At 43.8% G+C, this 144179-nt stretch overlaps 1 protein-coding gene and 1 non-coding gene across 2 annotated transcripts; one reads left to right on the top strand and one right to left on the bottom strand.

The window, feature by feature from the left end:
• The first annotated feature begins 38128 nt into the window (after positions 1 to 38128).
• LOC116647763 lies at positions 38129 to 38235 on the top strand. The gene has a single exon (XR_004302371.1). It is a non-coding gene; the product is annotated as a U6 spliceosomal RNA (small nuclear RNA).
• Positions 38236 to 79074: 40839 nt separating this feature from the next.
• YPEL2 (yippee like 2) lies at positions 79075 to 120263 on the bottom strand. Its single transcript, XM_032428480.1, has 4 exons — positions 119960 to 120263; positions 88665 to 88708; positions 87551 to 87659; positions 79075 to 83823 (listed from the first exon to the last, which is right to left on the bottom strand). Exons 1-4 carry the CDS (start codon positions 120074 to 120076, stop codon positions 83734 to 83736), a joined length of 360 nt encoding a protein of 119 aa, XP_032284371.1. The 5' UTR covers positions 120077 to 120263; the 3' UTR covers positions 79075 to 83733.
• Between the last annotated feature and the right edge of the window lie 23916 nt (positions 120264 to 144179).

The raw sequence follows: 144179 nt of genomic DNA, 5'->3' as shown, positions 1-144179 counted from the left end.
CCTTCGGCTCAGGTCATGATCCTGGAGTCCCGGGATCGAGTCCCGCATCGGGCTTCCTGCTCAGCAGGGAGTCTGCTTCTCCCTCTGACCCTCCTCCCTCTCATATGCTCTCTCTCTCTCTCATTCTCGCTCTCTCAAATAAATAAAGATAATTCAGGTCAATAGAAAAAAATAATTTAATGTATGTTTCTCACTTAGCTAATTCACGAATCTGACACTTATCTACTTTAGCTATACCGAAAAAGTCCAGAGTGAATTCAACCTTCTTCCCAGAGAAAAAAACTCCTGTAAATTTTACCCAAAACTCATATTTTTAAACTTCATTAATTACATAAAATAAAATGAAGTGGCTTTATCTATACAGATTTCAAGATTATCTTTTCAGCATGAATGAAGACTTATTACAATGTTTCATTAGAGATAGTCACCTACTTACATGAAAAATTAATGTATTTGCAGCATTGTCTCTCAGAAAGTGGTTAAGATAAGAAGAGATATCTCACTAGATAGAATATGTATTAAAAGTAAAGGCTGTTGCAGAACCCAAAGTGCATCTTTTCATAAATATAGATTCATTCGGAAATTTTCTCTCTGGAGATTTTTAAACTTAATTTTAAAACATCTTACTTAAATATGTGGAGAATAAAATTTTAATGGTAGATTAAAATTACTACGTATATTGCATATATAATTGGAATAATTTTATTAGAGTAGAAATCAGGATGATGATGATAATAAAACAAGGTAACGTTCACTGGGTGCTTACTCTATGGCGGATACCCTTCGAAGCACTTTTTATTTCTCTCGTTTAATCTTCACAAGAACCCTTTGAGGTAGGTACTATTATTATCCCCATTTTTTAGAAAGGAAACTAGTAATTGGTGGAGCTGGGATCAAATTCAGGCAGCTGAGCTCCAGAGCCAGCTACCTCCGTTGTGGAAAGCACTAGTATAGCAGAGAGAATGTAAAGAAAGGGTAGACATCTTCCCTAACTTCCAGTGGTATCTATTAGCATTCTTTGGTTCAAGAAACAAACTAATTCTGGCAACTCAAGCAGAAGAGAGTTTATTGGAAGTTAACGTGCCAAGTTTATAGAACCCATAGGAAGGCTGGAAAAGCAGGCTTGGATTCAACTGGAAACAAGGCAGATCTCGAGGGTCAGAGGCAAGAACTGCAGGAAAAGCTTTTGGCACAGGTGATATGGTCATCTGGGATACACAGACTCCAAATATTTGCAGCCCTTTCCCATGGCTTAGGACAGGAATTATAGGGGGTGCCTGAGTGGCTCAGTTGGTTAAGCGTCTGACTCTTGATTTCGGCTCCGGTCGTGATCTCAGGGTTGTGGGATCGAGCCCGGAGTGGGGCTCTGTGCTGGGTGTGGAGCCTGCTTAAGATTCTCTCTCTCTCCTTCTCCCTCTGTCCCTTCCCTACCTTGTACACTAGCGCGCGAGTGCACACACCCTCTATTTCTAAAAAAAAGACGGGAATTATAGGAAGGAGTATTCAATTGGCCTAGGTTGGCCCAGCTTGGATCAGGGCTACTTGCTATCTGAGGAGATTGTATCCAGTGGAGAAGAGGTTATTGCTATGAGAGCCAGATTTCTAGAGTTTCATATTAGCTTTACCACATATCTAGCTGGGCAACATTGGTAATTTATTAATCTGTCTGTGGTTCAGTTTGCACATTTTTAAAATAGGGATAAGAATAGTATTAATCTCTTAGGGTTGTCTACTGAATTGCAAATTAATACACATGAAACTCTGAAAATAGGGCATCGCACATAGAAAGCTTATGAGAAATGTTTACTTTGGTTATATACAAAGTTAAGTATAAATGGATATATTAATTATCAATGAAATAAAAAGAAAAGGCAAAACTGGTTTATTTGCTTGTTTCTTTCTCTGTACCTCTCAAAAACTTTTAGGCTTTTTGATCAGAATAAAAATATGCCTCAGGAATGCAACAATACAGAGGGAACATTAATCTTATTAATACTTTTCCATTTGTATCAGTGGTTTTTATTTATAATAATTTTGCTTTCTCTGACCTTGCAAAGATTTTCATCTGGGCCCCAACACTGGAGAAGTGGTGAGCTTTTCAGTGATAAAAAAAAAAAAAAATCTAATGCCAGTAGGAACAGGAAGATATGAAAAATGGAACTGTCTCTAGTGATCATATTGTAAGGGGCTCTGTGCTAAAAACTAAAATGGTTCCTATGCATTCCTTTAAGCTAGTCTGGGAAATGTATTTTCCAGGACTGAAGCTTTGACAAGTTACAAAAGCTTCAACTTCGATTTATTTAGGGAAACATAAAAAAGGATATGCATGACTCTGATACATTAAATGTAGTTGTAGGTCCTAGCTCTAAAAATCTCATTGGTTGAAATTAATTGGGGGGTACTCAATAAGTAAAATTTACTCATTAAAAATTTAGGAATTAGAAGATTTAATAAAGGAAAACAGTTTATTATTATTATATAAGTCTCATTATAGTAGATAAGATAGATCTATTCATAATTAGCAGCATTTCTTACATGCTCCTAATTATAATGAGTTATTTAGAGAACCAGAAAAATGAACACATTTGTCCTTCTAATCTAAGTAGTTTATTTTTTTTAAGATTTATTTATTTATTTGAGGGGGGGAGGGACAGAGGGAGGGGGACAGAGAGTGTCCAACATGGGCTGAGATCATGACCTGAGCTAAAACCAAGAGTCTGACGCTTAACCAACTGTGCCACCCAGGCATCCCTAATCTAAGTAGTAGAAATATCATCTTTCCAATATCATTTTCTTTAAGGACTGTTGAAGAGTATTACCCCAGCCTAGGTGAAGTGATCATAAATTATGAAAAGCGGCGGGGGGGGGGGGTTTAGTTTTCAAGATTGTTCCCTATGTCAGGAGATGACAAACCATTTTCATCTAGAAGGTCAGCCCCTGGATGTCAGTTGTAGGTACCTGGAGTGCCACGTAAAGCAGCATTTTGAAGTCCCGTGCATAGTCAAAGGGGAAAAAGCCATAATCTAGTAGTGATTTTCCAAGTGAGGCAGGAGGAAGCGGCGCCATTTCTGAGAAGCTGCTATCCATTTGAGAGCACAGACCCTCACATTACAACTTACAGAGGGAAGAATGGAATAAAAGAAGTGAAAATACATGCGTGAACCAAGAAAAACACGTAAAGAGTACAAAGTGAAGAGAAATGAAGAGAGAGAAAACTGACACAAAGAGAAAGGGTACAGTACTTCATTTTGATGTGTAAGCCAAGGAGAAAATTATAGGGGTTTTCAAAGTTTCCCTACCAATGGAGTAGTGGGCAAATGAGTTCTATTATTTTAAAGGTATAATTCTTTCCTTTATTATAAAATTATTCGATGTTCGTTTCAAAGTTTTCAGAAAATACAAAAAAAATTTTTTTTCACCTAAAACCCAGTCATTCTGCAGGCATCAATTTGCATGAGAATGTTTTTAAGAGGAGGGGGGATGAAGGCAATGCGAAGCAGAGTGGTCACCCGGCCTGCCAGCCAAAAGCCACAGGCAATACAACTGTTGTCAAATCAACTCGGGTTTACAAGCTTGCTGTAGCAAGGGACAATGCAACCTTAAACACCTGGGGTGTCTACGTTAAGAACCAGTGGGGAGGGTCTTATTAGGATTTGGGTTTGTGCTGGTTGATTTGGGGGGAAGCAAGGGTTTGTTCCAGATTGCGTTCTGTCAAGAAGCAGGGACAATTCCACGATTGGATATCTAAATTTAACCTGCAAGGCTGGAGTCACTCATTGCTAGAACAGGGGAGTATTTCCTTCTTTTCACGGTTGCTTAATGTCCTCCCTCCGTCCATGTTCAGATAGGATTATGGTGTGGTCATGTTATTGTCTTGTTCCACCATAGTCACAGAGTGACCTTGTCTAATTACTGTTACTCTGTGAAAACTGTTTATCTTCAGCGGGGGAACACTCTGGCCAGCTGTTAGCTGCCGGCTACAGGCTGTCACGGACTTTTGGTTTTACTTTCTCAGTCAGTTATTAATCTTGGATTCAGACTTGTGCTCATGTTCCCACACAGGACTCCGTGAAACCCAGGTGACAAAGTTTGACCAAAAGCATGGAAGAGGAATACCACCTGTCTTTGTATAGTTGCAGCGCTGGAGAGTTTTCTGTTCTCCAAATGCTGTGGACCCGATGGCCGCATCCTCTCCAGGGCTCGGGTCAAGGGTGAGAGGGAGCTGCTGCCCTCCAGTGGCATTCTGAGTAATTACACCAGTGACTGTACCCAAGCTCAGAGGGTGACTTCCTGAGGACTTCCAGGAATACCGCAGGCAGGGCAGAAGAGGAGGGCAGATTTGCCTGGGAGCAAGAGGCAGGGAAATTTCAAATATTACTGCTAGTGTGACCCTATCAGTATTCTCAGCTTGGTGAAACCTGGAGAAATATGGACTACATGAATTGCAGGTTTTCAATGAGAACATATTTTATAATTAGAGAAGGCATATGTTTAAGATAGAAGAATAAGAATTTATTTTATTTTATTTTTTAAATATTTATTTGTTTATTTTTATTATGTTCAGTTAGCCACTATATACATTATATTGGACTGAGAAGGGACCATGCAACCTAGAAATGCAGAATAATTAAAGATGAGGAGGTTAAAAACATTTTGATATCAAGAATTATATAATAAAGTGTATATAAATAAGATTGAAATTTTACTAAAAGCGGTAAGGATATTGAGAATCTGGAACCCTAGTGTACTACTGGCAGGAATATAAGATGGTGCAGCTTCTATGGAAAACAGTAATGCAGTGCCTCAAAAAATTAAACAATTACCATATGATCTAGCAATTGCACACGGGTATATACACAAAAGAATCAAAAGCAGGGACTGGAACAGACATTTGTACATCCACATTCATAGCAGCATTATTTGTAATAGCCCAAAAGAGGAAACAACCCAAATATCCATCCGAAAATGAGTGGCTATGGTATATACATATCACGGAATATTAGGAAGGAAGGAAATCCTGACACATGCCACAACATGGATGAACCTTGAGGGCATTATGCTAAATGCAATAAGCCAGACACAAAGACAAATACTGTATGATTCCATTTATAGGAGGGACCTAGAACAGACAATTTCATAGATAGAAAGTATAAAGTGGGTTACCAGGAATTAAGGGGGAGTGGAGAATGGAGAGTTATAATTTACTGGGTACAGAATTTGGTTTGGGATGATGAAAAAGTTCTGAAAATAGATAGTGGTGCTGGTTACAGTACGCTGTGATGTACGTATTGCTCCTGAATTATACACTTAAAAATGGTTAAAATGGTAAATTTTATGTCATGTATATTTTATCACGACATAAAATTTATATAAGTAAAATGAATTCATGATTTTATCTTTAAAGAAATATGAAATGTTCCTTTTGTGTGCTTTTTAAAATTGTTTTTTGGATGTTATTGACTGATTTTTATTACACAAAGAATACATTTTAAGGGTATTGCTATTATATGCTTTAAAATAAGGTTATAGTTTCATGGCCTTAAGCATGAATTCTTTGGATGTGTCCCATGGCCAGATGAAATTAAATTGAAAGCTAGAGGTTTCCCACCCATCTTTTAGAGAAATAGCATTTTAAGGATTTTCTGCTATGTTTTTATTTACCAGGTAGTTCTTGGCGTAGAGGGTAAACTTAAAGATACTGTAAGTGAGCTGTTCCCAACTAAATTAATAGTTTGGCTTGACTCATGATTACTATATTTAACTTTGATTATAATTAGAGAAAATAAAGTGATCCTAAATAGAAGCCTACAGAAAAGCATATTAAAAATCGGTTCCCAAAATAGCCCCCGAGTGGAAAATAATATATCTTACTGCTATTGAAATTTGCAGTTGTTTAAACATAAGGGAAAGGGTGTCTTATAGCAGGAGAACCTGTGAAGCTGTCCAAAGTGTTCAAATCAGGAGACCTGAGTTCAAGTTTACCCAGCCTTGTGTGAACCTGACGGCATCCAGCACAGTGTCTGGAACATGGTAGCTGGGCAGTAAATATGTAATGAAGAAGTGGATGGTAAGTGAATATCACTTCCTCTCTCTGAACCTCAATTTTCTCATCTGAATAAGGAGGGAGTTGGACAAGATGAGTAGGTCTCAGCTCTGGACATTAAAATCACCTGTGGAGCTTTTAAAACTTCTGATGCCGGGGCACCTGGGTGGCTCCGTCGTTAAGCGTCTGCCTTCGGCTCAGGTCATGATCCCAGGGTCCTGTGATCGAGCCCCGCATCCTGCTTGGCGGGAAGCCTGCTTCTCCCTCTCCCACTCTCCCTGCTTGTGTTCCCTCTCTCGCTGTGTCTCTCTCTGTCAAATATATAAAATCTTTAAAAATAAATAAATAAATAAATAAACTTCTGATGCTGGCAGCCTTAAAGAAGAATGAATTCTGACACAAGCTATAACATGGATGAACCTTGAAGACGTTATGCTAAGTGAAGTAAGCCAGTCACACAAAAACCCCCACAAATACTGTATGATTCCGCTTACATGAGGTACCTAGCATAGTCCAATCAATAAAGACAGAAAGTAAGATGGTGATTACCAAGAGCTGGGAGAAGAAGGGAATGGGGAGTTATTTTTTAATAGGTACAATTTCTGTTTGGGAAGATGAAAAATTTCTGGATGGTGGTGATGGTTGCATGACATTATGAATGTACTTAATGCTACTGAACTGTACACTTAAAAATGGTTAAGATGGTGAATTTTGTGTTTTGTATTTTAACACACATGCACGCAAGTACTGACGCTGGGCCCTCACCAGACCCAACTGAGTCAGAGTGGGAGGGTGTAGGGGCAAAGGGATGGACCTGAGGAAGGGCATTTTTTGAAAGCTTCTCAGGTAATTCCAATGCAGAATGAGAGTCGAGAACTCTTCACCCAGATGATGTTTGAGATTCTTCTGTTTTACTTCAACCACCCATCATTCTAAGTAAGATGACCCAACAGGAGAAAATGAAGCCTGCTCACATTCTGCCCCAATTTCACACATACAACTAACTGCTTCCTTGGATAAATTGCCTGAATCCAAATTGCTAATGGAGTCACACTATTCTTTTTCTAAATTATTCTTTTTTCTGTTTAATTATTTTACTTCTTTTCCTAAAATGAATTAAAAGTTTCACAAAACTTCACTGGACAGACATACAGTTCTCCACTCAATTAAAATTTGTATAAATAACAATAGATTCTAATATAAATTGTTCTTATAAAGAACACATATGTCCACATTCAGCAAGACACTGCTTTTCCAAAGCCATTTTTTTCTAATGCCTCACATTTTCTGTTTTAGTTGCCACAAATATCCAAATAAGTTTTTAATCCAAGGCTTTATCTTAGAGTAATAATTGTAGAATATTTTTTAGATAAAATTATTTTAAAATAGTACATTTTTAAACATTAAAAGCAGTTAGAAAGTTTTCAACAATGAAAACTTGAAGTGACAGGACAAAAGGAAAACATGGGTTATTTTTCTAGAAACTTAATTGTTTCATAAAAGGATTGTTTTGCAACATTTCATTGTCTTGATGCAATAATCACAGGATATTGGGCCAGACTACAAAATTAGAGCTAGACTAAATTAAAGATAAAGTAGAAAATATTTTTAAATGCTTCCTATTTAAAATGAGAGAATTGGGGTGCCTGGGTGGCTCAGTTGTTGAGTGTCGGACTCTTGATTTCAGCTCAGGTCATGATCTCTGGGTCTTGAGATTGAGCCGTGGTGGGTTCCGCGCTCAGCAGGGAGTCTACTTGAGATTCTCTCTCCCTTTCCCTCCCCCTCCATCTCGTCCTCCTCTAAATAAATAAATAAAATCTTTAAATATATATATATATATATAGAAAGTTCCTTATACTTTGTGATTAAATACACATTTTTTCTTCCCTAGAGATTTATTTTTTTTTTAGAAGGAGAGAGAGAAGAGAGAAAGGGTATGCGCACATGAACAGGGAGAGTGGTAGAAGGAGAGGGAGAGAAGCAGACTCCCCCTGGAGCCCAGTGTGAGGCTCAATCTCACGACCTGAGCCGAAATCAAGAGTCAGACACCTAATCAACTGAGCCACCCAAGTACCCCCAAATACACATTTTTAAAAGCATTTAAAATCTCCTAAAATCTAAATTTCTTCACATGGCATTCCAGAATCTTCATAATCTGACCACCAACTTTCTCTCTAGCCTTAGCCTTTGCTACATCCTTTTGCATCTTTTGTGTCCCAGTAGGGTCTAATTGTTACCCTAAATAGGTCAGCATTGGCTCACACTTTCACACTTTGGAATACGAGGGTCCCCCTGCTGGAGAATGGAATGGCTCCTGTCCTTACACCTCTTATTTAGCTATCCCATCCTCTGTGAAGCCATCCTTAACTCTCCAGCCTGGGTAGACACTCCACCTTTGATCACTAAAAGCATTCGCGCATACACCCAAACTTTTCTGAATATAAGACTCAGCTACGGTGTTCGTTAAAAAGCATATTCCAGGACCTCAGAATTTCCATGGAAGAAGCCTGGTAATCTGTATATTTAACAAGTCACCCAGGGAATTCTTGTTTTCAGAAAAGTTTTGGGAAGATTGCCCTCTATTATAGCACTTCTCATATTACCATTGTTTGAATGATCTTTTAATAGCCTGTGAACTCCATTTGTTCATTATTATATTCACAGTCCCAACATAGTGCCCAACTCATGGAAGGGATAAAATACAAATAAATGAAAATTCTAATTTTAAAAGTCTAATCTAATCTATTTCTTTCAAGAGTCCTAAAAACATTAGGAAAGCACTTTTCTGAGTTCTGCATCCTCTTATTCCATGATAACGATGCTTTAGCCTTTCTTAAGTTACTCTTAACAGTGTTTGTTCTTCTGAGTCCCTCGCTAGGCACTTGTTTCCCACTATCCAGATGCTACACACAACCAAGGTCTAACTGGTGCTGGCATTATGCCTCAATTTTCTCTGAATGAAGTGAGAATGTTAATAGTGCCTATATCATAGGTATTTCCATGAGAAGTAAATGGAATAATATATGTAACACTTAGCATGATATCTAATATGAGGGAAGTGCTAAATAAAAGAGGTAATAAGAACAAAGACCAGTTAGATTTAGTAACTTAGGAGATGTTACTGTCCCTGTGAAATCCAAGTACAAAAGGGGAATCTGCAATGTGATGCTTTGAGCCGTTTCCTTGAAGGGTATGCTTCAAAATCCTTTCTGATTCAGCCTCTCTTCCCCTATCGCTATAATAACCCACATTTCATGGCAAAAGATAATATCATCAAGAGAGCTCGAAGAGTGGCATACTAATACAAGATTTGTCCCTATTTGGAAGTCTGTCCTTGGAGGTTTTCTCTAAATATATGGCTTTCAAGTTCTTAGCATCTTGTACTGTTTGGTACCTGGACATGAGCACTGATTTCCAAAGGATCAGAGCTTCATTCACCATCATGGAATCCCCCCACCCCAAGATGTCCAGTATTAATATATCAATACCAAAATGTCATTGATTTTTGGTATCACTAAGGGTAAGAGGATGGCCAAATATTCTGGGTCCAAAAAGACAGCAGGTTATCATCTGTTGCCTGTTTAATGGACAAAGAAAGCAAAATGACAGAAGGCTATGCTGTTGCATAATCCTGGAAAGAAAAGGAGAAGAAATATTAACCCAAGAGATTTGGCTTCATGCCCAGGATGCTTAAGTGATAATCCAGAATAATTCTCCACTCCAACTAGTTATCCCATCCCCTTTTAAACCTTCTCGCTCAGCACATTTTTTCCCCACTAAAGATCAATCTCCTTTAAAATATAATCTTTACCTACTTTAAGCCTTACAAGATCCTTGAGGAACTTCCTAGTTAACCTTCTGAGGTTAACACTTTGATCCCAACAAATCTGCAGTTTTTCCAAGCCTTGGTATCTGCTCCACTGAACTCTGGTGCCTTCGTTAAGATTCAGATCAGGGTGATCTAGGGGAAGGTGTAGGTCTAGGGAAAGTGGTCTCACCAAAGTCTACCCATCTTAGACCTAGAGGATATTATGCTAAGTGAAATAAGTCAGACTGAAAAAGACAAATATAATATGATTTCATTTATATGTGGAATCTAAAAAATAAAATTAATAAACAACCAAACAAAAAGCAGAATCAGACCAATAAATACAGAGAACAAACTGATGGTTGCCAGAGGGGAGGGAGGTGGGGGAATGGTCAAAATGAAGGGGAGTAGAAAATATGTGCTTGAGTTACAGGATGAATAAGTCACAGGAATAGAAGGTACCACATAGCGAATTCAGTCACTGGTATTTTAATAGTGTTGCATGATGACAAGCTAGACTTGTGATGAGCACAGCATAATGTATAGAGGTTTGTTGTTGTTTTTTTTAATTCCGGTATAGTTAACATACAGTGTCATATTAGTTTTGGGTGTACAATATGAAGATTCAACAATTCCATACATCACCCAGTGCTCATCATGACAAGTGTACTCCTTAATCCCCATTACCTCGTTCATCCATCCCCTACCCACCTTCCCTCTCATAACCATCAGTTTGTTCTCTAGAGTTAACGGTCTGTTTCTTGGTTTGTCTCTCTTTGTCTCTTTTTTCTTTTGCTCATTTGTTTTGTTTCTTAAATTCCACATATAAGTGAAATCATATGGTATTTGTCTTTCTCTGACTGACTTAGAATTATACTCACTAGCTCCATCCATATCATTACAAATGGCAAGATTTCATTTTTTTATGGCTGAATAATATTCCATTACATATATATGTGATATATATATCACATCTTTATCCGTTCATCTATCCATGGACACTTGGGCTGCTTCCATAAGTTGGCCATTGTAAACAATGTATAAAGTTGTTGAATCACTATGTTGCACACCTGAAATTAATATAGCATTGTGTGTCAACTATACTCAAATGAAAAAAAAAAACCCAACTACTTTTTTTTTTTACTAGAGAGGGAGGAGGGAAGAGCAGAGGGAGAGGGAGAGAGAATCTTAAGCAGGCTGCAGGCCCAGCACAAAGCCTGACACGGGGCTCAATCTCACGACCCTGAGATCATGATGTGAGTCCCACATCAGGCTCCTTGCTCCTGCTTCTACCTCTCCCTCTGCCTGCAGCTCTCTCTGTGAGAGAAGTAGACATGTTGGAATAGATATTTTATGTGAGGCCAGGCGACCGACCAAAGAATTATATTACATATATGTATATAACCTACATCCAGACTATGCTTCATTTGTCAGAGCTATCAGGAATACGCTAGTGAGAGAAGCACGAGCATCAGTAAGAATTTCGTGGTGGCTAGGGCTGCCAGTAGGAGAGACTGTGACAGGGCTTAGCTCACTGACAGAAATGGGCCTGCTGGGGCCCTGAAGCAATAGAGACCAGGGGGCAGCACTTAACTACCATAAGCTGAGGCTGGGGGTGGGTGGGAATCCCACAATTATTGTAATGACCAGCAAAGTAAAATGGCAGCCAAGGGGGCTTGACTCAAAGAGAGTTGTGGAGATGGTTAATAGAATATGGCATACCAAGGGGCAAAATAGATAAGCAGCCAATGTGGGTATTGCTTAACATACATCATCTAAAGAAAGCAAGGGTGGAGAGCAAGGAGGCTGAGAGCAGTCGCCCTAATAAAAATTCAGGATTGGGGAACCAGCAAGAGCTCCACTTGAACTACAAGCTATGGCTACTGCCTGGGCACTTTCAATCCCTATATCCATGGATGAGCAAGCAAGAAGACTCACCATCTTGGCAGAAGTAATTGATTGTTGTTACAAAATGGGAGCAAGGAGGAGTATTTATGGAAACCGGGCATTCCACTTGGGTGCTTTATGGTATCCCCTTGCCCAACTAAACATGTAGATGGACAAGTGCAGCAACCAAAGCCAAGAAAGGTATGGTTACCAGTGGCTCAGACCCCTCAGAAATGAAGGTTGTGTTCCACCACCAGGTAAGTCACTGAAACCAGTAGAGATGATAGCTAAGGGCAAGTAAATTTAGAATGGACAGTAGAGAAGGGAGAGGATGAGTACCACTTGTGGCCCTAAGACCAACTGCAGTGACGAGGACTATAGTTCATCTTACTAAGCTCCTTCTTCTAAGTTTCTCTGCAAGAAGAAAGATCCAGCTGCACAGGCCCATTACCGTGATACATTTCAGTTTTCAATAATATGTGGTGTCCTTTTTAAATCAAAACTTTTCATTTAATCTCATTCTCATGTATAAACATGTACACATCTATTTTGGCTAAAGTTTTCACAAAGGTAGGAAGAGGAATACCAATAGGAACTTTATCCAAAAGGTTAGAAGAGTCTAACTCAGCAAAAAAAAAATTATCAGTCCAGTGGCTAAAAGTGCCTATGATGAGGTTTGAGCTGACTTTAAGTCACATCTGAACTAAATTTATGGTGGAAGGCATTTATTAAAGTACCTATTACTTCCTCTGGTGAGTCCTTCAGCTAGTGGAATTTTAAAACACAACCTGAAGGATTTACTTAATTATATTCTGCATTTTATTTTAATGGGGAAACCAATCATTACAGTGCACTAAGCCATGAGGTAGAAATAGTCATCCTTTAGAAGAGAAGCTGACACTCTTTTATGTTTAATTTGGTAATTTTTGTCCACCATGCCATTTTTAGCATCTGTTGCTGTTTAAATTAATTTTGAAGCAATTTCCTTACTGTAGATGGACAGTGTGAGGATGAAAAATTCTCACCCCATGGAAGCAGACTGAGTACTTATTTAACCTTTTCACCAAAAACCCACCTCGCGACTTAGATTAATAAATTCACAAATTTGAATGTACATGCTCTTTCTGAAAAAATATTTTTTTAAAACTCTGCAGGTCCAGTCAATTAGAACAAGAATGATTGCCTTTTCTGCTTCTCATACTATCATCCTAAATTTCTGTTTCAGCCAATGTCCTAACAATCTCCTTGAAGATCAGTTGAATATAAAATCATAAAGATACACCTGGTCCAAAATAACAATTAAACACATCGACCCCCTTCTAGTTTAAAAAGATATTAAAGTGTAACAGTGTATAGTCTGCATATCCCATACCTAGTCATTGGTTGCTGTTTTGCAAAAATAAAACCACTGGCATATCAGGTAATGTTTCTTCCTGTTTCACTGCTCCTTCCTGCAACCGTTTAGAAGCTCTCTCTATCCCTATATTTGCTTCCAGCATTGCACACATTTCCTTCTCATGCTTAAAAAGAAATGTCAAGTTCCTGATCTTTTGTTAAAGATTCATTGCCAAAGATGGTTTCACAGCAGGAGCCTTCCTAGGGAGAGAGTTGGCTCACATTCCTGCTAAGAACTTAACCTGGGAATGACGGAAAAATAATTATAATCAATGTCAGAGAGCATATGGGTTTCTACCCAGAAGCCTGCCAAATAAGATCCACCCTAATCCTTTCCATCTACTATCAGTCGGTTAACTCTAGCAGACAAAATCCTCATATTTGGATAAACGAAAGCCCAAATCTCACACATATTTCTCCCACACCTGAGAGGTTTCTGAAAGAAACCAGTAAATGCCTTGCATTTCTTAAGCTTAGTTTCCATGAATCTCCAGTTATTGTATTTTCGTGTCAGTAAATGTGGAAATGCCTTATTTCTACTTCATCCTTTATCCTGGGTGACCCATTAAGGTCAGTCCACAGATAGCAAAAGAAATGAGGCCATTTTAATATACACACTGAAAAAAAGACCCATATTTGAATAGCATTGCCCATTACATTGATGTGTGTTTCAGCTGGATACACCCCAACAGTATATGTCATTTCCGAAAGGGGAATGATGCTGAGCATCAAAATGGAGGCAGAAACACCTGGTGCATAGCATTATGGAATAAGGTCCTTGGTGATTTAATTAAGATATTTATTGTTAAAGAGTGGCTCTCCAAGTATTTTTCCCCTGAGTTTATGTTTCTCTTTGCCATCCATCCTGCTTTGCTTCCCTCGGGATCTGTGCCATGTAGTATATAGTTTTTTTTAGGAGAGGATTTTCTGTCTGTGGAATCTCAGAAAAGAGGGAAATCACAGGCAGATTTGAATTTTCCTTACAAGCCTCTGTGTTTCAAACATTTAAAAGCCTAGAATAATTTGCCTCTTTTCTACACCGTGGAAAGATACAATCAAGCCTCTCTTAAACTGGCATTCTATTATTTTGTAAATGTAAATAAATCAATAAACACAATAAATATGTTGCATGCTCTCTTGCTACACAGTGCAGAGAGTAGACAAAGTAGGGGACATTCTTATTAAATATTGGTAGTTCTTGTTTCCAATATTTAGGACATTTTAAGCAAAGAGAGAAATGAATTGGAAATGAGGTTGCTGTTTGCTGCTATGGAGCTCCATTCACAGATCTGGCATTTAATTAACAAAGATACAATATATTGGGCAGCTGCTTCTTTGTGCTAAGGCCCCTCTGCTCCTATTGAGATACTCAATATAGCTGTCTGAGCATTCAAGTCATATTCTAAAATAAAGATTCTTAAAGAGGAATTGTATATTGACATTATGATTCCCCCAGCTATGCAACCCAGCCCAACTTCCAGGGCTGAAGTTACAAAGATGGAATGACATTTTCCCCAAAGCTGCATTGTCAGCTTTTAGGAAGACTTGCATTTCACTTCTTATTTTTCCCCCAGTGTAGTCTGTAAGACCTTGTGAAAACTCCAAGATAACCAATATCCCTGAAATCAACACGGTGCAATTCCTATTTGTAGGCCAAAATGAGCCAGAAATGGACATTCTAACACAGCAACTGTTCAGAGCAGGATGAAAACTGGAACTCAAAGACCTTAAGAATTTCTGACTCAGAAAAAAAAAAAAATCTAGCTATATTTTCTCAGTAACTGGTTTGACAGGACCTAGAAATCTAATTTGCCAAATAATGGTCCCATGTCGTTTATGAGGATACTATGTATATCATCAAAATGCTCCATAATTTGATTTATGAGGTGGCCAAGTAAGATTAAAAGAGTTTTCTTTTCCTTTTTTTTTTTTTTTTAGTGGGCTGTGCTATGCTTATTAATAATAAAAACACCTCGCCCACTCATTCACTATAAAGGCAGGCTCCAACGCCCTAGTGAATTATGTTCCCAAGTTTATTAGTAAGTTGGTTGTTTAGAAATCCAAATGGTTTTTCCTTAGGCATAATGTTATAAATGGTAGTTAAATTCCAAGCATAAACTCCAAATTCGATTGACCTCTAAGTCATAGGAGCAAGACCAGCCTGAGTTCCGGTTGCTAGGAGTCAACATCTCTGCTGATTATTCTCCATTTATCACCTGCTCTGTGCTTTGAAAGGCTGGGCTACAAATGGATTCATTCACCTGCGTTCCCTTGCCGGCTATTTTTCAGTTGACTTCAGCCAAGGAAGGGCATGGATCACTGAGAAGAGAGTAAGAGGAGAAGGAGGATGGGTATTTCTTCTATTACTGTTCTGCTTAGCTGCTGCCACTCTGGCAGTCTCTCCAGACTACATCTCTAGCTGGGTGACCCCTCCTCCATAGCTCCAGGTCTTACTGGGCCCTGGGAACACCATTCATTTGCTCCCCCTTCCTCCCCGCTCCCCCCCCCCCCCCCCCCCCCCCCCCCCCCTCCCCCCCCCCCCCCCCCCCCCCCCCCCCCCCCCCCCCCCCCCCCCCGCCATTTGGGGTATAATCGCTCAATGCTCTTGCTAGTCTTCAGTATCTCCACATCCTGTGTTGGCTCTCATAACCCTGCCCTTGTCTCAGTTAATAATTCCTTAATTTCTTCATCTAGGGCCACCTAGGTGGCTCAGGCAGTTAAGCATCTGCCTTCAGCTCAGGTCATGATCTCAGAGTCCTGGGATTAAGCCCCACATCAGGTTCCCTGCTCAGCAGGGAGCCTGCTTCTCCCTCTCCCTCTCCCTCTGCCTGCCACTCCCCCTGCTTGTGCTCGCTCTTTCTCTCTGTCAAATAAATAAATAAAATCTTTAAACAAAATTCTTCATTTGTATGATCCATCAAGACCCTGACTGATAGAGTGAAGGAAGAACGGGAAAAAGGTTTCTTATTCCTTTCCTGGCTGCCGAAGTTGCTACTAGAATTTAGGCAGGATCATTCATGTATCTAACTAATTATGCTCTACATATGTGCCATTCATTGTGAATAAAACAGATCTAGTCCCTGCCTTCAAGGAGCTGACTTTCCTAGTTGGGAAGACAAACTTAGTAAATACACAAACAAGTAAACAAAATGGTTATATGTTCTGGGAAGTATTATGTAGGAAATAAAGAGGATGCACTAATAGAGGATCATTAGTGGGGGAGGGCAATCTTGGATAGGGTGGCCAAGGAAGGGCTTGTGGAGAACGTGAAATTGAACTGAGACCTCAAGGTTGAGAAGGAAGCAGCCACTGAGAAAAGAGCTAGCAAAGGGTGGGGAAATGTGTTCTAGGCAAAAGGAGCTGAAAGCATAAAGGCTTAGAGTGGGAGAAAGGAGCATGGTGGGAAAACCAGGACCTTGGCAGCTATTTTACTTCAAAGGAAATCAAAGACAGATATTTGCAAGACATATGAGGAGTTGAAGGAAGAAAGGTTTGACTGGAGTAGAGGCCAGGTGGAAAGTGGTACAAGATGAGGCTTGACAGGTTGCTGAGAGAGCTCAGGGCAGGGCCCTGTAGGTCAAGGTGAAGAATATGGATTTTATTCCAAGTAGCATGGGAAGCCATGAAGAGTTTCAAAGCGCAAAGTGGTACAATCCGATTTATCTTTTTTGAAGCTCACTCCAGCTGCTCTCTGGAAGGAAAGAGCTTCAGAAAAAAACAAGTAGAATCAGGGAGAAGAGTCAGAATGCTATTACAATCCAGGCAGAAGACGACTACGTTTTGTTCTAAAGAGGTGAGAGTGGAGATGTAGAGAAGTAGACCTCTTCGAGTTTTGTGTTGGAGATAGAGCTGACAGGACTTGATAGGGATCAGGATGGGGCAAGGCCAGGAAAAGGGAAGACTCAAGGATGATGCCCAGGTTTCTGGCTTGGGCCACTGGCTGAATGGTGGAGCTGTTTATTGAGAGGAGGAAGACTAGGGGAAGAATAGGGATGGAAAGATTGATAAGGTGAAGATGTCTATGAGTCATCCAAAGGGAAAGGTCAAGCAGGCAGATGGCTATCAGAGCCTGGGGCTCAGAGGACAGATCTGAGTTGTTTCTTCGTCAAGCAGGTTGCTCAGACCAACCAGGCTTAGGCCAAAAGCCATCTCCACCAAGCCTGGATGCACTCACTAGAAAGTCAGCTGGGGTTTAGACATAAAGCCACAGTTAGTAAGAAGCATGCTATACCTTGCTTTGTCATTAGTGCACATATTTTCTTTGAAGACCTCAAAGAAAGAGATGGCTAGTTGAAAACAAGACGTGAGAGTTCCTAGGTCCCTGATTAAATACCATCATAATCTTGCCTCTAGAGTTCCAATTTCAATATGACTTAATGGTATATTTAAAGAAGAGCCCCCAGAGTCCAGTTTGGCTGATGTACAATAATGTCCTTGTGGGGAGGCATGTACCCATAGTAAAAGATAAAGTTCCAAGGCTTTTCATTCTGGTTGTCATGGCAACAGCAGCAAGAGCTCTGGAGGGAGGAAGGAGGAAGAGAGAGGAGAGAGGAGAAAGCAGGAGTTGTGGTGGCTGTTAGTCTTGGGAAGTTAATTAAAGACATATTTGTAAGGTACATGGAGAACACACCATGTAAATCCAGGAAGTTATAAGTATACAGTTTGTAAGTGGACAGTTTGTTCATTTTGAGGACCAGAGATACACATAAAAGCTTTATCAGCCCCGGGGGCTAGGAGTACATCATGCATCTGTTCTATCCCTTGCACCCACTGCACTGCCTGGGGCTCCGTGTACTGAATGAATGAGCAGATGAGTTCCCAAAAGAAGAATCACTACTCTGCTCATTTTATATGGGTTTTAAGGTGGACAGATCCTTTGGGTAAAGATTCTATTTTACATCAAAACATATTCACATTGGGGCACCTGGGTGGCTCAGTCGTTAAGTGTCTGCCTTCAGCTCAGGTCATGATCCCGGGGTCCTGGGATTGAGCCCCGCGTTGGGCTCCCTGCTCAGCAGGAGGCCTGCTTCTCCCTCTCCCGCTCCCCCTGCTTGTGTTCCCTGTCTCGCTGTGTCTCTCTCTGTCAAATAAATAAATAAAATCTTTAAAAAAACACATATTCATATTAACTACAAGTGTTGGCAAGGATGTGTAGAAAAAGGAACCCTCGTGCACTGTTGGTGGGAATGCAAAGTGGTGCAGCCAATGGTGGAAAACAGTACGGAGGTTCCTCAAAAAAGTTAAAAATAGAACTACCATATGATCTAGTAGTTCCACTACTGGGTATTTACCCAAAGGAAATAAAAACACTAATTTGAAAAGACATATGCACCCCTCTATTTATTGCAGCATTATTTACAATAGCCAAGATATGGAAGCAATCCAATTGTCCATGGATAGATGAATGGATAAACCATATGGGTATACAAGAAGAAGAAGGAGGAGGAGGAGGAGGAGGAAGAGAAGGAGGAAGAGGAGGAAGAAAGAGAAGAAGTGTTATACATATACAATGGAATATTACTCAGCCATAAAAAAGAATGAGAGCTTACCATTGGGAACAACATAATGGGACCTAGAGGTTATCATGCTAAGTGAAATAAGTCAGTCAGAGAAAGACAAATAACATGATTTCATTTATATGTGGAATTTAAAAAATAAAATAAACAAAGCAAAAAGAGACAAACCAAAAAAACCTGACTCTTAACTCTAGAGAACAAACTGATGGCTACCAGAGGGGTGGTGGACCAGAGGTTGGGTAAAGTAGGTGAAGGGGATTAAGAGCACTCTTATCATGATGAACACTGAGTAATGCATAGAATTGTTGAATCACTATATTGTACACCTGAAACTAACATAGCACTGTATATTATCTATACTGGAACTAAATCTTTTTAAAAAATTTTAAAAAGCCTATTCATATTATGGTCAGTAATTATAGGGTAACAAGCCTGAAAGGAAGACTCACCCCTAAACCAAAAGACCAAGTCAGGAAGTCTCACTCTCTAGGATTGATTCTAACAATCATTCACTAACCATGGGTGGGATATTATATAACTATATATTTCCTATGAGGATCCATTATATAGTAGGCTTTGGATTAGATTCTAGAGGTGACTAAATGTTATTTATAAACCAAGGATCCTCAAGATATTGAAAGTTGTGAAAAGAAAGGTGACAGTGTGATAAATACACACACACACACACACACACACACACAAATGGACAGGGATTCCTATCAACCCTAAGAAACAAAGAAACCTGGGGAATAAAAACCTGCTCAAGGGAATGTAGTATCTGGGGCTCACAAATGTCCAGACATTCAAAAGAGGAAATCCCCAATGGTATGGACCCATAGCTAGCCTATGTAAAATGTCTCTCAAGACCTTTCGTTTACCTTTGCTTTAATTCTGTGCTCACCAAACAGTCAATAATGTAATTACTAATTCTGTTTCCTTTAGATCCTGAAGAGAGTGCCCTGGATGAGACACACATTACCTGATAACTGGAAAAGTATAACCCCTTCTTCAAATTGCACTGAAGATAAAATTCAAATACCCCACCAAGATCTCCCAGACCTCACAATCTGGCCACTACTGATTTCTCTGACCTCAACCCCCATCACTGGCCCCATCACTCTAGGCTCTAGTCACACTGGCCTCCTTCCATTTCTGAGACACTCCAAACTTTTTCTTGCCTACCATCTTTGCCCTTCCAGTTTTACCTGAGAGCAAGACTTGTCCTCAGATCTCCCTATGTGCTGATTACTTCTTACCAATCATGTCTCAGCTAAATGTTACCTCCCCACATGGGCCTTCTGTGATCTCTTTGCCTATAGTTGCAAACTTTCCCCTTTTATGTGCCCCCTCCCTAGTCCCTATCTATCCCTTAGCCTGTTTTATCACTATATAATATCTTGTTTATTTTTTTTATTATCTTATTCCCAAACTGGAATAAAAGTCCAACACAGCTGCAGCCCCAGCAATGAGCACAGAGTCAATACTCAATATTTGTTAAATGAGTTGAATGTGGGAGAAAAACAACGTATGAGCTGCTCTAGACTAGAGAGAGGAGATTCAAATAGGGAGCGTGATCTGAGGTAAATGGAACCTTCCCTTGTGCCCACAATGTAACTTTTACAAAGCACCATTAAAGTACCAGTCATTGCATATATCTTATTTTTGTTTTTGTGTGTCTCTTTACCCCCACTCCAGTTTAGACCATGGACAACTTGAGAAGAACCATCTTATTCATGTTGGCATCCCCAACGTCCAAATAAATGTTCATAGGACCCCTCAATGCCCTGCTGAAGGAAATTGGCAGTACAGAGGAAAAAAATAGAGATTTTCTGTTAGATGAACTTTACTTAATTGGCTGGATAAGTGCCTGCCAGAATGAGAAGTTTCCACAAAAAAAACAAAAAAACAAAACAAAACACACACACACACACAAAGATGTGTATGGGTCGTGGCAGCACAAAAAGATAGCTTTGGGTGAGTCCTTCAGCTCTCCATCTGTGGTCTCCATCAGCACCCTCCAAGTAACCTCCAAAAAGATTCCAGGCAACTCCCCAACCACATGGCTGCCCTGAGCTCTTCCCGCCTAGAAATGCGAGCACCATTTCTATCCACGGCAGTCAGACAGAAACAGCGACTACTTGATAGAAGTCCAGAAACAGACGTAACAACAGCCTAGCTGAAAGTAAGGGTGCACAAATGGTGCACAAAGGAAAGTAAGGGTGCACAAAGGTGCACCAGTAAGGACCAGCATTCAACAAGGAGTGACTGGAAAGAACTGTTTCATGTTTTAAACATTGCCAAGCTGAGTAATATGAGACCGAACTTGTTATTTAGCTCAACTATATATAGTTTGCATCCTGGAATTCACTCATACTATATATAGTAGAGTTTTATTCATGCACTCGAACTGATTATGTGTGCTGGACTGGAGTGTTACAGTGGTGCCAGAAATGAAGAGAAAATGGAAATCTTCCACAGATCTATGGGCATGTTCTTTACACCCATTGCCGTTTTCACTAATGCGTGGCGGCAGCAGAAAGCTAATTGAGACCAGCCACGGAATAACAGGGTAGAACCTCCCCTGGAAAGAAAGCCTCCTTTCAGTCTTTTCCTTGCGGAGTATTTATTTATTTAAAGCCTGGCTCTGGTCGTCATTCAGAAATACAAAGAGGGTTTAAAGGCCCAAGTAATTATCCAGCTTTTATAACAAAAGAATAACACAAAAATAGTTTATTGTCTTGTCTCTCTCAAGAAAGACAGTTCTACTAAACTGCTCATCATTAACTGTTTCATGAAGTTCAGTCTTCGGGATTTAGGTGATTTTTATTTAACTTCTGCTCCTTCTTGATTAAAATGGCCATTTTTCTGACCTGCTTTCAAAAGTAGAACGTTCTCTGGATAGCCTGGTTTAGGGGGAGAAACTCATTTTAGTTCAGGGAGTCTCAAATCTCTTTGAAAAAGCTACTTTTGGTCGTCTCCCCAAAACTTGAGGTGTCTGGTAGGAGTGAGCACAATGAGTAAAGTCCCTAAAGGATAAGGGAGTCTTTCTGAGAGGGTGGGGTGGTAAACATTTAGTGTTTCTACCATCCAGCATCTAACATCCCTTCCTGAAATATACCGCAGTTTCACGTTGGGGGATAATATTTCTCCTCTCCACCAGCACAATTCACAGGAAGCTGACTTCCCTCCTGCTCTCACAGCGCAGTAATGTGACCTCGGCTAAGCTAATGGTAGCATGCTAACTCTCTGGTTATGGTGACCCATTGGGAGATGAGCACATGATTCAAAATAGCCCAATCAAAACCCGTAAGACTCGACTCTGAGAAACAAACTGAGGGTTCTAGAGGGGAGGGGGGTGGGAGGATGGGTTACCCTGGTGATGGGTGTTGAGGAGGGCACGTTCTGCATGGAGCACTGGGTGTTGTGCACAAACAATGAATCATGGAACACTACATCTAAAACTAATGATGTAATGTATGGGGATTAACATAACAGTAAAAAAAAATTAAAAAAAAAAAAACCCGTAAGACTCAAGTCTGGGACTTTTTCTGGAGCTCTTGGAGGAAAAGATGGTCTTTCTTCTGTAATTCGTCATCGTGGAATTGATCGCCCGTGGCTGCCAGAGATGACTGGCAGCTGCAGAACAGAACTAAGTCAGGAAGTAGAGCTGAGGACTGGATCCCAGTGTTTTGTAGTTTAATGCCTGAAGTAAGCTGTGCCTGGACTTTCTGGCTTAGCTCACTCAGTAATTTTTTTTTTTTAATTTTTGCCTAGATTAGCTTGAATTGGGTTTTCTCACATCTGCATCAAATACAAACAAATAGAGGCTGCAGAAAATTGAGTGCTTTAGCAAGATTGGGGGTTTGGCTGGAGATTCCTGGGACTGGTGGAAGCACTTGGCCTGAGGATCCCCCTGGAAAAGCCTAAAGATAACTTTATAGATCCTGATCTAGACTGAGGATCCCCATCTTCCAAGTGTTTTTTTTACTTCAACTTAATTTTGTATTTCATGATTTAAAAGTCAAAACTAAATAAAACGGTATACACAAATAGATTCCATTCCTTCCCTTGCCCCACTCCAGCTCTTCTACTTAATGGATAACAATTTTTATTGTTTTGGGTTTATTCTTCCATGTGTTTCTTCATGCAAATATAATCAAATATGAATATATTTTTTTATTCCCCCTTCTTTTGTTTCACAAAAGATAATATGCCTGACTCTGTTCTACATGCATTTTATTTCTTCAATATATGTTCATTCAAGGAGTACCCTCCTTTGAAATTCTGTCGTGCCTTTGATTATTCCTGGTTGCTTGCTTTCCACATAATATTTGAAATGGCTCATAGCCTTATTTAGCATATCCTACCACTTGTCTGCTGTTACCCTGGAGACATCTTGATTTAATACTGGAGAATCCTATTTCACCAGAATTAGAGAATTCAAATCAAGGAGCTAAAATGAGGGTCCAACTCTAAACTAAAAAAAAAAAAAAAAAAAAAAATCTGAAAAGTCTTATCTGAATACTAACAGAGACTGTTGCAGGCAGTGGGGGAAGGATTGAGGGGGATGCCAAGATGTCTAATTTTTTTAGGCCAAAAAAAAAAGATTAGCAGTGACAGGTATATAAGCAGATAACCCAGAAAGAAGAGTATATATTGCCACCAACTGATCCATTATTTTGAATAGATGTCAAATTCAGTCCTCTTGGTTGGGCAAAAATCTCTGATCAAAGCAGTAACACTGACCCACATGATCTTACCATTCACAGCTATTTCACTAACCCTTTCAACAGACAGCGGCTTAAACAAGGCTTTGATAGAGGACTGACAGACTCAGAACACAGACCTTAAAACATGGGATAACTCACTTGGGACAATGTGAAAGACAACATATTCAGACTGAGTCTATAAAGTGGAAGATCTAAAATTAACCTTTCTCTAAAAAATTATATTTAGCCTCCAATATGAGAGAAAATGTCTAAAAGAATATGAATTTCAATGAAACGATGAGTTGAAAATGAAAGGCAATCTACAGATACACTTATCATTTCACCGCAGAGAGTCTCGAAAATTTACCCTGTCCCATTAGGCATTTGGCACTTGAATAAACTGAGCACAGTGCTTGGCACGCACTAGCTGCTGAATGATTTTGTGGGTGGATGAACAAATGAATGTCTTTGCGCAATGTGTTCACCATTGTTTTCCCCTAATACCAAGAGGCAAACCATCATCTGTGGATATTAACTTAATTCATTTGGGTATGTAAGCAAAGGTTTCTGAGCTGTATGTGGTAGAGAAAAACTATTTAAGAAAAGGAAATTACCATTGGATCTTACTATTTTGGTCCCTTTTTCTTTTCTTATATTGCAAAACTCTGTATTGATATATCCAGTGAGGGCCAATATTTTCTCTGGATTAGTTAGATTTCAAATGGGTTACATAAACACATTTCCATTTTTATGGTTTCATGCAGGTCTTATTTAGAAGTAAATGAGCCAGGCATTCTGTTCTTTTATCCTTTAAAAAAAAATTAGCATTTATCATTCACTTTCCTTTTGATCTTCTAAAATTCCAATTGGGGAGTTAGAACTTGAGTCATGAATTTTTTTTTTTTTTTTTTTTACTTTTTAGATAAATATATTTGCCATTTGTGTTTTACCAAGCTACAAACCCCAAGGAATGAATAAAAATTCGAAGCAGATGCTCACAAAGAAAATAGGCCTTATAACAATATACTGCAATAGTCTCCTCTCCAACCCCCTAACCCGTGGGACTATGTTCCAAGACCCCCCAGTGGATGCCTGAAATCGCAGATAGTACTGAACCCTATATATATATTTACCATGTTTTTCCCTGTACCTCGGAGATATTGTGGGTTCGGTTCCAGACCACCACAATAAAGGGAATATCGCAATAAAGCAAGTCAAATGAATTTTTTGGTTTCCCAGTGCATATAAAAGTTATATTTACACTATACTGTAGTCTATTAACTGTGCAATAGCATTATGTCTTAAAAAACCCAACGTATATACTTTATTATTTTTTAAATATTTTATTTATTTGAGAGAGAGAGCACAAGCCAGGGAGAGAGGCAGAGGGAGAGGGATAAGCAGACTCCCCGCTAGGTAGGGAGCCTGATGCGGGGCTCAATCCCAGGACCCTGGGATCATGACTCAAGCCGAAAGGCAGATGCTTAACCGACTGAACCACCCAGGTGCCCCCCAACATATATATTTTAATTTTAAAATATTGCTTAAAAAATGCTAGCCATCATCTGAGCTTTCAGTGAGGTAATCACAGATCACTGTAACAAATACAATAATTAAAAAGCTTGAAATATTGTGAGAACTAATAAAATGTGACACAGAGACAAAAAGTGAGCAAATGCTACTGGAAAAATGGAGCCAACAGACTTGCTCCCCACAGGGTTGCTACAAACCTTCAATTTGTAAAAAACACTGTATTTCTGAAGTGCAATAAAGTGAAGTGGAATAAAATGAGGTATGCCTATACACACATACCTATGATACAGTTTAATTTACAAATGAGGCACAGTAAGATTAACAACAGACTAATTATAAAATAGAATAATTATAACACTATGCTGTAATAAAAGTTATGTGAATGTGGTTTCTCTCTCTCTCTCTCAAAATATTGTACTATATGATGTAGGAAAGACGTTCGGATTTGAAGCCAACTGCCAGGAAAGAATTCTTGAGATGTCTTTGGTGCAAAAAGGTGATTTTATTAAAGCACGGGGACAGGACCCATGGGCAGAAAGAGGTGCACTGAGGTCCTGAGGAGTGGCCCACTATATACTTTCAAGTTGGGAGGGGGTTAGGGATAGCCTAAGTCTCAGGAATTTGGAAGCAAGGTTTCCAGGACCTTGAGGGGGCTAGTTACTGTTGGGAAAAGGTCATTTATTACCGTCTAATAAAACCTTAGTCATGAGACCCTTCAGATGTATAGCGGTGGGTCATATACTTGGGGGATGATTGCCAACACGTATCTTGGGGGGGTAGAGATGAAGGAAGTTTCCAAAGGAATTTTTATATGTTAAAGTAGACTTACAGGATTCGGGGCGGGGGTGGGGGGTCGTCAAGCTAAGATTGCCTTTTGCCCTTAGCAAAGCGTCAACCTCGAGGCAGTTTATTCCCTAGAGAAATGTCACTCTGCTTGTTTCAAGGACTTGTCAGTGGGCTGTGGGTAGCAAGGAAATTTAATAATTTTTCTTCTGCCTTTGTTTCCCACATCACTATACTTACCCTTCTTCTCCTGGTAACGTGAGATAAGATGCCTACGTGATGAGACAAAGCGTGATGAGGTGAGCGACGGAGGCGTTGTGACATAGTATTAGGCTGCTGTGGACTTTCTGAGAATCCATCAGAAGGACCATTTGCTTCCTGACCGCAGCTGACTGCGGGGAAACTGAAATGGCAGAAAGCAAAACTGCAGATAAAGGGGGACTACTGAATAGTTTCAGTAAAACATAGCCTTCATAACTAAGGGACAAAGTTTCATCTTCTCTGTCCTAAAAATGAAATAGTTGGGGGTGCCTGGGTGGCTCAGTTGTTAAGCATCTGCCTTCAGCTCAGGTTGTGATCTCAGGGTCCTGGGATTGAGTGCTCCCTGCTCAGCGGGAAGCCTGCTTCTCCCTCTCCCTCTGCTGCTCCCCCTGCTTGTGCTCTCTCTGTGTCTGTCTCTCTCTGTCAAATAAATAAATAAAATCTTTAAAAAAATAATGAAATAGTTGTTTGCTGGTCAGGTGATGTGAATCCAGATGCCGGGATCTTAGAAAACAATTATTAAACATACTTTACCCTCAAATATGTGCTATTATTAATTAAGGTATATGTTTTATGCTATTGTCAAATTTCAGTAATTTTGTTTTGGGTGCAAGAAAGTGACCAAAGAACATATATTTTGGAGCTAATGCTATTTTTCTAAGAAAGCACATTTTATAAAAGCTAATTCAGCATAAACTTACTCCAGTAATAAATCCATAGACTCAAAATGTGATTTAGCTCCCAGATTTGCACTTGTAAAATAAGCCAGGTTTCAATTAAAAATCACTAGGTTATGCCTAAACATCAATTAATTTTTGCCCCAGGGCACCCACCATTTCTATATTAAGTAGCCTAATAGAAAACACTTTACTTTCAAGGTTTTATTTCTTCACTAACACACCATGTGTGAAAAATATATTCTTGGCACAATATATTATACAATGGAGTTTGGTTACTTACTTACGTATGTTTCTGACATTTACAATACCTGCATTGTCCTCAGAAGGTAATGCAGGGTATATGAGGCTATAGACTGCAAACAACAGAGAAACAAGTTGGTTCACAATTTGAATAGATTGGAATGTGTAACCAAAGAACAATGGAGACACTCTTTGTGTGTGGCTTTTTTAGAATGTAGTAAACAACTGTCTCTCAAGGATGGGTCACCAACCAAAACTTGTAACAGAACAAAATCTTAAGGAAGCTTTGCAGAAGAGAAACTAGCACATGAGATGAGTAATCCAAAGAGAAAAATAAAGGCAAATATGAAATCCACAAGAAGATTTGGCCATAAGAAACCTGGATTTATAGGGGCATCTGGGTGGCTCAGTCATTAAGCGTCTGCTTTCAGCTCAGGTCATGATCCCAGGGTCCTGGGATCGAGCCCCGCATCAGGCTCCCTGCTCGGCGGGAAGCCAGCTTCTCCTTCTCCCACTCCCCCTGCTTGTGTTCCCTCTCTCGCTGTGTCTCTCTCTATCAAATAAATAAATAAAATCTTAAAAAAAAAAAAAGAAACCTGGATTTATATACATTTATATAATCCTAAATGCTTTGATTCTGCTACAATGCTGCGAGTCCACCTAAACATCAGTAGAATTAAAAACGAAAAACTGCAACAATTAGTGCAACCTTCCCTCTGTTTTTCTTCTTCTCTTCTAACCGCTAACCACCCTGTTATAGAGCTTCCACTTTATCTTTCTTTGCTCACCAAGGACCTTTGATTCACTTTTACTCTTTACAAAATTTAATTGACAATGATGCTGTTATAAATATCAAATTACTCTTCATGAAATTATCTCCTTTACAATGACTAAATGTCACCGTTATATTCTAAATCCACTTGCCTTATAAAAATGCCTTTATGGAATGAGTCATTTTTCTTTCAAGGCTTCTCAGAGCTGAGAATGTCTTATCAGTCATAATTTTTAAAAATAGTATCAGGGCACGTATCTTCTAGGTTTCAAATCATTTTATTGGGCAGTTGAGGCTAATACATTTGTGACTCTGTTGTATTTCTGTCAGGGCTGGTGTTTGCATTGGACCTGAGGCTTTACGAAGTAGTCAGTGAGGGATTAAATTTAATGTAGGTCAGGCTTTTAGCCATTGGCAATCATAATGATACATTTTCTACTATTTGCATGTTTCTATATATTTCTAGAACATCATGGTTTTGTCATTTACTTTTTAGAAATTTGCAACTCCTTCAATTACCTCAGAGAAGTGTTCTTTGAATCCTTAAAAGAAGATTAAACTGCTTACCTTTAAAAAAGAATACATGCATTTAAAAATAAATATATACATTATGCCACCTTTGGAAAAAGAAGGAACTCCGAACTAAACGCAGGAGATGTGGAAATTTCTTTGCCCTAGATTAATTTACTGAGAACAGAGGACTCTTTGTCCATGTCTGGTGACAAAAGAGAAGTTCTAAGGATCAATATTGCACAGGATTCTATCCAACAAGCCTGAATTGAGTTTCTTTTCTTTTCTTTTTTTTTTTTCTGAATGTTGTTTGCATAGTTTAGGCAAAAAAGGAAATGTCTAGAGAGGAGGGATGGGGGAAAAAATCCTATTTCTGCGATGTTAAATTCCTATATGTGCACTCTAACGATTTAAACATTACTCAATACACGTGCTAGGCAGCTCAAGTTGCTGACTGAAATAGGTCCCAAGAGATTAATAAATGTACCTACCACCTTTGGAGAACTCTAGTTATAGGTCAGCCATTTCCTCTTCCTGTCCCTGCCTCTCAATAAGTGACTTCTGTTTCACATTATCCAAGTGGCATAGTCCAACTTAAGTAAAACATCATGGTTCTTAATGAGAAGTCTCAAATGCATCTTGCCTTCATAGTTAGCTTTCAGTGAACAGCCGGGGCAAAAGAGCTGCTATTAAAAGAACTGTATTTTCTTTATAGCTGGTTCTTGCCCTGAGACTAAAGCATGTTTGGTTAAGGATACTAAGTTGAGACAGGCTCCTTCATAAAAGAAAAACAAAAAAGAAAGAAAGAAGAGAAAAGAAGAAAGATTAAGAACAGGTCCTGCGATGTTTTTATAATAATTCAAACTGAAAGCAAGTGAATGTTTCAATGTTTCACTTTTTAGGCAAAAAAAAAAAGAGTATATATTTCATTCTATTTATTTTTCAAGTTATTGCCAAGAAAAGTTAGTTCTTTATACAACCCCATGTGGACTGAGCCTCAGGGGTAAAAAAAATGGATTAAGTATTAGCCTTAAGAAGGTCAATGCTACAGACTCAAGAAGAAAGGATCCAGAGGGAGCGACAAAACTCTATTGCTCAGACTTGCGGGCACTGTCCTCGAGTGGAGAGAAGTGATTTTTAGGATATGCGGTTTTTTAAAAATGGCTCTTTTGGTGGTGTTAATCTTTCATACTTTTCTTCTCTGAAACCCTGTACGACCAAATTCAATCATTATTTTTATACTCACACTTGAACAGGTATAAGTGCCCACCCCCACCGCTTTGCCTTCTCCCCACTTCCCCGAACACATGACTCCTCTCCTTTGTCTCCTTATACTACCCTCTCTTTGCTCTCTCCCTCCCTTCCTCCCGAAGATTGTATTTACCAAGCCATGTTTATAGGTTGCCTGCCATGTACCAAGCACATCTCTCACCATAGTCTCAGGCCTTCTCCTTCCATCGACTTGTCATGGGCCAGCCCGTGTCAGAACTGCCCGGGCCTGTTCTTCTGGAATCCCTCTTGCCCTATTCATTCTTTCTCTAAAGATAAAGCAAGTAACTCTAATGCTGAGAACATGTCTAACCAGAATGAAAATGAAAACCAGCCAAAGAAAATGTCCCCATTTCCCCTTCCCTTGTTTATGAGGACATATATGATGTGGGTCTACATCTGTCTTATCTCACTTAGTTTATACAGTTCACGAAAGAAAGAGATCTGATTCCTGGCTCTACCACTTATTGTCTGGGTGATCTTGGACAAGTTTCTTAACCAGATGCCTAAAATCCTTTCTGGAACAAGGCCATGGTATAAAGAAATAAATGATCTTGCTCAAATTTAATTTCCTAATTTAGAGGAAAGATAGCTTAGAGGTTAAAAGCACAGGCTCTGCACTTAAATATCCTTGGGTGGGAGTCCGGGACTTTCCGCTGACTTGAAATAAGGCCTTAGTTTCCTCATTTATGAAATAGAGCCAATAATAATATCAACCTCATAAGGTTGTGGTGAGCGCTGAATGAGATAATGCATAGAAAGCTTTTAACACAGTGCCTAGGACTCCATAAATGTTAACTATTGGGATCACTGATGCTGTTATTTTCAATAAGGTATCATCATGACAAAACCTTGGAGGCTGTATCACAATGTTAAAAGTGAGATACCATTTTATGGAAATAATCTACTGTGAAATAATAAGAAATATATATATTGGTCTCTGCCCTTGGTTCCTGGCACAGAACTCCTAAAACTCTTGTAAATACGGGGTAGGAGAGGAATTTTTTGTTCTAACATGTAGTCTTTGACCCTGGTTCCTGACAGAGAGCTCCAAAGATCTTTGTCATTTCCTCGGTGATAGGAATATCTTTTGTTCTAATGAGGTGACTCTTGGTGGGTTTCTGGACAGTCACCAGAAAGACTAAGCCACGACTAGAGGCTTGGAAATTTTAGCCCCTCTTCTCCCCCTGACCCCCATTCTCCAATCCAGAGAAGATCCATCATGCCTATGTGATGATGCCTCCACAAAAGTCCCCAACAATACAGGGTTCAGAGAGCTTCTAGGTAATTATTTTCATATATATGTCAAAAAGATAAGATTTTTCTTTTATTTGAGAGAGAGAGTGCGTGAGTGCTTGTGAGCAGGGGGAGGGGCAAAGGGAGAGGGAGAGAAAAATCCCAAGTAGACTCCCCACTGAGCGCAGAGCCCAACTCCAGAGATACCACGACCCTGAGACCAGGACCCAAGCTGAAACCAAGTCCGATGCTTAACCGACTGAGCCACCCAGGCACCCCAAAGATAATAATTTTTTTTAACAATCTGATCAAACCAAATTATTAAGCTTGATCTCTTAATATAATCAAATATTTAGCATTTAAATTTCCAATATCTCATAAATGTCATAATTTTATTTAACGTGTTTGAATCAGGATCAAAATAAGGACCACATACTGCAATGTACCATCATGTCTTTTAAATCTCTTTAAATTTTAAATTCCCTTATCATCCCATTTTTATATTCTTTGCAATTTATTAGTTGGGTTATTTGTCCTAAAATTTCCCATAATCTGGATTTTGCTGCCTGCACCCTGTGGTGCAATTTTACCTTTTTTTTTTTTTTCAATCTGTATTTCCTGTATATTGGTAATTGGATATCAATGCTTAATCAGATTCAAGTTTGATTTTTTTTTTTTTTACCAACACTACTTTATAGGTGGTATTGAATTCTTTCACTGAGAGGCATATAATATCTGGTTGTCTTTTAGTGACATCAATAGTCATTGATGCTCAATGACTATATCCATTAGTTTGTTAAGAATTACAAAATGGGGGGCATCTGGGTGGCTCAGTTGGTTGAGCGACTGACTCTTGGTTTCAGCTCAGGTCATGATCTTGGGTTGTGAGACTGAGCCCTGCATGGGGCTCTGTGGTTAGCGTGGCGTCTGCTTGAGATCCTCTCCCTTTCCCTCTCCCTACCCACCTCTCCCATCCCCTGCACATGCTCACGTGCCCTCTCTCTCTTAAATAAATAAATAAATATCTTAAAAAGAAAAAAGAGAATTATAAAACAGTGGGGTGCCTGGGTAGTTCAGTCTTGATCTCTTGATCTCAGCTCGGGTCTCAATCTCAGAATCATGACTTCAAGCCACGCAGTGGGCTCCACGCTGGGTGTGGAGCCTACATTAAAAAAAAAGAAAGAAAAAAGAAAAGAATTACAAAATGGTGATATTTTATCTCAAAGATGCTTGTATCGTTTGTTATCTGGAAGTTCCATAAAGAGAAATTTTCTTTTACCTACCATGTGGTTACCCAAGGATACGGCTAGAATAGAAAAAGCAGAATGGCAGAAGAAATGCCTCATTCCTTTCCTTTATTTTCCAGTTTTCAAAACAATGAGTTATTAGATTACTATTTAAAATTCAAATAGGGATTTATTATGAAAAAGACACTTTAGAATGTATAGTGTATAAGCATCAGTGGTTTTTTGTTTGTTTTTTTACACCTCAATGACACGTAAAAATAAAAGGCTAGGAATTTCCAGATTGGCAGCTGTGTACAGCTCCAGAGAACATTCTGTCTACACAGGAGCACAAAGGAAGATTCTGGGAGAGCTCTGGGAAAACTGTGGAAGTGGCATATGTGAATATTTGGGGCACATTCTTGGTATGTAGATGACAGCGTATTGAAATGTTTGGGAAAAATTGGATGGGTTCATGGACAAATAAGCAAAGAAAAACACATGGCAATTTTTAATATAGGATAAATGAAGATTGTTTAAGAAAGGAGGTGTGGTTGGGAAGGCAACTTGGCTTGTCCGTCAACAGCATTTGCTTGGCCATAATAATGTAAACACTGCCTTTGATATAACAAAAAGTGTTGATGTGCTTATGCAGGGAACATAGGAGAAAGGGAAATGGGAAAGGTGGCATGGAGAAACAAAATCATCTACCATAGTGGGGAGTCAGTAGATTGTATCTAAAATCAGTCAAGAAGTTAAATAAAATATTCTATTTAGAAAGAGGAACAAATATTAGAAAAAAACAGCTAAAAGAGTTGAAGTGATTGCCTCTGGGGAGTAGAACTGAGAGGTATAGAAGGATGTGGCAGGGGACTGATTTTTTATAGAAATCTTTAGGCAGGGGAGCCTGGGTGGTTCAGTCGGTTAAGCAGCTGCCTTTGGCTCAGGTCATGGTCCCAAGGTCCTGGGATCGAGCCCCGCGTTGGGCTCCCTGCTCAGCGGGGAACCTGCTTCTCCCTCTCCCTGCCACTCTGCCTATCTGTGCTCGCTCTCTATGTTTCTGTCAAATAAATAATCTTTAAAAAAAAATCATTAGGCAACTTTCATACTATTATATACGTGCATTCCATGTATAAAAATAGAAATGAACCTAAAAATAAAGGGTTAAGTTGTCCGTGCGATAGGAACAATATAGATAAAAGAGAGCTGCAGAGTGAAGTTTACTCTCAGGTCAGTAAAAACAACACACAGAAATGTTTCAGCTTGCATTTAATCTGTAGACAACAAAGATCTCTTTCACCCACTTGCAGTGATCTTCTACTGCCCCAAAAGACCAAGATCAATGTTTTTTTTTCTCTACTTCCAGTACATTTTTTTTTTAAATGTTTTATTTATTTATTCATGAGAGTCAGAGAGAGAGAGAGGCAGAGGCAGAGGGAGAAGCAGGCTCCCCGCCTAGCAGGGAGTCCGATGCGGGACTCGATCCCAGGACCCTGGGATCATGACCTGAGCCGAAGGCAGACACTTAACCATCTGAGCCACCCAGGTGCCCATACTTCCAGTACATTTTTTTTTTTTTAAGATTTTATTTATTTATTTGACAGAGAGAGACACAGCGAGAGAGGGAACACAAGCAGGGGGAGTGGGAGAGGGAGAAGCAGGCTTCCCGCGGAGCAGGGAGCCCGATGCGGGGCTCGATCCCAGGACCCTGGGATCATGACCTGAGCTGAAGGCAGACGCTTAACAACTGAGCCACCCAGGTGCCCCTCCAGTACATTTTTAATCATAACCACGAGCTTGTACTTCAGTCCTTCCCATGTTATCCAAAGTCACTTTTATCTTATGATCTTGTGCCTAGCCCTAAGCCTGATTTCAAGCTAAACCCTCTTCAGGAAATGGCCTATCAACTGCATTGATCTTACAGGCAGTGTATGATCAAGCCCCAGTAAAAACTCTAAAGTCTTGGGTAAACTTCCCTTGTTGGCAATGTCATGAGCATACTGTCATACATCAAACCAAGAGTCATACTGTCATACATACATGAGTGGTCAGGACTCCATGAACCAAGGCGAGAAGAGGACCTTCTTAGAAGCTGTTTGGACTCTACCCTTATGTCTCTTCCTTGATTGATTTTAATTTGTATTCTTTTGTTGTAGTAAAACAGTAATCATAAGTGGGACGCCTGGGTGGCTCAGTCGGTTAAGTGTCCGCGTTCGGCTCAGGTCATGATCCCAGGGTCCTGGGATCGAGTCCCACGTCAGGCTCCCTGCTCCGCGGGAAGGCTGCTTCTCCCTCTGCCGGCCGCTCCCCCTACTTGTGCTCTCGCTCTCTGACAAATAAATAAATAAAATCTAAAAAACCAAAAAACAAACCCCAGTAATCATAAGTATAGTGCTTCCTGAGTTCTATGTGTTGTTCTAGCAAATTATAGAATTGAGGGTGGTTATAGGAATCTCTGAATGTATAGCCAGCTAGTCTGAAGTGAGGATGGTCCTGGGAACCCACAAACAAGTAGCTGGTGTCTGAAGTGAGAGCAGTCTTGTTCACTCTGAATGTACAGTTAGCTAAACTCATTGTCGTAACTCAACACTAGGGAGCTGCCGGGACAGGAAAGGCCACGCAGGAAGTGAAAGTCCTTGGAGGTGAGTGTCAGACCCTGCTTAATTCTCTAGCCTGTGCTGTGGCCCTCTCCCCACACCTCTAACCACCGGACGGGCACCTCAGGTTCAGCATGTCTTCCCACAGCCCCACATCTCAGAGACCAGTCCTGTCCGTAGGCTGCCGGGGTTTAAGGAGCCCTGGCCCAACACTCTGGGACTCGGCACGAGCACCTGTCAGACCTGCTGCCGCAGTCAGGGTCTCATCAGAAAGAAGATGATTAGAGAGGAGTTTCCTACAAAAGAGTGGTCCCGGGCAACCACAAGGGATAGAGCAGTGACTGCCAAGAATAGCAGCCCGAGACACACACACAAGGAGAGAAAACGGAAGAGAATTCTAGAAAGGCGGCTGCCCTGGGGCAAAGCCAGCCGGAAGCAGCCTCTCCTTTCCTCCCCCTTTATCAGCAGGGCTTTCCAGTAACACACTCAGCTGGAGCTAGGGGCGAGGGAGGCTGTGGATGCAGCCCGTGCACGTCAGCCTATGGGGTGGAGAAGACCAGAAAGCAGATCTGCAGGGATAGATGGAAGATATTCCGCACCTGGGTTCAAATCCTTTCTCTGACCTACCAGCTGCGTGATCTTTAATACGTCACGTACACTCAGTTCCTTCTTTGTTAAAACAGAGGGCTTTAGTAACCAAGGACCAAAAGGAAATAATGTACATGAAGTAGGGGGTGTAGCACCTGGGTCATAGCAAGGGCTCTGCATCCCGCAGCCGGAAGTACTTACTGGAGGATTGCTGTTCTGCCTCTGCCTTCATGCCCAGCTCTCATTCCTGGGCTTCTGACTTGCTTCTGAGACCCAGTTGCCCCCAGGATCCCATTTTGATCATCGGATCCAGGTCCTTTTTATTGTGCCAGAGACCCTGTTATTTGCTTTATCCTGCGGCCTCTAAGGAATGACACCTGGCTGCATGCTTGCAGGTAACCATGGAAACCTGCTGCCTTCATCAGGTGACTAAAGGCAAATTGGTAACAGCCTGATGACGGTGAGGGGGAGAGAGGCTGAGAACAAAGACTTTTAGGAGCCAGGTTAAGCAAAAACCATGCTCCAGACTTGGGGTTGAATATTTTGATCCCTGAGAGAGTTAGCACCTAGCTCCACACTGGGGACCCCCTCCCTCTAGCCCCTGTGCGTAGAGGACAGAATGTCCTCACAGTGCAGAGGCAGCCATGACCTGCTGACTTCCAGTGAGCTCTGCGTGCCTTGCAAACTGCAGGAGCCATTTTGATGGAAAAGCTCTCGGCTTGCATCAACTTCCTCTGAGGACTTGGTTCAGGAAACCAGGACTAGATTGGCCAGAAGCAGAATGGAACAGATCTACAATTTTAGAGAAAGGGAGTGTGTTCGTTTTTTAGGGTTGCTCTTACAAAGTACCGCAACCTGGTGGCCTCAACAGCAGACATTTATTGTCTCGCAGTTCCCGCCGCGAGAAGTCTGAGACCCAGGTGTCAGCAGCACTGATGCTTTCTAAGGACTGTAAGGAAGATTCTGTTTTGTGCCTCTCTCCTTGTTGCTGGGGTTTGCTGCCTTTGGCATTCCTTGGCTTGTAGAAGCATCACCCTGATCTCTGCCTTCACTCTCCCATGACATTCTGTGTGTGTGTTTGTGTGTCTGTGTCATATTACACATTTTTTAAAGGACACCAGTCATATTGGATTAGGGACACCCCCCCCATAATGGCCTCATGTTAACTAATGACATCTGTAAGGACCCTATTTCCAAATAAGATCACATTCTAAGGTCCTGGAGCTTAGGACCTCAATATATGAATTTTGAATTCTGCATCCATAAAATCAGACAATTCAACCCATAATAGGGAGTACAGGGGGGAAAGTCCATCCCATGACACCTGTCTTGGTTCTTAAATATTGATCCTTCTGGAGTTTCTCACCACTGGGCTACCTTCCTATCAGCAAGCCTCTGATATTCTGGGTTGTGCTTTTTGCCCTACAACACCTGGTCTTGCCCATCTAAATGCTCCCCTTCAGAGATCTAGCTCCCTCTCACCCCTGGGTGTACATCTCCATATCTCTAATCTGCCAGTATTTTTTCTGTCTGCCTGCAAAAGTTGAGTGTTTTCTGAGGACTGGCCTCACTTCAGGGGGTGTGTTGAATCCAGGTCCCTGTTTCTTTAGCGGTGCCCCCAACTTCTGTAGGTAGTGGGGCCCAACCTCGCTAAGGGAAACCAGCAATGTTTGAAGTTCACACGGAAGTGAGAACATTTAGATCCAGACAGGCAAAGTTCAGAGCCAGGGAGAAGGATGCCTAGGTAAGCAGAGTTCACGTGTACCTCAGAAGATCTAAGGGTGTTTACGACTGCCCGCTTGACTGGATGGCCCAGGCCCAAAGGCTGGATTGCAGCTGTGTGAAGGTCTGCAGATGGGTCATGCCCCAGAGGAAAGCAGGAATAATCTGGCAGTGGTTAGGAACATGAATTTTGTTCACTAGGCCTCAATTTCTGCATCCATAAAATCAGACCCATACACAAAAGTTATCTTATGGGATTTTTGTGGGGATTACATGAATAATGAATATATGGCCTTAACCCAGTGTCTGGTTAGCTATGGTGACCATGATGGCCATTTACAGACATTTTACTGCTTCTACAAAGTTCCATGATGTTGACAACTAAGTAATTTCTAGGTGTGACAGATCAGAACTGCTGCTCCTTTCTTCTTGAAATCACATACCCACACAAAATTCCACAAACTCTTGGGAAAATGCTGACTATTCTTTGAGGTATTTCCACACAGTAGTAAAGCTGGGTGGGGACCATTGATTGAGGAAGAAGCTATCAATTTGTATCAACTTAAATATTTTAAGTAGCTTTCCTGGCATGAGCAGGGAAAGAGTAACAGGTATCTTTTTCTTCCTCTCCAGGGAAAGGAGAAATTCTGTGGGTTCCTGAGATTCCAACACTGGGCTAGAAGTAGATCCTGAGTGATAACAATGATCCTACACACTTCCTAACTTAGCTCAAAAATACCCACACGCTTTCTAACAGGGTCAGGTGCACCTGATCATTTTGAAAAGATAATTTCCTCAGATGAGAAGTGAACCACATAAGTAGTCATTATGTGCACCCCTCCTGCCCCTCCACAGTGTGATTTAATGTATTTTAGGAACTAAAGTTCAAAATGTGAGTTTCCTGGGTAGAGAAAAATAATGTCAGGAAGCACTTAGGAAGAGGCACTGCAGATTCAGTATATTCAAAGATCTGTCCTTGGCCTTCTTTTCTGTTCTCCTTGACAATGTCATTAAAATTCCAGCTTGTGATGGAGGTCAGGTCCCTGCCTGCAGCTGCAGCTTATAGTCTCTGGAGGGCTGGGTTCTCCATCTCTAGTGCCCACTGGAAGATCCACCTACAGCGTCCTCGTCAAAGCAGTAGATTGCAGAGGGACGTGATCATGTCAACTCTTCCAGCCAACCCCACCCTTCCTTCTTTGCCTGGGACCCCTTTTTCCTTCAATGCTACTATTATGCCGCTGTTCATCTAGGCTTGAAACTGCTAAGTCAGTGATTCGTAGCATTGTTTGAAGTCTCAGACACCTTTAAGATTGGATGGAAGTAATCGGCTCTCCCCAGAAAAAGAAATATATGGCTGTGCTTGCTTCGGCAGCACATATACTAAAATTGGAATGACACAGAGACAATGAGCATGGCCCCTACTCAAGGATGACACGCAAATTCATGAAGCGTTCCATATTTTTAATTCTGTGGAATGTATAATGGATAAAAGGAGTGTGCTAGGCTGAGAACATCTCCAACAAGGACATCAAAGAACAATACATGCAGCAGGATTCTGGTTATTAAAAGAAACAAGCCCAGGAAAAATAAAACAAGATGAAACCAGAGAGGGAGACAAACCATAAGAGACTCTTAATCACAGGAAACAAACTGAGGGTTCCTGGAGGGGAGGGGCGTGGGGGGGGTGGGGTGACTGGGTGATGGGCATTAAGGAAGGCATGTGATGTAATGAGCACTGGGTATTATGTAAGACTGATGAATCACTGACCTCTACCTCTGAAACTAATAATATACTATATGTTAATTAATTGAATTTAAACTAAAAAAAAGATCCCCCCAAAAAAAGAAATATATGGCTATTCACACAAATAGTGTGATTCACTATTACTCAAAATTTCAGGGGGTCTTCAGTCTCCCCTATCAAAGCAATTCTGATTCCTCTCTTTTCCTTCATAACAACACCTGCTCAAAAACCTCCCCACTGTCAGTAAAATATGTCTGCATTCCTTAGCCTGGCACATAGAGCATCCCATGATCTGACTGCAGCCCCTCTTTCTAAAATAAATGGGTTAATGCATGCACAGCACAGTGCTTGGCCCACGGTGAGCACTCTGGAAGTGTTAGCTATTATTAGTATTATATTAATTATTATTTATGATTATTATTATCCTTTGTTTCAGCCCAACCAATTTCTCACTTGTCCCTCTACTCTTGTGTGTCCTGTTTTGCTCCCTCTGTGTTTTTTTTCTTCCTGCCAGTCATGTACTCCCCATCTCCCTAAGTCCTCCAGCCTTCACAGATCACAGTTCCCTGAACTTGAGCCCCCTCCTATAGGAAATTCAACCCCTTCCTCAACATTTCTGAATTTACCCAGAGCTTTTTTACCTTCTCCCAGTTGGGGCTTTTCACCTCCTGCCCTGAACCCCTGTCCTAGCTTTTGAAGAATGATGCGACCATACTGAAGTCTATGGGATAGTGGAGGTATTTAATAGGTATGGCCAATACTGAAGGTGGTTGGCCCTTCTGGGCATGGGGAATTAGTTATTGGCCATATTTCATGACCCACAACCTGATGCCCTATTGCCAACTGCACTCTTTTCATAGAACCTCGTTGCCTCCTTACTTCTTCGAGTTCTAAGCCCCCCAAAAACTCCTGCCCTGAGCCTCTCAAAAGGAAGTCAAAATCATTTCACTCTGGAACAACCTCTTTATCCCAAGGGAGACACTAGTTTATTGGATTCTTCAGGGCAATTCAGCTGCCTCTTGACTTCTACTTTTCCTCTTCGCCCTAGACCTTGCTTTTTGTAACCAAAAGGTCCATCAATTGTTTTCCTAAAACGAAGAGGAAATCGTAGCATTTCCCATGATGTGGAAACTGTCACCATTACTTTTTTTTTTTAAGATTTTATTTATTTATTTGAGAGAGAGAGCGTGTGCACACGAGTGGGGAGGGGCAGAGGGAGAGGGAGAAAGAATCTCAAGCAGACTCTGCATTGAGCGCAGAGCCCAATTTGGGGCTCGATCCCATGACCACAAGATCATGACCTGCGCTGAAACCAAGAGTTGGACATTTAACTGACTGAGCCACCCACGCAGCCCCCCCCATCACTTTTTTTTTTTAGTACTGGTAGTAACTTTCTCTTTCCAAGATCACTCTTATTCTTGCATGTCCAATTTATTCCCATCTCTCTAGGCCCAAGTATGAGGGCCAGTATGAGGTTTCCCTTTTCCACAAGGCCCTTCCTAACTTTCTCAATCAGAAATAAATCTTTTCCTGAATTTGTGTTTTTTTTTCTGTATTTGTCTTATGATACTGTCTTAGTCCATTCAGGCTGGTATAGCAAAAATACTATAGACGGGGTGGCTTAAACAACAGAATTTTATTTCTCATGGTTCTGGAGACTGGGCAGTTCAAGATCAAGCTGCCAATAAAATTAACAAGTCAGGAAAACGACAGATGTTGGCGGGGATGCAGAGAAAGGGGAACCCTCCTACACTGTTGGTGGGAATGCCAGCTGGTGCAGCCACTCTGGAAAACAGTAGGGAGGCTCCTCAAAAAGTTGAAAATAGAGCTACTGTACGACCCAGCAATTGCACTACTGGGTATTTACCCCAAAGATACAAATGTAAGGATCCAAAGGGGTCCGTGCACTCCAATGTTTATAGCAGCAAAGTCCACAATAGCCAAACTATGGAAAGAGCCAAGATGTCCATCAACAGAGGAATGGATAAAGAAGATGTGGTATATATATACAATGGAATATTATGCAGCCATCAAAAAACATGAAATTTTGCCATTTGCAACGACGTGGATGGAACTAGAGGATATTATGCTGAGCAAAATAAGTCAATCAGAGAAAGACATGTATCATATGATCTCACTGATATGAGGAATTTTTAATCACAGGAAACAAACTGAAGGTTGCTGGAGTAGTGGGGGGTGGGAGGGATGGGGTGACTGGGTGATAGACACTGGGGAGGGTATGTGCTATGGTGAGCGCTGTGAATTGTGTAAGACTGTTGAATCACAGACCTGTACCTCTGAAACAAATAATACATTATATGTTAAAAAAAAAAAAAAGTAGGAAGGGAAAAATGAAGGGGGGACATCAGAGGGGGAGATGAACCATGAGAGACTATGGACTCCAGGAAACAAACTGAGGGTTTTAGAGGGGAGGGGGCTGGGGGGATGGGTTAGCCTGGTGATGGCTATTAAAGAGGGCACATATTGCATGGTCACTGGGTTTTATACACAAACAATGAATCATGGAACACTATATCAAAAACTAATGATGTGGGGCGCCTGGGTGGCTCAGTCGTTAAGCGTCTGCCTTCGGCTCAGGTCATGATCCCAGGGTCCTGGGATCGAGCCCCGCATCGGGCTCCCTGCTCGGCGGGAAGCCTGCTTCTCCCTCTCCCACTCCCCCTTCTTGTGTTCCCCCTCTCGCTGTCTCTCTCTCTCTGTCAAATAAATAAATAAAATCTTAAAAAAAAAAAAAAAAAGAAATTTGAATGTGCTGGGTACTCCAGGTACATTTTCTCATTAATCCAGTGTGTTAGGTAATATTGTTTTCACTACACAGGTCACTATATAGAAGTCACTCAGAGAATAAGTTACAGAGCTGGGATCAAACCCAGTCCTGTCAATTTCCAGAAACCGAGTCTTTTTTGTTGCTGTTTTTTGATTATGTGAACATTACGCCTATACAACAATGAAGATTTTAAAAGAAAGCAAACACAATCTTGTAATTGGTAGATATTTTACGTAAAGACTTCTTTGTACTTTTTGTAGATCTGTTCAGAAATGTTTTGCTTGGATCAACTCTAAGATCGGTTAAGAACACATAACTGTACTACATGCAGTTTTCAGTGAACTTTTCCAGATTACCGGCTATGAAATTTGATGGCATATCTCATGATTCTCTATCCTCCCCCCAGTTCATCCTCGTTTCAGAAGTCCTAGAAATGACTGGGATATAGGACAGAAATTCCTATCATTTGATTGTTGTCATGGATGCTGTGATGTGCTGCCTCCCTAGATTCCCTGCTTCAGGATGGAGGCAGTCATTCTCTCACCTGCTGGGAGAGTCAACTGATAGCTCTCAGATGAGCATTTCTCCAAGAATTGCCCTTCCTCAGCTGAAGAAAGCTGCCTTACAGCCATTTCTGATGACTGACCAATGATGGGTGGTGGTGGGAGAGAACCCAAGTGTTTAGGTATTCAGTGAGCAGACTGTGCTAGGGAGGTGTGGGCTCCAGGTTCCAAAGAAGCTAAAGATGCCAGGACAGGTCCAACTCTGTCCCCTCGGTGGCCCCTCCAGCCGTTGCAGGCATTCCAGCCCCCCTCGCTTAGCCTTCCTCCAGACAGATACTGCACCCAGGAGTGTGGGAGCCAGGTGTGGGGTCCCCACCAAGGCTGAGAGGGAGGAAGAGGACCTCACTGACTTTAAAGAGTTAGGGAGATACTGGTCAGAACTGTTTGCCTTCACCTCTAGCTGGTGGAACAGCAGCTGCAGGCGGAAGTATTTTATGATGTGTGGCTGTATGCCAGGAACAGTCCTATTTAGCCATTAAGATGTAAAACAACACAGTTTTACAGGATGTTTTAGCCTTTGTTTTTATTGTGGCTTTCTTACTAAGTGCCAGACACCGTGCCAAAAGTTAGGCGTGCACTATCTCTTTTAATCTTTACTATAGCCCGTTGACAGCAGCCTTGAATGAACTGATTGGAAAACTGAAGTTCAGAGAGATTAAGGAATTGCCCCTGGAATTCACCATAATTAAGAACATCTAGCAAGTGGAAGGCAGGTCTATCAGGAATTTCAGAGTCTTGACTCAAGCTGCTTTCTGCTGACTTGCCATGATGCTGTAGCCCACCGGAATCACTACCCAAAGAGCTCGTGTGACAAGCTTAAAAAGATCCAGCTGCAATCTTCCTAGCAGCAGCAAGGCCTAGCCTAGTGTTTTGTACATAGGAACTAAATGGAATTAAAAGGTGCTGACAGATCGCTTTAACGATAGATGTCAATGGGACAGACCAAAAAAAGGCAGAGTCGACTTTTTATTCACACCATGGAAAACAACTGAAGTCCCATCCTCATTCATCAGAGTCTTCTAGTTCCTGTGATAAAGCAGAACTTGCAAAATCGGATCCCAAGGTGACGTGTTTTTCTTGAACTGAAAGTACAAATGAGTCAAACGTTGTCATTGCTGTCTGAGACAAGTGGTTAGGTGGGCACATTTACCTGCGGGAACAGCCTCCTTCTGAGCCGGTCCCTTGCCGCAGGCTGCTGCCTGCTTTGGCTCCCCACGGTGTCCCCAGCTGCTGACACGCTTCCTGGCACGTAGGAGACTCTGGATAAATCGGTGTTGAAAGTCAATGAGCTGTTCTGAGCAAAGTCTCAGGGTACTGGGATTGGGATAGAGAACACCCACTGAGCATCAGTACTATGCTAAATGTTGGGGGTACAAAGGTGGATTCAGTAAGCTACAAAATTTGCCGGGCCCAGTGCAAAATGGAAATGAGGGGCGCCTGCACCTCGTTCAGATATTAAGAATTTCAAGACAGTGACAGCAGAGCGTTAAACCAAATGTGGGGCTCTTCTGAGTATGGGGTCTTGTGTGACTGAGTAAGTTCCATGCCCAGGAAACTGGCCCTCCATGAATTAGAAAGTTTCTGTTATCAAACGGTTCTCAGCTCAGTGGGCAAGAAAAAAAGCCTACACAATGATGATTTGGTGTGATAGTGTGTTTTGGGAGGGAGTGTGAGCGTTATGAGAGCAAAGACTCACTTAGACCTCACACAGGTATTATAATCTCCTTTGTTTAACCTAAAATACTTTTACCGTATTACCTGTTTAATGCCTTATCGAGGTATATATAATTCACATACCATGCAAGTCGATTCACCCATTTAAAGTATACCGTTCAAATGGGGCCCCCGGGTGGCTCAGTTGGTTAAACATCTGCCTTCTGCTCAGTTCATGATCCCAGGGTCCTGGGATCGAGTCTGATATCGGGCTCCCTGCTTAGCGGGGAGCCTGCTTCTCCCTCTCCCTCTGCCCCTCACCCAATTCATGCTCTCTCTCTCTCTCCCCCACCCCTGCCCTGCTCCTGATCTCTCTCTCTCTCTCTCAAATAAATAAAATCTTAAAGTGTACCATTCAATAGTTTTTAGTATACTGATAGAGATATGTAACCATGACCACAATCAATTTTAGAACATTTTCATCCCTCCAAAAGACACCCCACTCTCAGGAGCAGTCACTCCCCATTTTCCTCCACTCCTCCCAACCCAAGGTCACCGCTGATTTTGTTTCTCTCTCTCTTTGTGAAATAAATAAATAAAATCTTTTTCTTTTTTAAAGATTTTATTTATTTGACAGAGAGATACACACCGAGAGAGGCAACACAAGCAGGGGGAGTGGGAGACAGAGAAGCAGGCCTCCCGCTGAGCATCCAGGAGCCCGATGCAGGGCTTGATCCCAGGACCCTAGGATCATGACCTGAGCCGAAGGCAGATGCTTAACGACTGAGCCACCCAGGCGCCCCGCTAATTTTGTTTCTGTCTCTATAGATTTACCTATTCCTAAGAGTGGAATTGTTGGTGATGCTGTGTTACTCAATTATTTAAATAACAGCTTTATTGAGATATCATCATATATCATAAAATCCGCCCTCTTAAAATGTACAATTCAGTGGTTTTTTTAGTATATGCACAGGGCTGTACAACTGCTACTATCTAATTCTAGAACATTTTCATCATCCCAAAAAGAAATCTCATACCCCTTAGCAATCATACCCTCCAGGTCCTGGCAGGCACTAATCTGCTGTCTGTCTCTATGGATTTGCCTATCCTGGAAACGTCATATAAATGGAATCATCCTATAATACATGATGTTTGTGTCTGACTTCTTTCACTTAGCATAATATTTTCAAGGTTCATCCATTTTGTAGCACATATGTAATCTCCTTTTTATAGATGAGGAAACCAAGACTCTGGGAAGCTAAATGATTTGCTCAAGGTCACATAGGTGGTAAGTAGAAATATTAGGGTGACCTTAGAGCCAGTTTGCCCAGGACTGTCCCAATTTTAGCACTGAATGTCCCATTCTTGGGAAATCCCTTGGTCCTGGTCAAACCGGGACAGGTGATCACCCTGGGTGGGATTCAGCCTAGTCTGCCTGCGATACAACTTTGTGTGATAAAGAGGTGCAGGATTCTGCAGGTGAAACCAAACCAGCATATCCTAGAATAGTGTAGAAAACTTGGACATTATCTCAATACCCCTTAAACCAATCTTTGTGCTCCTTTCATTTATGTATCTAAGTCTCCACTTTAATATTCCCCAACTTTTGATCTCAGGGTTGTAAGTTCGAGCTCCATGTTGGGTGTAGAGATTACTTAAAGATAAATTTTTTTTTTTGAAGATTTTATTTATTCATTTGAGAGATAGACACACACACAGAGCACAAGGAGGGGGAGAGGCAGAGGAAGAGGGAGAAGCAGAATTCCCGCTGATCTGGGAGCCCGACATAGGGCTCGATCCCAGGACCTGGAGATCGTGACCTGGGCCGAAGGCAGATATTTAACCATCTGAGCCACCCAGGTGCCCCTAAAAATAAATCTTAAAAAAAGAAAAAAAAAGTAGGATGCAGTCATCATGACACTTTACCACTAAATGCCTAAAATATGGATCTTCTAGAAAAAAGACATTCTAATAAATAACCACAATACCACTACTATCACACCTAAGAAAATTAACATTAATTCAATAATGCAATTGAATATATTCTCTATATTCAAATTCCTCCAATGGTCTTAAAATTGTCTTTTTTTTAAAAAAAAGATTTTATTTATTTATTTGTCAGAGAGAGGGAGAGAGAGAGAGCGCAAAAGCAGGGGGAGCAGCAGGCAGAAGGAGAAGCAGGCTCCCCGCTGAGCAGGGAGCCAGATGCGGGACTTGATCCCAGGACCCTGGGATCATGACCTGAGCCGACGGCAGATGCTTAATGGACTGAGCCACCCAGGTGTCCCTTTTTTTTTTTTTTTAAGATTTTAAAAATGTCTTTCATAAGCAGACTCTTTTCTCCTCTAAGGTGCAGTCTAATGAAGATTTACACATTGCATTTGGTTGTTATCTGCTTACTCCCTCTTAGCCAAGAAAAATCTCTGCCTTTTGGTGGTTTCCTTGACATTTTAAGCTAGTTGTTTTTTTTTTTTTTATACAGGTTTTTTCCAAATTCTGGATTTGCTTGACTATTTCCTTGTTTAGATTCAGGAAAGATTCTGCTTAGGGGGTGTTGTGTACCTCTTAGTGTGTAAGATCAGTGCCCATCGTCTTACCATTGCTGATGCCGAAGTTTGACTGCTTGGTTAAAGAGTATGTCTACCAGGTCTCACCATGGTAAAGGTACATCTTCCTTTTGGAATTATTAACTGATCTCTGAGATGCTACTTTGAAGCCATGTGATTATTTTGTTCCCTAACATCCTTTCACTCAATAGCTTTAGCATCTGTTAATGATGGTACACTGAAGCAATTACTATATTGGCAGTTGCAAACTCCCTTATTCATCTACATTTACTAGCTGGCATGCTTTTGAATCACTGTGAACTCATAGTTTTTTTACATTTCATTTAATGTGTTATAATCCATTACCATCATTAATTTTTTGATGCCCAAATTGCCCAAATTTGGGCAACTGGGTGCTCCTAAAATCCAAGATTTGAAAGGTCTTTAAAAGCTAATGTATATGTCACAAAATATGATGGTTTAGGGGCCATGAGACTCTAAAAAGTAGACCATATTCATATATTATTAAATACTTTTTGGATAGTTTGTTGGCATGAAGTGTTTGCTACCTAAAACAAGTTCAGAAACAATCTGTTGACAACACCTTTGATACTCTTAGAAGCTATGTTGTAAAACATTTTCTTTGAACTTGATGTATTGTGATAGGACTTCTTCCTAAGAATACAAACGAATTTTGATCTTTATATATTATTTGAGTTTATAACAAGATTTTAAATGTCTTTAACCCAACTTTCCAAAGTGGCACAGGAAGAGTCAGAAAATTAATACAGCTGCATTGGATGCTGGAAATTTCATCTCCTGAGCAATGCTGATGGAGTATAAGAATGAAGGAAACTCAGGGCGCCTGGGTGGCTCAGTCGTTAAGGGTCTGCCTTCAGCTCAGGTCATGATCCCAGGGTCCTGGGATCGAGCCCCACATCGGGCTCCCTGCTTCGCGGGAAGCCTGCTTCTCCCTCTCCCACTCCCCCTGTTTGTGTTCCTACTCTCGCTATCTCTCTCTGTCAAATAAATAAATAAAATCTTAAAAAAAAAAAAAAAAAGAATAGAAGGAAACTCTAAGTAGCCCCCAAATAGATAGAATTGGGTTGGGTTGCAAGTCATAGAAGGCCAAACAATGGCTTTACCCCATGGGGACTAAATTTCTTCTCATGTAATAAACCCAAATGTGGTCAGTTCAAGGCTAATGCAGCTGCTCAATGATGTCGTCAAGGCTTCTTCTTTCTTTTTTACTTCACCATCCTTAGTCTGTCGCTTTTGTCCCATTCTAAGATGGCTACTGAACTTCTAAGGTATTGTATCTGTGTCAGGAAGAAGAGGGAAGGGATAAAGGTCAAACTGAATCAGTCCCTATCAGGAAATGTTCTCAGAAGCCCCAGGCAGATCCTTATGTTTATATCTTGTTGGCCAGAATTGGAACATCATGGTCCCTTTCCCTGCAAGGCAGTCTACAGTAGAAGAAAGTGAAGGAGAAGGGAGCTACAAAGAGCTTTTGGGCGCCAAAACACAGTATCTACAGGCTTGTAAATAGCTAGGTATCTTTAGTGAATATTTCACAAAAGTGACATCTAAAGAAGTTACCATGGCCAACCAAAGTCTGTTGCCTTCCATTTATAAAGCAAAAATTTTTTGAGCATCTTCTATGTACTATTACTTCACTGAGAATAGAAAGATAAAAGTGATATATTCTTCATTTGTTCTCTTTATAACATCTTTTTGAAAGTTCCAAGTAGTTAGTAAATCCCATAGGACTCAGGGGACAAGCAGGTTTGCTCAGCTTTATGTTATCTCTTCACAACAGTTTCACATGCAATCAAAACAGGAATTGAATCACACCATTAAGATAACTAGCTCAGTCAACTATTCAGTATTCTTTCATGTAAATGGTTCTCCTTCTGAAAAATTATCCTAAATTAAATTCATATTCAGATAGTCTTGCCAAACTAACTTCAGTAGCTTGGTTGGACCAGCATTATTTCCAATGTTTATGGTAACTTGTTTATGTTTATAGAATAATTATGATAGTCTGTATTATACTAAATGATAACAGAGTAATATTTGGGGTAAACTACTTATAAATATAACTTAAAATCATAGTGATATCACCCTAATTCCTTGTCTGAATAGGCAAAGCATAAACATGTAGATTTCCTTAAAGAAAACTGTTGCATTAGGCTTCAAATTCCCTAAGATTTTCTAGATCAGAGATAGGCATACTATAGCCAAGGGGCCAAATCTGGACTGCTGTCTGTTGTAAATAAAGTTTTATTGGAACCCAGCACACCACTTGTTTATGTATTGTCTTAGGCTGCTTTGTAACTACAACTGGCAGAGCTGAGTAGTTGTGATAGAGACGATTTGGCCCTCAAAGCCTAAAATATTTGCTATCTGGCCCTTTACAGAAAAAGTTTTACTTACCATTACTTAGCATATATTAGGTGCTCAATCAATGCTTCTTGATTCATTGAATGAATGTATTCAAAGCTTTCACCTGGATATGATAAATCAACAAACCAACAAATCTAAACGCAAAGCATTTAATACTTCCCCAATTTATCTGACATTTGCTTGTTTGATTGTAGTTTGCTATTGTTGACAGACCATATGCCTCACAAGGAGCCTCTTAATGCTTTGAGATTCCAGAATGCAAACTGCTCTAGGTCTAAGTTTTCAAAAAGTTGGCCTTTGGGCTAAATATGTCTCATTGACATGTTTTATTTGGCCCACACAATGTTGCTGTTGTTTGTTTTAAAAGTAGCATTAGCTGCCAACATTTAAAAATAGGGAGACTTCACATAATAATCTAAATTTCCAGCTTCTCTTGAAGATTTGAAAGATCAGACAATGTGAGCTTACAATTTGGTTAGGGCCATAACCACCTAGGGCTGAGCAGCTGTTGCCTCCCCAGATGGGGTAAGTGCTCCCCAGTTCCCCACAGTCCCCCACTCGCGATAGTCTTACCCATGGCCGACCCCAGCCAGGTACCTTATCTGCCTGGCCCTTCTGTAGACTTTTGTATTTGGGATCTTCACTCTAGGAGTATCATTTCCTACAAAGGCCGCTGAACTAGAACACTAGTCTACAGCTTCATCTTCTTGGATTGAAAATAGACTGGTACATCTGAAGACAAAACAGGAAAGAATGACAATGCTATTAAGACCGTTACCTTCATTCCCACTAGAACACAACTTTATTCCACCCCCTCTTTCCTTTTTCAAATGAGCTTGAGGACTCAACCTGCTTTCCTTCCAGCTATTCAGCTCCTTCCACCCACTCCATCCCCTGGAGTTGTTTACCCCAACCCCTGGAGTGCTGTCTCCCCCAGTTCCTTGCTTCCTTGCTGCCCTTGAAAACAAACACCTTGGCCCTTTTTGTTTTTAGAGTTTTACTGTTAATCATTACGGGGCAACAGACAGGAAATAACAAGGAGGAAATCACCAAGTTAAAAAAAAAAGTTATGGTTCTTACAGTCATAGTCCCTGATTCCTGTGATGAGGTGGCCCCTGGAGGTACCCTATGTTTATTCTCTCACCTTAGGTTCTCATCGCTGGTGGATTGTGTTTTATAGAGGGCCTAGAGATTCTGGAACATCCAAATGGTGCTGAAGAATCGCCTGGAGAGAATTGGAGCCATTAGGTGGCAGCACAGGGTATATCTTTTCAAGTCTTTCTACACCAGGCTGGCCGATGTGAGGCACCCAATTGTCTAGGAAAGGGTAACTTAGCACCTGGTTAGGACAAGCACTGGGGCTGAGACCAGCAAGAGGAGAAGAGCCCCCCAAGAGGCTCCCAGTCACACTGCTGTCACGGAGCCAAGTGTGGAATTCTTTTCTCCCCTGCCTTTCCCTGATATGGTGATCAGAACCACAGACTCTTAGCGCTGATAAGAAGCTTCCAGTCCAACACCTTGATTATGCTGATAAGCAAACCGAGGTCCTGAGAGGCTGCACTGGCCTCCTATCGGTGCCAGGTCATGAGACCAGTCAGACATTTCTGTAGCTTCATTCGTGCCCGCCAATCCTTCCGGTCTGAACCTCCTGGTTCAAAAGCATTTACTGAAGTCTGCTTAGTATAGTCAAAGACTGATTTTCCTAGTTTTGAAGGTGAAACTAAGGTGGGGTTTTTGGCCTCTGACTGAGCAGGACTTCTTACAGGAAACAGAGACTTAACTGGACACAGGTCAACAAAAGTAAGCTTGGTTTCTGCCTCCACCTACTTAACCCATCTGGGAGAAAAGTGAGGGCCCCTTATCCAGAAGGCGAGTTATGGCTCTCCACACTCTATGCAGGCCAGTGTGGGCTCTAGTTTATGGGATCAGCTAGTATTAACTGTGGCTCTTATCAAGAGTGGCCTAGCGTATCAGGGCTGGGCCATGCACACCCAAATAATTCACCAGTCCCCTCAAATGACATTAGTAAAACCACTCATACTGCTCGAATTTAAACACAAATTCAAACAATTGCATTATAACAGAATCATGTCCTCAGGCTTCAATTAGTTTAGAGGGCAGTGCATGACCCAAGGGAAGAGGACTTACCTTTGATCGTGAGGTAGCATTTACTTGAAGGGGTCAGGGTCTCACAGGAGAAATTTGGCTGGAACTACTACCAATAAAAAGTTTTACTTGTTTATGTTGAGGCACCATCCTGGGTGTTTTAGGGTCTTGCTACTCAGATGGTGGTCCTCCAACCAGCAGCAGTACCTGGAAGCTGCTTAGAAATGCAGAATCTCAGCCCCATCCCATTCCTGCTGAATCAGCATTTTCATTTTAGCAAGATCCCCTATTGAGGCCCATGCATATTAAAGTTTGAGCTTTAGGACACCCTAGAGAAATACACCCTCAAATAGTCCCTACCTCAAAGAACTTATGGACTGGTTTAAGAGCACAAACCACACATGTGAAAAATGTCTTGAAAGTGACCACTAAGAAATGTATCATTAATGCCAGGTAGGCTGCCCTAGGACATATAAAATACACACATTGCGGTGTTTTTATTTTGTTTTTTGTTTTAAGATTTTATTTATTTATCTATCGGAGAGAATGAGAAAGCATGAGCAGGGGGAGTGGCCGGCAGAGGGAGAAGCAAGACACCCCAGGGAGCAGGGAACCCGATGCGAGACTCGATCCCAGGACACTGGGATCATGACCTGAGCTGAAGGCAGATGCTTAACTGACTGAGCCACCCAGGCGTCCAAAACACACACATTTTGAAAGGGTGCAAAGAACGATTATGGCTAAGAGGTGTCAGTCTGTGAGGTGTCGGGTGGAGAGATTTTGATAAGCATATATTAATGGAGAGGGAAAAGGACAGGGGAAGGCGTTTCAAGTGGAGAGATCAGGATAAAACCCAGGAGGAGGCAAAGTGTAAATTCTAAGCAGTGGCCTACAGATATTTTATGATCTTATGCAGGTCCCCAGACTTCCCTTGGATCCTTACAACACATCGCATGCTGCTGTGACTCCACATGCATGTAACCTCATCACATGTTATGTCTTTTGGTTTCGACAGGGGTTCTCATGGGAAGTCTTCAAATGTGCTCACCAACATGCAAACTTTTTTCCTTGGGATCAAATAGGCTGGTCCTTACCCTTTCCTTTCTTGTGCAGTTGGCTGTGATTTCTAGCTCTTCTTTTATAATCGGGTAAAAGGAAATTCCTTACATGTGCACTCTCCTAAATTGTTTGAGCCTTTCTAATGTGGTGCAAATCTTCGCTGTAAAGCTCTTAATCAGATCTCATAAAAGATTAGTCCAAACCATGTTTTCAGTTTCTAGATAGTTAATCATCCTCGAGAGCCAGGAATTAACATGAAAATTGGAAACTTGTGTTGTTCCCGTCTTTACGTCCAGATTTAGTTTCAAAGCCAAAGTGATTGCACAGAAAATGAAATCCAGTTTCAGTGTTTATTTTCCAAATGAGCTGGTGTGATTGTAACCCTCTCTTCTTCACACACACATCTGATAACCCAAAGAGTTGACCCAGGGGTGAAACACAGCGGGCATGAAATGAGAGTGTAAGAGCGCCTCCACTGGATGCCCGAGGGAAAGCTGTCCCGCCAGCTTCCTGGAGCCGCACAGGTCAACTGGAGATTCCAGAAAAGAAATATGATAATCTGAGGAGATAACACCCTTTATATAATTCTTTAGAATAATTCCACCATAAGCTCAAGGGCTGTTCCCCTTCTCTGAGCGCTGTTGGGGGTCACTGAAATCAGGCTGGAGGCCCGAGTCTGTCCAAGTGGAGGTCGGTCCGCCCCTTGGTTTCAGGGCTGCACATTCCTTTGACCAGCAACACTCTGGCAGGGAGGACCTCGACTGCCCAGGAGCAGCTGACTGCTCATCTCTGTCACAGCCCATCAGCAAGCAGCTTGTCACCAGCTGCCCAGTGCACCCAGAAAAAAAATGGTTCTTATATTCAGAGAGATAATTTGAGTTGATAGGAATAGCATCAGGGGAAGAGAATGGCATCACCAAATCAATACTTGAGCTTCACAGATTAATATCTTGGCTCTGGCTCTGAGTTTATATTCAGGAGGCCCTTGCTCCCAGACAGAGACACTAAATGGAACAGACATTTCATTCCCAACAACAGCAAATTCCCTTTTCTTAATGAGGAGTCAACTAGAGACTTGACACATTAAAGAAAATTCATTGAGAACATCCATTAGCTGTGAATTTTATGTTTATTGTGGCACACCTTTGGGAAATAATGTGGAGATGCTGGGAGAGGGGAGCTGCATGCCTGGTATGAATGCTGATTATAGGAATGAATCTTTCTACATCCATGTTCACAGAAGCATTATGCACAATAGCTAAAACAGAAGTAACCCACGTGGCCGTTGATGGATGAATGGTAAAAAAAGAAATGTGGTAGACACATACAATGGAATGTCATTCAGCCTTTTTTAAGGAAGGAAACGCTGATACAAGCCACAACATGGATGAACCTTGAAGACATTATGCTAAGTGAAATAAACCAGATATGAAAAGGACCAATACTGTACGATTCCATTTATATGAAGCACCTAGAGTAGAGTTCATAGAGACAGAAAGTAGAATGGTTGTTTCCAGGGCCTGGGGCGAGGGGGCGATGGGATTTATTATTTAATGGGCACAGAGTTTCAGTTTAAGAAGATGAGAAAGTTGGGGCGCCTGCGTGGCTCAGTCGGTTAAGCGTCTGCCTTCGGCTCAGGTCATGATCCTGGAGTCCTGGGATCGAGCCCTGCATCGGGCTCCCTGCTCAACAGGGAGTCTGCTTCATCCTCTCCCTCTGCTCCTCCCCCACTTGTGCTCTCTCTCCTTCATTCTTTCTCTCAAATAAATAAATAATAAAAATCTTAAAAGAAAAAAAAGAAGATGAGAAAGTTCTGGAGATGGATGATGGTGATGGTTGTACAACAATGTGAATGTACCTACTGCTATCGAACGGCACACTTAAAAATGGTTAAAATGGTAAATCTTTGTTATGTATATTTTGTCACAATAAGGGAAAAATGAATCTTTTATCCAACAGTCAGAGAGCAAATCTTTTATTTAAAAGAATCTCAACATCATTGGTTCCAAGGAGATTTCTTGGAAATGTTCAGTGGAGTACAAGTGGTTTAACCCCTGATTGAGTTTACTGTGGGACATAAATTTATAATCATAGAGGTTGACAAACTGATTACATATCAATCAGCCATGCAAAACAACACAGATTGCAACATGGTGACATAAGATTTACCAGCTAAGCAGTTTTCCTATCTTGTAGATCAGGGCTTTTCAAACTTGAATGTGTATGGGAATCACCTAGGCATCTTGTTAAAAATGCAGATTCTGATTTAGTAAGTTTGGGTTGAAGCTTGAAATTCCACTTATCTAAAGGGACCCCATTTTAAGTAGCAAGCGTGTAGATCTCTCTTCAGTTAAGATTCCTGTCCACACCTTGGAGGTAACGCCCCCCTCCTCAAAACTGAACATAAGCATCTCCAGGTTTGAGTAAAGGAGAGTCTCTGGGTGGTATTAATTGTTCCTGGGATTCTCTCACTTTGCTTATTACTACCATCAAAATTCACGTTTCTGGGATCTACAACCCCTTCTTTTTCTTCAGCCCAAGCATGGACAAAACATAAATAAATCACTTGCCCTTTAGGTATAGGCCAGATCAGCTGCAATTTCCAAAATCATGCTCACAGGAAAGAAGGAGAAAGGAAGGAAAGAAGGGAGGGAGGGAGGAAGGAAGGAAGACAAGCTGTCAAAACAGACAGAAGGAGGGAGAATGGAAAATAAGACAAAAACTAAAAGCACAAGAATTCTGAAGTCCTCTATAAGAATCCTTCAGTGACTATCCATTGTTTTCAGGCTAAAAGTTCAGACTCCATAGGAAGGGCTTATCAGGGCCTGATGAGGTCCCTCTCCACCTGTCCTAGCTCCTCTCTTGCCATTCCCCTCCACGTTCAGCCACAATGAATTCTATTCTTCCTTGCCTTTACAGTTGCTCTCTTCTTCATCTGGAACCTCATCCCCTCCTTGTATCACCTGGCTCAGGCACTGTCTCTTCTGAAAAGGCTTCTCTAACCATGTTGCCACCCTCATTTCCTCCCCTCCGTGCTGGGTTGTCTTTCTCTGCCTTCAACTGCACACAGCGCTTACCTCTATCATAATACTTCACAGTATGTTTTAATTGTATTGGACTGTGAGCTCTTTGAGGGGTGGGAAGATGTCCTTTGTCCCTAGCACAGTGTCTAGAACATACGAAGTGCTCAAACAATGTTTGTTGGATGAATGAGCAAATGCAAAAGAACTGTAACATTGTGTGACATTTGAAGAAGACATTGCTTAGTTCCTAAAACACCATGAAGCTGCCCTCAGAATGACTTTCCTAAAGGTCAAACACGCTGACACCAATTTCTGTGTTCCAGCAACTGCAACTAAACTCCCCTAATTCTGATAAGCTGTATTACCCCAGCTTCCTCATTTTATAGTATCCTCTGGAAGACCAAATGCAAAGAAATACACATGGTGGTAACAGTAGTTTTTTAAATGGAATTTAGTGGAAGGCTAGAATCTCTTTGAGTATTAGTATGCTGCTTGCATTCTTCTTATTGCCAGTTTGGCCCTAAAGTAAGTCTGTAAAATTGCAAAGACTCCAAATTGGAGGTCTCTGGGCATCTAGGTGTTACTAGCAACTTCCAGATTGGTATATTTATGCATGTATCTGAGCATTTTTCATAGTTTCTGCCTGCTTTATGCAAAGTACTATGCCAGGGACTGTAGGGAACTCCTCCTGCCCTCAGAATCTTTGCCCTTTAGTGGCCTGGTCTGTGCTATTTAATTTCATGGTCTCAGCACCCACCTATCCCCTGGTCAACCTCTAGCCTCCATTTCTCCTGTCAACTCTAGACAGATGTTTCTAATAGCCACGGAGCTTGCCCACGTGAATGTCATGCACACATCTTAAAGGCAGTATGTCCTTATCTTTCCTCCCAAACCTGTTCTTCTTCTACTAGCTACTCTGGTTAATGGAACCCTCATTTCCTTATCTACCCAGGCTATTGATGCCTAAGTCAAGATTTTTTCCTTTCTGACGTCATCCCCATCAATCAATTATCAAGTCTTACTGATTCAATCTCTCAAGTCTTCCTGAATCCATTCTGTTCCATCTTTTTCAACTATCACGACTTATCACTTCTCATCTAGATTATTGAAATAAGCTTCTTGCTGCTTTCTTGGCCCCCAATCCTTCCCCAGGATAACCCTTCCTGCAGACTGCTGCTGGAATGTCTTTCTAAAGCCCAAACCTAATATTGTCCTTCCTTTACTTAGTCCTTCAACAAATCCCTTTTATCTATAAAATAAAGTCCAAAGCCCACATAGAGAGCTACAAAGCTCTACGTGACTTACCTTTTACCCCACTCCTCTTCTGACACTCTCCCCACATACCTTAAGATCCTTCCAGACCAAACTCCTTTGCATTTCCTCAGCACACCATGCTGGCTCCTCCTGCTGGGACGTTCCAGATGCTCTAAAATTTCAGCCTAGAAAACTCCTGTTATCTTTAGATCAAATCAAATATCATCTCCTTTGTGAAGACTTCACCTCAGAGCACTCAGTGCATGCTTCTGTGAGCACTTCCCATGTTGTATTATAATTATTTTTTCTATGCCTCCTGCCCTCTTGGACTGAGCTCCTAGGATACAACGACCATGTCTCACTCTGTTTTGTATCTTGGCGTTTGACACAGTACTTGGTGCGTATCAAGCCTGCCATAAATGTTCAATGAGGGACTGATCGAATAATTGAATGAATAAACAACTGACTGTGATAGAAGTCAGAATAAGAGCAGTGAGAAAGATGCAAATAAACTGCTGCCATAGGGTGTTTAGGGGATTGGGTCATATTTATTTGGAAGACAAAAAAAACCGCTGTGTAATTGTAATCTTTCAATTTAATCCTATATATGTGTTTATGCCTTAAAGCAGGATTTACTCATGACCCACTCTTTCTCCAACTTCCACCCCCAAATGACACTAATTTTACCTTCTGGCTCTGGTGTGATAGACCTTTAGTTCATATAACATATATGATATTACATATAATAATCTGGACTCATGATAATTTACCTATTTATAAATGGAGATTCTTTCTTTTTCTAAGAAGGATATAAGGGGCAACCTCACAGCTGTGTATGTGTTCCTACTGTACCTTCTTGTAGAGAAGGTACCCAAATGTTTGCTGAATGAAGATCTAAAGGATTGCCCAGGCCCCACTGGTACTTTTGAGTTGCTTGGCAAACACTCATACCCCTTGAGAACTAGCTCTGGTACTAAGCCGAAGCACCCTCCCTACCCTGCATGTCTGACTGCATTTCTGTCCATTTTCAGTTCACTTGGATTATATCTTGTTTCACATAGATCTTTTGAACTTAGAACACTGAAGGCCTGTGTATCTTCATGGCTCATAGCTCCCGTAGTGCTGATCTACCCTAGTGTGGTTAATGTTTAGCCCCGTTTTAAACCACTGGTTGAATGTCCTTAAGACTAAAAGAATAACAAGCACATGATAACAGATAGCTTGGGTTTATGTAGTGACAGCTGCTTTGTGGACAGCACCTCAGTGATCCGTTTAGCGTTCCTCTCAGATATGTCACCCTCCATTCCAAAAAGAGAAAAGGAATCACAGAGCCAACCCAAGGGCAGTTCCTGAGGGGCCTGATCAAGAAGCAAAGTCTACTAACCTCCAGAACTTTCCTACGGGTCTGTTGTATATAGGGATCCTGCACAGAATCTGGAACCCAAATCTCTGGATTCCCAGACCTGTGCTTGACTCACCAGGTAGTAATGAATGTCTATGTTTTCTGCAGGTTGAATTGTTCCCTCAGAGCAGAATTATCATTTTATTTGCTGTCTTTTCCTTCTGCCATGGACAATTATTGGTGGCTGCCCCTTCTCTCTTCCTAATAGGTCTCCAGATTTCTGAGCCACGTGGGAAGGGCCCAACGGTCTTTCATCTAGGGATGAGTTCCACTGGCTATCAGCTCATCCATGTTCCTCTCACACTGAACCCAGTCGTGGCTTTAGGGACGGCCCGTGACCTAAAATGGTGTAATCTGAGTGATTCTTGGGAGTTTGCAGGGAATGTTGGGACTTGGACTCTTTTCAGCCTGGTAAATAGTACGTCTTATTTCCGCTGAGGCCATAGTGAAAAGCCTGAAGCTGGCAGGAGAGAGGACGGGTTGCGTCATGTGGTGTCAAAAGAATGAATCCACCCAGAAGCAGCAGAACGAAGAAATGGATCCCTGTTGTTTGAGTACTGGATTAAATTGTGTCTGGATCCCCAGTGAGCCGATAAATTCTCTTTATTGGTTAAGCCTGTTTGAGGTTGTTTTACTTCACTTGGATCATTAAACTTCCTCACTGATATGCCCTAGTTAGATGATAAACTGTGACAGCAGAGACCATATCTATCTTGATCATCGTACCCCCTGGTGCACAGTAGGCATTCAATAAATAAGTTTTGAATGGATACGTGCCGGCTGGGAGGGACACGTTCTATAAACTCCCTTTACTCCTTTGACTACTGAAGAACCTGGTGTTCCTTTCTTTTTTTTTTTTTTAAGATTTTTATTTATTTATTTGAGAGAGCGAGCCAGCACAAGCGGGGGGTAGGGAGCAGAGGGAGAAGCAGGCTCCCCGCTGAGCAAGAAGCCCAATGCGGGACTTGATCCCAGGACCCTGGGATCATTACCTGGGATCATGACCTGGGATCATGATCCAGTGTTCTACAGGAAAGTAGTGACATGGACCTAGAAGCCAGGGTCTCACCTCAACCCAAGGCTTTTTCTAGCCACCAGGAAGTCTCCCAGTAAATATGTTGGGGTCTTTGTAGAGACCCCAACATAGCAGTCCCCCCCACTTCTCTCCGAGTTTTGAACTGAAGTAGAGGACTGTTGTAAGCTAGATGAGGGGCAAAAATAACCTTTACTACTAATAAAGTTGATATTAGAGAATGTGGCTGATACTGGCAGACAAATGATCTTCCCAATACTCAAGCTCAGAATTAGACAGACGTGGCCACTCAGTGATAGGCAGGTGGGCCAGAAGGGCCTTCCCTTCTCACCCTAGAGGAGCAATGTTGACCCCCAAGAAGAAAGGAAGAGAAGATAGCATAAGACAACAGTTTCTCCTTGCAAACTCACCAGTCATAGGAAACCACTCCTCCTTCCCAGGGAAGAATGAGGGGGTGGAGAGAAGCCAAGAGTGTTATGCTAATTGGGCTCCTTTCACAAGGATGAAAACAGCTAGAGTAGGAAGACCAAATCTCCGTAACCCTTGTCAGCTATGATTTGGTTAGGTCAGTTGATTCTGCCTTGTTTTCAATCAAAATGGGTTATTTTTCAAAGTAGAGGAATTAGCTGTCTAAAAGTATCATTCTCCACGGAATAACTCGCACACTATGGTAATATCAAGCTCCAGAAGAAGTCAGAGATCTTCATTTAAAATCATGCAAAATTCACAGGAAGAAATAAGAATTCACGTTAAAATCACACAATCAGGGGCACTAGGTGGCAAACATCCTTGTGCTTGCTCACCATGCCCATCAAAGGCATTGCAAGAGCACTGACACCTCACACTTCCCACACCGACTGTCAGTTTCTCGCTGATCTCAGAGCCACACGGTACCTATTAGTCACCAGGAGAGCCCAGCCAAAGTTTAACTCCTTGGTGACACAGGGGAAACGGTACTTCCAATTGGATTCCAGGAAATCTAGGGAAATGTTAGACAGGAAGTCTGTTACGGTGTTCCAAATTTCCCCAATGTCAAGGCTGGGGTTGGGAGCATTTTTCAAAACAAACGGTCAGTCTAGCAAATGATTGTCTGCCACTTGCTTTTGGTTTCACTCACCAGGGCACTTTTTCCTGCTTCCGTTTTTGGGGTTTTTTTTTTTTTTTTTTTTTAAGGTAAACATTTACCATCAAGGCTCCAAAAACCATTGTTTGTAAATTTGAAGTTTGGGGACAAATGAATTACCAGATCAACTAGACATTTGCTACATATGGTAGATTTGGTACATAACGGTACATTTAAAATTCAACAAGTTTTATTGAAAACTGTGGTGTTGGCTGTTTAATGTGACTCTGAGCACAGTGAGAACCAGGATACCCTGAACCAGCACAGATCTCCTCCTGCTGCTAACACAAAGCTTTGATCTCATCCTGCCCAGCTCCCTGGTAGACTTTTTGCTGGAGGTCACACTAAGTAGGTTTTGCTGGTCAGTTCTGGGAGAGAACCCAAGCTAACAGTGGAAACCCATAACACAGCAGAGTGAGACAATATGTTCCCATCTTCTCTCCTCATATGCAAAGCTATTTTCTCATCTGTTACCTGCTCCTATTTTTACCATCAGCAGCTCTCCGATGCCACTTTAGCTATTGATAATTGGCAGTGAGTTTTGCAATTTAACAGCTGCCCAGAATCAATTCCGAAGAACTGCACAGAAACCACTTCCCAAAAAGCAAATATGGGGGTTACTCAGCTGCTTACCTGCCCTCCAATCCCTTTCTTAGCCCACACGTCATCTGCTGGAAGAACCTGAAACTTGAACCATGTGCCTAAATGCCCAGTTCTGAGTATGCAGTAGATATTTGAGAAATTCTCTTATTGATTGATGATTGACTAATATATGCCTAGAGGAAGGGAATGGGCAGTTCCATGAAGAGTTCAGAATGAAGGGCATTCCTGCTGACTCATAGCTCCTTTCTAATTTCAGTCCAAAGGCCCCAGGGAAAGATTTGGGTAAGAAAAGTGGCCTCAGAAAAAAGCCAGTGAAGTATGTTTGTTCCCCAGAAGAGAAACAATAGGGAATTGCCAAATGTGATGAGCTCACCTCTGTCTTTGCCGGTTACCGCGCTCATCAACAGTACCAATGAGGGGTCCTCTGTGAAATTGAACTTCCCACCCCACCCAAGCCGGTTGGAGACACAACCCAACGCTCTGGTTAGCTTCTCACGGCTTCTGCTCATATGCAGCATGGAGGGAGCCAATCCTCTTAGCATGACCTCTAAATGACACTTCCTAATACTCAAGATGGTGGGGTCTCCAGTCACTTGAGAAATGGGAGGCATCTATTTTTATAGAGACATTCTGTCATCTGGACAGCCTTGGGTAGGTGTTTTTTCTGTCTTTCCTCAGCTCCTAATCTGGTGGGTTTGGGGCAACCTTAGAAGAAATGCTTGCTAATGCAAGAGGGAGGGCGAGGGGAACAGTCAGCTGGAACCTAGAGCTGCTCAAGCTCCCGGAACCCTCAGCATGCTCAGGCAGAGATTTATGGGCCTGTCTTTCCCTCGTGATTCCACATCGCGCCTCTTTAAACCGGCCTCAGCCGAGGAGCTATCATGGGGCCTGGTGTTTACAGCAGTGACTGAGACAGCACAACCATGGAGATGCCAGCCCTGTTTGTATACTGACCTAATGGTCAAGGATCATTCCCTGGGCCTGAGAACAACCTTTATTCTGTTTCCTTTGTGCAAAATGCCAGGATGCCCCTGCCTTAAAGAGGTTGACTCTGTTGTCAGCTATGGGAAAAAACAGCCAGAGTTGCTATTTACACCCTGAATTGCAAGCTGGGTAAAAATAGCATTAGCAGCTCGGTCCAGCTTCAAACCCCACTGCAGAAAGAGATTATTTTTGGAAGAGAAGATTTTCCTCCCCACCCACAGATCTGAAAATGGTCACCTCCCGGGAGGAGAAGAGGAGAGACAATCCCACGCAAAGGTGAAAAATACCCCCTTCTCCATCCGCCTGCCCAAGACAGCACAGCAAGAGCCAGACAAGAAATGCCTTCCCCCAACACCAGGTCAGGCTTCAGCACAGACCTGCAGGTGACCTAGTTCAAGGTACAGTGGGAATTAATTAACTTTGACTACAGTGAGAGGAGGCAGCTGCCTGAACCTGGATGTGGCCACCACCCTGTTGACCGTTATGATTGTTAGGCTATCTGTTTGCCTTTCAAAAAAGGAAGAAAAAAAGAATTGACCAGGGGCGCCTGGGTGGCTCAGTGGTTAAGTGTCTGCCTTTGGCTCAGGTCATGATCCCAGGGTCCTGAGATCGAGCCCCGCATCGGGCTCCCTTCCCTCATGAACTTGCTAGAGCTTAAGAGCTGGGGTCTGGGGTCCTGGGGATCTTTCTCAGGGTCAGGAAGTGACCCAAATGACAATCGGTGGAAGGAAAGTCCACTTTTTCCGTGAAGAAGTACTTGATAGATACATCGGAGTGTCTAAGGTGTCTATTACGACATGTATGTAATTGAAGAGATCTACCCCTGCGGATAGTCCCCAGGATATGTGAAAAATAGTAGAGAAAAAGACCAGATCAATAGTATCTTTAAATTGTTCTGCAGTCTGAAAGTGCCCAAGCCATCCAGAGCTGAGCCCAATAGGTGCTTAGTAAATATTTTTAGGAGGGACAGGAGCGGATCTTCCATATCCGTTCTCCACCTGACCCTCTTTCTTCAGAGATCCAGGAACCAAAACGAATCTTCCACCTTGAGGCAACATACCCAGGCATGCCTAACCAACTAAAAGAACAAAGAGAAGATTCCAGCACCTCCCAGCAACACACACGCAGACTGCCATCACCCCGACTCAGTGCGGGCACCAGAGTGGCGGCAGAGGGAGGCACGGCCGGGGAAAGATGGGGGCGAGCCTCGGGCACAAAGGCAGCCTGCTGCAGCTGGCTCTTCCTCAGGCTGCCCACAGCCCTAGGTTTTAGTCCTATATCTTTGTCACCTTCTAGCCCTGCCACTGTCACTTCACCTTTTTGAATCTCACTTTTTCCCTCTGAGAAGAGGGGTGATGATACCCCCCTGTTGGGGTGGGTGAGGACTAAATGAAGCGGCATATAGAGCGTGTGTTCCGTGCCTGGTACGGAGCAAGGGATACTCTGAACGCAGCGTCCGGGAGCAGTTGTTTTTCCTGTGGCGCAGCATGGGCCAGATGTGGGAATCTATCCTGCTTTCCAGCTGCTAGGTGATGGCGTGTCTACCGAATGGCTGAAGCCTGAACTCCCTGAGCAAGGCATTGCATTAACAGAAATGACCGAAAACTTTCTGCCACATGATCAGGCCTCTCTGCACCATGCCCTTCATTCGCTGTGGACCTTCACCTCCTTGCTTCCACCTTTCTGTAACACCACTTCCCCAAGCCGTATCAGGAAGCCCGAAATAGGTTCTCCCTCCTCTGACGTCTCTGCCGGGGGGCAGCTCTGGCCGGCGCAGGGCTGGGTCAGCACTGGCTTCTCGGTTGAGGGAGGCTGCAGAAGGTAGCCCCCACAGCCCATTCCAAGTCACCCTGGCAGGGGAGAGTTACAGCTCTGCTGCATCAGAGCTATTTAAGCTATTTGTGTTCAGGGCTCTGAGACTCCCCAAGGCCCTGGGAAGGTCGGCTGCACATCCCTTTGATCGGGACCGCCTCAGGTTTCTATTTCCAAAGTTGAGAAATCCAGATCGTGCTGACTCTGGCCCAGGAGCGAAATGAGCTCAGGTCTGTCTCTCTCGCTGACCTCTCGCTGAGGATTGTAGGCCAAGGTGGCCAGGCTCTCCCCTTCAGCCTAAGTCAGCCTCCTCCTGAGTCAGCTTTCTTCACCTCCCTATTAATAGCCACTGCTTTGGCTGGCTCCACTCACAATATGATTACAGTTTAGTAATACATCTCAAATAAGGAAGCAGCAAACTTCCTGGAGCTGGGTTGCCGAGGGCCGGTAGAGCTCACACTCAGTCCCAGACGGCAGAGCTGGGGGCTTGTTTTCTGCAGAAGGAGCAGCTGCACACAGGTTGGGGTGACTACGCCATTGGCCTCCAGGACAAGTTGCTGCTTTGGGATTTCTGTCTTGTTGAGCTGCCCCCGGTTTAGGGTAGGAGACAAGCATGCAGGATAACTTTCATTTTATTGGAGCCTTTATTCCCGCAGATATTCCTGGACAGGGCTGCAAAAATGTGGCTGTTATGCAATAAAAGAGAGTCAGCTACCCTGGACGGAAGTTCTGGTCCAAGCTGGGGTTTGGTCCAAGCTACCGAGGTCACCTTTTCTCTGACACTATAATAACACGGTGGCTTTTTTAGAGAGGCTCCGACTGTCTGGATGGGACTAGGCACTGAGAGCAGGCTGAACCCCAGCAAACGAACTGTTTTCAGGCCAGCCCCCTCTCCCTCCTCTGTCTCTCCCCAGTAAAAGCAGATGCGCTAAACAATGTTTAGTGTTAAATTCATACTGTTAAGCAACATAGTCAGGTCACCCTGTAATGTGTTCCAGCATTTTTGTTCTTTGTGAACCCTGGATAGGAAGAACACACAAGTTTAGGAGTGAGATGCCCCGGGTTCAAATTATGACTCAGCCTCTTGGCTGAGAGGGCTTAGTAAATTTATTCTACTTTTCTGAACCTCCATCTTCTCATGCATATAAAGGGGATAATAATCTCTCCTGAAATGGTTTTAATACAAATGAAATGAGACAACTTTGGAAAAGATGCATAGTTCAGTACCTGGGATATAGTAGGTGATTAATAAACTCTTAATTTTCTTTCCAGAAAAATGAAAGGCAGGAAACGTGAGGGCAAACCAAGGCCATCCAAGCCTCTCACACTAGTGGACAAAAATGATCAGCGTCTCTAACTGTGCAGACCCATGACCTACACATCTCTGATATGAAGGCTCACAGGAACAAGTTGAACTTTGTTTCCCTTCTCTAGATTCATACCACTTAGAAGTCCCACACTGAGGCCCAATCTGGCCTGCAGTGCATCTTGCTGAGGCTGCAGTGAGGAGTCTCCTGGCTGCATTTTTCTTCCCTAGGAACCATGATCACAGTTCATACACGAAGGGTGGTATCAGGAAGAATGGGTAGGTGAAGGGGAAGGGAGCGGCATATATCTGTTCCACTGTAGTGGGCTTATCTATATTTCAAGGTCTCCCTGAAAAGTATCAGGTCAACCAAAACTCAAGAGTAAACTGCTATCAGCAAGGCCAAAGGAGAAACAAAATATCATGTATGCCCTGTTTTCCAAGCTGCTGAGAAATAATCTGCCCCCAACTCCCCAAACACTTGCTTATTAGGTGGCAAATAATGGTCTCTTTAACCTGGTACCAGCTGGCTTCCCTCAGCCGACAGCTTCAAGTCTTGGAGGGGAGGGGGTGGACTTCATTCCTGCTACAGCTTGCTTTCTTCCTTCTAGCCAACAGCCAGCATATATCTGATGGGAGCCAGAGCTCCTGGCAGCACGAAGTGGGGCAAGCCTTAGCATGACCTGCCCCACCGTGATCTGCCCCCAACTGGGCACTGACTGGGGACTGGTGTGTGGGAGGAGAGAGCTAGGGCTAAATTGACTTAGGCTCATTTCCATAAAAGCAGCCCAGAATTCCCTTCACCTCAGTAGGCCAAGGAATAGGACTTCCCCTGACACCTCCTGGATAGCAATCCTTAATTCCTCTTTGAACCTATCCTTGGTGTTAACTCTAACCTGATTTTACCTATATGCACCTGTTGAGGGGGATGAATACACTGTAATTTATTCACATGCCACAAAGACCACCTGATTTAAGGATCAGCTGCCTGGACAACATTCACCCCTTCAGTTGTTCAACAAATAGTTCTTGAACATTTCCCTCACACCGTTCTAGGTTCCAAATACACATTGGTGAATAAAACAAAGATGGTCTCGGCCCGAGGGGGAGAGCCTGGCAATGACTATGAAAATTAATAAATATGTGATTACAAATTGTGAGAAATGCTATTGAGAAAGTGTCAGGTCCAGTAATAGAGAGTCATGGGGGGAAGGGGTGTCTCATTTAGATGAAGGAAGGCCTCTCTGATGTGGTGACATTTAAGAACTTGGGATTTCAGTGGCAGTTGCCCATGAAGGTCTTCCCTCACTGCTCAGCTGAGTTTCCTTGTGTCTTAGTGAAAGGTTCTAACAAGAACGAAAGTGTATCTCAGCCAGGGATGCAGTGAAGAACATCCTGGGAGAAGGGCAGGGGTTACAAAACCCTTCTTCCAAGTCTCCTGCTGTGGATGCATTTACTTCTCTTTCCTTTCTGCCCCACCCCCACATCCATCTGTCTTCTGTCCAGAGCCTTTCTGGTAACACTTTTTGCTTCCCTACAATCTCTTCCTTGTTCCTGTCCCCCAGCATGTGCTCATTACTGTGAGCACACTACCCTCCCTGACACAGCCCAGGGAAGCCCTTCCTGTCTTTGAAAACAGTTTTCTCCATGGTCCCCACAATCCTGCCCTTGAATCCCCAGACACCAAATTGCTCTGACCTACAGGAGATAAAACTCATCATTCGTACTGGGCCAGCAGGCTCATTACAGAGACTTCTATCTAGAACTCTTTATCTCTAAATTAGCATTAGCTAGGTCATATCCACACCATCCACCCCCCACTTGAAGGAGCTGACCCTCTAGAGTGTTGTGGAACCAGCCTAGACATCAGAGCCAGACAGACCTGGGTTTGAATCCCAGCCCCCCCTTTTACCAGCTTTGTGACCTTAGACAAATAAGGATTCCTCTCTGGGCCTCAGGTTCTGCATATGCAAGATGAGGAGGATAATACCTACTCTGTAGAGTCGGTGTAAGAAGTAGTCAAGAGGTACACGAGATGAATGGAATGTACTAGGTGCTCTACCAGTGGGAGTGTTTGTTATTATATCGGCTATAAAATAACTGTAAAATTTTGGCAGTACCCCTTTTAGGGAGGGAATTGATTGCTCTGTTAAGAATGGTGGCCAGGTCTTCTTTTCACCAACCATTTGGCTACAGTAGCTTTTTCATCTGTGTATTGCTAAGAACCAGGTGAAAGGACACTTCAGGACATGGTTGGTAGAGCTTATGACTCTTGCTATCAGGCAGCACTGCATTTAACTCTCAGACAGATGGGAATGTTTTCCAAAGCATCCTTGAGCAGTTGTCACCATGCTGCCCCAGCAGGATTGTTCTTGTGGTCACACACATTTTACTGGGATTCCTTCACTCATTCAATCGTTAATTTAAAAAATATTTACAGAGCACCTACTATGTGCTGAGTACCATTCAAGGCACATGGATACGGAGGTGAGAAGACAAAGTCCTGCCCCTCATGAGACCAGCTATATGTAGAGATCGAAGAAGAAAGAAAAATAGTGAGAAGAGGGAGGCAGGAAGGGAGGACAGAGAGAGAAATGATTTGAAGAAAATGAAACAAGGTTAGAGAATAGAGTGCAGGGGTGGGGAGCAGGAGTAATGAGGTGGGGTTGCCAGAGGAGGCCTCTGAGCGGACATCCGACCAGAGACTGATGGGCAAGAAGCATGGGAGGACTTAGACAAGAGCATCCTAAGCAGCACCTCAGTGCAAAGTCCCTGAGCAGAAACAAGCTTGATGCATTCAAGGTACAGAAAGAATTTCCACATGGTCGTGGGCAGCGAAGCTGCAGGTGCAAGAGTACACATAGGGCCTTGAAGGTTGAATTTTATTCTAACTGCAGCATTTAGGCAGAGGACCAGCAAAGTCTTATTTATGCTTTGAAAGGATCCTTGTGGCTATTCTGGGAAATATGCTGTAAGGGGCACGAGTGCAAGTAAGGAGACCAGCTAAGGAAGTTGTTGCAGATGTCCAGGGAAAGGTAGATGAATGCTTGGACCAGGTCGTAGCATTGGAGATGGTGAAAACTGGCCAGATTTGAGATATATTTTAGGGGTAGAGCTAAAAAAACTTCCCTATGGGTTAGATATGGGGGTGGGAGTTGATAGAAAAGAGAGGAATCAAAGACAAGCCCTCAATTATGAACCTAATAAATTGGGAGGAGAGCAGTGCTGTATAATGAGATGAAATTGTTTGGGAGAAATTACTTATTCATATCTTTCTCCTCCTCTAGACTGGAAGTTTCCTTGGGGAAGGGCCCCTAACTCTTGTTCACTGCTGCATGCTCAGTGTCCGGCATGGTGTGTGGCTTGCAGAATAATAAAAGCAGCTACCAGTAGTCAAGTATTAGTACATGCACAGTGCTGTGCTCCATACTTTATATTCATTGTCTCATTTAATCCTCACAGGAGAACTGTGAGGAGATACTTGGTGGGTTTTTTTTGTTTGTTTGTTTTGAAAGTAGGCTCCACGCCCAACATGGGGCCTGAACTCAGGACCCTGAGAGGAAGAGTCATAAGCTCTACCAACTGAGCCAGCCAGGGGCTCCCGGAGATTGTTTGAATCCTCATTTTACAAACAAGGAACTGGGTTCAGAGAGGTGACAGGACAGCCTCAAGGTCTCACTGCTACTAGGTATAGTAAAGCTTAATAGTGGTGTGTCTGGTTCCAAATTCTATGTTCTTCATCACTATGCCACACAGTGTGGATGGGTAGATGGATGGGTGGGTGGATAGAGGGCTGGGTGGGCAGATAGATGAATCAATGGATGGGGATGGATGGATGGATGGATGGATGGATAGATGGAAGGAAACATACTTATTGAAAACCTTTTATACTAAAGTGTCTAAGGGAAAAACTTATAGAAAGTTCTAGAACGCTTAGTTAAATTAAAATATATATATTTGAAGAAATTACCTTTTCAGGGAGCATTTCCTAGTACTTTCTTTCAATGATCTGGGATGACTTTCAGAACATTAGGATCACATGAAATATTTTTGATGTTTGAAAAATATCTTTGGGGAAACGCGATCAGAATAAAGGCAGAAAATACTGCTTTGAGTCAGGCAGCCCAGAATCTGGAGCTACTCAGCAATGTCAGTTTTTACTTCCACAGCTAAACAAGCACAGCAAATCTTAGTTGTGGCCTATTAGGATCAGTTCCACAGTGCTTCTAGTAGGTGCTCTATTAGACTATAGCTTTCTCAAGGAGAGTATCCTGCACTTAGTTCATGTTGGCATGGTGACCCAAGTCAGGAACCTGGGACCCACCTAGATCCCTCCCTTTCTATCACTAAAATAATGAAAAGAGAAAATTTGTTGAGCACTTACTATGCCAGACACTGTTCTAGGCATTTGGATCTCATTTGATCTTTACCATAACCCTATGCTATAAATACTATTATTATCCTCATTTTACAGATGAGGAGGCTGAGGCAGATGGCTTAAGTAACTTGGCCAAGTCACACTGCTAAGAAGTGTATGAAATCAATGCAGTCTGAAACCACACAGCCTGTGCACTTAACCCCTATGCCACCTCACTGGATAATCCTCAAGTCCTGTGGAGTCTGCCTTTTTAGTCATACTCTCATTCATCTCTTCCTATCTCCACGGTTATGCCCTTGGCTAGGCATTGCATCTTTTCTCATCAGCAATATTACTACATCCTCCTAAATTATCTCCCAGTTCCCATCTAGCCTCTTTCTCTCATCCTTCCTGCCGTAACTGACCAAGCTGGAATTTGATGCCCATCTGGTTATGTCATGTGTCTGTTCAAAATCCTTGAATGGCGGGCGCCTGGGTGGCTCAGATGGTTAAGCGTCTGCCTTCGGCTCAGGTCATGTTCCCAGGGTCCTGGGATCGAGTCCCGCATCGGGCTCCCTGCTAGGCGGGGAGCCTGCTTCTCCCTCTTCCTCTGCCTCTCTCTCTCTCTGACTTTCATGAATAAATAAATAAAACATTTAAAAAAAAAAATCCTTGAATGGCTTCTTGCTGCCCATGAGTTAAAACCCAAACTCCTTACAAGTCCCTTCAAGACCTGGCCTCACCCACTTTACACAGCTTCTTTCTCCTCTTCTGCTGTTTACCTTGAACCCTGTGTTGCTGGCATCACCAAACATGTGCTCCCTCGGGTTGGAATAGTGGGGCTGGGCTGCCCTCTCTGCCCACAATGCTTCCTCCTTTTCTCCTGGGTACAACACCACGCCCTCCCTTACGTACTTGCATGCATCCACACATACCTTGTCTATTTGTGATTCCTCTTTAACCTTTGAGAACCAGCTCCTAAAGATGCCTCCTCTATGAAGCATTTTCTCACTCTCACAGCCAGATTCAGGTACCTCTTCCTCTTCTTTGGTATTGCCCCTTCACACCTCTGATGAAACCCATCATTTTTTTTTTTAATTGCAATTTTCTCTTTACAAACTTTCTCTTTATGATGGTAAGGTCCGTGAGGGCAGGAACCATAGTTATCTTGTTACTGTTGTATCCCCAGCATCTATACATATTCAAAAATAATTGTTAAATGAATAAATGAATGACTGTTGAAATGAACTGATTTTCAAAGTAGATTTCGAAATCTGGAAAACATTTTTTCTCACACTTTCCCATTGGCAGACTGATCTACCTGGGGATTTTACCTGTAATGGGGCTCTAGTGGTAGTTATACTGTAGGGTGGTTAAGAATGAAGACTCAGGAGTCACATTACCTAGGTTTAAAACTTGGGCCTATCATCTGCTAGCTGGGGGCCCTTAGGAAGTCACCATCTCACTAAGCCTCAGGGTATTTTTAATTTTATTTATTATTTATTTTTTTCCAGATTTTTTATTTTTCATTTTTTTAAAGTTTTTTTTTAAAGATTTTATTTTTTCATTTGAGACAGAGAGATACAGAGAGAGAGAGCATGAGCAGGGGGAGAGGCAGAGGGAAAGGGAGAAGCAGGCTCCCCCACTGAACCAGGAGCCAGACGTGCGGCTCAATCCCAGGACCCTGGGATCCTGACCTGAGCCGAAGGCAGATGCTTAACCATCTCAGCTACTCCAGCGCCCCTTTTTAAAAAGATTTTTATTTATTTATTTGACAGAGACAGCGAGAGAGGGGACACAAGCACGGGGAGTGGGAGAGGGAGAGGCAGGACCTCCCGCTTAGCAGGGAGCCCGATGCGGGGCTTGATCCCAGGACCCTGGGACCATGACCTGAGCCGAAGGCAGACGCTTAACAACTGAGCCACCCAGGCGCCCTAGATTTTTTATTTTTAAGTAATCTCTATACCCAATGTGGAGCTCAAACTCACAACCCTGAGATCAAGAGTCACATGTCCCATGGACTGAGCCAGTGAGGCATCCCAGTTTTTTGTTTTGTTTTTCACTTTAAAACTTGAGTTAATAATAGGACCTCCATTATAGGGTTAATGTGAGGGCTAATGAAAAAAAGAACATGTGGAGCATTTGATGATTGGCACAGAGCTAGTGCTCAATACATATGAGCTATTATTAGTAGCTATTTTCCTGACAGTTTCACTTGACCCCATTGTGTCACCATCACTCTTTGAACCAAATGTCTAGAGTCTGGTTCTCAAACATGGACACTCAATCTCAGCAGGTTTTGTATTTACCATAGTATTGGGTCACCCTGGAGACAGGGCCTTGGGGAATATGGATCCAGATGGTAGCTGAAAGCAGGAGTGGCCTTTTGCTTGTAGGTTATGATTTATTGCCTAGAAACCAAAAGTAAGCACTGTCAACCAGTCAGCGTATTACCTCAATTCTTCAAAATTCCCACCCTTCTCCCTTCTTGCTCTCTCTTGCATTTGGAAAAGGAGAGGCGATTGATATAGGCAGTTCTGGATACGAACAGCAAAAGAAGGAAAAAGGAGAAGCAGCAGGATGTAGAGACTCTCAGGTAGACTACTCAGGGTATTCTGTTCCTCCTGTTAGCCACACAGAGGAGTACAAGAAGCAACTTCTGGGTAAACTGATCCCCCAGTGTATATTCCATACACCCCTGGAAGAAATGCCTTCTTTCAATTCTCATGCAGAAGGAAAGGGTTGTAGTCTTCATTTTAGATCCGAGTTTTCTAGATGCTGATTCTAGCAGCCTCTTTAGAGGTCATAAGAGTTTCACTGGGGCCTTGAACTAAATGGCCAAGATTATAAATTGCAAGATTATCTTGAAAATGTGTGTGCCAATGAAGTGAATGGGGAGTAACAAGGAAAAGAACAAGATGATTCCTCAAAAGGTTTCAAAGGCTTCATGGCAAATCACTTTGCAAAGAACTAAGAAATAATATAATTTGGGATCAGGGTGAGGTTTTCCTTTGAATGTGCAATTCTTCATAATTATTTTACACATGGCTATTTTAGGAATGCTGTCACCCCAGCCATCTTTCTGTAAAATCTCCCATTTCTGGTTTAAAGGAGACTAGGTTAGAACACAAGAGTTAATAGAAGGGGTTGGTTTTATAATATATGCCCAGAGCAGAAGTGGATTTTTCTAAATGGATTAATCAGAGTATTTGGCCAAACTGTTTCCTACCTAGATGGATGACAAGAAGGAGTCACTTTGGAGAGCTTATGAGATCCTATACGTGGGTCCCCCTTTCCAACACCTGCTTTCTTACTTCTTCATTTTTTTATTCTTGTCTTTATGTTTTCTTATGAACCAAAAGATATTTTTGCTTCTTATGTAAAGCCACTTTTAAATTTCTTCCTTGCTCTTTTCCTTGTTTGGTCAGATAGGAATTTCTGTACATTTATTCCATGGGAGGAATGTGGCAGTAGGAATCAGGAAAAAAAAGAGAGAGAGAGAGAGAGAGTATCCACATCTATCAGAATGACTAAATTGAAATATAAACCAACAGAATTTTCACAGACTGCTGGTAGAAATGCAAAACGACACAACCTTTTTGGAAAAAGTTTGTTAGTTAATTCTAAATTTAAACAACCACTTGCCGTATAACTCGGCAATCTAATTTTCCCAAGAGAAGTAAAAATATATACACAATATGCACAAATACCTGCCCATACATGTTCATAGCCACTTTTTCCTAATAGCCGGAAACTGGAAACAACAGAAACGTCCAGGTAAACATACTGTGGTATATTCATTCAATGGAATACTAGTCAGCAATAAAAAGGAATGACCTACTGCTTCATGCAATAATATGGATGAATCTCTAAGTATTATGTTAAAGCATTATGAAAGAAGACAGATTGGGGCGCCTGGGTGGCTTTGTCGGTTAAGTGGCTGCCTTTGGCTCAGGTCATGATCCCAGGGTCCTGGGATCGAGCCCCGCATCAGGCTCTCTGCTCAGCAAGGAGTCTGCTTCTCCTTCTTCCTCTGCCCCTCCCCCTTGCTCCTGCGCGTGCTCTCTCTCTAATAAATAAAATCTTAAAAAAAAAAAAAAAAGACAGATTGACCGGGTTACATATTATATGGCATTCTGGGAAAGGCAAAACAACATTAACAGAAAATAGATCAGTGGTTGTTGGGGGCTGGAGATAGGAGGGGGCTCATTATAAAAGGGACGTGAAGGACCTTTTGGAGGTGATGTAATTATTCTGTATCTTAACCGTGATTTGTATTTCTTTGGCTTTGAGTTTCAAAATTCTAGGCCATCAAAGGTAAGAATAAAAGATTCTAGGCAAGAACAAAGCATTTGGGAGAAAATACTGTAAGTGAAATCAAGATGTCCCCACCTCTATCCCTCACTCAAAAGAGATTCCCTAAAGAGACAGGGATGAGAGAGGCAAAGAAAATGATCAGAGAGATTAGTGGGGTCTGGAGACAAAAAGGTTAAACCTAAAGAGACCCCATGGAAAGAATTAGAGTCCATGTTCACTGACTGCCCAACCTATAACTGAGTGAGCCCATACATGGCCTCACCAGGCCATAATGCTGAGGACTTTCTTTGGGCAGCAGATAGCACATCACCCTCTGACCAGCCAGCCGAAACGACTCATGTTTGTGCCCCCAAAACCTTGCTCAGCTCTCTAACATACCCCACATGGAGAGACCCTTTTCCTTACTATTACGTGAATGACTGCCGACCATCCCATGCTGCCCACTCCTTGTACTTAGGTTGGACCAAATGAAACCATTTGAGAACCTTTACTCCCACCGTAAGGTATGAAACAGATGCCCGCTTTAGTGACCTTTCCTATCTTCTCAACTTCTCTCTCATTTGCCTTATTATTTCCAATGGAATGAAGGTAAAACAATCTTGAAATAAATAAATCTTTCTTTCCCCCACAACAGTCAATAAATATCACTAGTCTCCTCTTGGGTTGGGGTTGAAAGGAATAATTCTTTTGTTCGATGACCATCCCTATATCCACATGAATATTTGTTCATCAAACATTCACTGAGCTGCTAGGGCAGTCAACTGTGAAGAGTCTGGGTTCCTGCCCCAGAAGGAGTCAGACAATACAATCTGGTAAGGACCACAGTACAGGCCTGGGTCAAGAGCTGGAGGGGCCCAGTGGAAGACAGGCAGCAAGGGGCCTCTGGGAAGCCTTTCTATAACTGTACTTTCCAGCCCAAACCAGTAATTGCAGTGGTGGCTCTGATGTTTCCTTCATTGGGCAACTACCCACTACCCCTGGTTAAACAAGTACTCCCTGAAGGGACTGCGAAGATTCCCTGAGGGCAGGGATCTTGTCTATCTCTAGCACAAAGTCCGGCTCATAAAGATTTGTTGAAAGAAATGTGTAAGTTATTGTCTTTGGGGACATTTACTATTTGCCAAGTATGAAGAAATATAAACTAAAATATGCTGAGAAAATACATGCAGAGAAAAAGGATAGTTATAAACCATCCTACTAGGATTCTTCCTCTCATTTGTCCAGGGATTCACATGCATTTTTCCGCTTTGCAGAACACACGGCCCCGCCTTGCTTCACCACTACTATCACAATAACCAACATCTCTTCAGCTCTAGGGTGCCAGGCTCCACCTCAGCACTTGATGTACGTTGTCATGCTTAGTCTCACCACAACTTGCTTTTACAGTTTGGTCAGTGCAGCCTCAAAAGGTAACCGGCCTAGCCAAGGTCACAGAGCTAAATGGAGCTCGGAAGCCTGCTTTTTAGTCCCCACCTGCCAGTTAGTGTCCTGCCCACAGGCAGACAGGATCTTTACAGGCATTCTCAGGTTGAGTTCTGCCTGCCTCATGGCATAGCTTTTTCGGGCAATCTCCCTTGGGCTAAACCTGGATCTACCCCAGGCAAGATGAATTATCTGATGCACTGGCCACAACAGGTCCAAACCAGTTATCTCTGTGGTAACTCCCACTTCTTCTTTGCCAGAGGACGACCCACACCCGCTTGTTAACCAGAAGCTCCCACAGGAGTTCTTCTGATAGGTAGGGTCCCAGAAGGTCCATGGCTCTTCCTCTCCTCAGTCCTCCTCCCTCAGATGGCTGGCATTCTCGCCGGTGCGATTCCTTTATCATATCATTGAGATCAAAAATGAAATGAAACCTGAGGAGTCTTGGGTCAGTCTCGTCACCATGGAAACAACGTCAAGCCTGAGTGCCTCCAGGAGTGGGTGCTCTTCTTCCAATGGCAGTGGAAAATCAGGGACAGGGAACTGGACGAAGCAAAAAACAAGCTCCTGCTGGGTTGGCTGCAGTTTGGGTCTAAACACAGCATGTTCAACATAGGATTATGTCATCGGCAACAGCATGATCAACCTATATTCTTCATTTTGGACACTGTGCTGGTTTGGTACAGAACATACCAGGCAAATGAACGACAACTCAAATTATCCCACTTTTGTGAAGGGACATTTTAAAGTCTATTAAGGTGGCTCAAAGAATGTGGTGGGGGAAAAAAATATAATTGGTAATAAATTTTAAGAACATTCTGTGGATGAATTTTTGCTTCTGGGAATGGGAAACCAAAATTGTCCCAAGAGACTCCATTATAAAAGCCATAAATAAAACATCCCTGCTTGGTTGCTGTGCTGGCGGGGCCTTGCTCTGGAGAATTAGAATTAGAAGCAGGCAGTCCAGGGGAGGCTGGGGAGGTGAGTGAGATTTGAGAACTTCCTGCTCCTTCTGCATGTTGCCGGCATATCAAGACCAGGGTGCAAGAACAAAGAGCAAATTATGCCTGACTGAAGACCACCAAAGATGGTTACTATAAAAATTCTCAAACAAGATTCTAAAATTCAAGGATGTTTTTCTAGCTGATGGCCTTTTTTTCTTTCCACAAATGTTCACCCCCTAGAGCTAAAAGCAAGTAGCATGGTGCAGGGACCACTAGCCTGATCACCTGGGTGCTGGGTTCTAATGTCAGTCCACTACTTCCCAGGCCCATGAGCAGGTGTTGATGACTTACCCTCCTCTCGCTAACAGTGCTGGGCGGGGGGCAGGGAGTGACACTTGCAAAGTCCTATTTGATCTAGGCAATGTACTGGGCATTTTATGGCTATTATTTGATCCTGACAATAACATGAGTGTGGTTGCTGGTATCCCTGATTTGCAGATGACAGAAACTAGTCCCGAGAATTGCAGGGACTTCCTCAAAGTGATCAATATATAATCATGCAGTCAGGCTTCAAATCCCCATCTGTCCGACTCCAAAGCCAACCTTCTTTCTACTTGACCCTGCTAATTTCTGAGCTTGGAATAAACCATTAGCATGATTTTAATTCAAAATAAATACAACTCACTAGTTCTGTCATAGTTTTCAAATGATTTGCTAAGGCCTCAAAAAATTCAGCTTTCCCAGCTATCCTGTCTCTCATTAAAGTGATCCCATTATCACCTGGGTGGAAGAGGGGGGAGATTAGAAGTATCTTCGTGCCACATGAACTCTTATTAATGTTTGGCTTGTTCCAAGCTGGCCTGGAGAGTTACCCCCAAACGTCCGCACAGAGATGGTACTGAATGTTAGGATACTTGAGTCACTTCCGCATGGGCATGGTTTTCATTTCCATCTTTTCTATCAGTCTGAACAACTGAAAGCAACACTTTTTCGCCTTAACAATCATAGCCCTGCAATTAACAGGCCTGAAATCCTATAAAATCAAGGTATGGTACAACTCACCTCTTCCTCAGTTCTGAGCTCCTGGCTTCCAACGGAAAAGCCAGAATTTCTATTTCATGATAAAAAGAATAAAACGGGAGACAACTAGACAGCCATGACAGTTTGGGGGTGTGTGTGTGATCTGATTTGCCAAAAAGTTTCCTGTTTGGTGGTTATTCCTGCTTCCTGAATGGCAGGCTGGGGCCACAGAATGGAGGGGGCGGGCCAGCTCATCCACGAGCATGTTATTTATGCCCTGAACCTCAGTTTTGTCTTCTGTAAAATGGAGTATTTGCTTCATAGGCATGTTGCAAAATTAAGCAAATAATGTACATAAAGATCAAATATAATAGTCCACTTCATCCCACTCCCAACTCAAAATAGCACTCTGTAATCATGACAACCATTTCATTACTGACTCCTTGCGAGGTGCCAGGCACTGGGCTGAGCCCTTTCCGTAGATAACCTTTTCACTAAGTGAAACCAGTATTTGAAATCAGGTGCCCTAACTCCAGAGATTGCCCTGTGCCCTGCTCTAGGTTCAGATGAAAGGATTTATGAGCAATTGCTTCTGCAGGAAACAGGTGCCAGAGAGGGTAGTGAGGGTGGTGGCTGATGTTGATCTGGCCAACCAGGGAGGGCCAGGCATAGCCCTTTGTTCTCCTGCTCTGCACAATTAGTACCACTGATTTTCTGCTCCCTGGGGTTAGTTTCCTGACTAGACTAGGCACATAACAGACGTCCAAAAAAAATGCTTGTTGAATAAGTAAATGCAAATAGTAAACTGACTTCCTGATATAACCATTTACCTTATGCAGGAAACATTCAGTGCTAACCTCCTCTCTTGTCCTCTTAGGGATACTAATATATTTTGAATCCACGTTAATTCAACGTTCACCAAGCAGTTGTTAAGTACCTACTATTAATCAAGGGGCCAAGGATTACACATGTGATCTACTGCAGAGTATTAAGAACCAACAAAGCCAAGCTTAGGTTCTCCTATGGAATACACAATCCTTTTCAGGTAGCAGCCACCTAATTTGCTGATTCACATTCCCTGACCCCTTACACATTAAGCAGTCATGATGGGCAGACTGAGAAAGTGTCCTATGAAGCCACACAAGAATTAAGAAGGCTGGAGGAAGAGAGAGGCTGACATTTGGAACACAGTGCAGGGCAAGAACCTAGGGCGGTGAAGCCAGGCTAGGATTCCTGACCCTGTCATTCCCATGAAACCCTCCTGACCTCAATTTCATCATCAATCAAATGGGAATAATCGGCATTTGTCATTGCTTTTCTCATAGGGTGGAGAGGACTCCTGGGATGATGTGAGGAAGAGCCTCACGGCGGGGATCTTAAGTGAGGTCACGTAGGCAACGCACCCTAGCCGTGGTCCGGCCTGATCCCTGGATGGCCACTGGGGTGTAAGAGCTTGGAAAGGGGAGGACCCAAGGATTGCTGGTTTGGAACCGGTCATCTCCCGCACATGTTATCTTTTCTCTCCTCCTGGTCGGCCAAAGGCAAACAAGAATGAAATGATAACAGACACATCCACTGAAGCAAAACAGGTCACGGAAATATGATAATACGCTCAAGGACAAATAAAGTCAACTGCAGCCTGGCCCAGAATGGGTAGGTGAAAATTCATGGGAAGACAAGGTTCTTATTTTATACAGAACAGGCTTCTAAAATACTTTCACCAATGTGAAAACACACAAATACACACGTTTGGGCAGTTTTAATATCCTCTTTCTTCACTATTTAAGTTGCCTATATAAGGTGAGAACGCTGTAAGTTGTGGAGGCATGGTTTTGAAAAAGTTGATGTCTAGGCAAAAATACTTCGTCTGTTAAATGAAGGCACCAGCAAACAAAACTGTGTATGCTGACTGGCTGTGCAAGGCTATGCATATGGAAGATACTGGAGGAAAAGAAAAGCTGCTGATCTACTAGAACGGTCCAACTGCCTCACCCAGTGTCTAGAACCTAACACATGTTTAATAAATATTTGTTCAGTGAGTGAGAAGACTTGATTTTCCATATACTGTAACTGTGAATACTTCTTTCCTCCGTTGTTAGCCAGTTATTCAGAGATAATGCTGCCTCTTTGTGACCTAATTTTGTTGTTTTACAATTCTTTTATCTCTTCACTTAATGCAATCCAATTTCCCCCAAAGAAATTGGCATAAACAGGAAAGTTTGCCGAGTTTTAAGAATATGGGGTTTAAAATAATGCAATATATGTTAAGAAAGAAAAAGAGAAGAAGAAGAATGTAGCAGCAGGGGAAGAATGAAGGGGGGGAAATCGGAGGGGGAGAAGAACCATGAGAGACGATGGACTCTGAAAAACAAACTGAGGGTTCTAGAGGGGAGGGGGGTGGGAGGATGGGTTAGCCTGGTGATGGGTATTGAGGAGGGCACGTTCTGCATGGAGCACTGGGTGTTATGCACAAACAATGAATCATGGAACACTATATCTAAAACTAATGATGTAATGTATGGGGAATAAAAAAAAAAAAAAAAAATTTAAAAAAAAAAAAAAAAAAAAGAATATGGGGTTTAGTAGACAAAAATCCTAAAGGTCACTCAGGCATTTCTGATATCTAAAGATAAGAGCAGCATTTGCAGATAAGCAGGAGACCTGATTTTTATTCATTAATTGGCCAACTGTCCTTGGAACAAACAACCCCACAGGGTCTCAGTTGAGAGCTCTGTGAATGGGGTTAGATGACCTCCTACAGGCTTTTCAGTTACTTTCAATGTTAAAAGTCAAGTTAAAAACATGCTGGGTCAATTAAGACAGATGAGCCCTCCAAAGAATATTTGAAAACTTTATTTTCTCAAATGAGCACCAACACAGATTGGAAATATGACAGAAACAATGCACTTTTCTCTAATACTGAATCACTATGTACAAATACAGGAAAAGGTGAAGACAAATTATTTGAAAATAATTATCTTTGTTATTGAAGCAAAGTGACCTGAAAAATGCCACCAAAAAAAAAAAAAAAGATAGGGAAAATAACAAAACCCAAACCCAACAAATACAGTTTGTAAACACAAGCATAAATAGAGATTCCGTATTGAAAGATCGTCTCTGCAGGTTGGAAAAGGGAACCGACTCACTTTCACCAAAACGTTATATAAAAATATACAGGCAGATCGAATTTGGTGATGGGAATAGCTTGTTTCTTCTTGGCTTTACCTTTCACTGCTGGCAGATTTCATGACTGTATTTTGCTTAAGAAAATGAAACATCTCTTTCCTCTACCTTGACCACTAGCTTGTTTTCTCATTTGAGGCAGACTCTTTGTTAAAATATGTAAGTTGATTGTGTTCAAGATTTTATTTCCCAGCCTCTTCCTGAACCTGAGGCAATCTGACCTTAAACTGTTTACCTACAAGGTATGTGTATTATTTTACTGATGTTCTTTCAACCCAAACCAGTTAACAATTTGGCTTCTACAACCACTGGAACCCTGGGGTACATAAGGAGTACACTCACATCTCAGTTAGAAACACATAGACCTGACTCTGCTTGATCTTCACAAACAACAGATTTCCTTTACTATCTGGGAAAGTTGAGCACACAAAGAAAAAGGAGCAAAGTGGCAACAGCTCCATGCTCAGAAAAACAAAATCTTCATGGTTTGTGCTGTTGGTCCACTCAGAAACAAAACAAGGAGAGAGAAAGAGAAGAAAGCCTTATGTGCCCAAGGTGTAAACTGTAGGTATAGTGTCCCCAATAAAAAAGAAAACAGGAGGCACAGTCCAAAGTGCTTTTTACACACACACACACACACACACACACACACACGCATTAAAAACAAGATTCCGATTTGTTGGAAATTCTTCCAACAAGAGGAATCACTAAGCTGTTACTAAATCTGATTTTATTTATTTTCTTTTCTAGCCAATATTGGTGCAAGAAAATATTTCAATTCTCAACCTGGTAATGTACTGCAGAGTCTGCTCCATCTGGAAAAAAAATGCAGAGAGGCATTGCCTCTGTCCAGACTAAAGTGATACAGATCTTTTTTTTTTTTTTAAAGAGTATATTGGTGATCACTGTTTCCCTTAAAATATACTTCAAGAAATGCAGAGGAAACCATAGAATTTAAAAATGAAAATAAAAAGTGCTCTCAGGGGATCTGAGAAAACAGCACCAAATATATTATTTAAAAAATTAAATATTATTTACAAAAGTATATTTCACAAGCAAGTTTTTTTTTTTCATATATATATCCACTTGAAAATCTTTTTATAAAGGGGACACCTCTTTTTCACACACTGACCCACCAGTCAAGATTTACTCTATCCTATCTCCATGATCTTGCTGTCTCGGAGTTGGGGCAGCACTCAGTTGGGCCCAGTTGACAATCTGTGGGCATCAAGTCTGGCTGTATTTGATTCATGTCAAATCAACCCGTCAGCAGCCTGAGACTAACATCCTGGGGTCTGGGTGTAATCCAGGGCCACCGAGGCCACATGACCTAGGACAGCACAGGGGAGATGGACCTAGAGAGTCTGCCAGCTGGACTTCAGTTGCAAATGAAGGCAGCTGCTGGCTGAGGTACGGAACTTCACGCCTTTGCCTTTCTCACTTCGCACTTTCCCCTGCCCTACTCCCTGCGCCCTGCCTAGGCTTTACAGTCAAACTCCAATTCCCTGAACCCGCCAGGGGTGAATGGATGAGGTCTTTGGTTATGCTCTGAGTCAATAATTTGGTGAGGAAATTAAAGAATGAACTGACTGAGGCCATGAGTTGATGCGTCTCCATCACTCAGCTGTGGTCTCTCCAATACTGCTAGACGTTAGGTAGACAAGCCATGAATGGAGCTAAAGTTATAAGAAGCACTTTTGGTTTCATTGACACAGAGGGAAAGCCTAATGAGTTGTTTTTTTTCCCCTGTAGTTATGGAAAAACCAACATTCTACTCAGATCTTTCGCACCAAGTATGATGCCACGCACCCATTGGATGCTCAATGGGTAAGAACTGGAAAAAAAAAAAAAGAAGAAGAAAAAAAAAACCAGAACCTGGGTCTAACTGGAGCCTACTCTGATCCATGCAACAGTCAGAGGCCTCATCCCCAAGGAAGAACAGTGGCACATCAGTCTCCTCTGCCCCTTGAAAATTCTAGGGCACCCCGTGTCTGGTTTCTATGTCACCACACTCCATTTTCAGTCTCAAAGACAAAACACCTACCCGTGCTTAACCCCTATTTTCTTTCTATGGAAAGGAGTATCAACAGCCAGGACATTCCCTGAGCAAAGGGGCTAACCAAAATCTCTAAGTGAAGGCCACTACCTTCAGGGCAGACAGAAAGGGGGATCTATGATTTTTGTGCTGGCAAGCCAGCTTAGGAATGTGAAAGTTGAAAATGCTTTTTATTGAGATCTTGGCCCTGGGAGCCAGAAGAGCTCTTTCTCTGGGAGCGGAAATGAAATACTTCTTCTGAACTTCAGTCTGCTTTTTAGTAACGTGGGGAGCACTTAATCTCCCAGGGTTGCTAAAGTACCAAAAAATGTGGGTAAAAAGCCTCTGGGAACAAGATTCAATTTCTAAGAATCCTTTTGTGTCACAGAAGCAGTCTACCTGGAGCCACCCAGCTTCCTGTCAGTCCTGCCATCCGTCACCCCCCAGGGCAGGGCCACGCCTAGCTCAGGTCCCCCCTTCTGCAATCAGCCCACAGAGACATGAAAAGGCATTTCCACCATGGACTCACTCCCTACGGGAATTTGTCTGAATTCTGGAAATGTCCCTGGTTGGCTGCTTGAATCCTGATGAATCAATTTTACAGATTCTTGCCTCTACGAACTCACTCTTCTGTGACTTTTAAGGTGAATTTCCCTATAGGAAAATTTCCTGTAGGATCAGCCTACTTAGAGAAATGAGATGCTGAGAATTACCTAACATAACCTGCACATATCTTAACATTAATTACATTTTCGGTCTAAGCAATAAAATTAACTCGGTTGAACAAGTTTCGGTCGTGCACCGTGTGCTGGCTTACCTGCTGGTAGAATACACTTCACAGTGTTGGTTAACTAACAAACTCCTTTCTCTCATAAGCCTTATTAAGGATCTTTTCTCTGTTTCCCTAATATAATGAACTTTGGTTTGGTTTGCGAGATAGATGGGAGGCAGGGGCTAATACTGGAGTTTGTAACTTGATGTTGGATATCATACCTAGGCCCTCCCCACTGCTGGACCACTCTGACAATTTCTCTCCACACAAAGCATTCAAGTCCAAGGAGAGCAGCTAGCGGCATGAGGAATCTACTGGCCAGGTTATCACTAAGCTCAAAGTCTTGGGACTTTGATAGAACTGGAGAAAAACACCCAAAACTCTATGTACAAAGAATTGCTGATCTCACTGAAGCCTTTGCATACCAAAGGGGAAAAATGCACTAACCTGTAATGGTTCAAATCTAAGCTATTCCCAGCATTGCCCCACCCCACCCCCTTCCTTGCCACAAGGCTCTTCTCTTACTAAGGGTCAGGAAAAAAGGTTAGACAGTCAGAATTGCTAACTGGTTCTACTTTTTATTTTTTCTGGCCCAGTATCTGAGCCATTTCTGCAGGAGCTCCCAAACTACCGCCCCCCTTTGTTCCCTGTCCTCCTCCATTACTGATTTTAGTTGGTTGGTGGCCAAAGCCTTTGGGATGTTTGGATCTTGCACCCATTGCAAATGGCAGTCCCCCTCTTCTCACCTACGGCGGCTGAAGAGGCAAAGATAACCCGAAGGAGCAGTGAGGCATCAGAGTTATCAAAACCACCTGGGCTTCTCACTCTCTGCTTCCATGACACCCCCAACTCAACCCAGGAGAACCAGGCCCCTGCGCCCCTAGAGTTAGGGCCAGTTCTTGCGCTCACATGCGAACCTGGCACAGTCGGTGTCGGGAACAGAAGCTTCTGATCAGAGAGAATGCAGTCATGAGGTATTTTTTTTTTTTCTCTTTGTCCTTTTAGACAAGTCGATTATTTCAAGCCTAAGTTACCGGGACCCCGGGAGCAGCACAATTTTGTTCCTACCTCTAACGGCCCATCCCCTGCCCACCCCTGGGACCCTCAAGGCTCCCCCTTCCTCTCTTCCTCACACCCCCATGCTGTACCACTGCTCTCCTGACAAGAGGCCATCAGGCAGCTCTTACATGGGCCCTAGGGCCCTTACCAAGGTGGGTTGCCGCCATGCGGTCAGGCATCTGTTCCTTTCGTTGTTTTGTTTTCAGCCAACACTAGAACAGAGAGAGAAGCCAGGATCAACTCACAAACAGATACAAAGCAAAGAGACAGAGAGACAGCGATTTAGAGGCCGGTCACCAGAAAGACGGCGTCAGGGTGGGAGAATGCCCCAGATGGCAAGGCCCCTAAATGGATGGAACCAAGTGTTCAGTCACTCTCTCACGCTTGGGTAGAATGTTCGGTTGGATGGTGTTCACGTGGACACTGGGTTAGGTGGATACCCTCCGATCAGTCCCAGCCATTGTCCTTGATCATGTGTGCTAGCTCAATGATGTATTTGCCTTCTTTATATTTCTGGCTGCTTTCAAAGGCATGTTCCTAGGAGACACAAAGGAAGAGAAAAGACACCAAATGACCAAAGACAAGTAGGTGACTTGTAGCACAGAAGCAATCAGGACCAGCCTGGCCCAGACTGAGAGATTTCCCGCCACTCAGACACGCCACGCCCCCTTCACTGAGCTCCAGCTCTGAGACAGCGCCGGGACTCTCTCAATATTTACAACCGAGTTTCAATATTTTTCAATTTGAATATTCTAAACATTTTTTCTCAATATTTACAATAGAATTTCTTCAGGATCTCTGCTCATTTAAGGCTTTGCCCAAACGTCACCACCTCAGTAAGGTCTTTCCCCACTGTTCTACTTTAAAAGCACAACTTCCACCCCAGAACGCCCTCCCCGCCCCTCTCCCTGCTTCACTCTTCTCCACGGCACTTACCATTTTCAAACACACAGTACCACCTGCACACTACTGTACCTATTGTCTCTCACCAGGACGACACAAATTTCATGGCAGGCAGAGGTTTTCATCTATTTTGTTCACTGCGGTATCCCTCGTGCCTAGAAGACTGCTTGCCAGATAACAGGTCTTCAATAAATAACTGCTGAGTGAATGTGTGAATGTGTGTGTGTGCGCGAGCGTGTGTGTGTGAGCGCAAGCGTGTGTAAAATCTGAGAGGAACTTGGTTTCAGATGCTAACCAGAAATGAGCTCTATGGATGTATCCATGAAGTTTCTATGTCATAATCCTCAACTGTCCTGTTACACTTGGAGAAAAGACACTCAGGGAGAGAACAAAGTATTGGGAGGCCAAATAGGTCTCTCTCTTATTTATCTCGCTGTTTCTATGTCAGGTGTGTTAAGTCTGTTTTTCCTTCACCGCCTTTCTCCAGGGAGTAAGGAGCTACATGAACTCTAGGCTGAAGAACCTGGCAGCCCTCACGCCCCACCCAGTTGCCAGGCCTCCAGAGAGAAAATGCAACAGAAACCACCTGGCAATTTACCATCCTAAATGTACAACAAACACTGTGGGTGGGCTTGCAGGCTAATAAGCCCCACAGGAAAGAAAAAAGAAAAAAGAAAGAAAAAGAAAAAAAAAAAGCCCTGCATAGGTACAGGCTCAAAGGGATATCTTCTTCCCAGGCACAGATGTATGAAAACATCTTGGTGTACTATATGACAAGCACTGGTCATCACAGTCATTAGATGGCTGAGCTCAATGTGCACAAGCTGTGGACATCAGCTCTTTTCCCAAGTCTTCCAACTTAGTAAGTAACTCAACCCTCCTGCTTGTAGGTTCTGGGCAGCATTTGTATGAACTGTATCTTCTGTTCCTAGAGCTCTGGGGAACTGAGTCTCCTAATAAGAGCTCACACTTGAGCCTCTTATTGAGAGAGGAATCATTCCACAAAGTGGCGAGGGGAGGGGCGCTGAGAGAGAATGTGCAAACACATCACACACACGCAAGAGCTGTGGACTCAGCAGTCATTTCCCTGACACTTCATTATTCCTCAGCTCCGTGTGTGTGTGTGTGTGTGTGTGTTTGTACACACAACAAAGGAATGTGGTTCGAGACTAAGACCTATTGTTCCATGTAGTGTGTTTAGGATAGGGAGGAGGTAAAAAGAAAACTAGGAAAGTAAGAATATATCCCCATTAAACAAACAAAAAAAAGTCAAAAGAAAAAAAAAATTCAACAGCCCCCAAGCCACAGGGCACTTGCAAAATGTCCTAACTGGACAGAGCACTAGATCTGGAGTCTGCAGAAATACTCCAGACTGAACCCTGGCCCCAGAAGCATCACTTAACCACTTGCGTTTACAATCGCAAACTTTCCATTTACAAAACTGGGATAATTAAAAGTACTTCACAGGATTACTATGAGGGTCAGAAGAAATAATGGAATGAAAGATTGGAGCACGGGCCTGGGACATGAGAGGTAATATATTTGGGAGACTGAGGTTTCCCTACTGTCCTGTGTATACCATTATGCCTGTCACGCTGTTTTATCCGTTTACCTGTAGCTTTCCTCCTTGATACCATGACTGTAAACACTCCCAAGGGCAAGCATTAGATCGCATTTACTTTTGTATCCAACACAAAGGCTTTTAATGAACCTCTGTCAAAGAAGTGAATCATTTTACCTGAAGTGAGGAGCAAAACCAATGAACTCAGATTTATCTTCTGTCTGTAATCCTGCACATCTTCAATGGAATAAGATGACCAAGAGGTTGGGGAAACAGAAGGGCAGAACATTTCTGAATAATCAAAACCAGAGCTGTGGCCCCCAGATCACCCAGAGGGGTCACCGGCCATCCAGGGGGAACAGAATAGCCAAGGCCAGTTTTTCCCACAGGAAGCAATCAGGGCAACCATAGGGATCTGTGACCATCTTGGCATCGTGAAACATGCCATCTAGGGTGTTTCTTGCTAATTCTGAACATTTCAAGGGAGATGTGAAAGAGGGCATCTAAAGGCAATGCAGCCCCACTGCAGACTCTACCTGCGGCAGTTAAGATTCGCACATTTTTGAACTTCGGTTAAATGGACTCATACTTTTATGTTGGGCTTCTTTTGCTCAACATCTTTTTTATTTAAATAGATTTCTTCATGTTTTTAGAGCAGTTTTAGGCTCACAACAAAAAGGAGCAGAAGGCAAGGAGGTTTCCCCTGTACTCCCTGCTCCCACATAACGTGCAGCCTCCCCCATTCCTGGAGTCCCACAGAGTGGTGTGTTTTTCACAATCAACAAACCTACACTGACACATCATCATCACTCTGCGGGCAGTTCTGACGACTCCTCCGGGCTCTCCCAAGCTAACAAACAAGCTAACTAACCACAGGTCATATGAGCCAGCCCCACACTGACCCTGGGCAACTGACAGGACAGGGAATTTATGGCATTTTACATGGAATAAATTGTCCTCCCGGAGCCAGGAAGACTCAACATCCCCACCATGACTGGGCAGAAAAAAGCACGTGAAAATATCTGCCAATAATAAATATGTCTACCAGCAATAACAACAGAAGTTTATTTCCATGGATCATCTATACCTCCTCTCACCCTGGCGAAGGACTGCTCACTCTAGGTATCAAGACATTAAAAATACTTGTTGAGTTAAACAGCGAAGGAACGAATGTCCACTAGGGAGAATCCAGCCATGAATCTATCTAACAGAGGACATTAATTAACATGTTTGATGATGCCTAGCACAGGGTCTAGGACCTGAGAAATGTTTTGGGGACATTTACTGGAGCAAAGAGCATGGGCTCTGCAGTGAGATTCCTGGATGCCTATATCCTGGTTTGGCCATGTAATGGCTAGATAACATCGGATATACTATTAACCTCCCTAAATCTCCGTTTCTTCATCCCTATTTTATGGATGGGTAAGGAAGCTTTACCCACTGTCTAAGGAAGCTGTGAAGAGTGAATAAAATAATATAGGCTTGGAAAGAGTAAGTTGTCAGGAAATGTTATGTGCTATTATTATTAATTAAATTGTAAAGCAGATGTGTATCTGTCTGTCTCATGGGCAGGTGCAAAGGAATGAGCAGGAGAAGGGGACTGTCAGAGAAAAGGGAAGAATGAGTGTGGTAGACAGGGGTGTGCCAGGAACGGCTCTTTGGGTTCCACTGACTGTTCCTGGACGAAGATAATCCCACAAGGTCACAGGAAGCCAGGAGAAGAAAGCAATCTTCCAGCACGAGGCTCTCGGTTACTCCCTCACAGTCCTCTGGGCACCAACCAGACTCCTCAGTACTCACATATTTCCAGCCCAGAGTGGTTTTGCAGTTTTCACAGTAAATGTCTGCGACTGCATGGAGTCCTGTTAGCAACACTCGCTCTTCTGCAGGCCCGCAGCCCACATTAACTCTGTGCCAAGGGACAGAGAGAGAGAAAGGGTAGTTAGTCACACATTCATCCTCGGTCGTTCAAGCTGAGCTTGCAGCGAGAAAATAACTGAGCACGGATGCCTCAAGGGAAGCCGACACTGAGAAGGGCGTTGTTTACGACCAAAAGTGATAATAGCCCCTAAAAGGTAGCCACGTGGAAACATCTCCATTGAAATGCATTTGAGATCTGAAAGTTCTGATTCAGCGAGTCTATGAAAAATAGTCTGTACGGTTGAGACTTTGCTTGGAAGGTTTCTAACTAATGCTTCTAATCTTGTGACCTAAGGGGACCAACTGATGGCCACACTGTGAAGACCACAGCCATGAGCACGGGTCCTCAGCTCAGAGCTTACTGAGGACTGAATGCAGCTGAAGATGTCAAATGGGACATCTGCACAGTCTTGTCCTGATTACAAGGATGAACGAGCCCCGTAGTATTTCCAGCTGAACATGTGAGATTGTCATTCTCACAGTTCATCACACTTCTGTGAGCGTCCCCCCTTCCTTTCCCAGGTAAGAGGCTACAAAGGATGTGCCCAGCTTTGACGGAGAGCCCTATAGGCCGCGACTGCAGTGGAGGAGGCTCTTCACTACCCGGGCCTTTTCCTCCAGCCACAGCTCCTGCAGTGGATCCCTGTGTCTTTTGTTTGACCTCCTCTCCTCCCGGATGACTCATCTTAGACCTGGTTATGAAGCCTCCATGATGAGGCTCTTGGAAGCACTTCAACGTCTTCCCTATGAGCCTACAGCCCTCTGATGTGCCTACTGTGGGTAGTAAATGTATTATTTTTAGCCAAAGATGCTTCCCCCCCAAAAAAAAATTCCCCAAAGATAACTGGCTACCTAATGTGGAGAGTAATGTCCTGCAGGGTTTTTATTGTCGCAGAGGGGGCAGGGGGCCATTGTTTAATTATCACTGAGTGCTGCTTTCCCCCCCCACCCGACAAAATTTGTACCAAACCATGGATGTACCAGAGACACTCACACTGAGTTAAAGAGGTATGCTCGTCCTTGACTTCCTTGGAACGACTGAAATGCAAGGAAACAAATCGATAGTTAGATATCCATTTTATCCACCCATTCGGGAAACCAGCCCTAAATCACAACAATGACGACCTTCCAGGATTGACACAGCAAAAAAAAAAAAAGAAAAAAATGGCCCTGAGCCATTTAATAGTCAAGCTGGCAGCTAGCACGGGGGAGGACAAGAGGAGAGAATAAACAGAGCTACAGAGCTTGGGCCAGCCCACACTTGGACTGTTTTCACCAGCCCAGGTGAGAAGATAGAAAAACCAAACTCCACAATGTCATTGAAAACTTCTTCCCTCCTGACACCGTCTGTTCTATTAATCCACCCAAGATAATCCACATTGGCCTTTGCTGGACCTACTTATTTCAGGCATCTGTGCTGGCCACAGCTTTCCTCGAGGTGGTTAGGTAAATCAGTGGGGGCACCTTTACTTGCCCTCTTGGCCCAACCCCGAGAAGATGCCAAAGGATCCCCAAGGCAAGAAAGAATACACCACCAAACCTACACTTCTCACGTCTTGTGATCCTAACTGCCGTAAGAGTAACAATCCTCCTGACTGGGAGCATGGGCACTCTCCTTTTGAGGTGTAAGCAACTTGATCTCTAGATCACAGCAACGCTCGTTAAGCAGCAATCCCATTTTAAATTCCAGCTTCAATATGAGCTGTTCTCTTCCGGCTGAAGGGTGGCAGAAGCTGGAGAAACGTGAGCCAGGGCTTGCCATGCAGTTTGGCATCTACTTCCATTAAGACAGGCCCTCGCCGTGTTTCCCTCCTCTGGTGACACCGACAGGTCCAGCTGACATGAGCCATCCGCGTACTGCGCTGCTGCCTGCATTTTTAATGTGGTCTGACAGTCGTACTCTGGATCCAACGTCCTAGTCCTCTCCGAAAACCACTCTAAAAACAAATAAAATAAGGGACTCTCCCATGACCTCTATTATTCCGTGGCTGGAGAAATCCAGTGGTGACTAGTTAACAGAGGACCAGAGGGTAGGAGAGAACCAGACAGGACACAGATCACCGCACACCAGACAGCCATCGTCAGAAATACCGGACTTCAGGGATCAAGGCCACCAGCCAGAAAGAAAGGCAAGATTTCGGGCTTGCAGAAAAAGCTGCCTTTGGGGCAGCTGGACTGTTGGTTGCCTCCAACATGCAAACACACCAGAGGCCTGTGCTCCTAGGTGTAGCTCCAAGAAGCAAGCAGATGTTTCCCAGCTGCTGCTCAGACCTAAACCAGCTCTTCCCTTTGGGCTTTGAAACATTCCTGGGGAACAGAAGAAACTCCCAGGCTGGAATGAAGCAGGAATAGGAGTGTCCCAGCCTTGAAAACCTGGAGGTCTATGCCAAGTGTTTGGAAGAGACAGTGTCCCTGTGACACAGACTATGGATTTAGACAACCTGTTAGTTCAACCCTGGAGCACAGACACCCAAGCACTGGCAGGGAAGCCAAAGCTTCACCGTCTGGCCCCACCAACCTCTGCGGTCCCTTCTCTCGCTATAGTGTCCTCTGCTCTAGTCAGGCCGAACCACACGCAGTTCCCTGGAACTTGCCATCTCACCAATTTGCCCACGACGTTCCCTCAGATGGGAAGGCTCTTCCACGCCTCGGCTCAGCTTGCTCTCTTCCGTAAGGCTTTCCCTGACCTCCCCGGGGAAGAGGCACCCGTTGGCCCCCATGTTCTGGACTCCTCCTGTGCCCTGTCTGTGCCTGTTTCTTAGCACTTAACATACTGGATCTAATTGATATGTTTATTTTCTAACAACCTCACTAGACGGGGAGCTCCCTGAAGGTACGGGCCAAGTCTTCATTCTCTCTGAACCCCTAGCACAGAGCACATGAGTCTGGTATACTGTAGGCATTTATTATTTACTCCACAGGTGAACTGCCTCTAATTTCCTTTATTTCTTTAAGTGGCTTTACTGATGTGTAAGTGATGTCGTAAACTGTACCTATGTAAAGTGCACTATTTGTATCTACCTGTGAAACCATCACCGCAATCACGACTGTCATACCCAGAAGTTTCCTCTTGTCCCTCTTCACCTTATTGCCTTCCCTCCCCTCCTTAATCCTTTCCCACTCATCCACAGGCACCCACTGCCATCACTGTCACTTGCATTTTCCGGTTTTTTATAAGTGAAATCACACAGTATGTAGTGCTTTTTGTCTGGCTTCTCTCACACAGCATCATTCTTCCAAGATTCATCCACGTTGTTGCATTTTATCAAAAGCTCATTCCCTGGGGCACCTGGGTGGTCCCGTCAGTTAAGCTTCTGACTCTTGGTTTCGACTCAGGTCATGATCTCAGGGTCGTGAGATGGAGCCTCGCGTCCAGCTCCCTGCTCAGCTTGGAGTGTGCTTATCCCTCTCTCCCCCTCATCTCTCTCGCTCAAATAAATAAACACAATCTTTAAGGAAAAAAAAAAAAAAGCTCATTCCCTTTTTATTGCTGAATCGTATTCCATTCTATGGATTTAACCATAGTTCCTTTGTATTTTTTGATTTTCATAAGGGATTTGGACTAGTCAACCTCCCAAGTCCCCTTACAGCTCCAAAATTATATTCTTTTATGATTCCTGGTTCTACATTATGGATAATCAGGAGCGTCATCTTCTAAGAAACATTTGTTATAAACTTCAAGTTTGGAGCTTAGAAGAATGAGGCTATGGGAAAATAAATTCTAGAAGAAAGCAGACAGGAAGAGGACAACACAAAGCAACACAGCTCTACCATTTATAACAGGACATGGCATTTATTTCCCAAACAAACACAGATCTGCTATACCTAGAGACAATTGGGAATGCAGGGAGAGAAGCAGCATTTAAGACTTTCCAGGGTAGAGGCATCCCCAGAAGGTATATAAGACAATCAGGGTAGGGGGAAAAAAACACCTAAATTTTTAATCTACTTTTATCTTTCTTTCTTTCCTTCTTTTTATATTTTTATCTTAAAAAAAAGGTTTCACTAAACAGTCAGAGATTTGCCACTGGGATCTTCCCTGGGCTAGTGTCATGTGCGCACAGGTATCTAGAAGGAAGTGTGGGGCTCTCGTTGTACGCATGTGTGTGGTGTGATAGTGGTACCCTTCAGTCTGTTTTCAGCTTATCGTGAACACCGTTGTTTTCTGTGCAACAGGATGTCAAAAATGAGACTAATCTTAATTTAAAACAAAACAAAACAAAACGAAACAGGATATTTGGGGCTCCTAGGTGGCTCAGTCGGTTGGTCATTTCGGTTCCGGTCATGATTTCAGGGTCCTGAGATTGAGCCCCGCGTTGGGCTCTGTGCTCAGCAGGGAGTCTGAGGATTCTCTCTCTCCCTCTGCCTCTGTCCCTTCCCCCTGTTCATTCTCTCTCTCCACCCCCCAAAATAAATAAATAAAACCTAAAAAACAGGGTATTTAAACAGTAGGATCCTTGCAATTTTTTGTATAGGATAGCTCACCACGAAGAGGTTCATTTACATCAAAGTACTTAAAAACGTAAAGAAGTTACACATTTTCCTTTTGTAAAAAGATAAGCATTCCAAACTCTTTGGCCTTTGCTGTAAAAAGGAGCTTGACATTCGTATGGTACTCTTATTCTGCAATATTTTCCAAAAGAATAAACCCACAAAAATCTGTCCCTTTAAAGAATAGGTGACATTTCCACAGGGAATGAGAATATAACTTCTTTTCAAAAGGAACTTATGCTATGGAGAGAACTGGTATCTGGCAATGTATTCGTTTTATATGATCTTTATAGTTTAGAACTGACATGACTGTACAAAAAATTGATTCAAAACGAATGATATTTGGAAGAAAATGCAGGTGGAAATCTTTGTGTTAGAAAAGATTTCTTAGATCCTGCCCCAGAAACAATTTATAAAAGAAAATGACTGCTAAACTGAACTTCATCAAAATTTCAAACTTACTCTGAAAAACCGATAAAGAGAAAAGTTAAGCCATAGACTGGGGAAAAAATATCTGGAAATCACATATATGACAAAGCACTTGTACCTGAAATATATAAAGAACTCTCAAAATTCAACAATAAAGAACAAATGCCCCAATTTTAAAACGAGCAAAAGAGGCTCTCTGCTCCTAACCCATTCGTCAGACATCAGAATCTTCTGGTGCAGTGCCAGCCACATCCCCGAGACACAATGGTCATGTCAGAGTAAATGGATTTGGTCATATTGGGCACCTGGTCACCAGGGCTGCTTTCAACTCCGGCAAAGTGGATACTGTCACCATCAGTGACACCTTCACTGACCTCAACTATGTGGTCTACATGTTCCAGTATGTCAAGCTCATTTCCTGGTATGACAATGAATTTGGCTACAGCAACCAGGTGGTGGACCTTATGGTCCATATGGCCTCCAAGGAGTAAAAGCCCCCTGGACAACCAGCCCCAGGGAGAGCAAGAGGAAGAGAGAGGCCCTCAGCTGCTGGGGAGTCTTTGCCCCAACTCATCCCCTGACACACTGAGAATCTCATGACCTCTAGACAGTTTACATCCCAGACCCCCGAAGAAAGGGAGGGACTAGGGGAGCCCTACCTTATCATGTATCACCAATAAAGTGTACTATACCCAGCCAAAAAAAAACAAAACTCAAAAAATAACCTCAAAAAAAGTTTTAAATAAAAAATAAAATGAGCCAAAGATTTGAACAGACTTCACCAAAGATAAACAGATGGTAAGCAGTCACATGAAAAGATGCTCAGCATCACTAGTCACTGGGGTAAGTGCAAATTAAAAACACAATGAGATCAAAACCACAATGAGATACCACCTCACACCAGTCAGAATGGCTAAAATTAACAAGTCAGGAAACCACAGATGTTGGCGAGGATGCGGACAAAGGGGAACCCTCTTACACTGTTGGTGGGAATGTAAGCTGGTGCAGCCACTCTGGAAAACAGTATGGAGGTTCCTCAAAAAGTTGAAAATAGAGTCACCCTAGGACCCAACAATTGCATTACTAGGGATTTACCCCAAAGATACAAATGTAGTGTTCCGAAGGGGCACCTGCACCCCAATATTTATAGCAGCAATTTCCACAACAGCCAAACTATGGAAAGAGCCCAGATGTCCATCGACAGATGAACGGATAAAGAAGATGTGGTGTATATATACAATGGAATACTATTCAGCCATAAAAAAAAAAAAAAGAAATCTTGCCATTTGCAACGACGTGGATGGAACTATAGAGGGTACTATGCTAAGCGAATAAGTCAGAGAAAGACAATTATCATATGATCTCGTTCACATATGGAATTTAGGAAACAAAACAGAGGATCATAGGGGAAGGGAGGGAAAAATAAAACAAGACAAAATCAGAAAGGGAGACAAACCACAAGAGACTCTTAATCATAGGAAATAAACTGAGGGTTGCTGGAGGGGAGGGGGGTGGAGGGATGGGGTAACTGGGTGATGGACATTAAGGAGGGCACGTGATGTAATGAGCACTGGATATCATATAAGACTGATGAATCACTGACCTCTACCTCTGAAACTACTAATACACCAAATGTTAATTAATTTAATTTAAATAAAAAATTAAAAACAAAAACAAAAACAAAAAAACTCTGGAACAATGAGATTCTGAGAACTTCCAGGTTGGTGAACACATCAAAGTGCTCAGTGAGTGATGTGCCCTGAAAGGGCATGAAAGCTCCACCCTCCACTCTACCCTCATCTTTTGACTCTATGTATCTCTACCATTTGGCTGTTCCTGAGTTGTATCCTTTATAATAAAATGGTAGTCATATAAGTTAAAAAAAGAAAAAAAAAGTGAGATATCACCATGCACCTATTAGAATGGTTAAATTTTTGTAAGCTGACAAAACCAAGTCAAGAATGTGTAGCAACCAGAACTCTCTCATACATTGCAAAACAGCATAACCACTTTGGACAAGAGCTTGGTGGTTTCATTTACCCAAGTTAAATGAAAACCTATGCTCACACAAAAACCTGCAGGAGAATGTTTTCAGAGCGGCTTTATTCTTAATTGTCCAGAACTGGAAACAACCTAAATATCTCTCAGTTGGTGATTGGATAAAACGATACCACCCATATAATGGTAGTCTGCAATAAAAAGGAACCACGTGTTGATACACATACCAACATGGATGAATCTGAAATGCAACAGCCTAAAGTAAGTGATTGCCAAAGGTTATGGGTAGGAGGAGAATTTGACTACAAGGAGTAACGGGGGAGACAGAATTGTTATCTTCATTATGAGGGTGGCTATAAGACCAAGTATTTATCAGCTCATAGGACTGTATACCAAAGAGTGAGTTTTACTTTGTAAAATTAAAGAAAATTTAAATCCAATAAAAATTTTAAAATAAGCCATCTCTACAATCTCCCATCTGTACACTGTATTTCTGTATTTAGACAATTAGGAAGAAACAATTTCCTAATCTACTCAAAAGTATTCCAAAGAGCAACTGCAAGTTCTGCAAAAACCTTTGTGTAATTGGGTAAATGGGTTGGAGCGTGGGGATCATGATTTTCATAGGCACAAACATGCTAATGTTGCATTTGAATCTACCTTTCTTGTAAGAACTTTTCAGCAAGGGAAATTGTTAAGATAAAGTACTGAAAAATATCATTAGGACATACCTTAGAATTACTATATCAGAAAGTGATAAACCAATAATTTTAAAAGAGCGTATTAAATCACATAGTTTCAATAAGTAAGATTTGAAAAACAATTTGTTTTTCTTCCTTTCTAAATTATAATTATTAATCATTTCTTTGAACATAGGCTTATAATGTACATATCCCATAGCAGTATGTGTATGCCACTTATAAGTATCCATATATTAGGAGTATATACTCAAACATTTTACTAGTAGGGATAGGTGATTTTAAAAGTCTGGGGGCCAATCTGGGGGTTTCTGTCTGCTTCAGGGCAGGGCCTATGAGTAATTTCCCTAGCCTGGCATAGCCTAGAATTCCTAGAGAGTAGGGGATGATGGGGAGGACACATGGCAGAGAAGAGAAATGCCAGCCAGGCCCAGAGGTGCCGCCCAGGGCCACTACGGTCCCTCCAGGCCTGTTCCACGAAAAGTGCGCTGGCTGAGGCCCACACGCTGCCAAGGCCTGTCTTGGAGGCACGACCTCCAGGGGCAGGTACCCTCCTGGGTAACAGTGAACCTGCTGGCTCAGCCTGTCACTCAGGACCAGCTGAATTCCCTGGGATAGAACTCTGGAAGCTCTTCCGCCATGGCTTCCACTCTGGGCCTCTGCCAAGGCGACATTTATGATGGGAAAAACAGCCGCTGGACCAACAGGCATCTTGCAAATAGACAGACAAGAATAGCCCCGGCTGGGTCACTGTATCCTGTGGGGCCCGGCCCAGCCTGGCACACCCAGGCACGGCCTGGCACTCCCTTGAGTGAGGGTGGTACCAAAGGTGGGGAGACTGAAAGGAAGTTAAGGAAGCAATTAGAATGAAGCAAACAGGATTTCAGACCAGGAGATCCCAAACAGACTGTCAGACACATTTGTTTGCTGTCCTTACTGCCAGGCAACAAGGCAGCTCTTTTCCATGTTGTGGATCAACCGAGGCTGGTGTTCAGGACTCCAGGAAAGGGTTTTTTGTTTTGTTTTGTTTTGTTTTTTTTAAATTACACAACACTTTTCTTCTGTCCTTTAAAGGAAAGTAATAGTCCAGGCCCAGCCCTTCCAGCCAGCTCAAAGGAACGGAAAGGGCTTTGAGTTTCCTGTTTAGTATCCAAAACCACTGATTTCTGGCCCCTTTTGAAAGTCTGAAGGCAGCAATTCCGTTTAAAAGTAGGAGGACCATTGCAAATGAATATTTTTCAGGGGGAGGTGGAAAAAGAGCAAACATATGGGTTCCTTCCACTCGGTAACAGGCACAGGTCCTCACCCATGAGCAGACTTGGGCATGACGTCCTCCTAGCATAAAGCAGAGCCTCTCCAACTTAGGTCCTCTCCTCTCACTGGGAAGGTCAATCGTTTTCTTTTTCTTTTTTGGGGGGTGGGGAGGTGGGAGAGATCTAGAGAGGGAGAGAGAGAGAGAGACAGGCAGAGCCAAGCAGGCTCCACACCCAGCCCAGAACCCGAAGTGGGGATCCATCTCATGACCCTGAGATCATGACCTGAGCTGAAACCCAGAGTCTGATGCTTCACTGACTGCACCCCCCAGGCGCCCCAAGGTCAACCATTTTTAATGTAGCATGTGCCTCAGGAGGTGTAGAAAGATGAGGAAGCAGATGTCTACCTGCCCACCCAGCCGCGCTATCTGGGAGCTAGGTGCCTATCTGCGTATGATGAGAGGATCTAGCCTTGGCATCAGAAGATCAGGATCAAATCCTAGTTTTACAATGACAACTTACTAGCTACTTGACGTGGGGAGAAATACTCAAACTCTCTCAGCTTTGCTATCTTTTACATCTGTAGATGGAAACATGCCTATTTCATAGGGTTTCTGAGGATAAGTGGTAAAACAAGGTCAATGAAGTCCAGAGTAGAAGGAAGGTCAGTTCCCTCTCTTTCCTCTTTGGCCTTTTCAGGAGCCTGGAAAAGAGAGATGAAAAGGCTGATTCTAATCTACTTGGGTTTTCAAAATCTTTTTCTTTGATGACTTTGATTTCTCTACTATTACGACAAAGGACAAGTGTTCCACTCTTTGCAACTCAACGTCTCCATAAAAATGGAGGGATGAGACTGAAGCTCCCCATGATCCTTTCCAGTCATATTGTGTGACTCCTTTAAAGCATTTAGTGCTTGCTTCTCCAACCTACCATCCACAGGCAGTGTGAATTATATGGGCTTCAAGGAGGCAGACTGCCAGATTTTGAGTCCTGGCTTTGCCATGTACCAGCTATGCTACTAACTTGAGCAAGCCAATTAACTGCTCTGAGACTTGATTTCCTAATCTGCAAAATGGGCACAATAAGACAGTCCTCACACCAGCTTTCTATAAGAAATAAAGGAGATACTGTGATGAAAGAAAGTGCTTCATAAACTCCAAGGCTTTATATATATATTGTGTTGTTGTTACAATTTCTTTTTATTATACAGCTATAAAAGAACTTATTAGTGCAAACATAAAGTTGAGTTCTTTTTAACTGAAATGTAATTCATATTACCATAAAAGTCATCCTCTTAAAGTATATAATTCAGGGGCTCTTGATATATTCATAAGGTTGTGCAATCGTCACCACTATAATTCCGGTACATTTCCACTCTCCAAAAAGAAATCTCATGTCATTACCAGTCACCTTCCACATCCCCTGCCCCAGCCCCCGGCACCCACAAATCTACTCTCTGTCTCCATGTATTTGCTGAAGGCACTATATATTATACAATACGCCATCTCAGCAAGAAGTCAATAGAAGTATTAGGCAGAGATACAAAGGAGGGTTAGCAAAACCCCTGCCCTTGGGATGCTGGCTAAACCTCCCACCTCAGGAGATCTGACATTCTGCTGGGAGGGCCTGGTCAGTCCTTTTTCATTTCTCATTCTTTTCTCCATCCATGGTCAGGCCCAGTGGAGTTTCCCATTTAGGGTCAGGGTAAGCCACAGGCTCCATTCCAAAGAACTGAAACCCATGCAAAATAATACTGGATCCTCTTTGGATTTCACCCTTGAGGAAGCATATGGAGAAAGTGGGAAGGGTAATAATAATAAAGAACAATGAAAATGATGAAAACTTCCAGAATTAGAACCCAAGTGCAACTTAGAGCCAGTAAGCCTTTAGCTAAGAGGAAAAGAAGATTTAAGGGGATTTCTTCCATTTTCTCTGCAATAAGAGAAGGAGGAAATGGACATAAATGGAAATAAGAGAGACTTGGGTTAATTGTAAGGGAAGAATTTCCTGACTGTGTAGGACTTCCACATGAGGACACGGGTCACTAGGAAAGATGAGGAAAGAACAAAGCCATTTCTATGTGTTTATGGATCACAGAAAGCTTCTAGCCCATCTGTCTAGAAACCTTGAGATGGGCTAGGAAGCCACGTGTGCTGCCTAAGGACAGAAGAATGGCCTCCTACAGCCCTCGTCCCCTGGCTTTGAGCTTTGGTAGGTCTCAGTTCACCCTCACATTCCCTAAACAGATGGAGGGAGGGGCTGGGAAGGGACTGGCTCTCAAGGAGGAAATATCTGCTGTGTGGAGTCATAAAATTCCAAGGGCATGGGAGCATACATGATGCAAATGATGCAAGGAACAAACGGCAAAAACAAAAGGTGCTGAGCAGTCTGGGCGCCACGTTTTATTGCTTACAGGGGGATATTCTGGGATCTAAGTTACTTAACGATCAGACCATTCAAATTCACCTTCCTGTTGACCTGCATGAAACAGGCTGCTTTTTGGGATGGACCTAGACTAGAGAAATGGAAGGGAAACTGAGAACGGAATAGAGAAAAGAGCCTGGAAAGTCTGCTCCCTCTCGCTGTCGTGCCTGCCGGATGCTCAGTGGAAAGGATTCAGGCTTTGGAGCAAGCTGTGTAACCCTGAGCAAGTCACTGCATCTTTCTGAGCCTCAGGGCCCCATCTACCAAAGGGAGAAACGTAACACCTATTCCATTAACGCCCTGCTCTAAAGGGATGTTGTGTTCAACGAATGCCTGTACATAAAGCACAGTGCCTGGCTCATGAAACAGCACTTAATAAATGTTTGTTTCCTTTCACCACTCGGGCCTTCCGGATTTAAGATGAGAGATGCGGGACTACTCTGGAAGGGCTGGGCTGTCTTACCAGAGCTTCCCCAGACTCTCTTCCAAACCCCCGACAGCCACAGACCCCCATAGCTCCTCTCCCACGCCTCTCCCAGCTGTTCTAAGGGCCTCAGATGTGGTTTGGGGCCGTGGGGTTGTTCTCTGTTGAACTAAGAGCAGATAAGACTCCCTAGTTTGTGGCAAAGGGTTAGGACAGTAAGTAGATGCCAATGGAAACATGCAGCCAGTGGGAAAACAGATGCTGCCGGCTCAACATCCTGCATTCGCTCCTTGCTCTCCACAGAAAAGGCCCCGAAAACATGCATTCTTCAGAAAGATAAAGAGCAGGGGATTCCCATAATCAGACAAGCCTCATCCCCTACAGAAGAAAGCTGCACATGTCACCCTCACAAGGTCTGTTCAGGGAGACTGGCTTCTGAGTTAAGAGAGTGGAGGTAATGGAATCAGAATATAATGGCAGGCAAGTGATTAATACTGGGGCCCTCTGCGGTTCAGTTCGAATATAAAACTAAAACTTCAAGGGGGCTGAAATAATGGAACTCAAATTTCTCTCAAAACCATCAGGCTCTTGAAAATAATTCACTATAAGCTGCTAAAATTAAAAAGATAATGCAAGTTCATATACCTAGGAAGGACAAATACCAATTTCTTGGATTTGTTTCAATCTACCACTTGTTTCCAAAGCTAGCTGGACACTGGCAGATGGAATGTCCTTATACCACGAAAGATATCTGATGTCAGTCGGCAAAACCTACAGACTAGTCTAGGGGGAGAATGAAGATGGGACACCAAGGCTGTTGTCCAAGGGACTCCCTAAAAGAAAGGAGCCTAACACAATTAGACTAATGCTAACATGTATATAGGACACCGGAGTATACAAAGCCCTTTCCCATACATTAACTGATTCAATCTCTAAAAGAGCAGAGGAAACTGAAACCCAGAGCTGTTTGAGTGACTTTCCCAGTTTCACATAGCTTATAATTCAAGGTCAGAACATAAATCTATGGCTTTTGACTCCAAGTCCCAAGATTTTTCTAGAGCATGTTCACCTGGAAAATCTGTCTCTTTGATGAAGAAGGATGGATCTAGCTGTCAGAATTGATAAAAATCTCTTAGGCTATTCAACTTCCTCTGCTCTGATTCCATATTTACTTAGCAACTGCCTAAATTTAATTCTCTCGCTCAAGTGGGTTTACCTTCAAGGAAGACAACACACAGTCCGAGCTTTTGGGATTATCTGTTCCACTGTAAATTAGTGAATTAGAATTCTGGTCTACCAATTAAATTCCTGTGAGTTGTGCTAGGTGAACTGCTTCACCAGAGCTTGGCTACTCTTGAGTGGAGAAGTAAAATTAAATTTGTAAACCTACAATGCTTAAGACTGATTGAAGACCACCAAAGGAATGGTCTCTGCCACCCAGCCTGAAAACAGCTTTCCCAGCTCACTCCTGAATGAATGATTCTCATTTCACAACCTGTGGGGGAAAAAAAAAATTAAAAGCAAAGAAGCCCTTAAAATCCCTTCTTTGGCACCTGGACGTCATGGCAAAGAATGAGCAGAAAACCCAGAAAAATGCTTGGGGAGTTAGCTGAAAAAGAAAGAAAGATTTAACTAATGGCAGTCTGTAGGAATCTCATGCAGTGGATTGCATTTTGGGTATAGCAGAGGATCTCAAAACAAAACAAAACACACGTATGACTTAGTCCAGCTTTAATTTCATAGACCACTGGAACTTGAAGGATCTTCAAAGATCAGCCACTCATCTGATACATGGCTCTAATCTTCATTTCTACCAAACCTCTTCCAGGGATAGGGAATTTGCTACCTCCCCAGGAGGCCCATTTTACGTCCAGTCACTCTGACTCTACCAAAATTCCTTGTATGAGCTGAACTGTCTCCTGAGAGCTCCCTGAATGCCCCATCTTTATATCCTCTGGTGCCAAGTAACACTTCGAGTGATAGCTTTAAAGCTCATATCAAGGTTTCCTTGTACCAGCTGAACTTCTCCCAGGTTAGGACCCTGATATAATGGAAGAACGATATAGTTGTATGAACTAGATACAATTCCCAATTGTGACACTTTCTCTACCATGTGCTCTTGGGTATATTCACTTCTCTGGCCTCAAGTTCCTCATCTGCCAAATGGGATCTCAATACCCACCTCAAAGAAAGTAAAGTGGCTGGCATAGAACAGGCTTTCATAAATGGTGCCATTCTTCTACCACTCCCTAAATGTCTGTACGTGGCATGGCTGTACCCTTACCAAGTCTACCACTATCTTTTTTTTTTTATTTTATTTTATTATGTTATGTCACCATACATTACATCATTAGTTTTAGATGTAGTGTTCCATGATTCATTGTCTGCGTATAACACCCAGTGCTCCATGCAATACCTGCCCTCCTTAATACCACTATCTTCTAAACCTCATTTTTCATTTCCTATTATGTGTTCTCTAAACACCTTCAACACTTTGCTCTCCTGGAAATGCTAATCATAGCACAGGGCCTTAAACAATTGGACTTCGGGTTGCACACACTAAAGTAGGTTAACTAATGTGTTGCTCCCCACTGCGGCAGCTATCCAGCATCAGGCTTTCCTCCAGTGAGCATAGTAGTATACATCTACACTTAAACCCTATATTCATACACCACTGCCCCCACCCAAGAGACTGGGCTTAGGAGTCTAGTGATAACAAATAGCAATGAAGGAAGAGACAATGTTATTTAAAAGGGCCATGGTGGGGCTTGAAGAAATCACAGCCAAAAGGCTCTTATGAAAGAGACAGGACCATATAAATGAGGATAAGGTGCTTGCCAAAGTGCAAAAGCCGGGCACTGGTGATTCAAGGTACTCCTTCTAGAAACAGAACATGACTGGGTCAGAATAACCAGCTCACTCACTCCCACCCCTGCCAGACAAGGCTAGATCGTCCACCTCCAGCAGCATGATGTCCTTGGGCAGATCCCTGATCCTCTGAACTGGGAGTTGCATCATCTGTGAAATGAGGGGGTTGAGTAAGGTCTCTTCCGAGGGTGAACATTCTGTGAGTCCACGTTCTCAAGAGAGTAAACGCCTCACACTTTAAACGAGCGTTTCTGACTCAGAGTTAGACCTCTTCTCCTATGTTTTTAAACTTCCTGTTTATCTGCATAAAAACTCTTTTCTGTTCATCAGCTGGCCTATCTTATCTGACAATTCCTATTTTAGGACTCTCACCCTCAAGACATAGAGACTTAAATCCTTTTCATTTATTCTGGTGCTCAACCTTCTTCCCTGGCCAACGCTAAAGCCCCAGGCACATTGTGAAATATCAGGCATTGGAAAATCATTTCCCAGACAAAACAGTTTTGTACATGAATGTAGTCTACGATTTAAAAACTGGGGAGAAATCTAAATGTCCAATAATAAGGGTGTAGCTTAGAATCTTGTGATATATCATAATGAGGAATACTGTGCCTCCATAATTATAAGTCAACAACTATCTAATGAGCAGCTATGTCTCAGACCTTGCCGGTCACCAAGGAGAACATAGCAAGCCAGCTCTGTCCTGAAGTTGCTTATAATCTAACTAGAAAACAGGACTAAAATACACAAAGTATGTATCAAACAATATATATCATTGTGACACATTATGGATGTGAAAGGAGTTTTTGAGAACGTAGATGGAACTGAAGAGGATGAGAACATTCTAGGGTTGCTGATAGAGCAGGGGGGCTTTCCCACTGAAGAAATAAGAGCACTTAGCATAGTCAGTCTCAGCAAGACCCATCTACATCCCCATCTCCTTCCTAGGAGAGGCTAATAAATCCACGAGAACTCAGCAGTGGTCCCTAGATGTTTGCAACCGTATCTTGTGTCTTCCATAGTTTGATACCACGTCAGGGCATTGTCTCAAGTATTATCTGTGTTTTATTAAGTGAGGAAAGACAACAGCTGATGGGGACAGAACCACCCCTGGAAGCCAAGTCTCAAGAAATCCCTGCCTCTCTTTTGGCTGAGTGTAAGCATTGTCTATTGTGCACACATCTAACACGGCATTCTTACCACTCCCCTTTCCACTAATTTTTCCTTATTGATGGGGGTGGAGAGGGTGTGGGATCCTTAACAGCACCGGGCAGCAAATTTAAAAGCAGAACTTGTTAGTTTTTAAACAAGGACCAGCCAGTTGGACCACAGAGTGGGTGTTTCCATGCAAATTCCAGCACTTCCAAGTTGCTCCATGAACTGAGCCCAGCCAGGACAGCAAACCTTGTTTTTTTGCAGCCAGCTCTTTGATTAGGTCTAGAGAGGGGCTCAATTAGCATCATGGAAACACGGAGCAGATTTCAGAAAGGAAAGGTCAGCTGCAAGCCCTAGCATTTGCTATCAGCCATCTGCCAAGCAGGAAGTGCTACTCAGATCTATTTTTAATCATCTTCCCTAGGCGAAGGCTCCTGGGAGAATGCAGAGGCCAGGCTTATTCCAAGACAAACATTTAATTGCTACCTTTCTGTACACATTTTAAAATAGTCTCTGGATACTCAAGACCAACTTATCCATCCCTGCCCAGTTCTTGGGTTCTAGCATGCTGGCACCTACCTGCAAGGTTGTGTTTGGAGGCCATGGTTGAGGACCTCGTCTTGAGGAAATTTCCTGTCTGAAATATCAACTAACTCCATATAACATAATAATCCCTATAACCGGGTTCCAGGGATTTGTTCTGGTTGAAGATGACAGGGAAGAGAGAAGATGTGTAAGTCTAGGAGTACATGTTCATTCCCCACAGCAGTGAGCCAGGCAAAGCTAACTGTGCAAACTTCCTGCTCATTTTTATTTCAAGTGCATCTATCTCTTCAAAAAAGGTAAATTAAAACCAGCTCATCTGGCAGTAACTCATCTGTTACTCAAGATATGGGTTGGCTAAAGAAAGAGGAAAGATTTCATCTCAGTTCCCAGCGACTCAGCCTGTGCTGTGGCTGGTCATCCAGGCCCAGGAACATTTTGTCCACTGGCTTCTTCCCCCTCCTGACTAGTAGCAGCACTCATGTCTCAGTTCCAGCCAGTCCAAGGAATGAAACATCTCTGCAAGGTCTGGACAGACAGGGAGTCAGGCACGGCCATGGCGGATTATGCAGAAACCGAGCCTGGCTCAGGAGCCCCTGCATTCTCCCAGCCCACTCATCGAACACAGAGTTTCCTTGTCTCTTGACACTTAAAAAATTTCAGCCTCCAATTTCCACCCTAAGGTAAAGTCTAAGCATATGTACAATTGTGCCTCAGCCAAGTGAAGTACCATCTACCAATAAAAGACAGGCTGTCTGGCTAGCCACCACCCAGGGCCTGCCCCATCAAACACGATCCTGGGGAGCTGCAGGACCCATTATGCAGCATGACAAAGGGACAAAGGGGTCTGCTCCAGGTTTTACCCACCTCTCCACCCTCCCTCTTCCCTCCTCTTAGGAGCTTATCTGTCAGAGAGCAGCCAATGGGAAAGCTAAGCTGAAAGGGCACCTTGGCTGTGGGATCTTTGCCTGACTATGTGAAATAAGAGACTGAGTATTTGGGGCAACTTAACACCAGCAGGAGCCCCGCCAGAGGGTCAGGGAGGAAGGGACTGAATAGGCAGACATGTGTTTCACAGGAGATCTAACTCCCAGGGTGGAATCCCTCCCCCCAGTGCTGTGGAACTCTGCTCTAGTGAGCTGGAGCACACAAGTCCCGGGGGGGGGGGGGGGGGCACTGCATAGGGTCACTCTCCCTGACCCAGTTGGACCACAAATTAATTAGGGCTTCTGAGCCCTGCTGACTCTTGAGTTCCTCTTCTTTCTGGTTTCAGGAGCAAAAGGAGCTAATTAGTAAACAGCTTAAGAAAGAATAACTCTTCTTCTGCCCCTGCTGAGAATTACCTATGCTCTCTCTCCATCCCTTCCTGTTTGCCATGGCTCTATGGGTCAAAAACCCTATTTTAAAAAAAAAAGAAACAGGGGCACCTGGTTGGCTCAGTCGGTTAAGCATCTGCCTTCCACTCAGGGTCCTGGGATTGAGCCCCATATCGGACTCCCTGCTCAGCAGGGAGCCTGCTTCTCCTCTGCCTCTGCCCCTCCCTCTGCTTGTGCTCTCTCTCTTTCTGGCAAATAAATAAAATCTTAAAAAACAACAACAACAAAAAACAAACAAAAAAGAGACCATAGGGTGCCATGTTTGGTGCGAGTTCGAGACCCCAGGAACAGGGGGTTACCTGGAGATTTCAGAGTCAGGCATATATAGCCTGAGAAGCACCGAGAGAGTAGGCTGGGCTGGGCTTCTCTGCGAATTTAGAGCAAGAAATAGTGTGGTAGAGCACTTAGGGGTATGATCTGCGGGTCATGCCTGAATTCCAATTCTGGTTCTACCATTTCCTAACTGGGTCCCCTTGATCAATTCAATTTGGCTAAGCCTTGCTTTCTTCATCCCAAAATGGTCACAATGGTAGTACATTTCTCCCTGGGTCAATATGAGACAAAGTTGTGAGTCACATCAACAGTGCCCCGGACTGTGCTGGTATTTAGTTAGCACTCAGTAAAATGATGACTATTATCATTATTAGAAGGTCTCCAAAGAACTCTTACCTTTTTCAAACAAATGTTAGTCAAAACCACCCTTTGCGGGGTGCCTGGGTGGTGGCTCAGTGACCTGCTTAGGGGGTCTGGTTCAGTGCTTGGCAGGGAGTCTGCCTGAGATTCTCTCCTTCTAACCCTCCCCTTCCCCCTCCCCCCCCCGCCTTGTGCTCCCCTCCCCCCAAATAAAAAAATCTTATTAAAAAAAAAAAAACCAAAACATGCACACACACCCTTTGTCCCTTCAGGGAGTGCAAAGGGCTAGAAGGTAGACAGCAAGCCCTGGCTACTTTCGAAGTGCTAAGGAGGCTAGAAGGCTGGGACTGGGGCAGGCAAGCCAGGAAGTTAACACAGCATTTTTAAGGAGGCCCTTGCTCTGAGGTGCTGCCCCTGCACTTGGACAGCCCTGAGAGTGGGTGCCTCCTTGAATCTTGTGTCCACAGTAACTTGTTTCCTTCCCCTAGGCAGGGCCTTTATTCCCAGTCACACTCAGACCTACAGAATAGGAATTTCTGGAGGTAGGTCCTGAAGATAGGCCTTTTTTATCCCAGGTTATTCTGATGTGCTGTCAGATTTGGGAATCTCTGCCCAAGTATCCCCATTTTCTCAGGCCGGTTTCCACCACATTCAGGTGTATGCTAACACACAGCAAGAGTGCAGAAGCCGTCTATTTCTCCCCTTCACTTTGCCCTGTTCCCAAACCCCATGACTACACCAAAAGCCGTGTGAGTTCTGCAACTCAGTTCTCACTTCAACGTAACAGAAAAACTCATAAATGTGGGGTTGCAACTGCCACCTCATGATGACTCAGTGAGCTTCAAGAAGCCAGCCAAGAGGGTCACACAAAAGGGAATACCTGGCCCAGCAAACCAGAGAAGTCTGAAAGGCCCTCTTCTCAGAGTTACGGGTGCTTGGTGTTCGCCAGTGATTTATCTGGCTGCTCTTTAACTGAAGGCATCACCAGGGAGGAAATGAGCCTGCTTATGAATTACAGCACTGGTTTAATTATCGGTGTTTATTAACTTTATATAATATCAACATTCCTGCCCACACAAAGCTCATGGATATATAGTTTCTAGAAGCTAGAGAAGTTGACTTTACGAAATAGGCCATGTTATAATATTCTAGTCCAATCTCAATCAAATGCTGTCACTCCCTTGCCTAAAAGTGCTTTTCATGGCTCCCCACAGCATACAAAACTGAATCTAAATTCCTTAGCTGGGCCTTCTGGGCCTTGTACAAGGCACCCCTGCTGACCTCCTGCTTCCCCCTCTCACCCTCTCCATCTCTTCCTGTGATTCCTTAAGCTTTATCTCCTCTAGGCTATTTCTCTGCCTCTGCTCAGAATGAACCCCCCCTTTTGTTGTTCACTTAAAAAAAACTCATCCTGCTCTTTGCCCCTATAGCATCCTGAATGAACAAACACCTCCTCAAAGCCTGTGTTTCACTACATCTTATAATCATTTATCTGTTTATCTTCCCCATTAGATCATAAGCTACTTAAGGGCCAACATTTTCAAGTGTCCATTGCTGTTTCCCCAACGCCTCATACAGCAGTGTTCAGTATGTGCTGAATGCGCAGAGAGGTTACGTAACTCACTCGATGCACACTGAGTAGTTAGTGCCAGGGCCAGGCCTCGAGCAGAGGTGGCTTAACCCTTCATTCAGGGCTTTTAAAATGATCCCACAGACTCCTGGATGCAGGGCCTCACACAGTTTTCCCATGAGAGTGATGAGACTGTGTGAAACTATGTGCACCATCTGGCTTAGTCACCTTGTAACCTTTGGTGGGAACCTGGGGTGCATGATGGCTGAGGCTGAAGTTTGGCCTGAACAGCGAACTGACACCAGAGTGTCAAGCGGGGCTAGTTGATGAACACAGTGCATCAGCTCCTACACCATCCATACCAACTTTAACCACCGTGTTGGTTTTAGAATCCTCCTGAAATCACATAAACCCATTTCTCCAACATTCACTTCACAACATTCATTCCCGTTTTGTAGCCTAGGAATCAGCAAATAATGCACAAGGGCCCAATTGAGCCTCTCACCCGTTTCATACGTATTTCACTGGAACACAGCCATGCTCGTTTGTTTATGTATTCTCTATGGCTGCTGAGTTGGGTGGTTAAGACCATATGGCCAGCAAAGCCTAAAATACTTACTATCAGGCCTTCACAGAAAAGTTTGCCGACCCCTGATTTAGCTGAAGGCAGAGGGAACGAAGACGCCAAAGAGCCCCTCCCTTCTACCATGAGACTGGTTGCCCCCATCCTAGAAGTTAGTGGACCAACTGGCTTTTGCATGATGTCATTTCTTTTTTTAGCACTGGTTACAGGCCTGGAATCCAGGAGATTTTTGCCTGACAGACACACACAGGGGCCTGAAACACCTAGCCCGTAGCCTGGGATATAGTGGTGCTCAACAAGTGTTTATTAAATAAAGACATAAAACAAAGGCCTGGGAAGTGAGCCTGTCTGTGCCCCGGAACGGAAGTCCATCCTCCCTCCTGTCAGTTTCAAGGTGACCAGTCACACAGGTGCCTGGCAGCAGCCTGGTGACCTAGATTTGTCAGACCTTATCTTATCGGCTTTCCTTCCTTGTGTATTTACCCAGCACCTGCCCCCACAGTGCCCAGGGCAGACTGGCCTGTTGTTTTTACAGAGAAGGAGACAGACAGGGAGGAGCTTTCCTCCCCCACAGATATATACTTTGCTTTTTCTTTCTCCTGCTGAAGTGGGGATCAAGAAATATGGGGACTTGGAGCTTAAGGAGCTCCAGTAAGTCGGGTTTCTCCTGCTTCCTCTCTCCTTCAGTTGCATGGGTGAATCTGTCTGGGGGCAACCTGAAAGGGCTCTCCAGAGCCCTACTTGTCATTTGGAACATTCTGCATCTAGAGGGGAGGGGCTGAGGGCAAAACCATGCAGCTTTCAGAAGTAAACAAAGCAACCACCACCCAAGGGTTAGAGGCCTGTTCCTGAGAACAGACATTCCTCCAAATCCACATCAGAGAACCGCGGGTCTAATTCACTGGCCACCTTGAACTTCAAGAGCCTAGCTGGTACTTTCACTCGGCTGGGATAGCCCAGGCTAACACTGCAGTGGAGGATTGGGACAGTCAGGGAAAAAGCTGTGCACAGGTGGGAAGCTCATGAAAATCAGGCAAATTGGATGGAAAGCACTATGGAAATGTTGGTTTCTCAGCTGCTGTGGGGAGCCCTGGGGACCAGGTTCGGGATGGGGATCCCCACTTCTAGTGCCACCAGCTGCTTCTTCAGATAATGGGATTTCCAGTGACCGAAGTACCGGGCACAAACTGGGTGAGGGCAGAGCATACACCTGTTTGCCACTGTGTTCCCCAATATCTAACACGTAAGAGGAGTTCACAAAACGTGGAACAATGGTAGGGTCTAATGCAGGAGGTTTCACTCTGGGATCTTTCGTTTTGGCAAGGAAAAACTTTTCTGTCCGCTCATGTATCTGTTGGAGAGTTCAAGTTACAGCAAATGCTATTGGTGGGACCAGCCCAAACAGGGAGGAAAAGGAGTTTCCTGGTCCCCCAAAGTTAGATCATGTTCCTTTTGACAATATAAGCTGTCCCTTCAAAGGCCCAAAGGTGTTGGGGGGTAGGGGGAAGGGGAGAGCCAGTGCCACCTGCTCTGCCTCTTAACATCACTGTGGTCTGGAGGGGAGGGAGTTCATGGACTGATTAGATGTTGTTGTTTTTAGCAGCAGCTGGTGGAGCCATCTCCTCCTCTCTTCCTCTCCTCCCCGCTCTGCCCCTGAGTCACAGTCCAGCCACGAGCAATAGGCAAGGGACAGGAGGGAAACCCAGAGCTAAAGCTCTCCTTGGCTTGGCAGCCCTGACCCCAGAGACAATACTCTGGGTCACCAGGTCAAACCCTCCCCGCAGGAGCTAGCTGAGTGCTTTGGAATCAAAAGTATCAGAGATTCTTTTCGGGCTTTGTTTTTTAAAAATAATGAAAATGGCTTCCTTTTAAAGAACCTCCCTCCATCCATCCCCACCAGGAAGCATCACGGGGTGAACCAAATTGACAAGCAATTCTCTGGCTATGGCGCCAACACCCAAGGCTGCCTGGGCTACTATTAGAGCAGTTTGAGGTCTCTGTGCCTGGTGGCTGTGTCGGGTGGAGGAAAAATCACCACCTGACAGACTAGAAGGGAAGGGCTCAGGGGCAGATTTTTCCATTTAAATTCTAGAGCGGCCTCAGGGCTGCTTGCAGGGAAGCCCAACCCCACCACTGTCCGAGAGTGGAGGCTATTGCTCTTATTTCATTATCACCGGAGACCTGCTGGTCCCTTCCGAATGACAAGGAACAAGAGATTCAATGATTCTAGAGGACTCAGAAGACTACTAACAAGGGTATAGCTAACAGGTAATAGCTGAGACTCCAAAAGAAGGAAGGAGCCAATAAACCAGGACAGCTGGGGAGCCAGCATCTGGTTATGTTTGCCACTTTGGTTTTGCTTAATGAATAGTCAGAGGTAACAACTACCAACCTTTATGGAGCATTTCCTATTATGTCAGGCACTGTGAGAAGTACTATATATTGATGACCTCAGCTAATTTCCTCAAAAATCTTATAGGTATCTAGTATTATTATTATTCCCATTTTCCCAATGAGGGCATTAAGACACAGAGAGATGACTCAGCTTGCCTAACTACTGAAGTCAGGATTTGAACCCAGGTAGTCTTGCTCTGAGATTACATTGTAATCCTGCTAAGTTATGTTGCCTTGTATCATCTGCTGCTGCTATATTAGAATCAGAAGATGGGAGAGGCGGAAGGACACTTACTTTAATGACAGTCTGATCTAGTGCCTCATTTGGTGGCTGAAGAAAAAGCAAAGCCAAAAAGAACGGTCTTGCCCAAGATCATACAGCTTGACACTTTTGTTCTACCCCTGCCAGCCCTCTCCTCCAGGCCTGCCTCCAGCATCTACAAGCACCAGCTATGTGTGAGGCAGTAGGTGGTGCGGCAGAGAGGAGGTGGCAAAGTACAAAGTCAAGAGGCACTCAGTTTCTCTGGGCTTTGGTTTCCTAATCTGTAAAATGAGGAGCTGAAGTAGAAAAATCCAGGTTCAAAGGCCCCTCTAGCTCTAACATTCTGAAGAGTCTTTGACTCCAGGTCATTCAGAATCGTATTAGGAAGCAAGACAATTATGTGTAAAAAGTGCAGGTAACCACAATAACACAGACCATATTATTATAAGACAGTCATTATTAATTGCCAAGTGAACAACCAGGCAGTGAACTTCCATAGGAGTTCAACGGACGGAGAGAATCCTCGAAAATACTTAAACTAGTCTTCAGGAATGGGTATAAAGTGAATAGAAAGAAAGCAAGGACTCTTCAGGCAAGGGAAATGATAGGAGGGAAGACAGGGCAGGATTTACCACCAACACTACTGAGAGACCAGAAAACAGTTGAAGCTGGGGTGCCTGGCTGGCGCGGGCGGTTAAGCATCGGACTCTTGGTTTCCGCTCGGGTCATGATCTCATGCTCCTGAGATCGAGTCTCACATCAGGCTACTTGGGATTCTCTCTCCCTCTCCCTCTGCCCCTCCCCACCGCCATGCATGTGCTCGCTCACTCTCTCTATAAAAAAAATAAATGGAGCGCCTGGGTGGCTCAGTCGGTTGAGCGTCTGCCTTCAGCTCAGGTCCTGATCCCAGGGTCTGGGGATCGAGTCCCGCATCGGGCTCCCTGCTCAGTGGGGTGTCTGCTTCTTCCTCTGCCTGCCACTCCCCCTGCTTGTGCACACTCACTCTCACTCTGACAAATAAATAAATAAAATCTTTAAAAAGAAAAAACAATAAATCTTAAAAAAAAAAAAAAAAGGGAAGAAGATAGTTGATGCCAAAAGGAGCTACCTAGGTATGACTGTCAAGCTATGGTAAAGAAGGCACAGAACTATCTAGATATGTATTCCACACAGCTTCTTGGTAACCTATGACCTTAGGCAAGTCACTTAATTCCCACCTTGAAGGGATGTTGTAAAATTAAGTGATGGAGTAAAAGGAATCCCTAGCACATAGTAGACGTTCGATAAATAGTAGTTAAGCAGCGATGTACATTTTTCATCCTGTGTTTTTTAGGGCACCAACACAACCACATCTGTAAACATTCTTCTGTCCTCCACAGTGAGCCTTACATTCCCATGCACCCCAAAGATAACAGGCTAAGTACAGGAATCATGGTGATTTCATCTCTCTAACCCTAGCACTCGGCATAGAGCCTGGCATGTTGTTTGAAATAAAAAAATATTATTGAACTGAACAATCTGAATATGATGGTGGATTCTGTTCGGGCCCTAAAAAAACAAAACAGCCGAACCAGCAATGGTGCAGCTTTACCATTCCAGAGACAGACCGAGTGCCAGTGCTCAAAAACACAGGGGTAGGGTCCTGCACCTACTGCTTGTCCCCAGGGAAGACACCCTGTTGAAAAGAGTTTCTTTGGATTTTGAGTAAGTGCACAAGCTTGGCAATCATCAGCATCCTTACTGAATGCCAAGACACTAATGTACAAACCAATCTTATGATTGGAACCTTATAGGCATTTGCAAACCACGGAGTTAATTTTCAGGGTACGCCTCATAGCTCAAGTCAACATTTCCTTTTGGTATTTAAAGCAACCACATAGAAAGGATCACATTTGAGCAGATTCATGTTCCAGCTGCCTGTAGTCTGCAGCAAAAAACACGGATGATTCACCAGACTTGGTCCCTAGCAGCTCCTCTGATAAGAAATGGGTGAGCGATTCTACTTGTGCCTACATCATTAATTTTCACAGGGAGCAGGCATGACTATGGGACAGGTCTGCCTCCCATCCAAAGAGTGTGACCTTCTGAACTCAAGTCCTCTTATTCGTAACTATAAATTACAGAATTTTTTCAACCCTTAGAATGCTTGTATTTCTTCCTCAAGCAATGCTCAACAAATCTTCACTGAACAACCATCATGTGCCCCAAATACCCACAGGCCACCGCAACGCTTACACCCTGGTTCCTCCATCTCCAGTCTCTCTTCAGCAGTTCTGCCGACCACACCACGACAACATTTGCCATCTCAAAGCAAAGCTCTGGTCGTGTCACTACTTGCTCAGAAGTTTCAGAAGCACCCAACTGCCAGCAATATAACGTCAGGACTTGGATTCTTCCAACAACCTGGCTTCAACCTACTCCTTCGATCTGTTTTCACACAGCTCCTCAATATCGAACCTAAAAGAATGGGCTGCTCCCCGCATGCTTCCTGCCTCCACTTTGTTGTTCACACTGTTCTTTTTACGGGCCCCTCCCCATCCATTTCTACGTGTCTCAGTTCTTGCTTCAAGGCACATCTCAAAGTCACTTCTACCAAGTCTTCCCAGGTGGATCTTAAGGCTTTGATCAACCTTTTGAGAACCTGAAGGTGGCTACGGAACCCTCCCTTGAAAAACGGACTCTACATAGAATAAAACATACAATTTCAAGGATCCCTTGAAGCCAGTCCATGGACCCCAAGTTAAGACCCTCTACGTCTATCTCCCCAGTTTACAGTACTCATAGTCATTCACTTGTATATTCACTGAAAATCTACAGCAGTCTTTAGGAGCTGTGTGGAGTGCTAGAGAAACAAAGATGGTATCATAATTATCTCCTCAAGCAGTTCACAAGCTAATGGAGACATGTTACACCGTGATAACTGCTCTAAGATAAACGTGAGGTGAAATACAAACTTCAAGAAGGGATGACTTAGGAAGCTACTATCTGCCAGCTAGAGTCCAAGTTCCTTGAGGATAAAATCCTTGAGGGTAATATTCTAATACTTACTGGAGTGCTATACACACACACAGAGTATGTATTTAGTAATATGGGCAATGACAGCACAGAGCCAATGAGACAAAACAGCACGTATAGGCACAGTGCCCACTGCCATTTACCACATCTGCCAGAGGCCTCTGAGATCCAGATAAGGTGGTCCCATGTTTGAACAATCATGCTATACAAATTATCCCAGCCTAATTTATGGTTTATCTCACCCTGAAGTAATTCAATCTCTGTCCCCATGGAGAGAAGATAGCATAAGATATTACATCTTACAAGCTCCAAATGGTTTCTTTTCATCAAGGAACACTGTCATCTAACCATATCCCTTTGTTTGCAGATTTTCTGTATAGACTTGGTTCACCTGTCACCCATTCCTGAGAGACCAACAGATAACCCTTTTACCCTCCTCCAGAAATAACACTTCATTAGAAGATTAGGGCTTTCAAAGGTCAGATAGTTGGGGAAAAGTCAGTCATTTTAGGTTAGATATGTAATTTTCTTTACAAAAGCTAAATTGATTGAATGTGGGGGCGCCTGGGTGGGTCAGTCAGTTAAGTGTCCGGACTCTTGATCTCAGCTCAGGTCTTGATCTCAGGGTCCTCAGTTCAAGCCCCATGTGGGGCTCCATGCTGGGTGTGGAGCCTACTTAAAAAAAAAAACAAAAACAAAAAACTGATTGAATGTGTTTTTAAATGGGGCTTATTGGCTTACTTTGGAACTCTTCCATAATTTATCACTTCTGTCTTTGCTGTACCTCAGAAATTCTCTTTAGTAAACCAACAAACATTCAACAATGTCTTACAAACATAGAAGCAAAGACACACACTATGATGTGGGTCCTACCAGCACGGTTGTTCTCAACCTCATTTTTCTTAAAACCCATCAGTCACTCTGGTACAATCATAGGTCCTACTATTTCAGAAACAAAATTTTCACTTTTTATGATATAGACATTTACAGGTTTATATACAATCTAGTTTTTTTTCTCCTAGTAATTCAATAGAAATACTAATTTTATTGTATTACAGTTTCTGTAAAAAGTCATTGTCACATATCCATTGGCTACCAGAAATCTCTCAGTTCATAAAATTAGAATTCAACATACAGTTTGCAAGTTAGAAAAGCTCAGGATGATCTTCAAGAGCCACACTTTCTTGTCCATATTCTTCGTGAATTATGCCGCTTGATGTGACACACCAGTCATCAGTACTACTACGTACAATCCAAACTTCACTGTAACATTTTCAAGACACTTAAAGAAAAAGGAATGAGTGGCTTTTTAAATATTCTATTCTTGTATTTATTTTTTACATCAATTTTCCAGGATATTTATTATACTTTAAAGACAAGCTGGTGGGTGGTATAAATTAAGAGAAACACATCCCTGATAAGTAGAATGGAAAGGACAGAACTGATCTCTGTACCTCCATACCAGCACCCCTCCATGTCCACTACCTCCAAGCCACTGTGTTAGGGGTACAAGTCTTTTTGAGAATCACTGGTGTGGAACACTAGTGCTCAAAGCAGAGGTGGAGGGCCTGGGTGGTTCAGTCAGTTAAGCAGCTGCCTCCGGCGCAGGGTCCTGGGATCGAGCCCTGCCACGAGCCCTGCCAGGGCTCTCCACTAGGCAGGGAGCCTGCTTCTCCCTCTCCCTCTGCCCCTCCTCCAGCCTGTGAGCTCTCTCTCTCTCTCTCTCTCTCACTTACACACTGTCTCTCAAATAAATAAATAAAATCTTAAAAAAAAAAAAAAGCAGAGGTGGGAAATGGCAGGTAGAGTGGGCCCCTCGGTAGCCATGAGACCAATACATGGCTTCAGAACATCTTCCTCCCTGCCACTTCTCTCAGAGCAATGCTACATCTTACATCTAAGGCAGGCAGGGAAAACCAAAATGCTACTACTGTAAGCCCAATGGAGCCCGATAGGGAACCAAAAGAACCATCCTCCTAAAAGCTCCCAGCCTCAGGAGGAGGCCTGGTGCTTGAAAACAGCCAGAGCTCCTCCCATGGAGCACAGTTGAGGGGGAATGCGATGGACGGGTCTGGCTCTGAGGCTGTGGAACCTCAGGCCAGTCACTGAGCTGCCCGTGGCCTGTTTCCTCACAAAGAGAGGCTGGACTAGATGACCAGCAATTCTGGGAATTTTGTATTTGTCACCAGGAGATAATCTGACCCGAAGATCTGACACAGCAATAACTTCTATAGCTCTGGATGGTGAGGGAAAGATTTCTGCCTTCCCCCTGGACTGGACACCCACTCTACAGCCTCCCACAACATCTTCCCTCCAAGGCCCCAGAATGCTACAGCAAACTGTGTCTTGGAATGAGGCTACCATCCCCAAAGTGAGTTCGTGAGAGATTAATCCAATTCACCATTCCCAAATAGCCTATTCCACAATGCCATTAAAGGGGGATGGGTCAGCAGGAGGGAGGCAAAGGAAGTGAAATGAGCATTAGATTGTTCTCACTTGGGGCAACTAGCTGTACCAACTGAAACTATTATTATTTTATAACCAAAGTATATTTTTATAATAGGGCTTGCACCATTAAGTGAGAAACAACAATGTGAGCAATTCCTCATGCCAACTTAAAATACCTCCGCATGCAAACACTCCAGCATTTAGATCACAACACCCCCTAAGAAAGAAAATGTAGGATGTCTCAGCACATTCCCTAGATAGTTCCGTCATCAATTCAGAGAGGCCCCCTACCGCCATCCTACAGAGAAAATACTCTGTTACCTTTGTGCAGACACACACAACTTTGCTTCTATGGCCTTTTGAGAAATCCAACTCCTGGACTCCAGGTTCTAAAATGAAACCATCTTGGCTAGACTAAATTTGCTTGGTATCAGGCAAGCACAATCCCCTCCATCACCCCCCAGAGCCCCTTTGGACAGCAAAACCAAAAGAAGCAAAGGGGCTACTTTATATTTGCAGAGAAGCTTTGTGATTTGCCAACCACCCACACACACCCATGATCTCATCCAGTCTCATAACAACCCAGTGAGGTAAACCTCCTCACTCTACCTTCAAATAAGGTATGCCTATCTCATAGGACTGTAATGGGGATGGCACAAGGAAGCACACAGTAAGTGCTCGCTACTAGGCATTACACACAGCAGCAAATATTACTTCACCCATTTTATTAGTGAGAAACTGAGACTCAAAAGTTGGACAGTTGATTCCAAGCAATGAGGCCTCTGGGGGTTTACAGCAAGCTGGGAAGGCAGAAAGGCTAGTGCCGGATTCTTTCCACCACATCAGTAGAGACCCTAATTGTTCAAAACATTACAACGACACATTTCCATGGGAGCCCAAAGTCCTGATTCTGTTCCCAGTTCTCTACCCCAGCCATATACTCAGAGCTTTAGTTCTCTGGACCTTTGTGTTGCCTTCTCCACAATAAAGTCAGACTCACATTTTTTTTTTTAAACCAAACAACAGAATGTCAGGCTTCCAGATGAAAGGCTCTATTACAAGTACAAAGTATCATTTAATTACACTGCTGCTCTAGTTATCTGCTTCCCAGCTCCTAACTCCCACTGGGCAGATTCTGAAACCGCATAGGAGATTATGTCAAGAGGGGAGAACAGGAGAAACATTCTCTCCCTGAACTTTCTTAAATGGAAGAGAGAAACAGAACGAAAAGAAAGGCCCATTTTCCAAGGAGGGGGCTGGGGCAATGATCTTTCCGTTAAGCGGACCTGCCTAAGAATCTATAGATTATTTAACGCCGGGGGTGGCTGTGGAGTGAAATAAAGGAAGCTTTGTGCAGTGCCAGCCACAGTTCCCTCATTCCCTCCCCACGGCCAGGCATTTAACCCACCTCTTTAAATCATCAAGCTCTAACATACGCCATCTGTGCACCAGTTCAGTGAAACTGAAGCCTGTGCTGACTTTGGCCTGGACTCGTGAATGAGCCTTTCTGCCCCAGAAGGGGCAGGAAGGAGGACAGGAGGCCAACAAAGACTTTTTTTGCTCATCACTTGTCTTCTCCCAAGGCTCACGCTCCACCCATCTATTTGATCATCTAGTGAGCTCTTGGCCATGTTGGGTCCTGACCGGGGAGATCCAAAACTAGGAGATGTGGTCCCAGGTAAAAGAGGATGTAGAAAAGCTCCTGGGAGAGAGGAAAGAGGTGAAGGAAAAGGACTGCTGCCGGCTGAGGCACAGATGCCTGAAATACCCCCATCTGCGTATTCAGGGATGTTGCTTAGTTCCAAGTGGTTGGAACATAAAGCAAGGAACTGGCAAGAAACCTCACTCAAAAAGGCCCGACTGTCCAAGGCCCTGAATACCAGGCTTCAAACATCAACACTGAAGGCCACTACCATCTCCACATGTTCCCTCTGTCCATCTTACAAGGCCCAGCTCAAATACCACCTCTTCCAGACACCCATCTTGAACACGCTCAAAGAAATTGCTCTCTCTTCTTTGAGCCTCCAATTTGCATTCTTGGACAGGCTGTTTGAGTCTCAACTTCTCCATCCAGAAAATATGATTAACATCACCTACCTTGAAGTCTTCTTATGAGGGTTAAGTGAGATAACATTTATAAAGTGTCAGGTAGCAGTTTTCAGTACACAGAAGTTGCTAGAACACATTTTATTGTTACCTCAATTTCTTATGATACGTAACACTTCTTCCTGCTATTAAAAAGATGTTTTGGTTTCCATTTTCTCTGGAGATTTCCAGAAATAGGACAGCTCACATTTTCCCTCCAAGCTTATAGGCCCCATTCCAAAGCAAAGGGGACTGACTCCTCTCTTCCCTCACTGACACAGCCTCCCCACATCCAAAATTCCAGACTGGAGGGGTTCCCAAAAGATTCAAAAGGAATCTGAGACAAGATGCTGGCTGGAACACAAATGGCATAAAGGAGAGTAATCAGCAGAAGCCTAGAGAAGTGAAAGTAGGCCAGAGGCCAAGACTCTGAGGGCTCCAGGGTTCAAGCTCTGTGGTAACGCTCGATCTTGGGATTGGCCTAGAAGGAGGACTTCTGTCCTCAGTCCTGATTTGAGAAGCCCCACAACCACAGACACGGTTGTTCAAGCACCCTCCTTCACTTCCTGTCAAATCAGCCAGCTAGACAGGGCTGTTCTAGAACTACTGATCCTTCATCCCTTTCTGGCTGGGACTACCAAACCAGAGCAAAGAAAAGTGATGCCACCTTTTCTAACAGTTCTTGTAAACAAATCAAGAACACTAAATTTTTTTTTTTTTTAGTTTGGGTATGTATAAAGGTTGGTTTTTTTTATTTTAATGGCATGAAGTCTAGGTCCTGAGGAAGGATTCTTTTTAAAGTCAAAAGGTCCCCATGATCTCTTTCTCCTTTTCATGCAGCCTAGTAAATCCCGTTTCTCCTCCCATGGGAATTTAGGGCCAGGAAGGAGGGAGCTCCCCTAAAAATGCTGCCTGAAGGAGCCAGTTCCTGGACTGCACAACTGGGATGTTGGGTTTATTGGTTAACAATCCCCCCAACCCAACTTTAGGAAGCAGTTGTTAAAGCTTTTCAGGGAAAATAGGGTTCCACTCTTTCTTCTGATTATGATCAAGTATCACACCATATTTTACCTCATGTAGAAGCCCTAAAAGTCCCGAGGCCAGTGGGTCATCTCTTTACCAAGCCACTTTTGGTCCTCACCAAAGGCCACCCATTTTAGTAGCTCAACAGTCTGATAACCTTCCCAGGGAGCTTAGAAGGCAACATCCTCTCATCTCAGCTAAGAAGCCCCTCCTACAAGATATCCTGCCCCTACCACCTTTCCTAGAGTTCTCTTTCCAGTCAGGCAGCACTCTCCATGGCGTTCACCCACCAACTTGAGCTAAGCCAGCCAAGTGAGAGGTTCCAATCACTCCTCAGCCCCTCTCCCCTCCGGCCTGCAAGCCACCAGCCCCCCAGCCTCCAACAGGGATGACATCTAATTTCCAAAATTACAAATTAAAACTAGTACACCCGCCCTCCAGCTCAGAGTTATCTCTCAATTGAGTGAAATAGCCACATAGGTTAGCCCTCCCTGGACAAAAAATAAAGTACAAATATCTTGGTTTCTTCCGAAGAGCTAATAAGCCTGTGCAACCTTATGAGCCAGAAGTGTCCTCCAACCCAGAGGAGGGCAAGGAAGGCCTACAGGGAAATGTACCTTGGAAATGAGTTCATCGTGATTGGCCAAGTGGGCTCTGCAGTGAATGCAGCTGTAGGTCCTGTGGCAGGAGGGCAGATATGCCTGGAAAGTCTTGGATCTTGTCATCTTCACCATTGGCGCCGCTGAGTGTGGGGTGAACTCTGGAGTGGCCCACGAGGCACTCCCACAGGACGGGTCGCACGGGAAACACCGGAAGACACAGGTAAAGGCCGTGGTTTGGCAGGGGGTGGGTGTGGGGCAGGCTCCACACACTGGTGATGTCTTCAGAGGAAGGACCCTCAAGCAGAGGTCGAGGGCTGGTTCTCAGCAGCCTGCAGTGCCAAGATAAGGGGAATATCATTAGCTGATGGAACAGGGCTTCCTGCAAAGCAAGTCAAGTCCAACAGCCACCCAAGAGAGAGGGCAGTATTTACAGGAAGAAATGACCCCTTCTCTGTTTCTTACCATCATTGCCAAGACGCCCAATTATGAGAAAGAAACTACTGGAGATCCCAGTGTTGATGCTTTTCCAGAGCTGGAGGTTCAGTATCCACCCAGGGTTCTCAGCAGTTACCTTAGGCACCCTCCACCAACATTCAGAAACTGGCATGATCACCGTTCTCAGGGAACCCTAGAAGAGGCCAGGATTAAGGATGTACCACCTGCAGCCCCAGGGAGAAGGCTCCTAAGGGGCCTCTTCTTCTGAGCCAACCAAGATAAAGGGCTAAATGAGGAGGAAACGTTCAGCCTCTACAAAGTCACTATAGCAAGTCATGTATGTATTTCTCATCCATCTCCAGATTCCAGGAGTCTTCCAACACTTAAACCCACCACCTAGAGGGGCGCCTGGGTGGCTCAGTCGGTTAAGCGTCTGCCTTCGGCTCAGGTCATGATCCCAGGTTCCTGGGATGGAGCCCTGTATCGGGCTCTCTGCTCGGCGGGAAGTCTGCTTCTCCCTCTGCCCCACCCCTGCTCTCTCTTGCGCGCCCCCTAACAAATATAATCTGAAACAAAAAACAAACAGCGACCCACCACCTACAGAGGCAACAAACCCCACACCACCCTTTGCTTGGGACTACGCATGATACAAAGGATCAAGTTCCCAACCAGCAGGGTCCCTCAAAGCTAGCCAGCTCTTTTGGGAGAAATGATTTCCTTTGCCATACCTTGCCCAGAAATAGATGCTCAGTACTTTTCTGTTTGAAAAGCAAGCAAGCAAATGAATGAAACAAATGGCATAATCAGACTGCTGCATCTAAAATTCACAATGACAGTAAATTTTACCAGAATTTCTCCTCAACTCTCAAAGTTTCCATTAGTCATCCCACAGCACCAAACATCTCTCCTGCCATTGCCTCAGCAATTTTATTCTACTGGGAACCAAGGACACTGAGAAAGTGGGTGGTTTCTGGGTTATGTCCAAGTAAAGGTCCGAGGGCAAAACCCCAAGGTCCAATGCACACTCTGTTTCTCTGGATCCCCTGACTGAAGCTTCTGGACCTACCGATGCCCTGCGCTTCACTAATAGGGGTGGTGTTCCCACTTGCCTACCTCCCAGGAGAGTCATAGTGTTAATTAATGCCTGCATCATGCCTTTTTTTTTTTCCAAAGATTTTATTTATTTATTTGACAGAGAGAGACACAGTGAGAGAGGGGAACACAAGCAGAGGGAGTGGGAGAGGGAGAAGCAGGCTTCCCGCGGAGCAGGGAGCCTGATACGGGGCTCAATCCCAGGACCCTGGGATCATGACCTGAGCCGAAGGCAGACGCTTAACGACTGAGCCACCCAGGTGCCCCCCCTGCATCATGCTTTAAAGATAAAATTATTTAGAGAGACAGGGGAGGAAGACAAATAAAATCAGATCTTTGCGGTATTATGTCTGGGATCCATCTGGATGTTTAGAGAAAGCTGTAAATCATAGTTCTCTTTTTCCTCTAAACCTTACTAACCAGATCTTTCCAAAGGGATGCTGTCCTCCTCCCTGACATCCTTCCCACCACAGCAGTCACTGAAAGTCACTGTACCCCTGGCACTCTGTACATCCTCCTGAGTGGCCAACCGCACTGCCCAGCACTAGGCTGAAGGACAACAGTGGTCACTACTCTCACCCTGCATGTCCCTTGTGCGGTCCTGAACCATGCAGGGCTCCATGTTCAGGGTGCCCAATTACACATGAGACGTCCAACTGTAGAAGGAATTCAGATCTACAAGGGCCCAGGCATAGTGTCTTCCCTGCTTGGTCCACCCACCACTATTTTTAAAAATGTGGAATCAGGTGACACTGAACATTATAGAAATACTTGGAAGAATATGGAGGTGAGAACTGGTTTCCCCAGCTTTGCCTCGGAGTTAGGCCAGGCCATAACAGGAGATGAACAAGGAAGACACATGACCCCTTGGATCCGGAGCCCCTCCTTCTCACCCAGGACATCCTCTGATAGAAGGTAAGGTGAGTGTGGTCAAAACAAAAGCCCACGGTAGATCAATGGTGTCGGGTGTTGAGGGTGTTGAGCTGTCAGAGGTGGTAGAAAGAGCCAAGTACCCTGCCTGAGGTTTCCTGAAATACCCCTGAACTTTCCAATGCCCCCGTTTTGCTCTCAGGAAGGGCAGTATCTCCAGGAAAGGAAGGGGTGGTAGGTCAGGGTAAGGAATAGGAAAGACAGGCAGGGAAACGAGCTAGAGGCTTGCCCCAGGCCAGCTTCTGAAGTCCACAGCCTTCACTGCCCAGTGGGGAGCACTCGGAGTACGGGTCCCATCAGTGTTATACAAACACTGAAGGAAGAAAAGGAAACAACGAGCCCTGGCTGCCAGTCTGGGTTTACAGAGCAGCCAGAGTCTGTTTTCTTATACATGCAGACAGCTTCTAAATTATGCATTTCCCCAGAGTAGAATTATTTCTTTTCTCACTTCTCTTCTGTAGGAAACCAAAAAAAAAAAAAAAAGTTTGCAGGCAGGGGTTTCTGGTTATGCTCAGCTTCCAATCTGAATTCCAAAACTTGTTCAAAGCTACCTTCTGAGGAGTAAGCATTTATGGTCTGTACTAAATGTGAACATGTCACACACAAACACATACCCATGCACACATTCATCACACACCACAGCTCTGAACTTAAAAAGATAAGAGAAGAATCGACCCCATAAGCAACGTCCCAGGCTGCTCGGTGCTGGAGAAACCCCGGAGAGCCTAGCCTGCCGACATGAGACTCTCCTGTAACAGGGTCACTCTGCTCCTCTCCCTCTCTCACAGGAATTCACAGGCAACCAAAATGGGACTCCTTCCCTGAGAAGCAAGGAAAGAAAAAGTGGCTTGTTGAAATATGCATCTTGTCCAACCACAACAGGGCAAGCTGGAAGAATGAGAGGAGTCAGTAGAAAGCAAGCTGAAGCAGAATCAAGAGAGGATCGTTGTGCCTGAGAACAAAGAGAGTAGGCTGTCACAGAAACGAGGTGACAGCTAGGTCCGAAAAATAATCACCTGTTACTGTCTTCTTCCCTCCTAAGGGAAAATTTTAAAAGCTGCTTCTTTGAGTCAGTTCTTAGGAAGGAAGGTAAAATAGATGGATTTAATCTTTATTTTTTTAATTTTTTAAAAAGATTTTATTTTTATTTTTAAAGATTTTATTTATTTGTCAGAAAGAGAGAAAGAGAGAGCACAAGCAGGGGGAGGGGCAGAGGGAAAGGCAGGCTTCCTGCTGAGCAAGGAGCCTGATGTGGAATTCGATCCCAGGACCCTGGGATCATGACCCGAGCTGAAGCTTAACCGACTGAGCCACCCAGGCGTCCATTCATTCATTCATTCATTCATTTATTTATTTGAGAGGGAGAAAGAGAGCAAGAGAGCATGAGCATGCGGAGGGGCAGAAGGTGAGGGACAAGCAGGTTCCCTGCTGAGCAGGCCCTGACAGCATGACCTGAGCCTGAAGAAGTCAGATGCTTGACCAACTGAACCACCCAGGTACCCCTAAGTTTTTTTTCTTTAAAGGAAGGAACGAAGGATATGGGGCTGCATTGATTTCTGGACTTCGGTACTTGTAATGGGGCCACATAGGCTCCATGGGGCTTCATGAGTCCAGCTCGTGGAGTCCAACATACTGTGGAGTCCAAATTGATTTCCAACAATAATCAAATGAGCCCGATATTTAAAAGCCTCAGGGAACATGTACAAATTAAACACCATTTTAAGTGAAGCAACAATCCATCACAGTGGAAATTAAAGGAAGATTTGCTACCACCCCCAGCTGGCTCCTGCTGATCAGCATGGAAAGAAAAGATGTGAACTATTATGATTAAAAACAAACGCCTCAGATACTGCACTTCAAGAGCCAAAAGCACAGGGAGCACACAGCGAACCTGGCTGTCTCACCTGACAGGCCTTTTCCACAATGAGCCACAATGGCAGCCCGAACCCAAAGGAGAGACTTCTGCATGTCCCCAGGATGGAGGGGTAGGAGGTACAGATGCTCCAGGTAAGCCATGAAGGAACTGGATGAATGAGGTGGGAGACAAGGGGCCACAGAAACTGACAAGGTGGGGGGAGGGGGGGGTGCCTGGGTGGCTCAGTCGTTAAGTATCTGCCTTCGGCTCAGGTCATGATCCCAGAGTCCTGGGATTGAGCCCCGCATCGGGCTCCCTGCTCCGTGGGGAGTCTGCTTCTCCCTCTCCCACTCCCCCTGCTTGCGTTCCTTCTCTCGCTGTGTCTCTGTCAAATAAATAAATAAAATCTTAAAAAAAAAAAAAAGGAGATGGGTTCTAGAACCTTACTCATGGGTTTCAAATCTGTTTTATCCTATACAAGCTGTGTGACCTTTGGCAAGTTTATTTAACCTCTCTGAACCATGACTTCCTCATTAGAAAATAGGAATAATAATATCAACCTCATAAGGCTCTGTGAGGATTAACTAAACTAATACTCAGTATGTGCACCTGGTATGTAAAGTGCACAAACAAGTTCCAAGTGTGTATTACCACTGACATCCATCTACCATCAACACCCACGAATTGCTTCAGACTCTTCTCTATCACTTCATACTCTATACTCCCCCTTTTTAAACTGACATTTAAGGGTCTACCATGTGCCAGGGACTCTCCTAAGTGCTCCCATTTGGCAACCAAATTCTTTTAGTTCCCCCTAACACACCACACTTTATACACCCTTGCACGGCTTTGCTGATGCCATTCCCTCAGCCTGAGGCATCCTTCCTATTTCTCCTCACCAGACCCTTTATTTATTTTTTTAAGATTTTTATTTTATTTTATTTATTTATTTGACAGAGAGAGAGCACAAGCAGGGGGAACAGCAGAGGGAGAGGGCACCCCTCACTAGGCCCTTTAACTTGTCCATTAAGACTCAGCTCAGGGTGAGTCTGGGTGGCTCAGTCAGTTAAACGTCTGCCTTCGGCTCAGGTCATGATCCCAGGGCCCTGGGATCGCGCCCTGCATTGGGCTCCCCACTTGGCAGGGAGTCTGCTTCTCCCTCACTCTCTCTCCCCCTCCCCCTCAAATAAATAAATTTTTTTTAAAATCTTAAAAAAAAAGATTCAGCTCAAATGCCACCTCCACATGGGGCTTATTGGTCCTTCCTCTGGGCTCACTTTTATCTTAACACTTATCAAAACGAAAATTATCCTTTTCTGCCTCTGTATCCTCTACTAGAGTTAAGCTCCAAGAGTAGGGACCACATTCTCGCACTCCCTGGACTCAGCAGCACACAGCACACAGCCCACAGCAGCAGCTGTTACTGAACTAAACTCCCTCTGCGTCCCATCGGGCTGCTGACTAGACCAATCCACCCACCCGTGTGGGTAGCAGACATAATTGACGCCCCTCCTTTCCCCCTCCAAGTAATGAGGTAGGAGGCAAAATTACTCTGGGTCCCCAAAGCCCATGAAATACTATTCTCCCCTGACTGCCCCCACTCAGACCCTGTGCTGAGATGCCCAGAACTATGGTTCTTCTGGGCTACAGATGTTCTAAGTCCTGGGTGTTAACCAAAGGCCTGTCATCGACATCCAGGTCCATTCTTTGCCTTTGTGGGGCCTAGGTTACATATATACATGTATCGGGAAAGGGAGAAGTCCTGATTAGAGGCAATAAAAGGCGGCAGTGGAAAAGGACCAGGTGAGCCATTTCTAGAACTGGGAGGCAGAAAAAAGAGACAATGTCTGTGGAAGGCCTCTATCCAAGGAGGAAGGTCCTCTTTCCCCATTCCTAATCTCACCAGAATCCTGAACCCAGACCAGGGAGCGGAGAGACCCAGTCTCCCTGGACCATCCAGTAAGTGGCTGGAGGTGTAGTCCACTGTAAGGGCTTACGGGATGAAGAGGCCGATGGACCTGGGTCCAGTTTCGGTTTTTCTCACACACTAGCTGCATCACCACTGGGCAAGTTGCCTGAAAAGGAATAACAACACTGCCTACCTCGCAGAGGAGACAAAAGAATCAAATGAGATATAGCGAGTGGAGCATTCAGCACAGCACCTCACACCTGAGTTAGCATTCAATAACCCTGATTAGCTATAATCGTCCTCACCAGCAAGGGAGAAAAAGTGCGGGAACTGTTCCTATTCACAGGACCCCAACGAGCAGCGTTCCTGTCCCCCACGTTGACTCATGGTGGTCAGAGAGTTAGGACCTCAATTAATCCACTTAAAGGTACACTGTGGTTTAAAAGCAGGTTCTTGTGGCTTAGCTGGGGATCTGACATTATTGCTGTATCATTCCGAACAGACCACCCTCCCTCACTTAGCGCGGTGGAAAAGTTACCTCTGCAGCAGCCCACACTGACTCCACTACCCCCAGGATGGGGCCACTACTGAAAACTTTACTGAAATGCCCCTATTATGACTACCATAGAGCTGATGAGCAAGGCCCATAGGAAAATCACTGTCATCACTTCACAGTTACCCACTGTATAGCACCGGACCCAGGTGGCGCTTCAGTCTCATCCAGATGATAATAAAAGCCAGCTTTCATAGTCAAGGATCCACTCTCTTTCATAAACAAAGCCAACCATTCAGCTCTACCCTAGACACAGGGCCTAGTCTTGATTTCACAGGGATTATCTGTCAGATGATAATCCTACATGAGCTCTAGGATTCCTTCGGCTCTTAAAGTCCTGATTCCATGTTGTAATGATGTCTCTGCCAGCCGAATCCCGCCCGAGAGCACAGTATCCATCCACCATCCTTCACTGTGGTTAAGACCTGGATTTCAGTGAGGTCACAGAACATTCAGTCGTGCAGAGTCCACTCAGAAATGGCTGCTGGACAGTGCCTTTGCAACATCTGTTAGCAGACCAATATATTACCACATGGCCCTTAGTCCAGCATGAGGTCTACATCTGTTAGAACATCTGCATAGAGAAGAGGTGGTTCCCCTTGAACATCCTGACACTTGCACGTAATTCACTAGATATTAGAAGTAGCTGTTACTAGCTGGCTATGAAGAGATCAGATATTACTTTGGGTTGTTTCTACAATTTCAATAAAAAATAATGTAAAAAAGCCCAAACGATCTGCCTGAAGATTCATTTCCAAGGACACTTGACTGAAGTTCATCAATGGCTTCCTTCTTTTTCTTATACATCTTCCAACTCCAAAAATGATTTAAGGTAACTTACAAAAACATAAACAATACTTTTTTTTTTGTCTTCCTCAATTTCTTTCATAGTGTCTCTCTTTATTTTTTTAAATTTAATTTTATTATGTTATGTTAGTCACCATACAATACATCACTAGTTTTTGATGTAGTGATCCACGCTTCATTGTTTTAAAATAGATGAAGAAATTAGGGTAAGAAAAATGGAAGAACACAAGGAGAGTTACGACAGAGAAATGCGTGCTATTAAGTTGCTAAATATTTACTGAATTTCAGTTGCATATTTGGCTTTGAGCTCCCCAGTAAGCAAGGCAGAAAAGAAAATGAGTAGTTATAAGGTTTACAGTTTCTGTAAATTTTGGTTGTTCAAGCTACAGATTTTCTAAGAGACATTTCTTCTGTGGATGGTTGCAGAGGAGATGATGAGCAGTGAACTCAGTGGACAAGATCCTCAGCACACACCAATAGCTCCTACCATAAAACTCTTGCAAGACTGTTTCTTAGAGGTCCCTCCATGAAAATGCACAGCATAACAGTAAAGGGCAATTCAGTAAAAGGGATTCTACATGGGGGTCAAATCAGGGCAGCCCAAGAACATGGCTTTCTGATGATCTGGCTGGATCCAGTGATACAGACTCTCCAGAGGAATGGAAGAGCTACAGAGCCTTCTGGCAAAGCTCCATGAATATATCATTTATCACAACCAGGCTTTTGAGTTACAAAAACATGGGCAGCCTCCAACATGCCAAGTCCAAACACTAATACATTTGAATGCTAACACTATTTGGCCCTGGTGTTGCATTCAAGTTAGTTCTCTTGTGGTTAGTTCAGCCTACTTTTCCCTTAAACTCTCCCCTTCTGCACCTCATCATGCCTCTCCTGCTTCTCTCTCTCTGGGCCTCCATCTCCCTGGCTGCTCTTCCTTCCTCCTCCTCCTTGGAGGTGCTTCTATCATGTGCCTGACTGCCTGCTCCCCATGGACATCCTCATCCACACCCAAGTCTTCTAAACCTCTGCCTCCTGCCCCTGAAGCCTGGATCCCTTTCTAAAAAAGGCCTCTCTAACTGGCTCCTAGGAAGGCACTTCAAACCAAATGCATCCAAAGCCAGCACCATCTTTCCCCTTCCCCTGGCTCCTACCACCTTCACCCTGATTCTGAAGGCCCAGTTGCCAAAGCAGTCCAGACTCTTTACTCCCTCTCGCCCTTCTATGTCATACTCCATCGGTCTCCTAGACAGTTGGTTCTGGCGCTGTTATCCAGTCTCCCATAGCCATCTTCACAGCCACAGCCAGCAGCACTGGGTGGGCCCTACCCTCCCTCATCCTGAACTCACGTGACAGCTTCCTAAACTGGTCTCCCTGACTCAGCTCTTACCTCTCCAGCCCATTCTAGAATTCTATTTATACAGCACAATCTGATCACATCTCTCATGTTTCAAAACCTCCAGTGGTTTCCTAGCAGCCTATAGGACAAGGTCCAACCCCTCGGGTGGCACCAAGGAACTGGGCTGATTCTCCTTATCCTCACCATCACCTTCCCACCTCACTCCAAACCTGTTTCCCCAGCAGACCAAGCTTGTTCACTACTTTTTCCCAAGTTGGTTCAGCCTCTTGCAAAGCCTTAACCTATCTTCACTGCCTGGTAAATGCCTGCTCATCCCTTAATACCCGAATAAGACCCTAAGCAGAGGCAGTGGCCCCCTTTGCCCAGCATGCAAAAAAACTCTTTTCGCCTGAATGGTGCTCCATCACACTGTTCACGTATCTGTCTCCCAGACTGGGAGCTTCCTGCAGCTCAAGTCCAGTCTTTAATGCCCCTTGGTTTCCCCAGGACTCCTAGTCTCAGGCACATCAGAGTCTCCTCCACCCCCCGGAGAGTCTTGATAAATGGTAATTAACTGAATAAAATGAGTGACCATCAGTGAAACTGTGCTGCCCTGTAAAGCTGATATTTTTAATCTTACTTAAACACTATCCAGGGCATTTAAAATATCTAATTCTGGCCACTACATGGGACTCGCACACCATTAATGCTCCACAAAGTTAAAAGGCCAACAAACTTCTGTGACGTCAACTTGCTTGGCCTGGCAGATGGAGCATGATGCTCAGGACTGTGGAGCCGTGGCTCCAAGGCGACACCCGACAAGACCCTCCGATGCCTTTACCTGGGTGCTGTCTGATGGCAAGAAACATTTCTCATTCCACCTCCCCCGGCCCTTCACACCACCTCTGTGCCACTGGGCAGCTTCCCAAGGGACCCTCCCCAGACTGGCATGGACTTCTAACCCCTGGAGAAACCCTCAGACTTCCAACCTACGAAGCTTCTTTCTCCCAGGGTGGTCCCCACAAAACCCCCCGGGGCAGTCTGAGGAGGAGAGAAATGAACTGTCAGATTTGGTTCAGGTCAGCAAAAAAGGGGTCCCTCGACCCTGCCTCTTGATTCCATGTTCAAAACAAGGCCAGATATGCCCTTTTCCTCCAGCCCCCCCAGAGACTGCCACCCTCAGCATCAGTCCTTTGTTTTGTATTTGGCCAGGCTCAGAGAAGACAATGTTGGTGAAAACAAAATAAATACATTTTCCTCATGATCTGGGACCCAGAGAGGGACTGGGTCCATCACTCGGCCCCCAGACAGGGCTACACTTGAACTACAGTGTAAAACAGTCATTTAGAAGATCTCAACATTTTGGGGGCACCTGGGTGGCTCAGATGGTTAAGCATCTGCCTTCGGCTCAGGTCAGGATCTCCAAGTCCTGGGATGGAGCCCCGCATCGGGCTCTCTGATCAGCGGGGAGCCTGCTTCTCCCTCTCCCTCTGCCTGCAGCTCCCCCTGCTTGTGCTCTCTGTCAAATGAATAAACAAAATCTTAAAAAAAAAGAAAGAAAGAAAGAAAAGAAAACAACATTTTGGAAAGTAGGGTAAGAGATGGTGGCCGACCTTTGGAAGTGACTTCACCAGGGAACCCTCCCCTTAGCCTCCACCAATGCCCACTACCCAGGTTCCTCTTCCATAGGCAGAGCACTCTTCACAGCTGCAGTTGTATTTTACTGGGGAAATCATTTGATTGTCGTCTGTATCCCACACTCTCAAAGATCAAATATTATTTACTGAATAAATGAACGTCTCTGGACCTTGGGTACTGTGTGACCTTGATTTCTCTTTAACTGCTGCTCCCCCAGGGCACAGCTGGGGCCCCAATTAGTTACAAACCATCCATCCCCAATCTGCCAATACAATTCTGTTGTTCAGCTGTCAGCATGCCTTTGGTGTCCTCACTTTAATCTCCCAATTCAAATAAATCCAAAACTCTAGACTCTGACATCTGTGGCTGGGCTCCCTGTCTCTCCACAACTGCAATTTGGAAATTGAACTTTACTACTCGAGAGGGGGAAAAAAAGGGCAGAAGCACTTTCAAAAGGATGCCTGTATGTCTAAAGTCCCAAGCATCACCAGCTCGAAGATGGATGTATTTTGTCCTAAGAATTATTAAATTGCCATCTAGTATTGCCATCTATTGAAGAAGAAAAGGAGGAGGGTGGGAGAGAGAAAGACTGATTCTAGAGCAGATTTCTGGATTTCTCCTGTTATGGGAATGGCAGATAGATTTTAGGAAGAATTATAACTTCTTTTCCTTTCAGGCCTGGCACATCAAGGGGCCCCATGCACATTGCCAGTGCAGCTTTTTCATATAACTTAAGAAACATCCACAAAGCTAGCTGTTTATGGGTCAGTCTTTCCCCTAGATTGTGAGCCATTCCTGGCCGAAGACCACATCTGGTTAATCATCCTTCATACCCAGGCCAAAGCCTGGCTTGCACTAAGAGCTCAGAAAGGTTGGTCGAAGGAATGTGGGAAGTAAGGGGAGGAGGTAAAGAGGAGTCATCTGAGGCCATGCAGCAACTGTCAGTAAACCTCCAGGACTCTACAGTTTATTAATTTCCTATCATGGTCCCATGAGGGGCCAAGTACTTGATATGCATTATCTCAATTAATCCTCACAACAACCCAGAGAGGCAGGCATTATTATGATTACCCTTGTTTGAATGATAAGGAAAAAAGCCAAGAAATTAAACATTTTGCCCAAGATCACTCCACTAGAACCAGAACCAGGATGTGAATCCTCAGACAACCCCTACCCCCACCCCCCATGGATCCTTCAGCCCAGACAAGCCAGAGAAGAGTCTGAAGATGGGCATCCTTGGTCCTTGAACCCTTTAGAGAACAAGCAGAATATCTTCAACTAATTATAATGCAAACAAAAATGTCAAGTTCTCTTAAAACATCTTCAAACTCTCAGGGTTGGCTCACTGCTTCAACTTTTAATTATAGAAATACGAGAAAACAAAGGAGGGAAGGGAATAACCTCAACCAGAAGGTAGGACAACAGATTAGGCACAAGAAAAAGCCAGTTTTCGGTTCCTGTCATATCTTCCTGCTAAGGGGTTTTTAGCTTTAAGGCGGCAGTCATATATAGGGATAGTTTGTTTCCTTTAGGATTTGAGGGAAAAAGGAAGAATCATGTAAGCAAAACTAACCAAAAGCCCTATTTAATTTGCATTTATACATAGTACACGTTTATACCATTAATACAACAAATACTGAAAAAGAATTCATTTCTACTTTATGGTCTATTTGGCCGTGGATCAATTTAGGGAGGGACCCCCAACAGACAAAAGACCAAAGTAGTAAAAGAAGAGATAAACAGGAGGCAAATATAATGGATGACACATGCAGGAGGAATACAAACGAGAGGAAAAGGAAGTGGCAAAAATACAGTGAGGGAAAGGAGGCCAAAGGTCAAAGATGCTTAGTAGCTGGTTTCTGCTAAGGAGATCAACTACCTCAGCGATTTCCAGACCTCAGACATGTACATTAGATAAACTTGGGAAAATTTTTTTGCAGGGGGGTATTATTTGCTTGCTTTTATTCGATTCCCTAGCTGAAAATTTTCATTTTGTAGGCCTTTGGTTGGACTAGAAATTCTTACGGCAGCCTAAGATTTGAGAATCTCTAGGGATAGTCCCGTTTTTTGAGAATGCCTATTATCGACGTCAACTAACCATCATTCACAGACTTCTGTGAATGGAAGCAACAGTCCATTTCCATGGAGTTACTCTAAACTGTAGCAATAGTGGAGTGCCTGGCTGGCTCAGACATGGGACTCTTGATCTCGGGGTCCTGGGTTCGAGCCCCATGTTGGGTGTAGAGATTGCTAAAAAAATAAATAAATAAACTTTGGAGAAAAAAAATAAGTAAACTGTAGCAACAGCAGCCCAAGCAAAATCCCAATGTTCTCTTTCCAACATCTCATGTGCCTAATGAACATTCCCCATACATTATCATACCTCTGTGCCTTTGCACACACTGTTCCCCCCTGGAGCCTTTCTGCACATTTAAGTCCTCATCATTCTTCACAGCTCCATCTCCAAAATGCCTACCCTTCTCCATAAGGACTTTAAACTCTTTGTACCTTGGGGTGCCTGGGTGGCTCAGTCATTAAGCGCCTGCCTTCAGCTCAAGTCATGATCCCAGGGTCCTGGGATCGAGTCCCGTGTCGGGCTCCCTGCTTGGCGGGAAGCCTGTTTCTCCCTCTCCCACTCCCCCTGATTGTGTTCCTGCTCTTGCTGTGTCTCTCTCTGTCAAATAAATAAAATCTTTAAAAACAAAAAAAAACCCAACAACAAAAATAAACTCTTTGTACCTTATACTGTGGTTATTGACACATATGCCTTAACCACTCCTATTTGAGTATATGCTCTTAGGGGCAGGGGCCATATCTTAACCCATTTATCTCCCAAAGGTCTTATATTACCTGTTGAATTCTTTTTTTTTTTTTTTAAAGATTTTATTTATTTATTTGAGAGAGAGAGAGATAGCGAGAGCAGGAACACAAGCAGGGGGAGTGGGAGAGGGAGAAGCAGGCTTCCTGCCGAGCAGGGAGCCCGATGTAGGACTCGATCCCAGGACCCTGGGATCATGACCTGAGCCGAAGGCAGACGCTTAACGACTGAGCCACCCAGGCGCCCTTACCTGTTGAATTCTTATTAGCCAGGAAAATGAAGCGAAACCAAGGTTCATTTTCAGGCCAGAAGTTCCTCTTCTGTAGCTCAAAATTTTACTGACTCAGGCAGGATGTGCTCCAAGCTTATCCTCTCTTGCCCCAGGTACTCACAACCAGAACGGCATGGGAAAACAAAACAAATCATTGGGAAGGTCAATATTTCCTATGATTAAATTTCTTATCAGATAAAATAATGCCACTTTCTTCAGTAGAACCAAACTCAGCTCCTGTTCATGACCAGAAGACCCTGTTTGAGCCTCAGTGGCACCCTTCTGCCATCTGGATATTGAGCCTTCCTTCCCTAGTAAGAAACAGACAAGGGAACTCCAGACACTAGAGACTAAGCTCATTCTGAGCTGGCAATCTAGTTTCAGATCAAAACCACTAAATCTGGACATACCACATTCTCAAGACCACAGGGGAAGGCTGTAGCTCAGGAAACAGGAGAGCACAGGGCTGCTGACCCAACCAGGAATGCGAGTGGTAGTGTTGTTACCTCACTAGCAGAATGTTCCTTTGCCTCGTCACAGAGAGGAGGTAGGCTTTGCCTAGGCTCAAGACATTATGGGTTATATGGGGTTTTATTCAGGAGTTGACATTATTCTAGAATGTACAGGAGTAGAAAGAACCCTGGGTCTCTGTTTTGCCTTAATTAGCTCTGTCTTAAGCAAGTTCTTTTTGCCTACTTAGCCTCAATGTTTGTATCTCTAAAAAGTAAAATCTGAAATGATTTTAATATCCAAATCAGCATCTATCCAATTAAAAAGGAATTATAAATCATTAACCTGAAATTAGAGAAAATAGAAATTACTAGAAAAAAATTAGGATGAGGGGCCCTAAAGTTACTCAAGTCAGGCCACAGATTTGGCTCTCTGCTTCCTGGCACATTGAAAGAGAGCAAAAGAGAGAAACATGATCAGTTATACATTTCCAATTGTCCACAAAGAAATATCATGCCCGTTCCTCAGGAGAGGCAAAGCTTTTTCTGGCACTTGTCCCCGAAAGAAATTTCTCCTATTAACTACTTAAAGGGGATACTAAGTGAAATTGTAGCTTAAGGCTGCAGCAAACATCAACCCTTAACGAGAAATGTAGTAGTGTTATAAAGCTGTTTCGGACTGTGTCCCTCCAAGAAAGCAAAGGGCAGGACATCAAAGTTCATCTCAGTGAAAATAATTCTGGAGGGGCTGAGGTAATATGGCCCAAATATGCAGCTTTCAGTCAGCCCAGCTTAATTCAAGGATAAAACTAAGAATGGCCAGAGGAACAGGTGGACAACATGTCCTTCCAAAAACTTCCACGACTTCTTCCACATGGGTGTTATCAAAAGTTGGGAGGCAATGTGCGATTAGATGATTCCTAACTTCCACTCTAGTCCTGAGAGATCTAAGTGACATGTTTGGTCTTCATTTACTGGCACTAATTTAAGATCTGGTGGTTTTCTCCCTCTTATTGCACACTCCCAAATCAATGGGTTGGGAATTCCCGCCAAAGAGAGGAGGGAAATCTAACTATTAGTATGAGTGTTATTATTAAAAGCTAACAGGGGCGCCTGGGTGGCTCAGTTGGTTAAGCGACTGCCTTCGGCTCAGGTCATGATCCTGGAGTCCTGGGATCGAGTCCCGCGTCGGGCTCCCTGCTCAGCAGGGAGTCTGCTTCTCCCTCTGACCCTCCCCCCTCTCATGCTCTCTGTATCTCATTCTCTCTCTCAAATAAATAAATAAAATCTTTAAAAAAAAAAAAAAAAGCTAACAGCAGGGAGCCTGGGTGGCTCAGTCAGTTAAGTGTGGGACTCTTGGTTTCAGCTCGGTCACGATCTCAGGGTCATGAGATCGAAACCCAAGTCAGGCTGAGCGCATTGGCCGAAGTCGGCTTGAGATTCTCTCCCTCTGCCCCTCTTTCCCTCCAGCACTCACTCTTTCTCTCCATTTCTCTCTAAAATAAATAAATAAAAGCTAACAGCAAGTGCTTATGTGCCAGGCTCTGTGCCTGGTTTCCTATACATCCTCTCATTTTGTCTTCCCATCAATTCTGTGTGATGGTAACTATTATTAGTCCTATTTTACAAATAAAGAGAATTTTAGCAAATTGCCCAAGGTCACAGAGCTAATTATCCAGATCTTTCTGGTTCCAAAGCCCAGGTTCTTAGCCCCACTTATAGTGCCTCCTAGTATTAATGAAATGTGATTACTGGTAGAAATGACTTGTTTGTCAGGAAAACAGTGAAAACAAAATAAAGCTACTGGGGGAGGCAAGCTTGTTTATTAACAACAAAATGGCAACGGAACTTTTAGAGATTAAAAAGTATAAAAGGGTGAAAAATACTGTGAAAAGCGGAAATCCTGAAATAAATTCCAAGGGAACACTATCACACCCCAGGAAAAGGGAGAGAAAAATTCTTTTCCTCTTCTCTTGAAAATAAAAGTATTATTTCCTACTCTTAAGAGACTCAAAACCTTGGCTCTCTTTAGTCATTCATTCATTCCACCAACGGGTAGCTATTTATCCAGAGCTACTCATTCCAGGTACTGTCAGCCGGGAGCAAGATAGAAGCTCCAAAGCTTCCACTCTAGCCATCAAGTACAGAATGTATTTCCAGATGGTATTAAAGTGCCTTGAAAAAAAAAATAAAGTTAAGGGGATTAAGACAGGCTGAGAGACAGGGAAGGGAGGAGCTGTTCTAGATAACTGGTCTGAGATGGGCTCTCTGAGACGCAAGTGAGAGAGCCAATCGTGTAAAAATTTGGAGAATGGCATTCTGGAAAGAGTAACTACGAGGAGAAAGACCCAATGACAGAAACAAACCTTCAACATTTTAGAAACCTGAGGAAAGCTGGCCCACTTGGAGCAGACTGAAGCAAAGTGGACCAGGTAAGGACCTGTGGGAGATGAGGGAGAGGCTGGGGGAAGGGGAGAGGCTGTCCAATGCCCAAAGGGAAGGGAGTTGGATTATGTCTGAAGGGCAATAGGAAGCCATTGGAAAACTTTAAACAGGGGAATAGCATAATCCAATTTATTCTAAACCCTAGGGGGGCTATATTCCCAAATCTCAGGGAAATTCAGGTAGGTGTGGTCCTTTAAAGATGCAAGTCTCATCTTTTGCTAAGGAAAAAATCATTGAAAACTATCAACTCTAACAAAATACCTTTAGCCTGCAGGCCCTGGCTTTCCATAAATGGATGCTCAAGTTTAAAAAAAGAGGATTCCCTTTCCACAGCTTTAGACCCCCTTCCTGCTAAGGGAATTCAATTGTCAAGAGCACCTAGTGGTTTGTCAATGGACCCTAAGGAAACGCCAAGATAATTTACAAAGGAAAACAGATCCTGATCCTCCATTACAGTCCTACCGGGACATCTCTTCCCTCTACTTTTCTATACTAGGATATCCTATCCTTTGCCATCCATTTGTTGCTTTCTTTTTTATTACAGGCTCAAAACTAAACATCTTAAATATGAGTGGCTTGACCAAACTGAACATTATTCATTTCAACAATCCTACAGTTAGTATTCCCATATAAAGCATACCCTTGGCAGGAAGGACCATTGTTGAATTTGAATTTGGATAGAGTTCTATTTGAAGCTAAATGCAGCTTTGATTAACTCAAGGAAATTTCTTTTACCCACATGTTTGGACTCAATAAGAGGGAAACCTCTAACACGTGGATGCATCAGGTATGTGTATGTTTGTGCTTGAAGGTAGAGCTAGAGGTAACTAACAAGATTCACCTGCGCATAGGAGCCAAGATGTCATCACAGGAAAAGAACCGGGGCTGAGGTAGGCAAGGAGGTCAGGGGAACTTGTGCCTTTTATTAACAACTGTTGACAGACAAACCCCTGACTCCCCCCATGCTCCCAAACAAAATCACCAGCCTGCCTGCCCTTCCCCCAGGCCACATGGCCTGGAATACCCGGCTATTAAACAACATCAACATTTTCTGCTGGCCAATTGTTAATACCCCAGGCATAGTAACCATGTCACTGCCTCAAAACTATCTGAATTTTAATGATTTTTATATTTTTATATGTTTTAATGATTTTAATAATCTATGAATAGTACAGCAGACTCACCAGCACTACTCACAAACCCCAACCCCACGCACCTAGAAACATCCAGCCATACAGCACACCGAACAGCAGCCCTCAAATGGACTGGGCAGGGTGGTGTGGGAGGGATGGGGGTCAAGGGATGGCCAAGGCTTCACAGCAGCTAAAAGCAAACACCATACCCTTGGACTTTTCAAAGCCTAGGCTAGTGTGACTAGCAGATGAGTGATCTTGGGTTTGCATAGAGTAGGTCACATACATGACTAAGGCTTTGCATGCCTCATATCCAGTTAATGCCTTTCATTGTTCATTGCCCCCAATTCCCATTAGACCTGGGTTTCTTATTGACCACCTGCATCACAATCTCATGGTCCACTTAATAAAAATGCACCCCACTGAGAATAAACATCTCCAGAGTGGACTGACAGACTGCATTTTTGAACACTATTCAGATCATCTTTGTGCACATTCAAGTTTGAGAACCTCTACCCTAGAGCAATGTTTCTTAAACTGTGGGTCATCACCCAATCACCCATTTGGTCAAGAAATCACATTAACAGGCCATGACCAGCAGTTGGGTTGTTTGTTTGTTTTTAATTAAGAAGAAAAAACTATGTAGAGAGCACACTGCAGGTAGCTACGGCAATTGTTTCCTGCAACTTACCACAGTTGTGGACCTCAGTGCACTGATGTAAAAGGTATTCCTTACTTTGGATCCCACTCAAAAGTTTTCAAACCACTCTCCTAGAGGGAAGAAGGAAAACAGTACTCTTGTGCATGATGTTTTATTTTCCATTTTCCACCCCTAACTCCAAGCTTTTTTATTTTAGTTCAAGCACAAGATACCAAGACAGATCCCAGAAATTCTATTATCAAATCCTAAACCTATAAGGCAAGTAAGTTAAGGAGAGGTATGAGCCCACGGCCCCCACTCTTGCCTGAGACCCCTACGATGGAGCTGGGAATAAAGGATGGTGCCAAAGGGAAGTCTGCACAACTCTCCTCAGGCTGGACCTGTTTCTTGGTAAAGAGTTTATAGCCACTCTTATCACAGTTCAGAGGAAGTAAAATGTTCCTCATCAGGGGCAAGACTCAGCCTTAGTTAAGTGCTAAGGAAATGAGGAGAGGAATAGACAGAATTCAGATTCGGCCCACCTTCGCATCCTGTGGCAATGATGAAGTCAAAGGAAGGCTAGGGAGTGGTCATTCAAGCCCACTGATTACAAGGCCTGGAGTTCTCACAACCAGGAGAGTACTGAAGAGCATCAAGCATGTGAGGTCAAGTCCCTCCCCAGAGCCAGTGACAGGAGTTACCTCCAGCAAGTCACTTAACTTCTAAACCTCCTAAGTTCCTTGCTCTGCCCATGTTCTGTCACCAAATGGGGTACAGGGAAGCAAACAACTTCCCTGCTTGCCCAACGCTCTAGGACAGGGAACCCCATCTTGCTGGACCAGAAGAGAACAAGAAGAGAGGAAGGGCAAAGAAAAGATAAACCGCTAGGTATCTTGTTAGCGTTTAGATTCACCAGAAGCAAGGACTCACTTAAAAGAGCCTCATGACTCCAAGACAGAAAATTGACAAGAAGACCGAAAAAGCAAAAACCCCAGCAAACCCAGGAGCAGTTTCGTGTGCCATTCATGGCGGTGGGACTGTGGGAGGGTCTGCAACTTGCGACAGAGACAAACGTAGGACGCACTCACTTGGCTTTTTAAGTGCTTGTAAGCTGAGAGTGAAGTCAGAGTGGCAGTCTCCTGGGTTTCGTCCAAAAGAACAGGTGGTTTCCCCAACCCCCAACGGGAGAAAAGCCACCACTTGAGTCAAGACACCCAGAGGAGGTCTGCGGCCAAGGAGGGTGAACTTGAAGCAGTGAGAGATCGGGGCTGCCCCTCAGCGCCAGTTTCTCGGAGGTACTCGCTGGAGAGGCCCCTACATTCCGTCGGGCAGGAGAGAACTCGGCGCCCACCCCCTTGGCAAGGACAGTGGGGAGGCTCCGGGAAGCGGCCAGGCAGGAACTCGGCTGCGGTTACCTCGGCCCAGGGCCTGCCAAGCGCTCCTGGGAGTTTCGAGGGCTGCCAGTCCCCCACAGGCAGGGGCCCCGAAGGCGGCGCCCCCGGACCCAGTGTCTCCGGCGGAGACCCAGCGTCACCGGGGACAGAAAGCGCCCGAAGCAACGCCCCCGGACCCCACGGAGCCCGAACCCGCAGAAACTATGCTGAGAAGCAGCAGCGACCCGGTGGCCAAGTCCCATCCGCCAAACCACGCACCCTAGACTTGCCCGGCTCCTCGCACAACTCCCCGACCCCGACCCGGGCACCCGCGCCACCACAGGTCCCTCCGCAGGCAGCCGCCGGGGCCCGGCAGTGTTTGTAAACAAACCGGTCACGTGGCCCCGGCGGCCCGCTCCCGCCCCCCTGCGCCCGCGGCCCCCACGGGGACCCCACGCCGCACCCCGCCTCGGCGGCGCGGCGCACAGGGCGCCGCGCGCTCCGCCGGGGCGGGAACGGCGGGGCTCCGGGACCGGTGCCCGGCGCCGGGTGCCAGGCGTCCGCGCTGACAGCGCGCCCCACGCCCACGCGCGCCCGGCCCGCGCCGCGCTCCAGGTTTGCCTACCCGGCAGCAGGCTGCCCCGTCCGGCCAGCGCTGGGCTCGGCTCCGCCGGGGTGCGCAGCAGCGAAGGACCGCCCGGCTGGCTCCCCGGCTCCGGGCGCGCTCTTAAAGCCACAGTCTCCGCGACTGCCGCCGCCGCCACTCCGCATCCCTCCGGGTCGGGGCCGGGGGCTGCCCTGTGACGGACGCGCGCCCGCGCCTATCCCCTCGCCTCAGCACATAGCAACACGCCGCGGGTTGGCTCGGCACGGCCGCAGCCCATCCGCCCCGAGCCAATCATCGAAGGACGGAACTCCGCCCCCCGCTTCCCCAACCTCCCCCCACCCCCCACCCCTCTGCCCTGGCCGGGCTGGGGTGCGGGGAGTGCGCGAGTGCCGGGTCTGGCCCGCCACGGCTCAGCCGGCGGAGCTTGGCTAAGCAGGGCAGCTGGATGAAGGAACAGAGAGAAAGAGTGAGAGACAGAGTGATGAGGTCGGTTGGCTTTCAGTGCCTGGGAGGAGACCGTTTATTTGCGTTTGGGGTTTGTCCCCAGGTCAAGGCTGGAATTCCTAGAACCTAGGGTTAGGAGTGGGGAGGCTGTATAGTACTTAGACTTGTAGGGCCAAAACAGTAACTCCCTCCTTACACCTTAGCCGTTTGTAACTCAAAGCCTAAGTTACCTGAAGAGGTCCTCAGGACCCGGGCCAGCTGAATTTAATAAGATAATGCCAAACCAGCCCAGGCCCTACTCAGAAGCAAGGCATTTCTCCACTTCTTTCTGTTCTGCCAGTAATTTCAGCGAGTTAAAAGTAGGAAAGATGTGGTAGGGGAATTGGAAGGCGCCCAGCTTCCTACTGCTGCTGATTTTCCAAAGCTTTTGAAGGGAAATGCGGATGGTTAGCCTAGAAAAGTAAGATGGTCAGTGACCAGAGGGGAGGAGCCCACTTTCTGGATCACTGCTTTTCAAGGAAGAGAAGGTTAAAAAATAAGCCCAGGCAGTCAGGAAATCCAGGAAGGGACCAGGTGGGTGGAGTGGGGCAGTCTCCCTGCAGGAAGACAGGTCAGTTGGAGAAAGAATGCTGGCAGGGCTGAGGGGAAGAGAGCAGCCCAGCCTTTTCACTTCACCACTAAGGTTCTGCAGTTCCTCAGAGAGTAGTAGGAAACCCCATGTTTTTTATTGAGCAGCTCTCAGGATGTGAAATGCCCCTGGAGGTACAGCTGACTCCACCCCTTTCCATATACTGGTTTGCACATAAACTGAGAATGTTACTGGGGTAGATCCCCAGATGGCTCTAACTTCACCTGCAACTCTATCCAGCTGTCTTTAAAATATATCTGACCCAGATATACAGATGAATATACGTTGCATTCATATTGTGTTCGGTTAATATACCTTGCACTGTTGGATATGAATCCAGTCCTAATGTCAGTAAAATGTTTGTAGAAACAACAAAAATACACATTCTTTCATTAGATATTATCAGTCTCAAATTTGCTGTTTGGTTGTAAGCAGGAACACCATGTCACTGTTAACTGTTCACTTTTGACAAACTTGGAAAGTCTAAAGCTGAAAAGAAAAAGAAAGCTTTTCAGATAAGAATCATGAACAAGAAAGGTTTAACAATCCTTTATCTAAAATGTGATAGACTCTTTAGATTATCGAGAGGTTGATTTCTAGCCCTGATGTGCCTTCTGGGCAAATTTCTTCGTGTGTGTGTGTGTGTGTGTGTGTGTGTGTGTGTGTGTGTGTGTGTGTCTAGGACTTCGTTTTCACAGTTGAAAACAAGGAAGATTGAGATAGCATGATCTCTAAAGTCCCTTCCCCTCCAAAATTGTAAGGAAGGCCAGGAAGTCAAACTTGTTACAACATTTCAGCAATATTCTCCTAGTGAATATTTGTGTTGCCAGATCAACACTCCCCAACAGTAGATGCTGCATTAGGTCTAACACCCTCGGATACCCGGATGTTATGTAACAAGGTTGGTGGATACTGTTTTGTTTAAATAAAAGATAACAACGTTAGCTAAGGAGGACAAGCCTGGTGCAGTGGTTCAGAGGGAGATCTGAGGACGCCTGCAGGCCTGCGGTGTGTATGCAGGAGACAGGAGAGGCGAACAGGATGGTAGGACCAGGAGACAATAGAACCAGCCAGCCAGCCAGCCAAGGACAACAAAAAAATATTTAATAAGCCTGGTCATGCCTCCTCCCAGTCAAAAGGGCTAAGTATGGTGAGTTGCAAAGCATGAAGGCAGAAGTGGAACAGAGTAGTAGAAGCAACTTCTGTCTGAAAGCAAGCACCTCTAATTGCCCCTCAGTACATACATTCTCAGTGCCTATTATGTGCAGAACTCCCTACTTGACTTGGATGATAGTATTCTGAAGAATCTACCAAGGAGAGAAGCTGGGGCCAATGGAGAGTCAGAATAGACAGATATATGTCCTGTAGGGCAAAAAACAAGATGGAGAGAATGTAGGGAAAGACATAAATTTGTTCAAATTTAGCCAGACAGTTATTAAAAAAAAAAACAAAAAACCCTTGGTAGTAAAGGTTTGAGAGGTTCCTGGCCTCACAGACAGGTTATCAGCCTAGCTTTGTTAGTGGCCCAGTACATTTGTCTCCTCTGTGTGAGGCCAAAATCATTCATTCCCAAAGCCTTAACAGCCATTCTTTTCCAGCATCTTCTCTCCAATCCCCTGTTCCCACTGTAGCCACATCCACGTCGTAGCATTTGATATATTTACATCTTCCTTTCCCTCACCCCCACACCAGTCCATCAGCAGGTCTTGTCAGCTCGACTTCAAAAATGTATATTTGCTCTGAACATGTCTGTCTCTGCTGCTATCACCTGGTTGGAGCCACCAACATCTCTTGCGTAGAGTAAGATGACCTCCCAACTGATCTCTCTACACAACACCAAATCGTACTTTTTCAAAACAAACTCCTTATGATGACCCATAAGGCCCTACTAACCAGGTCTGCCAACCTCCCTGGTCTTCCCTATCGCTCCTTTGATCATGCTGCTCCAGTCAAGCTGGCTGCCTTTCTTTTCCTCAAATACACCAGGCCTAAGCCTGTTACAGTATTTTTATTTGCTGTCCCCTCCACCTGAAAAACTTTGCCCCAGAAAGCTGCCTCCTTGCCACTTGGTTCCCAGGTCCAAAGCCTTCTCCAGAGAGGGTCCCCTGACTACCCAATCTTCGTGTCTCCCCCCCAGGGTACTCTCTATCACATCTTCTCCCACCTTATTTTCATCATAACACATATCACTCTCTGAAATTACTTTGTTCACGTATTTGTTTTCTGTTTCTGTCCCATCCAGCTCTAAAGTGTCAACTCCTTGAGAGCATCAGGGACCTTTATCTATCTTGATTCCTGTTGTTTTCCCCATGCCAAGAAGAGTATCTGACATTCAACCAATATTTGTTTGTTCAATAAATAAGTGAACAAATGAATGCATATGCCTACTGCCTCACACCCTGGACCCCACAGTTTCCTTCATTTGGAATGTTATTCTCTCCTTAACCCCCCACCTGCTCCCCTCTGCTTCTTCCTCTCATCATTCCATCTCAAAGCCTTTTGCTGAATGACTCAGGCCAAAAATCAGATCAAATGTCACTTTTTTTTTTTTTTAATATTTTATTTATTTGTCAGAGAGAGCACGAGCAGGGAGAGGGGCAGACGGAGAAGCAGGCTCCACGTTGAGCCCCATGTGGGACTCGATCTCAGGACCCTGGGATCATGACCTGAGCTAAAGGCAGATGCTTAACCAACTGAGTCACCCAGGCGTCCGAGATCAAATGTCACTTCTTTGGAGGAGTTTCCCTTAACCTCCCTAGAAAAATTAATTTTTTTTCCTCAGTACCCCCATGGCACTTTCTTCATAGCACTATTATATCACTCAACACTCTGCACTCCCTCTTAGGAGTTATCAGTTATCCATCCTTCTTGC

This window comes from Phoca vitulina, unplaced genomic scaffold (genome assembly GCF_004348235.1).
Source record: "Phoca vitulina isolate PV1807 unplaced genomic scaffold, GSC_HSeal_1.0 scaffold40, whole genome shotgun sequence".
NCBI lineage: Eukaryota > Metazoa > Chordata > Mammalia > Carnivora > Phocidae > Phoca > Phoca vitulina.
Note: the sequence above shows the minus strand (reverse complement) of the source record. Positions and strands in the feature narration are given on the sequence as shown.

What these genes read in the sequence shown, in the direction of transcription:
- YPEL2 (XM_032428480.1), bottom strand. Translation starts at nt 120,076, where the DNA reads ATGGTGAAGATGACAAGATCCAAGACTTTCCAGGCATATCTGCCCTCC. An exon ending in ACGATGAACTCATTTCCAAG is followed by an intron (nt 88,709 to 119,959) that starts GTACATTTCCCT and finishes CTTGCATTTCAG; the next exon opens with TCGTTCCAAGGAAGTCAAGG. An exon ending in GCATACCTCTTTAACTCAGT is followed by an intron (nt 87,660 to 88,664) that starts GTGAGTGTCTCT and finishes CCCTTGGCACAG; the next exon opens with AGTTAATGTGGGCTGCGGGC.